The sequence below is a fragment of the Pristiophorus japonicus genome, chromosome 3, assembly GCF_044704955.1.
Source record: "Pristiophorus japonicus isolate sPriJap1 chromosome 3, sPriJap1.hap1, whole genome shotgun sequence".
NCBI classification, from domain to species: Eukaryota; Metazoa; Chordata; class Chondrichthyes; family Pristiophoridae; genus Pristiophorus; species Pristiophorus japonicus.
Genome location: NC_091979.1, coordinates 240,595,539 through 240,739,717, shown reverse-complemented (window position 1 = coordinate 240,739,717; position 144,179 = coordinate 240,595,539). Strand labels below are relative to the sequence as shown.

Below are 144,179 nucleotides of genomic sequence, written 5' to 3'. Positions count from 1 at the left end.
AGGTTACGGGGATCGGGCGGGGAAGTGAAGTTGAAGTCGAAGATCAGCCATAATCTTATTGAATGGCGGAGTAGGCTTGAGGGGGCCGTATGGCCTACTCCTGCCCTAATTCTTATGCTCTTAAAAGCAAGTAGAGCATTAGGATTATTGCTAGGATGATACAATAAAATTGGATCCAATAAAACATTATATTGTCCTTGTATAAAATCTTGGTTAGGCCTCATCTTGAATAAATTATATTCAGTATTGGTCCCCCCACATGGTGGGTGATATAGAGGTCCTGGAAAAGGTTCAGTGCAGGCAGCGGGGAGGAGGGGGAGGGTGGGGGGGGGGGGGGGGGGGCGGGCACTAGATTGATTCCTAGCTTAAAGGCCCTTGGTTGCCACAATATGCTTAAGAGTGTTGGGTGTTTTCAGACTATAAAACTGTGGAAGATTTGATAGAGCTTATTAAAATAAAGACAGGATTAGACTGCGTCCATTTGAATAGACTATTTGAATCATTTAGGTTAGGAACAACTAGGGGACGTGCTTATGTGAGGTAAGCGTAGAACTTGATTAGGTGTCAGGTGGTCTTTCCTTTCACAGAAGGTCATCGTTCTTTGGAACAATTTGTCAGCTCCTGCACTGACTGTGCATTTGCTACAAGTGTTCAAAAGGAAACATGAAAGGTTTCTAGATGTGGGTGATATCAGTGTACAAAAGGTAAGTGAGCTCATGGGCGATGAGTCTCGTGATCGCTGAAGTCTCTTGGAACTTGTTAGACCTACATCGGCTTCCGGTTGAGCAACGCCTCGATTTGAAAATTCTCACCCTTGTTTACGAATCCCTCCATGGGCTCACCCCTCCCTATTTCTGTAATCTCCTCCAGCCCCACGATCCCTCCCACGATGTCTGCGCTTCTCTAATTCTGCCCTCTTGAGCATCTCTGGTTATAATCCCTCCACCATTGGTGGCCGTGCCTTCTGTTGCCTAGGCCACAAGCTCTGGAACTCCCTGACTAAACCTCTCCGCCTCTTTACCTCCTTAAACCAAGCTTTTGGTCACCTGCGTTAATTTCTACTTGTGCGGCTCGGTGTCAAATTTCTATCGCACAATACTCCTGTGAAGCACCTTGGGATGTTTCACTACGTTAAAGGCACTATATAAATACAAGTTGTTGTTGATCACCCTTGGGGGTTGGAGAAAAATTTCTTAATTATTTCCTCCACCACCTCCCCCCCCCCCACACCTCCTCCCGAATTGGCCAAAGGTTTTTCCCCCCCTAGTTTTCTGCTTCTCCCAGGAGTAGTTGCTGATGGATGGTGGATGGGGATGGCATTGCGGATGAGGATACTCACATGCATCATAAGGGACAAATTTGATGGTTCCAATTCAGTGTCAGGTATGCATTTGCGAAGCTGCAGCAAAAGGCCAACAAAGTTGAAATTGGTTCTTGAGAATCATAAATGATGAGTAAAGATTAAGGAAGTTGGACCTGATTTTATTAAACAAGAGGAACATAAGAAATAGGAGCAAGAGTAGGCCATTTGGCCCCTCGAGCCTGCTCCGCCATTCAATAAGATCATGGATGACCTGATTTTGGCCTCAACTCCACTTTCTTGCCTGTTCCCCATAACCCTTGACTCCCCTGTAGTTTAAGCATCTGTCCATTTCCACCTTGAATGATCCAGATTCAATGATCCAGCCTCACAGCTCTCTTTGGTAGAGAATTCCAAAGATTCACGACTCTGTGAGAGAAGAAATTCCTTCTCATCTCCATCTTTAATGGGTGACCCCTTATTCTGAAACTATGCCCCCTAGTTCTAGATTCCCCCACGAGGGGAGACATCCTCTCTGCATCTACCCTGTCAAGGCCCCTCAGACTCTTACATGTTTCAATAAGATCACCTCTCATTCTTCTAAACTCCAATGAGTATAGGCCCAACCTGCCCTCATATTTCAAGGTCTCCTAATAGAAACTTTCTAAATTATTCTAATTTTACAGCAGGTACACAGCCTATAATTTGTGCTGGTTTCTGGAGTGGGACTTAAACCCACAACCTTCTGACTCAAAGGCAAGAGTGCTCCCAACAGAGCCACAGCTGACCGCTTCATATGTGGACTGCAACAAGCCATGGAGAGCAGCTGATGAAAACAAGTTTGGACACTCCTGAATTAAAGAACTGCTGGGTTTGAATCAGCCTGTGGTACAACTCACTCAAGTCCAGAGCACTGAACTGCCAAGAGACTTTCTTAAAGCTAAGTTGCCACAGGTTTAACAGTGATGCAAGGGCAGTATTTTCAATCCTTTCCTCTTCCCTATGTCCAAGAAGCCAAAATCAAAGCTTTCATAGTTAGGCAATTAAAATACAAAAAATTAACATTGAGAGCTGCTAGTTTATCCCATCATCCATCATAGGCAGTCCCTCTAAATCGAGGAAGACTTGCTTCCACTCTAAAAGTGAGTTCTCAGGTGGCTGAACAGTCCAATATGGGAATTACAGTCTCTGTCACAGGTGGGACAGACAGTTGTTGAAAGAAAGGGTGGGTGGAGAGTCTGGTTTGTCGCACGCTCCTTCCGCTGTCTGCGTTAGGTTTCTGCATGCTCTCAGCGACGAGACTCAAAGTGCTCAGCATCCTCCCAGATGCTCTTCCTCCACTTAGGGTGGTCTTGGGCCAGAGACTCCCAGGTGCCATTAGGATGTGGCGCTTTATCAAGGAGGCTTTGAGGGTGTCCTTGAAACGTTTCCTTTGCCCACCTGGGGCTCGCTTGTCGTTTAGGTGTTCCGAGTAGAGCGCTTGCTTTGTGAGTCTCGTGTTGGGCATGTGGACGATGTAGCCCACCCAACGGAGCTGGTCGAGTGTGGTCAGTGCTTCGATGCTGAGGATGTTGGCCTGAGTGAGAACACTGACGTTGGTGCGTCTATCCTCCCAGGGGATTTGCAGGATCTTGCAGAGGCAGCGTTGGTGGTACTTCTCCAGTGCTTCAAGGTGTCTACTGTATATGGTCCACGTCTCTGAGCCATATAGGAGGGTGGGTATCACTACTGCCCTGTAGACCATAAGCTTGGTGCCAGATTTGAGGTCCTGATCTTCAAACACTCTTCCTCAGGCGACCGAAGGCTGCGCTGGCACACTGGAGGCAGTGTTGGACCTCGTCTTCAATTATATATGTAGTTTATAGTAACTGAATAAATCAAGTTCTGTATTTATTGCATGGGATTTGAAGATTTTCATTGCTGTTTTGGGAACGGTGCATTCTATCTTTAGCTACTGTCCGAGGCTGAAGCAGACTGTTCACAACCTCTGCGTCCCATTTGACCCCGAGCAGAGTTTCCGATCCCATATCACTCCATCACCCAGACCGCCTATTTCCACCTACGTAACATCGCATGTTTCCACCCACGCCTCAGCTCATTTGCTGCTGAAATCCTCGGCCATGCTTTTGTTGCCTCCAGACTCGACTATTCCAACGCTCTCCTGGTCGACCTCCCATCTTCCGCCCTCCATAAACAGCTCATTCAAAACTCTGCACACCAAGTCCCGTTCACCTGTCACCCCTGTGCTCGCTGACCTACATTGGCTCCCGGTCCACCAATGCCTCAGATTTAGAATTCTCATCCTTCTGTTCAAATCCCCCCCATTGCGTGGCCCGTCCCCATCTCTGTAACCTTCTCCAGCCCTATAACCCTCCGGGATCTCTGCTCTCCTCCAATTTTGGTCATTTGTGCATTCCCAACATCCCTCGCCCCATCATTGGTGGCCGTGCCTTCAGCCGCCTAGGCCCTAAAATCTGGAACTCCCTCCGTAAACATTTCTCCCTCTCTCTCCTCCTTTAAGATGCTCTTTAAAACCTACCTATTTCACCTGGTCTAATGTCGCCTTCTTTAGCTCAGTGTCAATTTTATTTGTTTGATTACACTCCTGTGAACGCAAGGATGAGAATTTTTGAATGGAGGCGTTCGGGTTTTGAGTACAGGTGTTAAGGAGCATCTTAAAAGGACAACTAGGGGGCATAGTCTCGGGAAAAGGGGTTGGCCATTTAAGACAGAGATGAGGAGAAATTGCTTCACTCATGGGGTTGTGAAACTTTGGAATTTTCTACCCCAGAGGGCTGTGGATGCTCAGTCATTGAGTATAATCAAGACAAAGATCTATAGATTTTTGGATATTAAGGGAATCGCGGGATATGGGGATCGTGTTGGAAAGTAGAGTAGATGTCGAAGATCAGTCATGATCTTATTGCATGGCGGAGCAGGCTCGATGGGCCATTTGGCCTCCTTCTGCTCCCAATTCTATGTTCTTATGACAAGAGCGTGGTGAAGAAGCGGAGAGGTTTATGGAGGAAATCCAGAGCTTAGAGCCCTTATCAATATCAAGAAACATGAGCAAGAAAAGCTAATTAAGGTATATTAAGCCTGTTTAATTATTAAATCATTTTGGCATACATGAAGTGCCTGTAATTGCAACTGACCATCAAATTTAAAGGTAAAGTAGGGTTGAAGTGAAGTAATGCTTCCATACCTCATGTAAGAGCTTGTTACCTACACTAGTCTCTTATCACCAATCTCGTCAATTAATGTAATGTATACAGGATAAGATTTCCAGATAAAATGCAGGAACCCTGACTTTCCACTAAGGCTATTTATAATTTCCCAAATTCTGCAGACATTCAGTGAAACCGCAGTGTTGTCAACCCTCATTTGAAGTAGCATGTTTTAATCATGCTGGTACCCTGAAACTTAGATAGGCGATGTTTTTGTGTTCCTATTGCTTAAACATCTGAGAATGGCTCTCACTTTCCTAAGCTTCTGCCCTTTCCTTCCTTTCTCCACCAAATCCCGCTCACCCATCACCCCCTGTGCTGGCTCCGGTTAAGCAAAGCCTCAATTTCAAAATTCTCATGCTTATTTTCAAATCCCTTTGTAATCTCCTCCAGCCCCACAAACCCCCCCGCCCCTGCCACCACCCCCACCCCCCGAGATGTCTGCGCTTCTCTAATTCTACCCTTTTGAGCATCCCTGATTATAATCAGTTAACCATTGGTGGCCGTGCCTGAGAAAAATAGAAACATAGAAAATAGGTGCAGGAGTAGACCATTCGGCCCTTCGAGCCTGCACCACCATTTAATATGATCATGGCTGATCATGTAACTTTAGTACCCCATTCCTGCTTTCTCTCCATACCCCTGGATCCCTTTTGCCATAAGGGCCACATCTAACTCCCTTTTGAATATATCTAATGAACTGGCCTCAACAACTTTCTGTGGTAGAGAATTCCACATGCTCACAACTCTCTGAGTGAAGACGTTTCTCCTCATCTCGGTCCTAAATGGCTTACCCCTTATCCTTAGACTGTGACCCCTGGTTCTGGACTTCCCCAACATCGGGAACATTCTTCCTGCATCTAACCTATCCAGTCCCGTAGAATTTTATGTGTTTCTTTGAGATCCCGCACTCATTCTTCAAAATTCCATTGAATATAAGCCTACTCGATCCAGTCTTTCTTCACATGTCAGTCCTGTCATCCCGGGAATCAGTCTGGTGAACCTTCGCTGCACTCCCTCAATAGCAAGAATGTTCTTCCTCAAATTAAGAGACCAAAACTATACACAATATTCAAGGTGTGGCCTCACCAAGGCCCTGTACAACTGTAGTAAGACCTCCCTGCTCCTATACTCAAATCCTCTTGCTATGAAGGCCAACATGCCATTTGCCTTCTTCACCACCTGCTGTACCTGTATGTCAACTTTCAATGACTGATGTACCATGACAGCCAGGTTTCGTTGCACCTCCCCTTTTACTAATCTGTCACCATTCAGATAATAATCTGCCTTTCTGTTTTACCACCAAAGTGGATAACCTCACATTATCTACATTATACTGCATCTGCCATGTATTTGCTCACTCACCTAACCTGTCCAAGTCACCCTGCAGCCTCTTAGCATCCTCCTCACATCTCACACTGCCACCCAGCTTAGTGTCATCTGCAAACTTGGAGATATTCCATTCAATTCCTTCGTCTAAATCATTAATGTATATTGTAAATAGCTGGGGTCCCAGTTCTGTTGCCTGGGCCCCAAGCTCCGAAACTCCCTACCTAAACCTTTCCCCTCCTCTCTTTCCTCCTTCAAGACGCTCCTTAAAATATACCTCTTTGACCAAACTTTTGGTCACCTGTGCTAATTTCTACTTATGCGGCTCGGTATCAAGTTTTTTTTATCCCATAATACTCCTGTGAAGTTGGGACGTTTCACTATGTTAAAGGCGCTATATAAATACAAGTTGTTGTTGTTCCTATTATATTAGTGTGATGCAATGAATGAATCTGTGTCAAATGTAATGGCTCCTGAGCTGCTGGGACCATAGAAATCACAGGCCAAGGAAGGCAACCTGTATAATGTATAATGAGAGAGAGAGAGGCTTAGATTTATATAGCACCTCAGGATGTCCCAAAGCGCTTTACAGCCAATTAAGTACTTTTGAAGTGTAGTCACTGTTGGAGAGTAGCAAACACAGCAGCCAAATTCCACACCGCAAGCTCCCACAAACAGTGATGTGATAATGACCAGATAATCTGTTTTTTTAGTGACACTGGTTGAGGGATAAATATTGGCCAGGGCACCAGGGATATCTCCACTGCTCTTCTTCAAAATTGTGACTATTGCATCTCTTACATCCACCTGAGAGAGCAGACGGGGCCTCGGTTTAACGTCGCATTTGAAAGACGGCACCTCAGACAGCGCAGCACTCCCTCAGCACTGCACTGAGGTGTCAGCCTAGATTTTATGCTCAAGTCTCTGGATTGGGACTTGAACCCACAACCTTGGACTGAAGAGGCGAGAGTGCTGCCCACTGAGCCACCGATGACACCCAAAGAGAAGGGAACAATTGAAAGGGGGGAAAATAATCTTGGGTCAAAATATGAAGAACTTCACTGCACCCTCACAAATTCAAATCCATTTATACCCATTTGACATCCAGTATAGGATGAGCAGAAATTTCTTCCAGTTAAATATTAGAAACACCAAAGCCATCGTCTTCGATCCATGGCAACAAACTCCATTCCCTAGCCACCGACTCCATCTCTCTCCCTGGTAACGATCACAGGCTGAACCTAGTTGACTCTAAGGTGAGCTTCTGACCTCATCTCCTCTCCACCACCAAGACCACCTACTTCCACCTCCTTAACATCGACCCTATCCACCCCTGCCTCAGCTCATCTGTTGCTGAAACCTTCACCCGTGCCTTTGTCACCTCTAGATTCGACTATTCTAACTCTCTCCTGGCCAGTCTCCCACCTTGCATCTCCATAAACTTGAGTTCATCCAAAGCTCTGCTGTCCTATCCTAGCTCATGGCAAGTCCCATTGACCCATCATCCCTGTGCTCTCTGATTGACACTGGCTCCCGCTCCTGGCAACGCCTCGATTTAAAAATTCACCTCCGTGTTTTCAAATCCCTCCATGGCTTCGCACCCTCCCGATCGTTGCAACCTCCTTCAGCCTTACCACCCTCTGAGAACTGTGTGTTCCTTCGATTCTGGCCACTTGCGCATCCTCAATTTTCATCGCTCCATCGGTGGCCGTGCCTTCAGCTGCCGAGACCCTAAGCTCTGGAATTCCCTCCCTATGGCTCTTCGACTCTGCCTCCTCCTTTAAGATGCTCCTTATAACCTCATTTGATAATGCTCCTGCAAAGCGTCTTGGGACGTTTTACTACATTTCAAGAAAGAAAAGCAAGAAAGACTTGCATTATTATAGCGCCTTTCACGACCACCGGACGTCCCAAAGCGCTTTACAGCCAATGAAGTACTTTTGGAGTGTAGTCACTGTTGTAATGTAGGATCGCTCAAAATGGAGGAGAAGCATCCGGGAAGGTGCCGAACACCTTGAGTATCTTCGCCGGGAGCACGCGGAAGCCAATCGCAAATGGCGGAAGGAGCGCATGACGACCCAAGCACCCTCCAACCACCGTCTGCCCCCACCTGTGACAGAGACTGTAGATCCCGCATTGGACTCAGTCACCTGAGAACTCATATTATTGTGGAAGCAAGTCATCCTCGACTCCGAGGGACTGCCAAAGAAAAACGTAGGAAATGCGGCGGCCAATTTGAGCACAGCAAGCTCCGACAAACAGCGATGTGATAATGACCAGATAATCTGTTTTTGTTACGTTGATTGAGGGATGAATATTGGCAGATGGGGTCTCGGTTTAACATCTCATCTGAAAAATGGTACCTTCGACAGTGCAGCGCTCCCTCAGCACTGCACTGGAGTGTCAGCCCAGATTTATTTAAGGTGCTATATAAATCCAAGTATCAAGCCGAGGTGTGCAGATACCAGCCTGAGAGATGCTGGGAGCTGGAGCACAATGTAGTGTTTAAATTCCACCTGTTGCAGGCTTTGCATTCTTATGGCCAGCCCAGAGTCCATGTAGTAACCATACAGTGCAGGAGAGAAACCTCAGAAGACTAAATTGTTTATAGATGGGGCCAGGCAGTGCCAAGGCCGTTGACAATAAGCTCTGTATCAAGTGTCTGGATAAAGCACTAGGGAAGGAATTGGGCAACACTGCAGCAAACCACCCAAAAGGTTCCAGGAAAACTGAAACTCATCTATTCTATATCGGTAATTGTCTTGCCCCCTCACTCCGTCCTCCAGCTTAAGGATTGTTGGGAACCAACGTATTGGAAAATACAGCAAATGGATGCATTTTAACTGTACGTTGCATCAGTGTTTACTTCAGGGTTGTTGAGCTCATGTCACGTGTATAGCACCATACCGTCCCACATCACCAGGGTGGAGATTTAAGCTGTTGTTAAGCAGCTGCTATCCTTGTACCAAAGGAACCCACATTTAATTTAACCATCCAAACATTCAAACAGCTGCAATGTCCGAATCAGAAAGCACCTCCAATTCACCCCCATGCCCCACTCCACCATTCACATCAGAGCTGCTGGAATCAACATCAAAAGTTGTGTCAGCCGTGGCTCAGTGGGTAGCACCACTCACTCTCTGACTCAGAAGAGCACATACATCCAGGCTGACACTCCCAGCGTAGTGCTGAGGGAGTCATCATCATAGGCAGTCCCTCGGAATCGAGGAAGACTTGCTTCCACTCTTAGAATGAGTCCTTAGGTGGCTGAACAGTCCAATACGAGAGCCACAGTCCCTGTCACAGGTGGGACAGATAGTCGTTGAGGGAAGGGGTGGGTGGGACAGATTTGCCGCACGCTCTTTCCGCTGCCTGCGCTTGATTTCTGCATGCTCTCGGCGATGAGACTCGAGGTGCTCGGCGCCCTCCCGGATGCACTTCCATTTAGGGCGATCTTTGGCCAGGGACTCCCAGGTGTCAGTGGGGATGTTGTACTTTTTCAGGGAGGCTTTGAGGGTGTCTCTGTAATGTTTCCTCTGCCCACCTTTGGCTCATTTACCGTGAAGGAGTTCCAAGTAGAGTGCTTGTTTTGGGGAGTCTCGTGTCTGGCATGTGAACGATGTGGCCTGCCCAGCGAAGCTAATCAAGTGTGGTCAGTGCTTCAATGCTGGGGATGTTGGCCTGGTCGAGGACGCTAATGTTGGTGTGTCTGTCCTCCCAGGGGATTTGTAGGATCTTGAAGAGGCATCATTGGTAGTATTTCTCCAGTGACTTGAGGTATCTACTGTACATGGTCCATACAGGAGGGCGGGTATTACTACAGCCCTGTAGACCATGAGCTTGGTGGCATTTTTGAGGGCCTGATCTTCAAACACTCTTTTCCTCAGGCGTCCGAAGGCTGCACTGGTGCACTGGAGGTGGTGTTGAATCTCATCATCAATTTACTTGAGTGCTGCACTGTTGGAGGCACTGTCTTTCAGATGAGACGTTAAACTGAGGTCCCGTCTGCTCTCTCAGGTGGACGTAAAATATCCCACGGCACCATTTTGAAGAAGAGCAAAGGAGTTATCCCCGGTGTCCTGGCTAATACTTATCCCTAAATCAACATAACAAAAACAGATTATCTGGTCATTATCACATTGCTGTTTGTGGGAGTTTGCTGTGCGCAAACTGGCTGTCGTGTTTCCCACATTACAACAGTGACTACACTTCAAAAGTACATAATTGTCTGTAAAGCATTTTGAGACGTCTGGTGGTTGTGAAAGATGCTATTTAAATGCAAGTCTTTCTTTGCTTTTAAGTTAATGAAAACCCACCTCTGTTACAGCAGTGAAGAGAGAAAGATGGCATCAAATGGACAGTATTTCATCTATTCCACAATCTTGAAATTTTAAAAATCAGCCAGAGATTCCTGGGTGAACTTGAAATGTTTTTGAGGCCCACAGTTTTAGATAATTGCAATGAAAAGGAAATTATATTCAAAAAAAATATGAGGGAACAACTAAACTGGTGTTGTACTATATAGGAAAACAATATTGGAAATATGTAACAGGACCAATAGCATCAGTACAGAGAATGACAGGTTACCTGTTCAGGAGTAGGCCCTATGACAGAATGGGTCAGCATTATAACACATATGGTTATAAAATGTTATCCTTTAACCACCAAACTCTGTCACAAGCTTACTCATCTCTCGCCATGTTTGCAATATGAGTATTGCCATTGCACGGCTGAACTTTGCTCTCTTGCTGTTCACAAACCCCAAACACTTGCTCCACCTTCAACCCTCATTGTGTTGCATTCGAGATTTGGTGTTTTGTCATGTTCTGTAACTGGGGGAATCGAGACTGAGGGGACGTAATCTTAAAATAAGAGTGAAATCAGGAAGCATTTTTTCCACAGAAAGGGTAGCAGAAATCTCAAAGTCTCTGCTCCAAAAAGTTGTGGATGCTGGGGGTCTGTAATGTATTTGCTTCATGGATTCTTTGCTTACGAATTCATAGCAACACATTGCTATTAAGAACTAGTTGGTTTATTAGCAAAAGGTTTAATAATCACACGACACATTACCAGTTCATCCACCAGGCTCACAATCACCTGCCTCATCGTGGATCCCCCGAACCCAACTGGCTGGGGTTTTATTGAGTCTTGTGAACATCACGTGACTGGCTAAGCCATTCCCAACTCAACAGCTCTACAACTATTTTAAGTTGAACCTGTAAATCAAGTGCCCCCTGATTAAAGGGGGGCACTAAAACCAACAAACTTAAACAAATGAAACTTTAGATATTAGTGGAACAAATTAAAATTTGGTTGCCGGGGGTGATGATGCACTTCAGTCCCTCCGGCGCCCACCTCTCGCGGAAGGCCGCGAGCATACCGGTGGACACCGTGTGCTCCATCTCCAGGGACACCCTAGCTCGGATGCAGCCGCGGAAGAGAGGCAGGCAGTCATGCTAAACGACCCCCTCGATCGCCCGCTGCCTGGACCGGCTGATGGCCCCCTTGGCCATGACAGGAGCAGTCCGAGGAGGCCTTCCAAGCTGCCCGCTCCCCTCCGCACAGGGTGCCCAAAGATCAGGAGTGTGGGACTGAAGTGCAACCAGAATTTGAGGAGCAGCCCCTTCAAATATTGGAAGAGGGGCTGCAACCTCACACAGTCAACGTAAATGTGGAACACGGACTCCTCTAGACCGCAGAAATTACAGGCGGCCTGGGAGCCCTTGAACCGACTTAAAAACTTATTGCACGGGACTGCTCCGTGCAACACCCTCCAGGCCAAGTCCCCAATAAGTAAAGGGAGGACACCAGCTCTACACCACTCACAGATGCATACATTACAAGGTTGAATTGGAGCTTTCAAGACTGAGATGGGTAGATTTTTGTTAGGTAAGCGTATCCAGGGATTTGGTGCTAAGGCAGTTAAATGGCTTTGCGGTACAGATCAGCCATGCTCTAATTGAATGGTGGAGTAGGCCTGAGCAGCTGAATGGTCAACTCCTGTTCCTAACTTTTTCTAGGGATCCCAAAATGGTGGAATTCATTCCATTCCTTAGTCTTCCCTGCCTCCTCCATCAATGTTAAATCAATGGCATCTCTGACAATGCAACACTCCCTCAGTACGTAAAAAACAAGTGCTACCACTGAGCTAAGCATCTTTAGCATTTATTATAGTTAGGGTGAGTGACTTACAGCCTCCAACTACAGCTCTGAAAGTGCCAAGCCATCTCAAACCCCTTCCTGCGCAACCTATACAACACCACCAGCCGCACCTGCCCCAGAACTTACCTCCAACGAATTGGTGCCGCCCAGCCCAAATGTACCCTCAGACAAGATAGAATAGCTTCTGTGCATCGCTGCCTGGCAACCCTTCTGTATATCCTGACCCTGAAGTGTACTAAGTGTGCCAATAATGACAACAGGCTCATTGGGATAGATTGTCATCCCGGGGCATAAAACTAGCATTGAGAATCGGCCGCCCATTACAGACAGAGCCTGAATTTCACATCCATTGATTATCCCGGGCAACAGGCTGAAGATCTTTCCCAATGCAACAAGACATAGCGTCATTTATTGCATCTAATAAGAACATAAGAAATAGGAATAGGAGTAGGCCATACGGCCCCTCGAACCTGCTCCGCCATTCAATAAGATCATGGTTGATCTGATCATGGACTCAGCTCCGCTTCCCCGCCTGCTCCCCATAACCCCTTATCCCCTTATCGCTCAAGAATGTCTAATTCTGTCTTAAATTTATTCAATGTCCCAGCTTCCACAGCTCTTCGAGGCAGCAAATTCCACAGATTTACAACCCTCTGAGAGAAGAAATTCCTCCTCATCTCAGTTTTAAATGGGCGGCCCCTTATTCTAAGATCATGCCCTCTAGTTCTAGTATCCCCCATCAGTGGAAACATCCTCTCTGCATCCACCTTGTCAAGCCCTCTCATAATCTTATACGTTTCGATAAGATCACCTCTCATTCTTCTGAATTCCAATGAGTAGAGGCCCAACCTACTCAACCTTTCCTCATAAGTCAACCCCCTCATCCCCAGAATCAACCTAGTGAACCTTCTCTGAACTGCCTCCAAAGCAAGTATATCCTTTCGTAAATATGGAAACCAAAACTGAGCGCAGTATTCTAGGTATGGCCTCACCAATAGCTTGTATAGCTGTAGCAAGACTTCCCTGCGTTTATACTCCATCCCCTTTGCAATAAAGGCCAAGATACCATTGGCCTTCCTGATCACTTGCTGTACCTGCATACTATCCTTTTGTGTTTTATGCACAAGTACCCCCAGGTCTCGCTGTACTGCGGCACTTTGCAATCTTTCTCCATTCAAATAATAACTTGTTCTTTGATTTTTTTTCTGCCAAAGTGCATGACCTCACACTTTCCAACATTGTACTCCATCTGCCAAATTCTTGCCCACTCACTTAGCCTGTCTATGTCCTTTTGCAGATTTTTTGTGTCCTCCTCACACATTGCTTTTTCTCCCATCTTTGTATAGTCAGCAAACTTGGCTACGTTACACTCAGTCCCTTCTTCCAAGTCGTTAATATAGATTGTAAATAGTTGGGGTCCCAGCACTGATCCCTGCGGCACCCCACTAGTTACTGGTTGCGAACCAGAGAATGAACCATTTATCCCGACTCTATGTTTTCTGTTAGTTAGTCAATCCTCTATCCATGCTAATATATTACCCCCAACCCCGTGAACTTTTATCTTGTGCAGTAACCTTTTATGTGGCACCTTGTCAAATGTCTTCTGGAAGTCCAAATACACCACATCCACTGGTTCCCCTTTATCCACCCTGTTCGTTACATCCTCAAAGAACTCCATCAAATTTGTCAAATATGACTTCCCCTTCATAAATCCATGCTATCTCTGCCTGACCGAATTTTGCTTATCCAAATGTCCTGCTACTGCTTCTTTAATAATGGACTCCAACGTTTTCCCAACCGCAGATGTTAGTCTAACTCGTCTATAGTTTCCTGCATTTTGTCTGCCTCCTTTTTAAATAGGGTCATTACATTTGCAGTTTTCCAATCTGCTGGGACCTCCCCAGAATCCAGGGAATTTTGGTAAATTACAACCAATGCATCCACAATCCCTGCCACTACTTCTCTTAAGACCCTAGGATGCAAGCCATCAGGTCCAGGTCACAAAAGCTCCCAAAGTACTTCATAAACAGTAAATTAAACTGAACTGCAGTGACTTGTGTTATGTAGGCACACGCAGAAGCTATTTTGTAGCCACAGTGTAAGAAATTGTGAATTGGAAGAAATAGCTCGAGACCAAAAAGTCTCTTCAGACTAGTGTTAGAATTGAAAGATTCATCCCACGGTATAATAGCTAAAGCTACTTGAACAACGTGAACAGAAGTAACTGATAACAAGCAGCTCTGCACATCTGAAGGCCAAGAATGCCATATCTGACTCCAACCTTGCGAGGATGGATTTTCAAAAAGTAGAAACAGTAAAGACTTGTGAAGGAGAGGGTTTCACCTCAGAGTGGAGATCACGTTCCCCCCAGGCCCATCCCTAAAAAGACAATAAAAGGGATGTCTAAAGTGCTTTTCAGTGCAGTTGGTGAAGATAAGAACTGTTCGTGCCACCAGCTGTCTGCCCGATCAGGACTAGTACCATCCACTTGTCATGGTCGTATGTCTGCTATGTCTATTCCGATTGTGTGTTGTGTTTGACTATATTGAACTACCGCTCCCTTAATAAAATAATATAACTCCTGAGATCCTTTGGGTATCTGTGTATGATCTGTGATCCTAATCTTACAACAGCAAGGTCCCACAAACCAGCAATGTGATAAATGTTTGGCTGGACTGGTTTTTGGTAGTGTGAGCTGAGAATTGAATCTGGACCAGGACACCAGGAGAACTCCCTGCCCTTGATGGGATCTATGACATCGACCTGAAAAGGCAGATATGTCACATCCAAAGGGCAGCAGATTCAACAGTGCAGAACTCCACTGTACCATGAGGGTGTCAGCCTACAGCAAGTGCTCAAGTGGGACATGAACTCACACTCTTCTGAACTGAAAGCGTAAGTGGTAACGACGAAACCAAGCGACCGCCGACAACATGATCTAGACATTAGAGCGCGCCCAAAAAACAGCTGTGCAGGGAATGATCCAAGCGCCTGAATGGATCATACAGTCCCTCGAGTCGAGGATGACTTGCTTCCACATCAAAAAATTCACAGGTGTTTCAATAAAGGACCTAATATGCCACGTCACGAACTAAATCTTGAAGAGTGGAAGATGCCTGTGTGTGGATTTTTTTAACGTGTGGTGGCCATTGCACACCACACGGGCTTGACAGAGCTAGGTCTTGGTCCAGTGGCAAGAATTATCCAAGACAACTGAAGACCAGCTCTGTTGCACGGACCTAGTGCGCACACATATCACAGTGTGGGCTGGCCCATGCTGCCCCTGGACCCATGCCTCTTCTGGGCCCCGAACTCACGCCTTTCCTGGCCCCGATCACGTCCCTCTACAATCTCTCACCGCTCCTTCACCCCGACCTTGCCACTCCTGCCATACCTGCCCACGCTCCAATCAGTGACCTGGATCTTGGTGACGTCCAATCCAGTCGTCCTCTTTGCTGCCGTTGCTCTCCTGCTCCAGCACATGCTGCTCCCTGGAGTGGTATGCCACCATGCTGCTCCTTCCGCTCCCCGGCCTGCTCCGATGGCGCTCACAGGCTGGGGGCCTGAACAGATAGGCCCAAGGCGGCATGGTATTGGGTCTCGGACCTCATTATCGTCGGGCAGGCAAGCTGCACACATTGACTGGGCGTCCCCAGGAAGCTCGGCCAAGAAGATGACTCGATGATTGGGGCGATGCTGCACTAGCAGCGGCCCTTGGGTAGGGCCTGAAAGGGGGGGTGGGCGTTGTAATGTATTTGCTTCATGGGTTCTTTGCTTAAGAATTCATAGCAACACATTGCTATTGAGAACTAGTTGGTTTATTAGCAAAGGGTTTAATAATCGCACTACACATTACCAGTTCATCCACTAGGCTCACAACTGCATCCCTCATCGTGGATGACCTAGACCCAACCGGCTTGGGTTTTATTTGAATCTTGTGACCATCACATGACTGGCTAAGCCACTCACAACTCTACAACTATTTTAGTTGAACCTGTAAATCAAATGCCCCCTTATTAAAAGGGCACCAAAACCGACAAATGAACAAATTAAACTTTAGACATTAAACAGATCAAATTAAAGTTTGGTTGCCGGGGATGATGATGCACTCCAGTCCCTCCAGCGCCCACCTCTCGCGGAAGGCCGCGAGCGTACCGGTAGACACCGCATGCTCCATCTCCAGGGACACCCTAGCTCGAATGTACCCATGGAAGAGAGGCAGGCAGTCGGACAGAACGACCCCTCGACCGCCCGCTGCCTGGACCAGTTGATGGTCCCCTTGGCCAGGCCCAGGAGCAGTCTTACGAGGAGGCCTTCCAACCTACCCGCTCCCCTCAGCACAGGGTGCCTCACAACTCTACAACTATTTTAGTTGTAAACTAATAATCAAGTGCCCCCTAATTAAAGGGGGGGAGGGTACACTCCAAAAACTTTTCAAGTGTTACAGCTCTACAAACCTGTGAGCATACTCACAGCTGCATACGTTACAGGCATCTGGGAGCAAGGGTAGCGGCTGCAACGGCGGTGCTCAGAGAAACCCAATATTGCAGAGCGGGCCTTAAACAGGCGTCAGGTTCCTTACGTAAATATGAAAAGGAGCTAATGGCTGTTTCAGGCATGGGCCCTCAGACGTTTTTGTTTTTGCCTAATCCAATAAGATGGGTGCAGGGCGGGGGGTGGGGTGGGCGCACTTCCTGTTCGTAATGAGCACATGCTTCCTGCCCGCTGAATTGGAGGCTCAGACGCGTCTAGTGCCTGAAAAACCAGCATGGCCCCAGCCAATGTTCAGACCGATAGGTTACTGCGATTGGCCCAACACATAACTACAACAACTTGTATTTATATAACGCCTTTGTCGTCCCAAGGCATTTCACAGGAGTATTATTATGCGCTAAAAAATATAAACCAGTATAAAATTCAGAAAATAATTTTCGAAGAAAGAGGTGCTTGCTGCATTTCGTGGCATTAAATATATGGAGTGAGTTCACTTAGAGCGGAGAACGGCTCAAGCAGAGGTGGTTGTGTGTGGCACTGTAAATCAGGGTTTTAAAAAATATATATATTTCTTCCAACCGCACATTCCACTCGAGCAGGAAGAGCCTGGGCGACTCACACCATGAGCCTTTCCTCAAAGGGGACCACCAACGGTGTGGGACTGGCTGGGCCAGGGCCGAGGTAGTGCGAGTGGGGTGGGCCCATGTCACACTTTCCCCTCCAGGCGGGGAAACCAACCCTCGCCCACCCGACGAGACCAGCCCCGGTTGCACAGGGCAAGACACTGAGGTTTCTTTTCGTTAGCTGAGTGTGTCAAGGAGGAGAGTCGGATTTGAGAGGGCCTGCGGGGAGCGGGGTGGGGGGGGGGGGGGGGAAGAGTGCGGGGGGCGTTGGACGGAGCTCTCGTCCCCGTTTTGAGGTGCTCAGACCCCCACAAAGAGGAACACTGTCTCTCCACAAGCGTGATCAAACGCACAGCAGACATCATTCAACGTCAGGCAAAGGGTGTGGGGGAACACAGGGCCAGGCAGCTGCCGAGCGAGGTGGCTATTGCTGCTGTCTTTCACTGCCGAGTACAGAAAAGTGCCTATTAGACATGTACTCTCCTCAGTGTAAATAAATTGAAAGCATGTCATTTTCACAAGGAAGTAATATTGACTGTCATCTGCCCTAAACATTGCTCGATAGGGGTGGCCAGGCCTGATGTGCTTTCCTTGGCTCAGTGCTTTGTGGATCTAGTCGACCCCACAAAAACTCTTCCAGAGAAACACAAATAATCGACTTCAAGATGTAGTCTTGTGCTAAGCCCCTGCTGGACTCCAAGCCTAACATATACTTTTTTGTATAGTGGGACTGCGGAACACAAAGCCATCTCTTTTTTCCCCCCTGAGTTTGTTTAAACAGGTGCAGAAGCCTCCCCCTGACTGAAATGCAAAGTTTTATTCCTAAAAAATACCCACTAAAAAACAGGTCTCGATCTTTTTGTTTCTTTTGTTAAGCGTAAGGAGGCAATTACTTCAAGACTGTACAAGGACAAAGAGGCACATTCGTTACTTTTTTTGAGTTTCCTTCGCAAATGTTATTGAGTTGCTCCATTTTGGGCACAGAAGGAAAGAAAAAAAAACCCTTTCCAACGAGCCCAACATGTGTTGTGTATCTAGGGAGCTACTGGAATCAGGCGAGAGCCTGTCCAAACAAGGACCTTGAAAAGAATAGTCTGTTAATGAGATTACAGACAGATCTGCCACTTCATTACGCTCCTGCCAACAGCCTGTGTATATGGCAGATACAAAGGCAGCAATTGTCTGCATAAGATGTCTGTGGTCACAGTGTGTTAAGCACGATCCGGATAAAAGAAGCCCTTTCGCTGCTAAGTTTGATGAGGTGAAGGTAGAGTATCAAAAATAGCGACAAGCAGGTGCTCCTGAACATCAGCCAGCTCGTGGAGCAGTTCTTACATAATAAATAGGAGCAGGAGTAGGCCACTTGGCCCCTCAAGCCTACACCGCCATTCACTAAGATCATGGCTGATCTGATCTTGGCCTCAGCTCCACTTCCCTGCCCGCTCCCCATAACCCTTCACTCCCTTATCGTTTAAAAATCTGTCTATCTCCACCTTAAATATACTCAATGACCCAGCCTCCACAGCTCTCTGGATAGAGAATTCCAGAGATTTATGACCCTCTGAGAGAAAAAATTCCTCCTCATCTCAGTTCTAAATGGATGATCCCTTATTTTGAAACTATGCCCCCTAGTTCTAGATTCCCCCATGAGGGGAAACATCCTCCCTGCATCTCCTTGTTGAGCCCCCTCAGTATCTTACATGTTTCAATAAGATGACCTCTCATTCTTCTAAACTCCAATGAGCATAGGCCCAACCTGCTCATCCTTTCTTCATAAGTCAACCCCTTCATCTCCGGAATCAACCTCGTGAACCTTCTCTGACACCCTGTCTATATTGCGGAAGCACCTTCAGTGTGATCCAGTTCTCCTTGCACAGTTTACACTCACAGGGTGGGTTCAGAGCCTTGCAACATCAACTTGCATTTATATAGCGCCTTTAGCGTAGTAAAACGTCCCAAGGCTCTTCACAGGAGCGTAATCAGACACAATTTATCACCGAGCCACACAAGAAGATTTTAGGACAGGGGTGGCCAATGAGGTAGGTTTTAAAGTTAGAAAGATTTGCATTTATATAGCGCCTTTCATGATCTCGGGACGTCACTTCGCAGCCATCTTTCGAATGATCAAGGCCTGGTCTGCCTGTTCTGAATGGACATTAAAGATCCCACGGTACTATTCAGTAGCAGGGAGTTCCCCTGATATCCTGGCCACCATTCCTCCCTTACACAACCACCAAAAAATAGATTTAACTGATTGTAGGAACTTGCTGTGCCCGCAGATTAGTTGCCATGTCTTCCTACATAACAACAGTACTTGGACTTGTTTGAGATTTTGCTAATAGATGTGATAAGGTGCTACACAAATACAAGTCTTTGCTTCACTTTTGATTTTCAGGATTGGCATCCGCAACCAGGAAGTATACTGATCCATGCCCCTCGGCTAAGAGTGGGATAGAAATTGCCCTCTGCCCAAAACGGGGCGCACCAACCGTTTTTTTATGCCTATGGGGAGGAGATACGGGAGAAATTCAGCACTTCGGGTTTTTTTCGCCGTGGTGCGGTGTTCCGGTCGAGAGCGGAGCAGAAGTGCCCTGGCAGCGGGTCCGCCGCCCCGATCAGTCATCAGCGGTGCGCTGACGCGTCACAACGTCTCTCCCCTTCAGCTGCGAACTCAGCAGCCACTTCAGTGGTGCCCACTGGGCCACCAGGGAGGGTTTTGGTTGGGCCAGTGACCTGACATCCAAGAGGGAGGGGGTGCCAGGCTGCGCATTGTGGGTCAGAAATGTCGGCCCGACCTGGCAGTCGGCCATTTCACAGAGAGAGCACCGACAGCAAAAGCTGCCGGGGACACCGGTCAGCGGCAGGGCTGCTCCCACAGAACAATTTTGGGTAAGGAGCAATTTCGTGAGGGCCCCCCCCCCCCCGCCAGTCGGTAAGGGGTCGGCGCCTGTGCGCCGCGGCGGGAAAACGGGCAAAGCGGTCCCAGACACCGCTCCGCTCCTGAGGAAGGGGCAATTCTAACATGGCGGCCCCTCCACGAAGTGTCAGCGGCCATTCCGCACCGCCCTGTGGCTGCCACTTTCCGGCGGTCAGAGGCCTTATCGAAAGGGGCAATTTCGGCCCCCTTTCTGGGCATTAGTCAAGTCTTTCTGTTCTGTGCATTTCGGAAGCTCTTGGTAACTGGCAAGAAGGTTGTGATTGCTCCTATCGGGTAGTAGAGTACATTCTTCACCTTTGTTACGTGAGGGTTGGGGGATTTATGTTGAAAATACATCCCCTCCCTCCCTCCCCATAGCAGAGATTGTGTGTGTATATTTTTTTTAGTTCCCAACGCAAAATATCAGTTCTGGTGAAACGTTAAATCTGTTTCTCTCCACAGACCTGCTGAGTTTTTCCAGCATTTCTTTTATTTATTATGGCTCCTTTTGGGTTCAGCTCATTTTTTTACAAATTTGAAGAATCAGCACTGCTCCAAGTAAGGAATGGAAACACCATGACGTTTGTTTCAAGCTGTGACCCCATCAGATGGTTTTAGGAGGAGGGGGGGGGGTGGGGGAAACTCCTCGAATCCCAGACAGGAACACACACACACACAGTGATTTCAGAGAAAAAAAAAACCAGAAAATGCTGGAAACACTCAGTAGGTCAGGCAGCAACTGTGGAGGGAGAAACAGAGTTAACTTTTCAGGTCGATGACCTTTCATCAGAATTAGAAGTTAGAGATTTAACAGTTTTTAAGCAAGTACAGGGAAAAAAGGGGGAGAGAAGGTGCGGGGAGAACAATAGGGGAAGGTCTTCACATCCAAAGGGCAGCAGTTTCAATAGGGTGGAGAGTAGGTGTGCTTAAAATGACACGAGATGATGGTGCAAATCAAGAGGGGGCACTAATGGGGCAATAAAGAAACAAATACAAAAGCAAAATACTGCGGATGCTGGAATTTGAAATAAAAACAGAACATGCTGGAAATCTCAGCGGGTCAGGCAGCATCTGTGGAGAGAGAAACAGAGTTAACGTTTCAAGTCGATCAGATTATTAATAATATTATTATTAATAAAGAAACAAAGATGGGTTCAGATGAGGTGTAAATGGTTACAGCAAAAAGCATTACGAGCACCAGGGGAATGACTGAAACGTTACCTGTTTTTCTCTCTCTACAGATATTCCCAGCATTTTCTGTTTTTATTTCATTATAAGCGCCTGCTGTCTTGAGAAAATGGTGGTTATGTGATTTCGGTGACCAGTTATCCCAGCCTTTATGCTCTTTTTCTACACACAAACATTTTTTTTTCCCCCCATACAAAATGCATTTTAACCTCAGATCTGGAAGGACAAAAGCAAATGAACACGTCAACCCCCGCGCCCCCACAACCCTTTGGGCAAGGTCGCCTGTACATGAACCCTGGTGAAGTATTCACGGGCTGCCTAGGTTCAGTGCCTGGCCATTTGAATGCGTTAATGCTAAGTGTCAGATAAGGGAAAACAAAAGTACGAATGGCATGTGGGACGTGCTGGTATCTTGTAAATGTTTCATTCAAGGCTTATGCTTTGCACACACGTATATCTCAGCGCACCTTCTCCTGTTGGTTGGTCTGACCTCTACCTAGCAAAGCACAGGCTATTCCACTTACACAACGTTCAGGTTGCACCTCGGGCATCTTGTTTTGCTCTCATCCACATGTAGTAACTTGTAAGTGGTTGACTCATAACATAAAAGTAGTATCATCATCATAGGCAGTCCCTCGAGATCGAGGAAGACTTGCTTCCACTCTAAAAGTGAGTCTGAGGTGACAGAACAGTCCAATACGGGAATTACAGTCTCTGTCACAGGTGGGACAGACAGTGGTTGAAGGAAAAGGTGGGTGGGAAGACTGGTTTGCCGCATGCTCCTTCCGCTGCCTGCGCTTGTTTTCTGCATGCTCTCGGCGACGAGACGCGAGGTGCTCAGCGCCCTCCCGAATGCTCTTCCTCCACTTAGGGAGGTCTTTGGCCGGGGACTCCCAGTGACGGTGGGGATGTTACATTTTATCAAGGAAGCTTTGAGGGTGTCCTTGAAACGTTTTTTCTGCCCACCTGGGACTCGCTTTCCATGTAGGAGTTCCGAGTAGATAGTCCTTGCATTGATAGGGTACCCCGTCACATTGTCAAAACGGCTCAAATTATAGGAAGGATGTGATTGCATGAAAGAGGGTTCTGAGGAAATTTACCAGGATGTTGCCTGGACTAGAGAGTTTTAGCTATGAGGAAAGACTGGAGAGGCTGGGGTTGTTTTCCTTGGAACAGAACAGGCTGAGGGCAGATTTAATTGAGGCATATAAAATTAGGAGGGGCCGAGACAGAGTGGATGGGAGGAACCCATTTCCCTTAGCAGAGAGGTCAACAACCATGGGCATAGGTTTAATGTAATTTGTAGAAGGATTCGAGGGGAGTTGAGAAATTCTTTCACCCAGAGGGTGGTGGGGGTCTGGAACTCACTGCCTGAAAGGATGGTAGAGGCAGAAACCCTCATCGCATTTAAAAAGTACTTGAAGTGCCGTAACCTGCAAGGCTATGGACTAAAAGCTGGAAAGTGGGATTAGGCTGGGTAGCTCTTTTTCAGCCGGCAGAGACACGATGGGCCAAATGGTCGCCTCCTGTGACATAAATTTCTATGATTCCACAAATTACTTTCTGGATTGCCAATGATGGTTCTTATGTAAGCAAAGGCGGCAGCCAGTGGCAGTATAGGCTCGAGGGGCTGAATGTTCCTATGTTCCGTCACGTGCCAGTAATGTCCCACAAACAGAAATGAAAAGAATGGCCAGTTAATCTTTTTTTTGTAGTATCGGGTAAGGGAGGAATGCTGGCGAGAATACAGGCAGAACTCCACAGAAACTTATAGCACAGAAAGAGACCAGACATCCCATCGTGTCTGTGCTGGGCTCTTTACTCGAGCAATCCTAAAGCTATTCCCACTGTGCTGCTCAATCTTCATCGCCTCGTGTCTTCCTTTGCTTCAAGTGTTTATCCAATTTTCGCTTAAAAGGTGCAATGGTTTCTGGTTCAACCATTAACTGTGGCATAATATTACATATTCCAATAACACTGCATAAAGAAATTTCTTCTGGCCTTTTTCTCACTTTTCTCAGAGGTTATTTCTATTTGATAACCCTTCATATCACTGACTCTCCGACCAGAAGAAATAATATAATTTCCAACTACACTGAGGGAGAGCTGCACTATCAGAGGTTCTGTCTTTCGGATGAGACGTTAAACCGAGGCCCCGTTTGGTCTCTCAGGTGGACATAAAAGATCCTATGGCACTATTTCAATGAAGAGCAGGAGAGTATCTTGGCCCAATAGTTATCCCTCAACTAATATCACTTTAAACAGATTATTTGATCATTATCACATTGCTGTTTGTGGGAGCTTGCTGTGCGCAAATTGGCTGCTGCATTTCATAAGAACATAAGAAATAGGAGCAGGAGTTGGCCATTTGGCCCCTCGAGCCTGCTCTGCCATTCAATAAGATCATGGCTGATCTGATCATTGACTCAGCTCCACTTCCCTGCCCATAACCCTTTACTCCCTTATCGCTCAAAAATCTGTCTATTTCCGCCTTAAATATATTCAATGACCCAGCCTCCACAGCTCTTTGGGAGAGAGAATTCCATAAATTTACAACCCTCAGAAGAAATTTCTCCTCATCTCAGTTTTAAATGGGCGGCCCCTTATTCTAAGACTATGTTCCCTAGTTTTAGTTTCCCCTATGAGTGGAAATATCCTCTCTGCATCCACCTTGTCGAGCCCCCTCATTATCTTATATGTTTCGATAAGATCACACCTCATTCTTCTGAACTCCAATGTGTATCGGCCCAACCTACTCAATCTATCCTCGTGTCAAGCCCCTCATCTCCGGAATCAACCTAGTGAACCTTCTCTGAACAGCCTCCAATGCTAGTATATCCTTCCTTAAATATGGAGACCAAAACTGTACGCAGTACTCCAGGTGTGGCCTCACCAATACCCTGTACAGTTGTAGCAGGACTTCTCTGCTTTCTATGTTTTCTATGTAACAAAGCTGTTTACACTTTTAAAAAAAAGTACTTAAATGTCTGCGAAGCGCTGAAGTCATGAAAGGCATTGTATAAATGCAAGTATTTTTTTCTTTTACTGCTAACATTTATATAGCACTTTTAACACAGCAAAACATCCCAAGGTACTTCAGCGGCATAAAGAAAAATCTTTCATAATTTTAATAAACCTCTATTAAATTTCCTCAGCCTTCTCTGGCCAAGTGGGAGTGGCCCCAACTTCTGAAGTCTCCTCTCATAAGTAGATTCCCATCGTTGGCATTTCCCTGGTGAATCCACAGTCGGCTCTCTATAGTGTTAATGTCCTTCCTGTTACTGGGCGCCGAAAAATGCATACGGTGTTCTGTGTCCTAACCAATATTATGCACAAACTTATTATTTCTTTACCTAGAAGGACAAGGGCAGCAGGCTCATAGAAACACCATCACCTCAAGAGGCCAACCACCATCCAGCTCCCCTTTCACCTCTGGCCCTTCTCAGATTTGTGGCTCCAACTGTTCCTTGCCCTCTCAGAAGGGACTTTATATAAAGTCACACCACTCCTTTGAATAGCATTATTCAACTAGAAAATCAACCACCAAATGGACATTCATTCTAATTTTTTGTAAAGGTTTGATTTAAGAAACAGAGGAAGTTGTACACAAATCCAGTCTTGTCCTCACCTGTCGACCGCACATATTTCCTTTCCAGCAGGGGTCACTGGCTGGCGAGCAGGAACCTGGATTTGTTTCTCTCTCTCCAGCTGTGTTGAGGCCAACTGCAACACCGCTACTGCCACCTGGAGTTTAGAAAGCGAACACAGTAAAGGCCGGGGACCGAGCCTGCAATCTTGCTCTCTCTCATCTGTATGTTTTGGTAGCATAATGGATGGTGCATTTAGGAATATAGCGGGTGTGGTGTAACTGGACTGTCAGAAAGCCTTTAACAAAGTACCACGCAGGAGGCGACTGGAGATGATTAAGGGGTGAGTAATTAGTGGAGGGGCAGCAAATTGGATTGGAAAATTGGTTGGAAGGGGGAAAACAGTGGATTGAAGAGCCGTTTCTCACAGTGCACGGAAGTGGATAGCGATGTCCTACAGGGTTCTGTTCTGGAACGCTTCTGTTTACTGTGTACATCAATAATTGGGATATAGGGCTAGAGGGAGTGGTGTCCAAATTTGCAGATAATAGTAAAATAGGAGGCATGGTAAATAATGCTGGGGACCAAAGGAAGCTGCTTGGGGATATTGATAGAATGGTGGAATGGGCCAAAAAGTGGCAGATGGAATTCAATGTCAGGAAACGGGAGGTAATACATTTTGATAAAAGAAAAATAATTATACTTTGAATGGGAGAAAGCTGGGTGATGTGAAAGAGCAGTTTGATTTGGGGTACAAGCTCACAAGACATTAAATTCTATGATTAAAAGCAGCACCTCAAATGCATAAGGCCATAAATAAGTGAATGTAACATTGGATTGTACAGCACGAGGTATAGAATATAAAAGTGGAGAATCTATCAAAAAAACATCAATAAGTCCACAGTAAAGACTGTGCAGTTTTGGGTTCCACGCTGTAGGAAGGATGTAGAAGCAATAGAGTGCAGAAGATTCTCTAGGATGCTTCCTAACTGGGATGCTGCCTGGTATAAGAAAATATAAAAATAGTGTTGTAAAACTAGGGCTGTTCTCATTCAAACAGAGGAAATTATTCCCACTCTGACCTCTCCGTCCTTGGCCTCCGACACTGTTCCAATGAAGCACAACGCAAGCTCGAGGAACAGCACCTCATATTTTGTTTAGGCACTTTACAGCCTTCTGGACTCAACATCGAGTTCAACAATTTCAGACCATAACCTCTGCCCATATTTTTTCTCCCTATCCTCTTTTTTTTTTTTACAACCCCCCCCTTTGTTTTTCTTTCCGATGGCAGCTGGTAATGATTCCACCATTCACACCCCATCTAAACTCATCTTTGGCCGCCTGAGGAAAAGAGTGTTTGAAGACCAGGCCCTCAAAACTGCCACCAAGCTCATGGTCTACAGGGCTGTAGTAATACCCGCCCTCCTGTATAGCTCAGAAATATGGACCATGTACAGTAGTCACCTCAAGTCGCTGGAGAAATACCACCAACGATGTCTCCGCAAGATCCTATAAATCCCCTGGGCGGACAGACGCACCAACATTAGCGTCGTCGACCAGGCCAACATCCCCAGCATTGAAGCACTGACCACACTTGATCAGCTCCGCTGGGCAGGCCACATAATTCGCATGCCCGACACGAGACTCCCTAAGCAAGCACTTACTCAGAACTCCTTCACGGCAAATGAGCCAAAAGTGGGCAGCGGAAACATTACAAGGACACGCTCAAAGCCTCTCTAATAAAGTGCAACATCCCCACTGACACCTGGGAGACCCTGGCCAAAGACCGCCCTAAGTGGAGGAAGTGCATCCGGGAGGGCACTGAACACCTCGAGTCTCATTGCCAAGAGCATGCAGAAATCAAGCGCAGGCAGCGGAAAGAGCGTGTGGCAAACCAGTCCCACCCACCTCTTTCCTCAACGACTAGCTGCCCCATCTGTGCCAGAGACTGTGGTTCCCGTATTGGACTGTACAGCCTCCTGAGAACTCATGTTAATAGTGGAAGCAAATCTTCCTCGATTCCGAGGGACTGCTATGATGATGATGAGACTCATCTTTTGTTTCTTAACTTGTGCCATTACCATCTCATATTTGCCCATTATCCCTTTTGTGTCTTATATCTCTCCTGCCTTCCGCCCTATCACAGACTTTCCCTTTTGTTCTTTCCTCCCCCAACCCCTCCCCCCCTTCACAACCCCTGCACGTCCTAAAGAATCTGTTACATCTCAAACTTTTCCAGTTCTGAGGAAAGGGTCACAGACCCAAAACGTTAACTCAGTTTCTCTCTCTCCACAGATGCTGTCTGACCTGCTGAGTATTTCCAACATTTTCTGTTTTTATTTCAGATTCCAGCATCCGCAGTATTTTGCTTTTGTAGAGGAGATTAAGGTGTGATTTGGTAGAAGTGTTTAGAATTATGAAGACTTGGGGTGGATAGAAACAGATGGTTTCCAGTGGTTGATGGGTCTAGAACAAGTTAGAAAGAAGATTAAATGCAAGAGAATTAGGTTGAATCAAAGGGGAGTAAAGAGATTATAAAAGACGTGCATTTATATAGCGCCTTTTACAACCACCGGATGCCTCAAAGTGCTTTACAGCCAATGAAGAAGTACATTTGGAGTGTAGTCACTGTTGTAATGTAGGAAACGCAGCAGCCAATTTGCGCACAAGTAAGCTCCCACAAACAGCAATGTGGTAATGACCCAGATAATCTGTTTTAGTGATATTGATTGAGGGATAAGTATTGGCCAAGACACCGGCGATAACTCCGCTGCTGTTCTTCAAAATAGTGCCATGGGATCTTTTACGTCCACCTGAGAGCAGTCGGGCCTCGGTTTAATGTCTCATCTGCAAGACAGTGCAGCACTCCCTCAGCAAGGAACTGGAGTATCAACCTAGATTTTTTATGTGCACGTCCCTGGAGAGGTTGAACCCACAACCTTTTGACTCAGAGGGGAAAGTGCTGCCCACTGAGCCACAGCTGACACTCAAAATGGGAAGAGAGAGGCCAAATGGGATTAGGACTACTGCTCATATGCTGGGCAATTGTAGGTTTACAACATTGGAAATTAACATCGGGTGGTTTCTACAAGGGGTGCCTGATCTGCAATTTGTACCCAGGAGGGCAATTTGAAAATCTACCCCACAATTTCTACGTAAAAGGATGCTGCACTTGGCCGGGTAACAAGTCACTGCATTTACACGTGATTCATTACATGCAAAGGGCTCTGCAATGTTCCTGAGAAACATGATACAAATGCAGCTCTTCCTTTCTTACCGACTGCGATTCAAGTTGCAAGAGATAAGCAAAGCAGAAAATCAAACAGCGCAGGCATGGTATAGTGAAAATGTTTTCCAGTGTTGAGAGTCTGCTGCACGTCCGACTCTGTACTGGAGGAGGGCTGTCAGTGGTTAGTAATGAGCAATTCATTCCCTATTTTTTTGGACTGTGAGGCCAGAGGTCACGCATGCACCTGTATCAGAGACCAAACAGCACGTCGCTTTCAATACGGATCAGTCAAACAAGTTGAAAGTCAAGCACTCAACAACAAGGCCAAATACCTATAAACATGCTTTAAAATACGTCGCTTGCAGCACCGAACACAAATAATTCCTTTTGAAATCGTTCCTCGCCAATCCAGCCAGCTGGCCCGGAGCTTCGCTTTTCCCAACACCCAGCAAATAGCTGACGAGGTTTGTTTTCCGACAGTCTTGCGGCTGCTCTCGTTACCACCATCCATGACACGGCTGCGATCAGTAAGCGCCATCTTCAGTCTGGTGGCTACTTGCGCTTTTCAGCAAAACGGATTAGGCTGGCTATCTGGTGGGGTATGGCAAAGAATGGTTGGACCACTGGTATCTCTATTTCCTTTTTCTTAGAATTTTTTCCCCCTCCTATATCTAACGCGTGGCCTCATTTGAAAGATTTTAAAAGGAGCGAACACTGATTGAAGTGATCTTCCCTGAGGACACGGTGACTCAGTGGGTAGCATGCTCGCCTCCGAGTCAGAATGTTGTGGTTTCAAGTCCCACGGTAGAAACTTGAGCACAAAATCTGGGCGGATAATCCAGTGCAGTACTGAGGAAGCGCGGTACTGTCAGAGGTGCCTTCTCTCAGAAGTTAAACCCGTCAGGGAACTGTTAAAGATTCCACGGCACTATTTTGAAGAGCAGGGGAGTACCACACTCTTTCCCCCCCCACCCCTCCAATATTTATCCCTCAACCAACAGGTTGAGGAGGTTGGGCCTATACACATTGGAGTTCAGAAGAATGAGGTGTGATCTTATTGAAACTTATAAGATAATGAGGGGGCACGACAAGGTGGATGCAAAGAGGATATTTCCACTTACAGAGGAAACTAAAACTAGGGGTAAGGGGCCACCCATTTAAAACTGAGATGAGATAACATTTCTTCTCTGGGAGGGTTGTAAATCTATGGAATTCTCTGCCCCAGGGAGCTGTGGAGGCTGGGTCATTGAATATATTTAAGGCGTAGTCAGATTTTTGAGCGATAAGAGAGTAAAGGGTGATGAGGAGCGGGCAGGGAAGTGGAGCTGAGTCCATGATCAGATCAGCCATGGCGGAGCAGGCTCAAGGGGCCAAATGACCTACTCCTGCTCCTATTTATGTTGTGATTTTCATTTCGATTTTATATTTTTATTTCTCATCCCTAATTTTATTCCCACTAGTAATTGTTCAGCTTAGTAGAGAACTCAAGATTAAATTTTCAATAGCTACATAAATCCGTTGGTAGTGCAATCTAACCAACTTAACATCTCTCATTCCCAATTAAAGTAACTGCACTATTGAGACTACCTCATTAGCAACACGGAAGGAATTGGAATGCCTTTGAAAACATACTTGGGCAAAGGGAAAGTTTTTTTGTCCCTACAGTAAAAAAGATCCATTATAAACCAAAGTGTCAAAGTGGATACAGAAATAGTCCTAACTCGAATAAGGGACCGCAAAACAGTCCACAGGCTGCCCACCTTTGATGACATTCACCCAAGGATGCTCAAAGAAATGGATTAAAATGATTCATTCTTGCAGTGAGCGCGTTGCTGACAAGGCCAGTATTTATTGCCCATCCCTAGTTGCCATTAAGGTGGTGGTGGGGGGCCGCCTTCTTGAACCGCTGCAGTCTGTGTGGTGAAGGTGCTGCCAGTCTTTGTAGTGGTCTGACCTACTCTGCTTGGAACTCCTTCATGGCAAACAAGCTAAAGGTGGGCAGAGCAAATGTTACAGGGGCACCCTCAAAGCCTCCCTGAAAAAGTGCACATCCCCACCGACATCGAGGAATCCCTGGCCAAAGACCGCCTTAAGTGGAGGAAGTGCATCCGGGAGGGCGCTGAGCATCTCGAGTCTCATCGCCGAGAGCATGCAGAAATCAAGTGCAAGTAGCGAAAAGAGCGTGCGGCAAACCTGACCCACCCACCCTTTCCCTCAATGACTATCTGTTCCACCTGTGACAGGGACTGCAGTTCTCGTATTGGTCTGTTCAGCTACCTGAGGACTCATTTGAAGAGTGGAAGGAAGTCTTCCTCGAATCCGAGGGAGTGCCTATGATGACGATGAAGGTACTGCCAGTTTTTGTAGCGGTCTGATACAATTGAGTGGGCTTGCTGGGCCACTTCAGAAAAATCAACCATGTCGGTGTGGGACTGGAGCCATAAGTCAGACTGGGCAAGGATAGCAAGTTTCCTTCCCTAAAGGGCATTAGGGAACCAATTGGGTTTTATACAACAATCAAATCCAATCAAAAAAAAATTCAAATTCTCAAACTGCCATGGTGGGATATGAATTCACTTTTGCTGGATTATTAGTCCAAGCCTCAGGATTCCTACTCCAGTAACAGCAGGGGCTGTGCTCTGTGACATCCTTGCTGGTATATTTAGCAGTTCACCAGGGTTCTAGGATCACACTAATGGACAAGAGAGACCACGTGCTTCCATTTTTTTAAAGAAAGGGCAATAAGTCAGAACCAAGAAATTGGCCTATTAGCTTGACCGGTTGATAGGCAAGTTGCTAGAAGGGATCATTGCAGGGAGCAGTGTGCGACGGCCCGGTTCGGAAATCGCGCAGTCCCGGCCTGCAAGACCATCAGCGGGCCAGGGCCATTAGAGGGAGCAGCGTACAGCGGCATGCCACTGTAGGCAGCAGCGCGACGGCTGTGAAGCCAGGTTGCTAATTGCAGTGCAGGCAGGCACAATACAAGGGGCGAAAGAGTGGCAAGAGTTCATAGAGGGAAGTGACCGGGGGCCCAGGAGAGGCATGAGTTTGGGGCTCAGAAAAGGCGAGGGCCCTGGGGCAGTGTGAGCCAGCCCACTGCAATGTGTGCGCACTAGGTCCATGCAACAGAGCTGGTCTCCAGTCGTCTTGGTTAACCCTGGCCACTGGACCAAGACCTAGCTCTGTCAAGCCCATGTGGTGGCTAGTGTGCAATGGCCACCACACGTAAAAAAAAATCCACACATAGGCATCTTTCCACCCTTCAACATGTAGTTCAGGATCTGGAACATCAGGTCATTCATTGAAACACCTGTGAACTCATCCCTTTTTGGTGTAGAACCAAGTCATCCTCGTTTCAAGGGGCTGCCTATGATGGGAAAGGATCATTGGAGATATGCTGTATGACCACCTTGACAGAGATGGAGTTATTAAGAGTCTCAACATGACTTCTAGAAAAGGTGCTCATATCTCACTAATTTTCAAGGAAGTCAATACGTTGGTGGATGTAGGTGTAGGTATTCCAGTTGATATTATATACCTGGATTTTAAAAAGGGCTTTGATAGGGTACCACACAATTAGTCCCTGTGGAATTCGCAGGAAGATTTTGGGACGGATAAGGAATTGGTTGTATTCTTAAAGACAGAAGATTATTATAACAGTGCTGCTGCATGGCAACTAATTACTAGCGCAGTCCCACAGGCATCGGTGTCCTTCATCTTTATTAATGATCCGGGCGAAGCCGTCAGTTGAACTGCTCACAAGTTTGTTAGTTATACATGATATGCAATGTTAGATGATAAAAATTGATTACAGGAAGAACGAGATGCAATGAATTTGGACTCACATGGAAGATGCAATTTTGGTCCTTTGCTGTGACAAATGTAAGAAAACATTCATAAAAAGATTAAGAGTCAAGGGTAATATTGCAGCTTTAGAAAAACATATCTGGGCACAAAATCCCCCAGTGATCAAATCAAATATACCTTCACTTGAGGCATGCAGGAAATACCTTGGGCCAACTGCATTCAAATTATTTTCAAACACAATCCCTCTCCTTCATTGTCAAATGCTTCCAACAACGGACAAATTTCATTAATACATCCTTCAGGAAACATCGATTGAAAAGGTCTAACCATCTAGAATTTCAGTCCTGGGGTCCATATAAAATTTTCCATTTGGTTTTACCAGGCCTAATAAAATTATGTATTCACATTATGCAATTTAGGCTCCTTTGGGTTCCTTCCTTATGTTCTGTCCATCTCCACCTTAAATATATTCAATGACCCAGCCTCCACAGTTCTCTAGGGTAGAGAATTCCACAGATTCATGACCCCTCAGAAGAAATTCCCCCTCATCTCAGTTTTAAATGGGCGATCCCTTATTCTGGGTTTTTTGTGGTATCTTTCGATGTCCCTGGTTTATCTCTCTCACCATCACTTCTTCCTCCCCCCGTCGCCCCCCCCCCCCCCCCACCTTACCGGAGGCCAAAAATTATGATTGAAACTTCTAAGCAAATGCCCCCAATCTGAATTCAACACTGTGCATCAATTGGTCCAAAATTACTTAACATTCTCTGCTTCTTGAAACCTAAAAATATGTCCTCCACCCCCCCTATCCAGTGCACTCTCGACTTCTCGTGAAAGCTTCCGATGATAGTTACAAGCAGAATCACAAATATGTACAGAATAGGTTGACCTTCTTAGGCAGAGTACTTCACCTAAAAAGTGACTTCACAAAGGCAAGTATTTTTTTTAGCAATACTGCCAACTCAACAAGGATGTTGCAAGTGCCTTGGCTGGTTGCCAGACCTTTTTGCACCGTCTCCCATCTACTCGCTCTACAAGCATTTAAAATCCAAACTTGGCCTCACCTGATCACTACTTGGTTTTGCTTTCAGTCCTACACATTTCAATCTCTAGCATCCTATATTGTGCACTGTGGCTTTTCTCACGGTTAAAGCAAACGTCTTAGTTCACTGTTTCACAGCATCTTTTGAATAAAATTAAAACCTGCAATTTGGTTACCTTTAGGATTTGTGATGGAGTCCTGAAAGGGTTAAATACCAATCTTGGCACTGGCCCTGCATCATTAAGTCACACTGCATGTTAATAAATCCAAGTCCACAGTTGAGCAATTTAATCTGTTATGTCAGATCAAGGCAAGGAAATCTAATGTTAAAAGTGGTATTGCACTGCTGCCAATCAGCAATGTATTCCCTAAACCTTTACTACATATCATGGCTGAACATGTATAATGCACCTTGCAAAAATCAAAGAAATATGGCAACTCCATGATACACCACAGTATCAAGTTCACAGAAAAAAAAAACATAAAAACGAGAGAGAAATAAGACCACCACAACATTTCTTGTCTTTTTGTTTAATCATCTTCCTTGTGGAAAACCCTTTTCTCTACATCAGCAAAGAATTTGCTGGGCAAAATAACTCCAGAATAATATTCCAGTGAATATAAAGGGCTACATTTCAGTTCTTATTTAGGTACATTGCTGATGCAAATGTAGGCATGAAAAAGCTTGATGCAGTACAAAGAGTGCAGTAAAATACAGTTTAAAAAACAAACAGTATTTGCCTTCTGTGCTAAGCAGTTTGATGCCTACCTTGGCAGTGATTGAAGTACTCTGAACTACTTTGATGAAACAGTACACATACATACATAGGTGCAACAGTTGACACTTTGCTTGACATGTAAACTTGTATGTGCTTTTTAAAAAAAAAAATCTTTTAAACCAGCCCAGCAAACTGGAGGAGAGAATCGAGAGGGAAAATAAGTATCCAAAAGGAAAAATGTTAAAACAATGGCTAGGCCTTCAAATGTGCCCAACACATCCACATTTGTGCCAGCAGCAAATACCTGTGCGTTTTATTTGTCGACAACGGCCAAGTCTACCTGTCTTGTTAGATGTTACAGCAAATACACAAACTTTGGTTTGACATTATATAGTCAGGAGACATGGTGATCATTTTAGTCTATTGAAGAGTGCAGCTTGGATCAGATCTACTGCCAGAGTCTCTTATTAAAAAGGGTGCAACAATGGAAAGATAGCAGTATTGCAGTCCAAATAGGATTCTATGGCATCAGTACTGGCTTATTGAATTTCAGTAAGTTGACCTTCTTTCACGGTGATGTTTGCTAATGAAGTACTTGAAGAACTCATACACAGACCAGGCAATAGCTGTAGATGGCATCTGATAGATAACTCTGGCCTGAACCCCCTTAAAATACGCTGGGACACCACCCAGCCGGTAAACCGTCCTGAAGGCATTTGCCATGCCAGAAAGATGTCCGCTGATGTTGAGGGAGTTTAGAGCCAGGGACTCCTGTGTGTTTAGTAGTGTTTTGCAAACGTCCAGTGGTGTTGTTACCGCTGCGGAGACAGCCCCTGCCATAGCGCCAGAGAGAACATGCGAGGAGGGGTTGTATTGTCTGTGCGGATTCAACTTCTCCTGCAAGAACTCATAAGTCATGAAATGAACAGCTTGGAAAGGGATGTTCATAGTCAGTTGGGTGGTGTAACTCCGATAGAATGCACCAGCCCCTTCATTTTTCCACACTGTCCTCATACAGTCTAAGACTCGTTTGTAGGGCGAGTTGTACATCTGCATCCTTTGCTTCACCACTGCGCAATCAGACGACGGGTTAATACAAAAGGTTCCAGTTCGAAGAAAAGGGGAGTGGAGACACGGTTTCCATGGCGTTCCAGGTCACGAGTGCAGGCCATGTCAAAGAGAGATGGGTTAGAGCAACAAAAGCAAAACATTAAAACAAAGGGAGAGAATGGAAAACAAGTTAGTGAAACACTTAGTCAGCAACTCGTTTCCCTACCCACCAGCCAGCACAAAAAAAATCTTTTATTTCCAAGTGCAAAGAGGTTAAAGTTTCTTTTATATTTTAAAGATACAGAACATATTACTTCTCCCAGAAATTATATACTTATATATTCCAAATGTGCAAAGGAGATTGTGTATAATTGCTACATTAAAAAAATCTTTAAAATTAGGAACATAGGAACAGGAGTAGGCCATTTAGCCATTCAATGAGATCATGGCTGATCTGTGACCTAACTCCATATACCCACCTTTGGCCCATATCCCTCAATACCTTTGGGTAACAAAAATCTATCAATCTCAGATTTAAAATTAACTGACCGAGCATCAATTGCCGTTTGAATTCCGTTGCCAAACTGCATTAAAAAAAACACACAGTACTCGACAGCCATAGGTCACAAGTTTGTCAGCTGGGCAGCAACGGAAAGGTTGATCACAATCAGGAGTTAAAACTTGCACTACCCTGAAACTATGACAGACATTGCACCCTAATACACTTTCCCTTCGCTGCACTGAAAACAGAAATTCCTATTTAACTCAACTTTCCCCATCTCCTATAATCAACAGGTTCTGACACCCCAAGCTTGTCATCTACCCACTACTGTATTTATCTACATTTTTGCCATTGCCATACCTCATGCACTGCACTTTGAACCTTCACCTAGGCTTCAGAAAAAAAATTCTAGTGCAAGAAATTTTAGAATTTATAAAATGCTGACAGGTAAAACTTCCAGTATGAGCCTCATCAAAATGAAAACACTACCGTCCTAAACGAAGGGGAAAATTGGCCAATCCTGCTGCTGGTGGCCTACAAACAAGACCATTTTCCTTGGCAGTTTTAAAATGGTGAGAAACAAGGTCAAATTGAACCAAAAAATAAGCTTTTAGCTACATAAAGAATCCAACCACTGGCAAGAGATTGATCATGTACACTCACTACTGAATGTGTCGGACATCAGGTTAATAAAATGGACGGAATCATGGGACTCAGGCAACAAAGAACCAACATCTCATCATTGAGCCAATAGCAGAGGTTCCTGGCTTCGACCTCCCTCGAGGACAGTGGATAGCCGCGACCTAATCCACATCGGGCACGAACGATGCTGCCACCTGCTCCACAAGTGGAAGATGAGAGATGACCTAGTGAGACTGTGGCCATGAAACACATCACATCAACCTGCCCACTAAGATCTGCTGCTGGTGGCACCTCATTTCTCCACTCAGCATCTCAGGAGGCCATCGAATGGATAGGCAAACTCAACATCCCATTATAAGCTATTCCCGTCATACAAAACAACAATTTTAGAAAGCTAGTAAAGAACCAGCTAATAAGTACACAGTGCAGGAAAGATGCAAATGCCCTGGCCCATATTACACATGAGGCCTAAGAGAGTAGCCATATGGATTTTAAAAAGATGAGCACAAACCAGGAAATCAAAAAGATGTTCTTAAACATTTCTGTAATTAATCCATCAAAACAACAGACTATGTGGCAGAGTAGTACAGATATGATGTGTCAGTAATTGGCCAAAAAATAAAGATCTCTGCCACAGCTGACATCTCGCCACCCCTCCCCCCCCCCCCCCAAACCCCTTCTCTACATACCAAGCAATTGATTGCATCTAGATAATAGCTCTAAGAATTATAGCCCTAAATAGAACGTTGGCAGTAATGCAGCAGAAAACATCGAGTTGTCCCAACTATTAAACGTGAAGGTGAGGGCAGGGGCTGGAGAAATGAAATGCTCAACGCAAATCTCAAATCTCTGCAAAAAATTTAATTAAACTTAAACCCTTACTACAAGAAATTTTGGGGGGTTTACAGAGGGCATTTTAGCCCCAACCCATATAGGAGGAAAACAGTTACAGAATTTAAAAGGCAGCAGCTAGTCACTTGTAACTACATTACTCTAAATTAGTCCAGTTAACAACTTATTCAGCAGCCAATACAGAAGTCTATTAATCAAATAATGATTTGATTAAAAAATATATATATATATATATATAAAAAATTGTATAGAAAACCTAGCAATTTAAAACAAATAAAATTTGATGAGCATACAATGTGTAGCAGAGATTATAACAATGCTTAGTGTCATAATGGAATGCTGGTCATGTTGTACGGTTCCACAGGTGTTAGTAGCCTTCAGGTACTTCTTCCAAGTGACTATCCATGTGTGAACCTAGACATTTTCAGCAGGCTATTTCACCTTAGGGCGTCCCAGGCAAGCCCAATCCTTGGTCTTGCCCAGCATTTGCAAACATACATCTTCCAGCAGGAGTCACTGGATAGCAAGCAGTTCAATTTTTCTGTTCCTGCAATCCCACTTCACCAAACTGGCCCGCTGAGGCCACTTGTAGTGCCCTTATGTGAAATCGAGCTAACTCCACACAGACTAGCATCAAAGCTGGCAAGTTTCTTGATTGGTAATGAGCCAAAGAGACCAAGCTAACATATTTCTCCACCGAGCCATTAGGAGATTTCAGTATTTAATACAAAGTTCTAGCTGGGAACAGTTATTTTAAAAGTTGTAGCACTCCCAAGACAGCCAAGTTATAAACATTTCAAAATACTTAAAAAGATGCATTTTTATGTTAAATTATTTGGGTAGTGTTCGAATGGCTTCTGCAAACAGAAGTATGCCCGTCCATCACCCTTCTGGCTGTGTCACAACACATTGCTGATTGGCAGCCACCCTTCTGTCTACAAAACATTATTCAGCACATGCTCCAAAGCCGACTGCAATTATTTTCATGTTAAAACATCTTTTTCTTTTTAAACTGTGGAATGAAAACAGAAGTTCTTTTGTAGAAAGAACACATTTAGTAAGTACTTCTCAAATGTTTGGGTTATTTAAAAAAAATTTAATTTAGGAATCTATGGGGAAGCTGAGTATGAAAAGATATTCAAGTTGGAGCCAAGTTTCCTTAAAAAGCTTTTAAAAAATAACTCCAGTTCCAAACCTTGAAATATGTAATGTTTGAGGTGTTAATGATTTACCTCAAATCCCTCACTGAGTAAACCACTAACCTTTACCCTGCTCAACACATATGAGCTCTTTATGGTTAGCATAATAAATGCAGTGACCACCACTTTATGCTTTTAAAGGACTTGCTGTTTTATGCCTAAACATTTTGGATGAGATTTCAAAAAAGCATGCCACCAGTGTGAATTGCAAATAAAAAAATTTTAAGCAAAGAAATGAAAGCAATCTAAAAGTTGTACCTACACACTTGATTCTCAAATGGGAGCAAGTTATTGAAACAGAGATAGATGAACATACACATATTACAAATGTTTTGGCATTCCCATTCAACCAATAATCATTCAGCTTAGGCTCATCAGATTAAGAGAAAGCAAGCTATTATTCCAAGTGGATTGCACATATTTGAGAAGGAACATTTTGCTTGCAAGCTAGACATATTATGCAAAAATCCCAACTTCTGCCTTTACAAGGAAAACCTTAAACCATAATATCCAAGGGGGGGTCACTCGTCCTCTGACAACAGCAATGCTGCTCAATGCCAAGATCTGGCATTCGGTTTCAGCAACTGCACATTTTTGTTTAAAATAATGGAATAGCCAAGACAATTGGTCTGGGTTCGAGGGAGTTTGATGAAGCCAAGATTGCCATTCCAGATCATTATTGTGTAACATTGCTGGAAAGTGTGTATCTGTTTCATTGGGTGAGAACTGGATTATGCCTGGTCTGGAGACCCTGTAGATAACCTGGCCACATTCATTGTCCAAGCTTGTACATCATTAAGTGCCACGAGTAGGGTTGCCAACTCTGGTTGGACGTATTCCTGGAGATTTTATCACATGATCTCCCACCTCCAACCGTCATGCCCAAACAGCATTTTTTCCCATTTCCAATATTTGCTCACAGCAGAGTGCTGAAGATTAATCTTCAATTCCTGGAGACTCCAGGCCAATCCGGAGGTTTGGCAACCCTAGCCATGAGTGAAGTATCAGAAACCTATAGTGCTTGCAAAACATATCCCAACATGAGACACAACTTTCAAGAAAAGGGGAAAAAAGGGTTCAAATGTCAAGGCAGAAAGCATTCTGAATCTAGTCGGTGTAGCACATCAGTCTTATAATAAATACAGAATGCTTCATGCAACAGGAATTTCAACCATAATTTGAGAATCAAATACAATGTAATCCAGTACGTAATACATTAATAGATGGGAGGGTCAAAAAAATTTCTAGCAAAATTAGAAATGCAGACACTGTTCTGGGGTATACCTATACTCAATGAAGTCAAGAATCCGAGGGAACTTGATACAACCCAATGGAATAAATTTTCATATTTGTTTACGCTGCCTCAGAATATGTTCATAATATAGCAAGTTGTGGGAGGGGGTGGTAAAAGTAAAGAGGAAGAAAGGGTAGGAGGAATAATTAGACACGTTCCTGTTCCAAATCATTGTTTATTTACCTCTGCTGGTAAGCACACAGGTGGACACTGGGATAGGACACAACTGTGTTGCCCTCCACAGTCGAATAGCCCATCAGCACCCATTATCTAGGCTCATACATAATGAATGGCCACTTGGACAAGATACTGGAAGGCCACAATTCCCCAACATGTAGTCAGCACCTTCGGGAAAGTCAAAAATTGTTGGGTGGGGGGGAAATAGAGAGAAAAAAAAAGGATTAAACAACAGCAGAGAGAAACCAAAAGCAACGCATGTAGCCGAGAAGTCATTAATGGCATTCACCATTTGAAACATAGCAGCTGCAAATCGGTTTGTTTACATACTGAGCAGAATGCTGCTGGCTAATCTTTGGAGAAAAAGCTATTATTTTCAGGAAACAAGTGATGAATGTAAACATCGACTGACAAAAAAATAACCCGTGTAGACCTCGGGTGACCCGTCAGTACCCAGTGCACCTGCAAGCTCCCAGGAACCTGCCTTCCCCACCTACAAACTCGAGGTCCTGGTCCCTTCACACCCATGACCTTGTCTTCCACAGCTGCACATTCCCTTCACAAGGTGACACTAATTAAGCTATTAAAAACTCAAGCTGTTTTCCCTTTTTAAGCAAGCTTTCTGTAACCTTCTGCTACTCGTCATTCGACACCAACCCCACTGTCATTTGGGCAGCACCTGGCCATTTCCTTGAACTTTTACCTTTCTCTCAATTTTTTCATTCCAGGCAACAATATATATTCATTGAACTTTACAGAGAGCCCTTGCAATTTAAAAAAACATTCAAGACTACAATCCAGCAATGACAAAGCTGCTCGTGCTAAAATCATTGCAATCAAGTCGAAAGTGCTGCCTGTTGGAACGCACCTGCCCACATTGGGCAAATTGATCAGTTCTTGCCTAGGCCTCTGGATGGAGCACTGAACTGCAGAAAGCAGTGCATCAACAGAGGCCACTGCAGTCATAGAAAAATCCATTCCCTAGACGGATGAGGTCAGAAACTTGAACCATGCGTCAATTTGGTGGAGTCCGATTAACATTTAAAACAAATTGCAAAAGCACAACTTGGCATGCAGGCAAACTGCAGGTAAATGCACTTGCATCCCTGCCTCACCCGCAGAAAATTACCAATTTAATTCCGATGCACTTGGCATCACTTTCTGGTTCAGAGGATGACCGTCAACTTGTTCTGAAGCCTTTACATTCACTCCCTAAATTGGCAGAGGCACCCACATTAACTGCATTTCTGAATGAGCGCAAATGTGATTACATTGTGCTGCACAAAGCTGGCTTTAATTTTCTGGGAACATAGAATGTACAAGCAGGACACAAACAGAAATGTTACCCAGTAAAGCTCATTCCTTGGCAGAAAAATCAGAGCTGCCATTATGCAAGCTTTTAAACAAAAAACTCAATACTATGTGGCGCAGATGTTAGAGAATCTGAAAGGTACCTTCCTGCTGCACCAAATATTGTCCAGATTACATTTTAAAATTTATTTCTGAATGTCTATTAATTCATGCAGGGGGGGGGGGGGGGGGAAATAACACAATCTCTTCCAGAAAGGGGAAGAGATCTTCTCCACAAAAGCACAGGCTTCCCATGTCCAGACCTGCATAGTGCAGATAGCCCCAAGAAACACTACCCAAAATAGCCAATTAGCATCATCAAGCACACATTCAATTCTACAATACTTGTACTTATACTATGTTTAAAGACATAAAAGCTAAAATACAAACAACTGAATCTCAGATAGCTGAAAAGAAAAACTTTAGTTACATGTGATGCACACCTACTTATACAATTTTAATATTGCCCGCAGAACACCAGGGGGCATTATAAATAATTCAGTGAAACTCCAAACACATTCACCTTTTTCTATTCTACACCAAAAGTGGTGTAACAATTCAAAAAGCCAAGTAATTTTTGTTCTGGAGTATCCAGAATCCTTCATACATTTAAAACGGTACTCAAAAACTGAGTTTCTATAGTTTGAAATGCAAAAACTAGACTGTCTATATCATCTGATCAAGGAGGTTTAAAACTTCCTAACGCCACAAAGAATTCACAACAGAGGAGTACTGGAATAAAGAATGATGCCAGAGAATGATAAAAGGCAGGGTTAATCTGTTGAGATGCTGACCAAAGTTTGCGATGCTTGAAAGTGTAGACAATGTGCCCCCACCTGAGGGAGTGTTGGGGGGGGGGGGGGGGGGGAGAGAAAGAGAAAGAGAAAGAGAGAGAGAGAAAAAAGACAAAAAATAAATAAAATGCACTCCTAGGACACTGCAATACAGTTCATGCAAGCCAGGTCTGAACAGTATTGGTGGAAGCCTGGAAACAAGTTACCCACAATCATTTATGTACAGATGGGAAGGGGGGTGAAGGAGGAGGAGGAGAAGGCGATTGGAGGGATGGGCAGAACTGAGGGCATAGATTAAACAGAACCTTAACTAATATCACTATTAAAAGTGTTGAATTCCCATGTTAATTTTACATTATACCGTGTGTAACTGCACAGGCTTGGTTTTAACAATTTGGCCGGCGGGGCGAGGTGGGAGTAGGAGGAGAATAAAAATCACAGGATCTTCAATATTCAGAAATCCCAAGTTCCCCTGAAAAGCCTCCAAGCAGAGTTTTCAAAGTGTAAAATGGGGGGGGGGGGGGGGGGGGGGGGAGAGGGGGGAGAAAGAGAAGAGAGGGAGAGGGGAGAGAAGAGAGGGGCAGATACTATAATAATTTATGCTTATGTTGCAAGTCAGAAAAACGGAATTCCCTTGTCTTGCTCCGAAGACCCGAGGAAGACCAATGTTTCAGACACCCGCTAATTTTTTTTTTGAAAACCCGAACAATTAAACAGGGGACATCACAATCTAGGATCTTAAAATCAGTTACAAACCCTGGATAGAATGCATTTCTTCTTATGTGGCTCAGTGTCAAACGTATTTGTTTTGTCTTATAAAACTGTTGTGAAGCGCATTGGGATGTTTTGTAACTTTAAAGGCGCTATATAAATAAAGGTTGTTGTTTCGTTTTCCTGCACTTTGTCATTGTACTTGCTGTTTAAAGCGGACGCACTTTAGAGGTACAGATTTGAATGGGGCTACTGGTCCAGAATATGAAACAGCTGAATTAAATAGATTAATATGGGCTATCTTTAAGTTTAAACTGCATCAATTAAGTCGGCTCTTACATTGTAGAAAGAGGCCATTATTAACCGGTGCCTTTTGGGTCATAGTATAAGAACATATAAGAACATTAGAATTAGGAACAGGAGTAGGCCATCTAGCCCCTCGAGCCTGCTCTGTCATTCAACAAGATCAGGCTGATCTGGCTGTGGACTCAGCTCCACTTACCTGCCCGCTCCCCGTAACCCTTAGTTCCCTTATTGGTTAAAAATATATCTATGTGTGATTTGAATACATTCAATGAGCTAGCCTCAACTGCTTCCTTGGGCAGAGAATTCCACAGATTCACAACCCTCTGGGAGAAGAAATTCCTTCTCAACTCGGTTTTAAATTGGCTCCCCCGTATTTTGAGGCTGTGCCCCCTAGTTCTAGTCTCCCCGATCAGTGGAAACAACCTCTCTGCTTCTATCTTGTCTATCCCTTTCATCATTTTAAATGTTTCTATAAGATCACCCCTCATCCTTCTGAACTCCAATGAGTAAAGACCCAGTCTACTAAATCTATCATAAGGCAACCCCCTCATCTCCGGAATCAGCCTAGTGAATCGTCTCTGTACCCCCTCCAAAGCTAGAATATCCTTCCTTAAGTAAGGTGACCAAAACTGCACGCAGTACTCCAGGTGCGGCCTCACCAATACCCTGGACAGTTGCAGCAGGACCTCCCTGCTTTTGTACTCCATCCCTCTCGCAAAGGCCAACATTCCATTCGCCTTCCTGATTACCTGCTGCACCTACAAACTTCCATAAAATATATTCCATTGAGGACGTCACACAATGTCTTCAGTGTATTAATGATAAAAGCTTAAAGTAGCCTCATTTTGTTCAAAATTATAATTCAATTTATTTTAAGAAGAAATTAGATAAGTGATTGAAGAAAAGCCTTGCATTTACATAGCGCCTTTCACGACCTCAGGACATCCCAAAGCTCTTTACAGCCAATGAAGTACTTTTTGAAGTGCAGTCACTGTTTATAATGTCGAAAACCTGACAGCTAATTTTGCGCACAGTAAGTTCCCACAAACAGCAATGTGTTAATGACCACAATGTGTTTTAATTATGTTAGTTGAGGGATAAACATTGGCCAGGACACCGGGGAGAACACCCCTGCTCTTCTTCGAACAGTGCCATGGAATCTTTTACATTCACCCGAGGGGGTAAACGTCTTAGCCAAAAGATGGCCCCTCTGGCAGTGCAGCATTCCCTTAGCACTATATTGGATTCTGTGCTCAAGTTTTGTGAATTGGGCTTGAACCCACAACCTTCTGACTCAGCTACGGCTGACAACTGAGGAAAATGCAGGAAAACGGGACAAAAGTAGATAGCTCCAATATAGAAATAGCACAGGCATGGTGAAACAAATAGTCTCTGTAATAACATTTCTATGATTCAATAAAGGTCTCGTCTGAGCCGGTACAAGTTTATTTGACATCTCTTGACCCACACTGTGCTCTCCAAAAGAATACTGGTCAGGAATAATACACTGCAATATCCCAGCCAATTCATTCCAGATCTGTATTTATAAATTTGGAATCAATATATAGTAGTACAAAATGGTTTTACAATCACCAATGTACCTGCAACACATTTTCAAGCCAAGAACAATTGTAAGAAAATGGTCAAGTCTCCGTTAGATTTTTAACCTTGTTAACATTACCTTCAGCAGGGTTCATGGCCGCATCATGGAACAAAGTCGCCACACATCCTGCTGCACCTGCAAAAAGAAACTCCACACATGAGTACGGATGAAGGTTACCCAGAGCTACCAATGCTACTGGGGGAAAAACTGCATCCTCATAGTCACCGAGTTCAAAATAACATTACAGCACCAACATCCACTGGGTGCAAGGATCCCCAGGGCAGAGCAATCACAGGCATGGTGGAACAAATAGCCCAAAGAAATGTTTCTATTTTGATCATAGATTGAGTGTATTGTTAAATCCAACCATTTCCTTTTTGGTAATCATCCGCACAAAAGGGCCGTTTACAAATAAGACTTGTGAGCAGTTGTCTCACCCATACATCCATCTTGGTAAGGGAAAATAGAGATCAAGAGGGGGGAAAAAAAAACACATTTGGTTAAAATGTATTTCATAGTGATCACTATATCTACAAAACAGCCCAGGAAGCTCATTCAGCATCTTTAGTATTCAACTCACATTTAACTTTTTTCTTGCCTTCAACACCTTGCTGGGGAGTGAACTTCCACACTCGCTATTGTCAATGGCACTCTGATCAACCAACAAGAGGAGCAATTCAGGCAAGATGATGCCAATTTCTTTCTCCTCCTGAGTTACTGCACCTAATTTCTGTGGAGTACCCTGCTGAGAGAAGAGGGGAAAAGACATTCATCCTGCCAAGCAGAGTAACAGGAACTGTGGCTCCCCACGGACCAGTTGGATTTGTTGAATGCAAGTACTAGGTGGCCTAAACCCAAGTGAGGATACAAACTAGGAAGGTGCCAGGTTTGATCATCAGGGGCTATGTGGTTGGCTGGTTCCAGCCAAGTGGTGGCAGGGGTTGCAAATGACCTATGCACCACTAGGGTGTGTGTGTGTGTGTGTGTGTGTGTGTGTGTGTGTGTGTGTGCAGGGTGGGTGGCAGGAAAATGGGTGGCGAGAAAGAGAGGCGGGAATAGAAGAGAGTTCTGACTCTTGATCACTGAGCAGCGTGCGCCTCAAGTGAGACAGGAGCAGGAGCAGGCTTGCAAATGGAGTGGCCACGTGAAATTACTGCTCCCATGGAACTGTATCACAGCAACGAGTCAGAAATTGAGGGGATAGGAAAACACTCATACACCCACTACGCATAAATATTTGGGATCTTTTTGGATTTGCAACACAGCATTCAAAATAAATGTTGCAATAACTCTGGATATATGCCAAAGCTGGATGACTATGTATTGTAGTGCATCACTGCACTGTTCAACATTAGAATCTTTGTTCTTCCAAGTCAGATTCTCACTAAGAGGATTCACTCTCCCAACAGTTGTTAATGTTTTGCAAGTGTAGCAAATTCTGGCAACCATCAACTGTTCCTAGCTAACAAGTGCATCGTAAAAGAACTCTAAAATTTGCCAGTACTTCAGCAGCCACAGAAGCCGTAGGATGTGCTGAACTGAAAGATCTTGCTGGCCCAGTTTTTTTTCTTAAATGTTAAAAAGTCAATGCACCAAATTAGTAGTTTCTTCCAGTAGATCAGCAAGAAAATAAGATCAAACAGCCGGACATGATCAGATGTCCAAAGCTGAACGGATGCACGTTCTGCCTTTCCAAATTAGCACTTCCTGGGGAAGACTTCATTTAAATCTATTCGTCAGTCAACAATTTTTAAAAAATCCGACTAGAAAGGGAAAAAATACCAATGGTTTACTTACCAAATATTACATAGCCTGCAAAATAAAATAGGCACAAGGGGAAGGAGCAGAAAGAGCAGGAAGACAAGAAATGCCAAGACCATACTTACCAGTTCTTCAGGAAAACATTAACCAGGTACTTATGCAAAACAAGACCACACTAAACTGCAAACAATGCAAGATTTATTTGCTCCTCCTACTTTAAAAGTTGCTAGTTATTGCTGAGACCTCGGCATTGGTTTTAGCACACAATTCAACCTGTGAAAGACATTTAGGCAATAGACAGCCAGTGCTGGGCTGAAGGGAACCGTCATGACATTGTACTTGGAAAGTTTGGAAAATAAAGTCAACCAGATTGCACAGAGGAAAGCAATGAGAGAAATGTCATCCTTTGAATGATGTCGTCAATATGTTTAACCAAGTTACCATTTACATACAGACCCTCGCCCCACCCCATCCCAAAAAAACAAGTTTAAAATTGAAGCCGCTATACCGTACTTTGGGGGGGGGGGGGGGGGCACGGGAAAGAGAAGAAATACATGTACAAGTTACTTGGGGCAAGATCACACTCGACTCACCAGGGAAAACAAACATCAGGGGAACACAGCCCAGCTAAATGAACAGAAACTCAACAGCAACATGCTCAGTAGCAGCCACAGTACTAAAGCTTCAATTTCCAAAAGACATTTAAAATAAAACAGGACAATCATCATTGGGAAGGATGAACCATTGGAGCAGATGATGTGGAAAAAAGAGACATGCAGAACTGGTTCCATCCCACAGAAAGCATGTCTGGACAGCCAGGAAATACGAAGGGCAGTAAACAAAGTACAACAGAAGGCAAAGTGAGAGGGGGAGAAGTTTAAGGGGTCAAGTATACATAGATTGGAATCCAGCACTGCAGAATATGCAAAGATTAAATTGAAGGTCTGGAAGTAATATTTGTATTCAATGTAAAAAAAAGGTTAAGTAAACAAGAAAATAATTACAGCATTTAAATAAGTCAGCATAAACAGATAGTGAAAGCTCAAATCACAGCTAACCATATTTTCGTGAAATGGCAGTTGTGAAGTTAAGGCACAAGATGGGACAGAGGGATGTAAAATAGCAGTACAAGGGATCACATCCTCAAACTAACCAGCTTAACTTATCCTTAATGACACAAGTCAAATCTGTAACGTCTATAGATCAGAATGGAAGGAGCATTCACCTTTTGAGCTTCTACTCTAAAGATGGATTTTTGGTATCATTTGCTATTAAATTTTTCTGTTTAAAGTACAGTACACTTAAAGCCACAAAGGTTACAAACTTAAAAACAAACTCAGGAAGCTGCAACACAAAATCTGTTTATAAATTCGAAGTTTGCTTATGTTGCTACGCTAACATTTTCAATCATGAAAAAAAGCTGAATTTTACCAAAAGAACATTACATTTCTGGAAGTGTCTAAAGCTGTACTATATTGTGACTGGCTGTGACACTTCCACAAATGCTTAATATGAACTGAGATTTTTAATTACAATATTAATCTCACTGAAACCAACTTAGAATTTTCAGCACAGAAACAGGCCACTTGGCTTAACAAGTCCATGCTGGTGTTTATGCTCCACACGAGCCTACTTCCTCTCACTCCATCAATACATCTTTCTATTCCTTTTTCTCTCATGTGCTTATCTAGCTTCCCCTTCAAATACATCTATGCTATTCCATGGTAGTGAGTTCCACATCTTCACGCACTCTTGGTTTTTACTTTTAAAAACAGAAGAGATTTTACACCTTGGGCCACATCGTTTAGTCAGTGAAAAAATCCGTACTGATGACATTTCCTTCAAGCTGTTGTCAGGCATCATGTTACCAGTATGTCACGGCCACAAGCATACCTGTGTTTTCTCATAGTTATTCACATTTAATAGTTTTAAGTATCTGTTGTTTATACCAATGGCGAACAGAAAGCATGATACACTATGAGTTAAACTAATATCCCACCAAATAGCACACAAACAAGTGTGCTTTATTGGGTTGGGTTCACCAAATCTGATAGGTCCCATCATATATTCTCTATTGAGAACCACAAAGTACAAACCCAAGTTACATCATAGCAATGAGCTTAAAAAAAAAATCAAGGCAAGAAAAAGACCAACATGCTTACAGGAAGGCAGATTAGTAGATTTTAAAACCAGGACAGCACAAGTATTTTTCAGCATTAGGTTAACATTCTGGTCAAGGCACCTGTACAGAGCATTAAGAGATTACATGAAAGAAACAAACAGGAAGATGGGGCACAAGGATGCATAACTGAATAAGAATCACTGAAGAAGTAATTAATACCATTAGCTATGTGACTATTGCCACCCGGATGGATGGTATCACTCAGTGTCTTTTTAATTTTTTCATAGCACGCAAAGTAGAGGGCATGTGCCGGTCCGGCACCAGTGGCAGTCACATTTAATCCCCTCATTGGCCTCCAAAAACCTTCGGTGCGAACAATCCTCTTCAGGGCATCCATTACATTCCTGTACCGAGCAGCAGGGTCTGGCTGCAGGCTCTGCATTCGCGTCTGAAATCAAAGAACAAGAAAGCTGTTTAAAGTGAGTGCAAAAACAAACATTTATTTGTGGATTACACCACACTCCTATTAAAAATGGAACTAGAGCAGAAACATGACTGAGCATTAGGTCCAATTACTAATCCCGCTGAATACATGGGAGACCACAATGTAACTAGTGTCTGAACACAATTCAGACTTGGAAGAACGTATTGTACCTAAATCCCAGAATAATCTTTGAGGCAAGTGACTTGGTCATTCTTAAAAGTCTATCAGTCTTCTGGGTTCATTTAGTCATCACTTGGAACCTACTCTCGCATTATTTTCTTTTATTTTGAATTTCGCACAGATTTTCCTTTTCCTACATCTTAGGCATAAACATAAAAAGTAAAGCAGTATATTTACTAATTATCTATTTAAGTCACACGGTTCAGACTCCATCAACAGTAACTTAGACTCACTATGTTTTCACACCCCTTTAAAGAGAAGTTTTGAAAGTAATTTTGTTTGTTGGTTTCCTGCTCACTGGAAAATAAAGCAACTCCATTAATTCAACAGCAAAGTTACTGAATTATATTTTTTTTTAAATTATGCAGTTTTGTGGTCTTAACAAGGTCAACATTTCATAAACGCCTACATGGAAATGTAATTTCTAATCAAGCTTTTCTAACCAAGTTTATTTCAAATGATGAGGTTACTGCCCCATGCCCTTTACAAAAATGTATCTTTCTGGAGATTATCCAGTTTACAATGCAGAACATATACCCGCACATCGGTGTAAAATCCAGTTGTATTTCAATCTATGCAGTTCACTATGCAAATCGTAGCACTGCAAGACTGATGGTTATGCAAAGGTTAACCATCACTGGAACATTTATAATACTAGATGAATATTCATCAAATTGAAAATGCAGTATTTTCCAACTGGAGCAAGTAAATAAATGTATTAAACCTGCCAAGCAATAATGACTTAAGGTCTTAAACAGTCACCTACAAGAGCAAAGAAAAAATGCTACACTGGATTCAAAGGCATCAGTTTTCTTAATCCCCGACTACAATCTTAATCTTTTCCCCTCCTTTCTCAGGGCATTGGCATGTAACGTCTGTTTCCAGACTCTAGTTCTCTTACCTGAAGTAAATGGCCACATTTCATGTGTGAAGCTAGACACCCAAGTGTTGGCAAGCTATTCAAGTAAGGAGAGCATTAGAACAATACAGCCCAGAGAGGGGGCGTGGTAAAGAGAGAAAGGAGAGGCAATCCCATCCTCAGCCAATGCTCAAACTCTTGCCCTTCACTGGATAGCAATCAGATGTGACAACCTTGGTTAATTTATCCTCTTCCTCACCGAGGGACACAGACTACAATTGTAGTTCCTTGACTGTTACTCTCGCCGAGATGACTAACTAGTGTCAAACCTGAAATCAAATCCCAGGCCTGCTTTGTGCTATACCAGGCAGTGCCTTAGCCTACTAGGCCATCTTGACTGAAACCTCTTCCCCTTCTCGTGCTACACTAATTTGCACAAGCTACCCGTAGAAAATCAAACTGAAATGATGGGTTTAATTACATCTTTAGTATAATAGCCTGTACCCACTCTCACCACAAAATACATGACAAATCAGGCTATAAAATACAGTTCCAACTTGTCATTTATGGGACTGCGATTCAGAAATACTACTGCATTAAAATAGAAATGAAAATCTTTCATTCAAATCAGCATCCCCCCACCCCCACCCCAACCTATGCACACCCTGTTCTCAAAAAAAATTATTGCTCTTCTACTCTGCCGTGAATCAAACCTTCAAAAGCTTTTATATAAAAAGAAAATGGGCGTAAGCAATCGCAGGGTAATAAATTATTGTTTGAGCACACCAGGCTTCATCTAATGCCAACCCCATCTTTTCACTATTCAATTGATTTCTACAGTACAAGTGGAAGCAATATTCTAATTTCACAGGACAGATCACACGCTATTCCAGAACATGTATTTGTGCTGAAACAGAATCGTTGCTATTTATGAATCAGGCAACTATTTAGAAGTAGAAGCACTGTGAGCATGTACAATTTCTATGCGTTAAGTTACCGCTCAAAAGTGTACGATTTTCAATTATTCTAAAAAATTAAATTCACAAAATGATGTTTGCTTCTATGTTGTATTCATATACACAGCAAAAAAGGCACCTTAGTTCCCTAGACCAAAACCCAATAGAGTGTGTTTATTTTTTTTGGGGAGGGGGGGAGGAAGGGGGAGAAGAAAGCTGGGTTACAAAAGAAGTAGGCCAATGAGGATCTATAAAACTTACAAACAGTAGAACGCTGTGGTGATTTTTTTTTTTAAATAGACATTTTGCAATATGGAATTACTGTATTAAATTCAGAGTTTTACTTTGATGGTTAGAGGTGGCAACCTTCTTGTGTAGAGCGACAATGTTAAACCAATTGTGAATACAAATTTGCCAGCAGATAAGTACTTTAAAATCTTTCCCCATCCTACCAAAACTGCACATTTCTAAGCAAGTGGCTTAAACATTCAATTTTTTGTTAATGTTTCTGGATTCCAATCTTCCACATCACTGGGAGCAGGAGCCTTCCTCTACTCGTGCTGGTCAGAGTTTCTGCTTCAGCCTTCACTTTTTGGGCACACACTTTTGAAACCAAAAAAAAAGGCAGGATCAACTAACGTTTGCCAATTTCTGGACTGCCCTGGAGTGGCTATCGGATAAGATTTACAGTACAAACCCAATTAATGGACCCTGGTGCAAGGGTCAAGGATGTCTCGGAGCGGGTGCAGGACATTCTAAAAAGGGAGGGAGAACAGCCAGTTGTCGTGGTGCACATTGGTACCAACGACATAGGTAAAAAAAAGGGATGAGGTCCTACGAGACGAATTTAAGGAGCTAGGAGCTAAATTAAAAAGTAGGACCTCAAAAGTAGTAATCTCGGGATTGCTACCAGTGCCACGTGCTAGTCAGAGTAGGAATCGCAGGATAGCGCAGATGAATACGTGGCTTGAGCAGTGGTGCAGCAGGGAGGGATTCAAATTCCTGGGGCATTGGAACAGGTTCTGGGGGAGGTGGGACCAGTACAAACCGGACGGTCTGAACCTGGGCAGGACCGGAACCAATGTCCTAGGGGAAGTGTTTGCTAGTGCTGTTGGGAAGGAGTTAAACTAATATGGCAGGGGGATGGGAACCAATGCAGGGAGACAGAGGGAAACAAAAAGGAGACAAAAGCAAAAGACAGAAAGGAGATGAGTAAAAGTGGAGGGCAGAGAAACCCAAGGCAAAAAACAAAAAGGGCCACTGAATATAAAGGGGCTGCAGGAGGGGTCAAAACTAAAAATCATGGTTTAAAAACTAGTATTAAAACACTCTACCTAAACGCACGCAGCATTCGAAATAAAGTAAATGAGTTGACGGCACAAATCATTACAAATGGGTATGATTTGGTGGCCATTACAGAAACATGGTTGCAGGGTGGCCAAGACTGGGAATTAAACATACAGGGGTATCTGATGATTCGGAAAGATAGACAAGAAGGGAAAGGAGGTGGGGTAGCTCTGTTAATAAAGGATGATATCAGGGCAGTCGAGAGACACGATATTGGCTCTAATGAACAAAATGTTGAATCATTGTGGGTGGAGATTAGAGATAGTAAGGGGAAAAAGTCACTGGTGGGCGTAGTTTATAGGCCCCCAAATAATAACTTCACGGTGGGGCGGGCAATAATCAAGGGAATAATGGAGGCATTTGAAAAAGGAACGACAGTAGTCATGGGGGATTTTAACCTAGATATCGATTGGTCAACTCAAATCGCACGGGCTAGCCTGGAGGAGGAATTCATAGAATGCATATGGGATTGTTTCTTAGAACAGTATGTTACAGAACCTACAAGGGAGCAAGCTATCTTAGATCTGGTCCTGTGTAATGAAACAGGAAAAATAAACGATCTCCTAGTAAAAGATCCATTCGGAATGAGTGATCACAGTATGGTTGAATTTGTAATACAGATTGAGGGTGAGAAAGTTGTGTCAGAAACAAGCGTAGTATGCTGAAACAAAGGGGACTACAGTGGGATGAGGGCAGAGTTGGCTAAAGTAGACTGGAAACACAGACTAAACGGTGGCACAATTGAGGAACAGTGGAGGACTTTTAAGGAGCTCTTTCATAGTGCGCAACAAAAATATATTCCAGTGAAAAAGAAGGGCGGTAAGAGAAGGGATAACCAGCCGTGGATAACCAAGGAAATAAAGGAGAGTATCAAATCAAAGACCAATGCGTATATGGTGGCCAAGGTTAGTGGGAAACTAGAAGATTGGGAAAATTTTAAACAACAGCAAAGAATGACTAAAAAAGCAATAAAGAAAGGAAAGATAGATTACGAAGGTAAACTTGCACAAAACATAAAAACAGGTAGTAAAAGCTTTTACAGATATATAAAACGGAAAAGAGTGACTAAAGTAAATGTTGGTCCCTTATAAGATGAGAAGGGGGATTTAATAATGGGAAATGTGGAAATGGCTGAGACTTTAAACAATTATTTTGCTTCTGTCTTCACAGTGGAAGACACAAAAACCATGCCAAAAATTGCTGGTCATAGGAATGTGGGAAGGGAGGACCTTGAGACAATCACTATCACTAGGGGGGGGTAGTGCTGGACAGGCTAATGGGACTCAAGGTAGACAAGTCCCCCTGGTCCTGATGAAATGCATCCCAGGGTATTAAAAGAGATGGCGGAAGTTATAGCAGATGCATTAATTATAATCTACCAAAATTCTCTGGACTCTGGGGAGATACCAGCGGATTGGAAAGCAGCTAATGTAACGCCTCTGTTTAAAAAAGGGGGCAGACAAAAGGCAGGTAACTATAGGCCGATTAGTTTAACATCTGTAGTGGGGAAAATGCTTGAAACTATTAAGAAGAAATAACGGGACATCGAGATAGGAATAGTGCAATCAAGCAGACGCAGCATGGATTCATGAAGGGGAAATCATGTTTAACTAATTTACTGGAATTCTTTGAGGATATAACGGTGGATAGAGGTGTACCGATGGATGTGGTGCATTTAGATTTCCAAAAGGCATTCGATAAGATGCCACACATAAGGTTACTGCAGAAGATAGAGGTACGCGGAGTCAGAGGAAATGTATTAGCATGGATAGAGAATTGGTTGGCGAACAGATAGCAGAGAGTCGGGATAAATGGGTCCTTTTCGGGTTGGAAATCAGTAGTTAGTGGTGTGCCACAGGGATCGGTGCTGGGACCACAACTGTTTACAATATACATAGATGATCTGGAAGAGGGGACAGAGTGTAGTGTAACAAAATTTGCAGATGACACAAAGATTAGTGGGAAAGCGGGTTGTGTAGAAGACACAGAGAGGCTGCAAAGAGATTTAGATAGGTTAAGCGAATGGGCTAAGGTTTGGCAGATGGAATACAATGTCGGAAAGTGTGAGGTCATCCACCTTGGGGGGAAAAAAAAAACAGTAAAAGGTAATATTATTTGAATGGGGAGAAATTACAACATGCTGAGGTGCAGAGGGACCTGGGGGGTCCTTGTGCATGAAACTCTTTGAGTCTACCTGCAAAAACATAAAACATTAAATCGTGCCACCCGACCTGGGTGACACACCAGACATTTACAAGGCCCTTTTTTTCCTTTTTTTTTTGAGTTTTTCTTTTTTTTTGTTTTTTTTTTTGGGCACTAAAATCACAATTTTGCAGTGCCCCCTATAAAAGGGAAGGGGACACTAAAAGCACTGGCATTTAAAACAAATTAAACTTTAAAACGTAAAATCAAATAAAAATTTGGTTGCCGGGCGTGATGATGCACTCCAGTCCCTCCGGTGCCCACCTCTCGCGGAAGGCCGCGAGCGTACCGGTGGACACCGCGTGCTCCATCTCCAAGGACACCCTGGACCGGATGCAAGAGCGGAAGAGAGGCAGGCAGTCAGGTTGAACGACTCCCAAAAAGTTAGTTTGCAGGTGCAGCAGGTAATCAGGAAGGCGAATGGAATGTTGGCCTTCATTGCGAGAGGGTTGGAGTACAAAAGCAGGGAGGTCCTGCTGCAACTGTATAGGGTATTGGTAAGGCCGCACCTGGAGTACTGCGTGCAGTTTTGGTCACCTTACTTAAGGATATACTGGCTTTGGAGACGATTCACTAGGCTGATTCCGGAGATGAGGGGGTTACCTTATGATGATAGATTGAGTAGACTGGGTCTTTACTCGTTGGGGTGATCTTATAGAAACATTTAAAATAATGAAAGGGATAGACAAGATAGAGGCGGAGAGGTTGTTTCCACTGGTAGGGGAGACTAGAACTAGGGGGCACAGCCTCAAAATACGGGGGAGCCAATTTAAAACCGAGTTGAGAAGGAATTTCTTCTCCCAGAGGGTTGTGAATCTGTGGAATTCTCTGCCCAAGGAAGCAGTTGAGGCTAGCTCATTGAATGTATTCAAGTCACAGATCGATAGATTTTTAACCAATAAGGTAATTAAGGGTTACGGGGAGCGGGCGGGTAAGTGGAGCTGAGTCCACGGCCAGATCAGCCATGATCTTATTGAATGGCGGAGCAGGCTCAAGGGGCTAGATGGCCTACTCCTGTTCCTAATTCTTATGTTCTTATATTCAGCTTCTAGTTACTATGATAAGGGGCATTGGAAGACATTTTCACACCAAAAGACAAGGGACAGCTTGATCAGCCCAAAATTGATTCAAGAGCACTGAGTTTTACCTGGCTTAGCTACATCTATTAATACTTTCTGATGTGGTTGTGCATTTCGAGTTCCAAGTGTCAGCTTGGCTCAGTGCTAGCAGCTGTCAGGTGGTCATTCAAGACCAACTTCAGCACAGTACTGTTGGAGGTCGTAACTTTCAGGTAAGACATTAAACCAAGTCTTCCATTTCAGGTGAACGTAAAAATACCTGACATGGTTTCATGAGGAACGAGGGCATTCTCCCAGTGTCCCAGTCAACATTTATCCCTCAACCACCACCAAAACTAATTCATTGGTCATTTATCTTGCTGCGGTGGGATTTTCAGGTGTACAAATTGGCTGCTTCATTTAGCTGCGTAACAATTACTGCACTTCAAAAGTAATTCATTGGCTGTAAAGTACTTTGACCTATTTCAATTAGACCAGACAGGCGTGAGCACCACAAGTGCCCCATTACAGGCACCACTGGTGGAGTCAGGGCTGAATGCAATTTACGGATCCCCTGCCTCTTTTCCAGCGAGTAGAAAAATGAGCCTAGGTTCAAGGCCCCACGGCCTGACAAACGCACCTCGGGACAAGACGAGTCGCAGGTCCTTCAGTGCAGCCTTCTCTTTGTACACCAGCCGCAGGCCAGATCTTTGATCGGACTAAAATAGGACTCCAGACCAAGATCTCCTGCTCCAACCGCCTGATCTCTGAATCCCACCTCTTGGTCTACCTCTTTGCACACTCGCGACAGAGAGGTGGAAGTGAGCCCTGTCCACATCCCATCATAAATTCAAAGAGAAGCCCTCCTTCTTCCTTCTCCAGTGGATCCAGAAATGACAGAACGACCCAGAGCTGCTCATCCTCCAACAGCATGTTCTCATATACTCAGACCTCACCCGCACACAGAGTAGATCACAATGCATCCACATCCGGTGGTGATCTCAATACGACACTGCCCGTATGGCAGACAACATAATGCAGGAGAAATATGCACGGGAAATATAAAGGCAGTCAATTTTGCTCCAAGCCTCAAACGTGAAAGCGCTGGAGTCGGGATGGAGATGTCACAAGATATCAAAGTCAAAGGATATTAAGTCATTCAGAGGATGTGCAATATTAGTGTTGTTCCTCGATTATATTTACAGTCCTGTTCTACTACAGGGTGTCACTTTCAGATGAAGGTAAAAACACACACACACACACACCACCCCCCAAGGCCATATGTAGTGTAAAACCTAGGACTTTGTCTCTGTAAAACTTATGTAGAACAAGTGATCCATTTACCCACCAAGGAAACCAGAATTTTAATACTTGCACAAAATGCCTCCTGTGGTTAAACAGCCTGCCAACACACTCTGCCTAGGCCAGAGTACTTACTAGTGCTCAATATAGTCCATTCACCAAGTGTGGTAGTTCCAAGGCCTTCTTGTGGCTCTCAGCAGATTCCACCCACAGTTCCATAATGTAATAGGGAATTTCCACTTGCACTATGGATTCTGGCCAAGCTCACAGCTCCAATGCATTAATTTTCTTTTGCTTTTTAGAAGAACCCAAACGAATACTACAAGGTAAATCTTGGACCTGTAGCCCAGATGGGCTGAAGACAAAATTCAACCAAAAATAAGGAAAACCTTAAAGAATTTGAGAAAGAGAGGAAAAGGACAATGAGAGAAAAGGTCCAATATATCACATTTAAACTACATGAAGTATTCATTTTATTTTAGAACAATTAGAGCAGAAGCCATGTTTTAACTGCCAAATGGCACTGTGAAGTTGGGAAAGAATGCAGTGCACACATACTAAAAACAGACCTACAAAGCCTCTCACCAGCGGTGCCATTCTTCAATAATGGAAACTAGCTGAAAAATAGTCAGTTATTTTAAATCATTAAAATCTGAATGATGAGGCAGCAGATTTGCCTCAACGTTCAAAGCTTGCCCAGCAGCCTGCTTTTATATTATGGTCTATACTCATTCTTCCCAATACAAAGCAATCTGTTCCAGGTGATTACAAGATGTACTTGTCTGCTTATAACTGACATGAGCCATAAAAAAAGCCCAAACCATTTTGGATTTATTAATAGGGGCATAGAGCAATGTTCCCTCTCATTTCTTTTGAGTGCGCAGCCCATTTAAATTTCCGCGCATGCGCAGATTGCTGGCAGAGAACAGTGGCATAGGGTACAAGTGTATAGTAGCAATGATAAATTTGTACCAAACAATGTTTAGGCCACAGTTAGAAATACTACGTACAGCTTTGGGAACATACTATATAGATTCCGCAGGATTATGCCAAAGATGAGAAACTATAGAGACTTGCGATACTGGGAGTACTTCCACTGTAACAGAAGGGTTTTAGATTTTAAAAATTATGAATGGTTTGATGGTGTATAGGGAAAGACCAGTTACTCCAGTTGGGGAGTCAGTGTTGAGAGGTCTTCAATTAAAAAAATGTGACTAGAAGAATGAATAGTGGGGCTAGGATAAATTTTATACTCCAAGGGCGGATTAGCAAAGAGCCAGCAGTGACACAATGGGCCGAATGGCTTCCTTCAGTATTATAAACCCCTTTGGTTGATTTAATCAAAGAAGAAAATCTAACTCAAATCATTTGAGAGACTGCAAGATCATTGAAATGTCACCATTTTTGAAAAAAGGGGTGTGTGTGCAATGATAAGCAGTATTGGGTGATGCCCGCTTCACTAAAATCCTGGCAACAACCAACAGCCCCCAGTGTAGGTCACAGTCTGCGATAATAATTCTCAAAGTTTACAGTATCCCTGGCCTACTCATGCACATGAAGAATGACACTTAAGGTAGCATAAGGCAACCAGTACCTGGAGAATGGAACCCCAAAATGGTCCTTGCTTTAAGAAAAATACATTGCAGGGAACATCCAAACAGCCTTTGTCCAGCACTATCTATGGTACAGTAATTTCAAACTGCATTAATGCAGCTCTACAGTCACATTATATTCAACTTAAATTGACAACCAATTCAAAATGGCAATAGAATAGATAACATTAATTCAACTAATCCGTTTTTTTAAAACTAAATAAACCAAGCCCCATAAACAAAGGCTATTTTGGCCCGCCAAGCTAAATTTAAGTTGTGACCAGAGAATGTAGGCAGGAAATAGATCACTGTCTATTTTGTTTCCTTATAAAAGGATTTCACATGTCTATGATCATCATATCACAATAGCTTAATTGTAGTTTGCTAACAATTTAAACTTAAATGTCATATTATGTAGGTCATCGAAGTAGCAACAGAATAAAGGAATTGGACTGCATAAGACACAAAAATATCAGTACAAAATGGGAATAGTAAGCCAGAAATCTAGGTAATAACCCAACAACTGAGAGATTTAGGAAATTTAAGATAGCGAGTTGTATCATCCATCCTCAGTCCTCTCTTTCACTCGCTCCACCTCTCCCGTGATTCAATAAGTTTGTCCTGCAAATAGATAAGCCATACAGACCAAGATGGTTCAGGTTCAATCTTCAGTGTGTGCTGAAGTACCCAATCTCCCCAATCTGCATTGAGTTAGCTAAACTCAAGTAAGGCAGCAATAAACATAGAAACATAGAAAATAGGTGCAGGAGTAGGCTATTCGGCCCTTCTAGCCTGCACCGCCATTCAATGAGTTCATGGCTGAACATTCAACTTCAGTACCCCATTCCTGCTTTCTCGCCATACCCCTTGATCCCCCTAGTAGTAAGGACCTCATCTAACTCCTTTTTGAATATATTTAGTGAATTGGCCTCAACAACTTTCTGTGGTAGAGAATTCCACAGTTTCACCACTCTCTGGGTGAAGAAGTTCCTCCGCATCTCGGTCCTAAATGGCTTACCCCTTATCCTTAGACTGTGACCTCTGGTTCTGGACTTTCCCAACATTGGGAACATTCTTCCTGCATCTAACCTGTCTAACCCCGTCAGAATTTTAAATGTTTCTATGAGGTCCCCTCTCATTCTTCTGAACTCCAGTGAATACAAGCCCAGTTGATCCAGTCTTTCTTGATAGGTCAGTCCCGCCATCCCGGGAATCAGTCTGGTGAACCTTCGCTGCACTCCCTCAATAGCAAGAATGTCCTTCCTCAGGTTAGGAGACCAAAACTGTACACAATACACCAGGTGTGGCCTCATCAATGCCCTGTACAACTGTAGCAACACCTCCCTGCCCCTGTACTCAAATCCCCTTGCTATGAAGGCCAACATGCCATTTGCTTTCTTAACCGCCTGCTGCACCTGCATGCCAACCTTCAATGACTGATGTACCATGACACCCAGGTCTCTTTGCACCTCCCCTTTTCCTAATCTGTCACCATTCAGATAATAGTCTGTCTCTCTGTTTTTACCACCAAAGTGGATAACCTCACATTTATCCACATTATACTTCATCTGCCATGCATTTGCCCACTCACCTAACCTATCCAAGTCGCTCTGCAGCCTCACAGCATCCTCCTCGCAGCTCACACTGCCACCCAACTTAGTGTCATCCGCAAATTTGGAGATACTACATTGAGATCCCCTCTCATCCTTCTAAACTCCAGTGAATACAGGCGCTACAACTGACCAACAATGCTGGAGCAAGAGAAAATTATCCACAGTTGGTACTTTTGATGACAACCTGAAAACTCTTGTGCGTGAACATCTAGCAAAAGCAGGATCACTAACTCCCACCCACTGTTAAATTGGCATATCAAGACATGAACGCCCACTTAGGCATGGTATCAGAGGGCAACGGTCACTCATGAAACACATCAGCAAGAACACCTTCAGGAGAAATCAGCAAAAGAATTGCCCTTGTAACAGCTACTCAAACCTAACAAACCAAAAGTTATCTTTGCAAAACTGGGCTCAAATTGAGCAGCTTATACTGTGTCAAAACATTCATCTCAGTCTCCTATTCTAATTAATCCCATTCCCACCCAAAAACTCTGAACTGTGGCATCCCTTAACATCTCTCAAAAGCTACAATCTTTTTAAAATAAAGTTTACCCTCAAACCCTCTTTTCTCAATCTACCACCTCTTCTCCAAACTGCCCTTTGTCTGCAAGGACTTTAAATCTCAAAAATATCAACTTTACATTCAGCCCTCTCGAATCTTTCTGGCCCTGTGCTCCATGGCATCCTCTAAACCTTGTAAAAGCACTGACATCCCCCTTTGTAAGGGGTACCATGAAAAAAGACTACACACGGTTCGACATCTAAACTTATTTCAACCTTGGAAGTGACAGCCTTGGACCCTTAATTTCTCAATTAAAAGAAATGGCATGAAATTCATGTTTGTACTTCTGCTTGAAATTCATATTCTAGAAAATTGCAGCTGTCACAGCAACAAACCAAGATTTTTTTTGCTGAGCAAAGTAAATCTTGCCCCGCATTATCAGGTCAGATTATCGTTGTATCACACAACTGCCAGGATGGTAGAAGACAAACTCGATAGACCTTGGTCTTTTTTCATCGAGCATAGAAAATAGGTGCAGGAGTAGGCCATTCAGCCCTTCGAGCCTGCACCACCATTCAATATGATCATGGCTGATCATGCAACTTCAATACCCCATTCCTGCTTTCTCTCCATACCCCTTGATCCCTTTAGCTGCAAGAACCACATCTAACTCCCTTTTGAATATATCCAACGAACTGGCCTCAACAACTTTCTGTGGTAGAGAATTCCGCAGGTTCACAATTCTCTGAGTGAAGAAGTTGCTCCTCATCTCGGTCCTAAATGGCTTACCCCTTATCCTTAGACTGTGACCCCTGGTTCTGGACTTTCCGTCAGAATTTTCTGTTTTTATGAGATCCCCTCTCATCCTTCTAAACTCCAGTGAATACACGTCCAGTCGATCCAGTCTCTCCTCATATGTCAGTCCTGCCATCCCAGGAATCAGTCTGATGAACCTTCGCTGCACTCCCTCAATAACAAGAATGTCCTTCCTCAGATTAGGAGACCAAAACTGTGCACATTATTCAAGGTGTGGCCTCACCAAGGCCCTGTACAACTGCAGTAAGACCTCCCTGCTCCTATTCTCAAATTCTCTCACTATGAAGGTCAACATGCCATTTGCTTTCTTCACCACCTGCTGTACCTGCATGCCAACTTTTAATGACACCCAAGTCTCGTTGCACCTCCCCTTTTCCTAATATGTCACCATTCAGATAATATTCTGCCTTCCTGTTTTTGCCACCAAAGTGGATAACCTCACATTTATCCACATTATTCTGCATCTGCCATGCATTTGCCCACTCACCCAAGCTGTCCAAGTCACCCTGCAGCCTCTTGGCATCCTCCTCACAGCTCACACTGTCACCCAGCTTAGTGTCATCTGCAAACTTGGAGATATTACATTCAATTCCTTCGTCTAAATCATTAATGTATATTGTAAAGAGCTGAAGTCCCAGCACTGAACCTTGCGGTACCCCACGAGTCACTGCCTGCCATTCTGAAAAGGACCCGTTTATTCCTACTCTTTGCTTCCTCTCTGCCAACCAGTTCTCTATCCACATCAATACATTACCCCCCAATACCATGTGTTTTAACTTTGCACACTAATCTCTTGGGTGGGACCTTGTCAAAAGCCTTTTGAAAGTCCAAATTTACCACATCCACTGGTTTTCCCTATTCTCTACCACAGGGTTCCTAAAAACTGCATTTCCATGTACTTTAAATTACAAGTACAGGTTGAACTTCCCTTATCCAGAACTCCCTTATCCGGAACCACCCCTCATCCAGAACTATTCCCGGCCGCTGTAACATGAACAAATTGAAGTCCTTCCTCGCTGCCGACTCCCACAATCGCTGGCCTGACCCCACGATCCACAACACCTACCCCCCCCACACAATGATATCTCTGCCGCACTCCCAGCCCCAAGCCAGCCAGCCCCGATATCCCCTTGCTCAGTAAGCTGTACCATCCAATTTAACGTGACCACCCCTCGTCTGAAAAAATTCCTTATCCAGAACAGGCCAGGTCCTGAGGGCTCTGGATAAGGGAGGTTCAACCTGTACTACTTTCATGCAACTCTGGCCTCCCATTCAATTTCTTTAAAAAAAACAATTGAAGTATTCCCTATAGCATTGCTTGCATACAGAACCATCAATATTTCCTGTTATAAATTGTGAACAAAAGTGGTCCCAGTACTGATCCTTGTGGAACACCGCTAGCCACCTTCTGCCACTGTGAATAGCTACCCTTCATCCCTACTCCCAGAGTAGGAGTAACGGACACAGAGATGGGGTAACAGGTAGCTATTCACAGAGGCAGAAGGTGGGTAGTGGTATTCTACAAGGATCAGTGCTGGGACCACTGTTGTTCACAATTTACATTAACGATTTAGACTTTGGAATCAAAAACACAATTTCTAAATTTGTGGATGACACCAATTTTTTTTTTGGGGGGGGGGGGGTTAATCAATACAGAGGAGGACTGCAACAAATTATAGGAAGACATTAATAAACTTGCAGAATGGGCATATAATTGGCAAATGAAGTTCAACACAGATAAATATTACATTTTGGTAGGAAGAATAGGGAGTTCACTTGGAGGGTGCGAGTCTAGGTGGGGTAGAGGAACAAGGGGATCTCGGAGTACAAATACACAAATCACAGGTTAGCAATGCCATAAAAAAGCAAACCAAGCACTAGGGTTTATTTCTAGGGGTATAGAATTGAAAAGTAGGGAAGTTATGCTAAACCTGTATCGACTCTTGGTTAGACCACACTTGGGAGTACTGCACACTTGGAGTTTTGGTCGTCATATTATAAAAAGGATAGAGAGGCACTAGAGAGGCTGCAGAGAAGATTTACAAGGATGATACCAAAAATGCGAGGATATATATATCAGGAAAGGATGAACAGGCTGAGTCTCTCTTCTCTTGAGGGGTGACCTAATAGAGGCCTTTAAAATTATGAAAGAGTGGATACAAAGAGAATGTTTCCACTTGTGGGGAAGAACATAACCAGAGGCCATCAATATAAGATAGTCACCAAGAAATCCAATTGGGAATTCAGAAGAAACTTATTTACCCAAAGAGTGGTGAGAATGTGGAATTCGCGACCACGGGAAGTGGTTGAAGTGAATAGTATAGATCCATTTAAGGGGAGACTAGACAAGCATATGAGGGAGAAGGGAAGAGAGGGTTATGCTGATCGATTTAGATGAGGAAAGATGGGAGAGGCTCGAGTGGAACATAAATGCCAGCAGGGACTGGTTGGGCCGAATGGCCTGTTTCTGTGCCATATATCCTATTTATACCCAGGACCCACCAGATGCTGCTGTGTAACTAACCAAAAATCATTGTTCAAGGCCAGCCTGGATCCAGAGTTTATATAAATGCCTGCAACTCCCATGCAAATTTCTGAACGATGCCAGGTAGAAGTACTGAGGAAAAGTGAGTTGCTCCCCTGCAGTAAAAAACGTGACAGCATCACCTTCTTGTGAAGTCCAAAAGGTAATTGTGACCAGGGCAGCTGCTCGTGAGAAAGCCATCGCCATACTAAAAGGGTGTATAGGGTCAGCTAAAAGGATGGCACTCAAAGAGGGGAGTTAAGTAACTTAATTGTAAGGTCTATTTCAGTATTTTACTTAAGTCATTTTAAATTCATCCCTCTCGTTTGCCATGTGCAATTGAGCTTAAATGAGTTAATAAGTTGATGCACACCAGGCAGATAGGATGCACATCCCAGACTTTTGCAGGAAAGGAATATTTAACCCATGTGCCATAGCAACGATTAAATCACAGTCCAGCAATCATAACAGTGAACTGTAGGATATCATATTCAGTTCAGGTAAGGAATGAAGGATGTTTTAGGGAGTGGGGGAAGGGGGGGAAAAAAGAGAAAGAGTTATGGCATTAAAAAAAAAGATTGGTCTACTTTGTTCAGCAAGGTAAAGGTGGCAACAGTTCATGGTGAGCCATTGTCAAGCATGAGTCAATAGAGCTGGGGAAAAGTACATTTTCCCCTTTGCACTTGTCACAAAACTTTCATGGGTCAGGTGTGCACGAATTATACGACTCTCCCCAGACATCTGGGAAGTCACATTAGTTTTCATACTCACAATATTTCTAAATAGGATTCATTGAGACTATCCACCTTTATCTAGCCCACAATAGCTCTCCACACCTTCCCTTGACTGAATCTTCTTGGAGCAAAAAGACCTTCACCAGATTGCCCATGGGCCAAGTGAAGACAAGTCTACTGTTCAATCCAGATCACTGCAGTGAAAGTATTGTATAGGCAGCTTTTTAAAAGTTGCATTGTCTGCCAGTCTTTAATCTGCATGTATCCAAATAACCAGGAACAAAAAAAGTCCAAATATATAAATAGATTAGTCCTTTATGCAGCCAATATGCTCCGCAGTGTATTTCAGAACTGTAAAGATGAATGTGGAGTTGTGGAGAAGAATTATTTTCTTTTGATTTTTAATTAAATCTTGTGATTGCTTTTTCAAAGAGTAAAAGTATTAGCTTGACTCAGCTGGCAGCAGTCACCCGAGTCAGAAGTCGTGGAATTCAAACAACATTTTGGGACACATGATCCAGGCTGACACTTTAGTGCAGTACTGAGAGTGTGCTTCATTGTCAGAGGCGCCGTCTTTCTGGCAAAACTAAGCTGTTTGTTGGTTCAAGTAAATCTGAAAGAAACTATGGTACTATTTGAAGAGGAGCAGTGAGTTCTACCAGAATCCTTACCAGCATTGTTTCCTCAACCATCATGAATATATTCTGAAATAATGGAAACTCTCAGCAGTCTGTGTCGAGAAAAAAAGTTAACATTTCAGAATGGTTCTGATGAAACGCCATCGACCTGAAACATTAACCCTTTTTCTCGCTACACAAATGCTGTCTGATCCACTGAATGTTCCCAGCATTTTCCGTTTTTATTTCAGATTACCAACATCTGCAGTATTTTGCTTTTGTATTAATGGAAAATAAATGAACTAATCTTCATCTCATGCTATTTGTGACGTCTTGCTGTGCACAAATTGGCCATGCATTTGTCTACGTAAGAGAGACTACACTTCAAAAATAATTAATTGTTGGAGAATCCAAAGGACATGATTTAAATGCAACCTGCTTCTTCCCTAGAAAAAAGATTCGAAGCACCAACTTGCACTTTACAAGCATCTTTCGCAAAGTAATACCCCAAGGAACTTTACAAGGGACTCGAGCGACATTATGCAAAAAGTGGGAGAAAAGTTGAGATGTCTAAATGAGCAGTCAGGAGAACAAGCTTTTGATACTGGAGGGAGCAGCAAGGCAGAAAGGTTTAGGGAAAAATGCAGTGTTAAGGGTTATAGTGTCTAAATGGCACCCATTCCCAAAACATATGGAAGGAACAATGATTGAGGTACAACTTGTAAATCAGGTTTACACTAACAGTAGTAGAGATCAGGACATCAGATTTCACAAAGAAGTAGACTGTGGTATCCCATTGGAGCAGGTACAGGTTGAACCTCCCTTATCCAGAACCACCCCTCGTCCAGAACCATTCCCTGCCACTGGGTGGCGCATGCGCAGAACTCCGACATGAACAAATTGAAGTCTTTCCTCACTGTCGATTCCCGCAATCGCTGGCCTGACCCTGTAATCCACCCCCCACTCACAGCCCAAGCCAGTCCCGATATCCCCTTGCTCAGTACCTGTACCATCCAATTTAACGTGACCACCCCTCGTCCAGAAAAATCCCTTATTCGGAACAGGCCTGGTCCCAAGGGTTCCAGATAAGGGAGATTCAACCTGTACAACTACAGTAATATTGGAATCCTTACCCATTCTCACTTAACAAGTTGCACATATTTCGGATCATGACCTTTCCATAGCACTACATTTGGCGCCGGGTTACCAGACTTGCACAGGCAAAACCCAATCATCTCTAAATAGTCAGTTTATACAGGCTGCAGTCCAAAGTCCTTACAAAAACATGAATAAACTTTTAATATTTTTGTTTACATTGACTGTGGAAATCCATCATAAACAAGAGACTGAAAGGCCATATCCTCCCACTGGAAGGGAAATTACACAAAGTCTGATAAGCCTTTGGAATTAGTCCACCCTAAATTTAGTGGTTTCTACATTTAGTGGATGTAGTTGTCTCAAAAAAAATCAGTTTAGAATTAGAGCTTTAAACAAAGCTTTGCCGATTCTACTTTTGATACGCAAATGCAAAACGATTCTGTAATTATCAAAATGATTGCATCAACCCAGTTCATTCTCCAATTCATTGCAAGTTAGTTTTTCCATTTTTGAATGCTTCTTGATTTAAAGAGTAACTTTTAAAAATTGTTCCTGGTTTTGCCTGTTAAAAATTCAAATATAGCTTCCCAGAGTCAACAAGCTAATGAGTCACTGTTTTGACTAAAGGAAAATGGAAAATGAAAACTTACTGGTCACGCCACGCACATGTTGCAGGACAACTGCAGAAATCAGAATTTTACCAAATGACTTCACCAGTGTATAAATCCAACTTGAATATTTAACTAGTTTAAATCATTGTCGAATGGCACAAATGCATGACCAGAGTAGTCACAAAATAGTAATTCACAAAACACATCAGCCTGTCTAAATGCCAACCTACCCCAAAATAAGTACTGCACATTTTTATAAACCTACAAGCACATTTTATAACTGGAATTGAAAACTAGTTTTAAAATAGGTCTGATAATCAGCAGAAATCACAACAGGTCAGGCATGGTCAAAAAAGTTACCCATTACTCAGATGAGTACGGATTCTTTTTTTTTAAAATGTGTGTAAGATGCAACAGCGATACAGTTAATAGTTAGTGAAAATTTCCACCTTCCTTCCTTCCTCCAGCCCCCCTCCCCACCACCACACCAGGGAAAGACTGGAAAATTGCCATCGGGAAGTTGAAATTTGGAAAATTTAAATACAAAAACAAGAAAAAATATGTAACAATGAATGTTTTTGACCCATCAGACCACTTATGGACTCCATTCTTTCTCTGGCATCCTAATCATACCAACATTTTCACGCACATGTGCATTTGTTTTGTGACTGATAAGAGATACAATTTTGATCAATGTAAACAAGATAAGAGCTTGGTAGCTTGAAAAATGAACTCCCAGTGAGTCAGGCATATATAACGCTCACCCTTCAGGACTGCAAGTTATGAGTCCACCATAAGCATTTTATAATGCTGTCCCCATTATCTCAATCTAATCAGATTAATAATGATTACCATTTCTACAAAAAGTCGCATCATACTTACAGCAATCTAGTTCTGCTGAACAGCTCTACCCTTTATCACATTTAACAATTCCCTGCAGGAAGGTCAGCAACAACCAATTTAACTACTCAATTATAGCCTTCAGTAACATGCAATTGCCAAATGAAGTTCATAGCATGTCCGTCCAAATGCGAAAAAAAACCCAACAGTACCAATTAAAGATTCTATCCTTCTAAAATTGGGTTGTAACTGGAGAGAGTATTTTCAGCTCTGTAACCCAAGGTAAAGTGCTTCTGACATAATGGGAGCAATTTGCTGAGGTGAATTGGCACAACAACAAAGTACATAAGTTTAAAAGTAGTCAATACACTAAGTGCCATTAGGTTATATGGCTAAAACATCGACAGCACTTCAAAAACAAATGGCTAGTTGGTCTTGTTCATCCAGCAGTAGAGACCCACTTTTTTGTGGGGCTTGTGAACTTCTGGGGGATTTTCCCATTCCATTTCTTTCCAGAGTACAGAACCAGATTGAAAAGCAAGAAGGGGAACATGACATCAGGTCAGCACAGCCACAATCAAAACCAGATTAGCAATTTAAGCTGGTGACACTATTCTCAGTGAACTGTAAGTCTGAAACCTCAAAGTTACTTTGTCAGTCACAATTTTGTCCACCTGTTGAAAAGACCATTTGTATAATTATGTGGTTTTACCAGAATGAGAAGGAAAAAAATATACAGGTCGTACCTCTCCAGTCTGGGACACAATAATCCGGAAACATCTGTGGTTCAGCATTAGTTGGGCCTGAGGGAGAGGAGGGTTTATTAAAAAAAGTTTTGATTGGCTGGAGTGGCTGTCGGTGAGGGTGTTCGGCGATCAGTTAAGAGTGGCTGTCAGTCAGTGAGTGTGTTCGGCGATTGGCTGAGTGAGCCGCCCACAGGCTGCCAGTGCACGCGCACACGACCTCCCGTGGTTCAGATAATTCTCTGTTCTGGCAACAGTTAGGTTCCACGGGTGCTGGACCAGAGGTCCAACCTGTAGTCTGTTGCAGCACCCAAAAAGCAGAGCCATCAACCCAACTGCCTCAAACCACTGCAATGCCGACAGAAGTTGCCAGCTTTGGTAAGTCCAAAACTAGACATTAGCAAGAAGATTAGCTCGAGTTCCAATTGCTGCTAATGTTGGAAATTAATCAATAGCCATAATAACGAACTAGAATTAGCAACCAAAATTAATGAGGCAGCTTTTTTTTTGGGGGGGGGGGGGTTGTGTGGGGAGAAAAGAGAAGTGTGCACAGGAAAAATGGGGTGAAGAGAAAAATGGACTTGTGTAGTTTACATTATATAAAATTCTAAATAGCCGATTCAAAACACCAGACTGCCTTGCCTAAATCAAGACGTAGCATCCATAATTGGGATTCTTGGAAGCATCTGTCTCTTCAGTATCCAAGTTAACAAAAAGGGTTTAGTATTTTTACATGGCCCAGTTAATCATCATTAATACTGAGAGTCAGGATGCCATTTCTCCCTATTTTGGGAAAGAGCAAGAGAACCCACGACTTCAATTTTAGTGATGTCCCTTTGTAGTGAGAGAAAAGTAAATAATTTGTTTGCTGGTGCCAGCTTTGGAAAAGCAACCAGAACGTGGGTTTTGTTTGGAACAATGGTTTATGGGAACAAATAAGAGATTACTATAAAACAACCATCAGATATGAGAAAAGTTTTACTCTCAACTTGGATATCAGATGTGGTCATCACGTTTCGAAAGAAGTCGTACCTCCAGGTTATCCTATACAAGGGATAGGTCTTCCCAATGTATAAAAAAGTGATATTCCAGCCACAGAGCACAATGTCCCTCTAGCAATGGAATAACAGGTTTATATCCACAACATCCCTCTAGCAATGGAATAACAGAGGTTGTCTCGAACTAATAACCAGAGACCTGACATTTTGCAAGTAGATAAAGAAAATTTAAAGGAAGAGTCACTTTAAACAACTAATATGTAAAATCAGCAATTCAGCATCACAGGTGGGAGAAAATATGGGAATAAAAATATTTCTACACTCAGAAATTTAACAAGCAGCCCCTTCAAAAACAATTGTTTAACTACTGAATGAAAATGTTTATGAGTGAAGGAGAAAAGAAAGCAGAACCTCTTCAATTTCCTGGAAGCAATTTAGTTTCAGTTTTGTACGAGTATTATTTGGATAAATCTTCCTGGAATTCAACAGTTAGTGCCAGACTAGCATGTTTTACATAAAGTCAACACCACTGGATAGTCATTTTCAAAAACACTACCTTGCGCAAACCCAAGAAAAGATTAGAAAAAATTTCTCTCGAAGGCAATCGATAGGACTTTCTAAAGATGGACAAGTCTGATGTCCAACCTCGCTGTTTACTGGTGTGCTGACTGAGTCACATGCACCAGCCATCAGCTGTATGCTTTTCTCTCAGCTACAATCGACTCCCACAAGATTTAAGACAGACCTTTTGCCACCAATGCTGCTGCAAGCTGGGGAGGGAGGGTAACTCTACATTGTTCTACCTACACTACTTTATTGGGCAGACCCTCCAAAGTTAGTGCCTTCAGGAGACAACAAAATTGAATGAAGTAGCAGTACTCATGCCTCAGTATTTTGCAGAGATGGAGTGCAGGAACAAGGCACAACAATTTGAAGAAAAATGCTCCATCACGCTCTCCGTTAACTTCACTTTTTTCAGAAAAGTGAATATATCTAGGGAAAGGGGAGAAAAAAACCAAAAGGGAAGGTCTGTGAGGAAGGAAGGCTATTCTATCGCAGACCTTCCCTTTTGTTCTTTCCTCCCCTCCCCCCTTCCCCTACACTTGCTTAAAAACCTGTTACTTCTCTAACTTTTTCCAGTTCTGACAAAGGGTCATTGACCTGAAATGTTAACACTGTTTCTCTCTCCACAATGCTGCCTGACCTGCTGAGTATTTCCAGCGTTTTATAAAGGTTCATCATAATTTCCTTGCTTTTGTACTCTATGCCTCTATTTATGAAGCCCAGGTTCCCGTATGCTTTTGTAACTGCTTTATCAACTTGCCCTGCCACCTTCAATGATTGGTGCACATATTATCCCAGGTCTCTCTGCTCATGCACCCCCTTTAGAATTGTACCCTTTATTTTATACTGCCTCTCCTCATTCTTCCTACCAAAATGTATTACTTTGCACTTTTCTGCGTTAAATTTCATCTGCTGTGTGTCCGCCCATTCCACCAGCCTGTCTGTGGCCTCTTTAAGTCCATCATTATCCTCCTCACTGTTCACTATACTTCCAAGATTTGTGTCATCTGCAAATGTTGAAATTGTGCCCTCTATACCCAAGTCATTAAAATATATCAAGAAAAGCAGTGGTCCAAGTACTGACCCCTGGGGAACACCTTCCTCCAGTCTGAAAAACAACCGTTCACCACTACCCTGTTTCCTGTCACTTAGCCAATTTCATATCCATGCTGCCACTATCCCTTTTATTCCATGGGCTTCAACCTTGCTGGCAACCCATTATGTGGCACTTTATCATCAAACGCCTTTTGGAAGTCCATCTACACCACATCAACAGCACTGACCTCATCAACTCTCTGTTACCTCAAAAAACTCGAAGTTAAACACAATTTGCCTAACTTGATTCCCTTTTATGTTAGCTACCAATCTATTTTCATACTCTTCCCCCTTGTTCCTCTTATTTCCTTTTTCACTTCCCCTCTGAACTTTCTATATTCAGCCTGGTTCTCACTTGTATTCTCAACCTTACATTTGTCATATGCCCCCTTTTTCTGCTTCATCTTACTCTCTCTCTCTTTCGTCATCCAGGGAGCTCTGGCTTCGGTTGAGCTACCTTTCCCCCTCGTGGGTATATACCTCGACTGTACCCGAACCATCTCCTCTTTAAAAGGCAGCCCATTGTTCGTTATTTTTTTGCCTGCCAATCTTTGATTCCAATTGATCCGGGCCAGATCCATTCTCAACCAACTGAAATTGGCCCTCCTCCCATTAAGTATTTTTACTCGAGATTGCTCCTTGTCCTTTTCCATAGCTAATCTAAACCTTATACTATCACTGTTCCCTAAATGTTCCCCGACTGACACTTGCTCCACATGACTCACCTCATTCCCCCAAACCAGATCCAGCAATGCCTCCTTCCTTGTTGGGCTGAAAACTTGCTGATCAAGAAAGTTCTCCGAAACACACCAGAAATTCTTCTACCTCTCTGCCCTTTACACCAGAAACATAGAAACATAAAAAAATAGGTGCAGGAGTAGGCCATTCGGCCCTTCAAGCCTGCACCGCCATTCAATGAGTTCATGGCTGAACATGCAACTTCAGTACCCCCTTCCTGCTTTCTCACCATACCCCTTGATCACCTTAGTAGTAAGGACTACATCTAACTCTTTTTTGAATATATTTAGTGAATTGGCCTCAACAACTTTCTGTGGTAGAGAATTCCACAGGTTCACCACTCTCTGGGTGAAGAAGTTCCTCCTCATCTCGGTCCGAAATGGCTTACCCCTTATCCTTAGACTGTGACCCTTGGTTCTGGACTTCCCCAAGATTGGGAACATTCTTCCTGCATCTAACCTGTCTAAACCCATCAGAATTTTAAACGTTTCTATGAGGTCCCCTCTCATTCTTCTGAACTCCAGTGAATACAAGCCCAGTTGATCCAGTCTTTCTTGATAGGTCAGTCCCGCCATCCCGGGAATCAGTCTGGTGAACCTTCGCTGCACTCCCTCAATAGCAAGAATATCCTTCCTCAGGTTAGGAGACCAAAACTGTACACAATACTCCAGATGTGGCTTCACCAATGCCCTGTACAACTGCAGCAACACCTCCCTGCCCCTGTACTCAAATCCCCTCGCTATGAAGGCCAACATGCCATTTGCTTTCCTAACCGCCTGCTGTACCTGCATGCCAACCTTCAATGACTGATGTACCATGACACCCAGGTCTCATTGCACCTCCCCTTTTCCTAATCTGTCACCATTCAGATAATAGTCGGTCTCTGTTTTTACCACCAAAGTGGATAACCTCACATTTATCCACATTATAATTCATCTGCCATGCATTTGCCCACTCACCGAACCTATCCAAGTCGCTCTGCAGCCTCATAGCATCCTCCTCGCAGCTCACACTGCCACCTAACTTAGTGTCATCCGCAAATTTGGAGATACTACATTTAATACCCTCGTCTAAATCATTAATGTACAGTGTAAACATCTGGGGCCCCAGCACAGAACCTTGCGGTACCCCACTAGTCACCGCCTGCCATTCTGAAAAGTACGCATTTACTCCTACTCTTTGCTTCCTGTCTGACAACCAGTTCTCAATCCATGTCAGCACACTACCCCCAATACCATGTGCTTTAACTTTGCACATTAATCTTGTGTGGGACCTTGTCGAAAGCCTTCTGAAAGTCCAAATATACCACATCAACTGGTTCTCCCTTGTCCACTCTACTGGAAACATCCTCAAAAAATTCCAGAAGATTTGTCAAGCATGATTTCCCTTTCACAAATCCATGCTGACTGGGACCTATCATGTCACCTCTTTCCAAATGCACTGCTATGACATCCTTAATAATTGATTCCATCATCTTACCCACTACCGATGTCAGGCTGACCGGTCTATAATTCCTTTTTCTCTCTCCCTCCTTTTTTAAAAAGTGGGGTTACATTGGCTACCCTCCACTCCATAGGAACTGATCCAGAGTCTATGGAATGTTGGAAAATGACTGTCAATGCATCCGCTATTTCCAAGGCCACCTCCTTAAGTACTCTGGGATGCAGTACATCAGGCCCTGGGGATTTATCGGCCTTCAATCCCATTAATTTCCCCAACACAATTTCCCGACTAATAAGGATTTCCCTCAGTTCCTCCTCCTTACTAGACCCTCTTATATCCGGAAGGTTGTTAGTGTCCTCCTTCGTGAATACCGAACCAAAGTACTTGTTCAATTGGTCCGCCATTTCTTTGTTCCCCGTTATGACTTCCCCTGATTCTGACTGCAGGGGACCTACGTTTGTCTTTACTAACCTTTTTCTCTTTACATATCTATAGAAACTTTTGCAATCTGTCTTAATGTTCCCTGCAAGCTTCTTCTCGTACTCCATTTTCCCTGCCCTAATCAAACCCTTTGTCCTCCTCTGCTGAGTTCTAAATTTCTCCCAGTCTCCGGGTTCACTGCTATTTCTGGCCAATTTGTATGCCACTTCCTTGGCTTTAATACTATCCCTGATTTCCCTTGATAGCCACGGTTGATCCACCTTCCCTTTTTTATTTTTACAACAGACAGGAATGTACAATTGTTGTAGTTCATCCATGCGGTCTCTAAATGTCTGCCATTGCCCATCCACAGTCAACCCCTTAAGTATCATTCGCCAATCAATCCTAGCTAATTCACGCCTCATACCTTCAAAGTTACCATTCTTTAAGTTCTGGACCATGGTCTCTGAATTAACTGTTTCATTCTCCATCCTAATGCAGAATTCCACTATATTATGGTCACTCTTCCCCAAGGGGCCTCCGCACAACGGTATTGCTAATTAATCCTCTCATTACACAACACCCAGTCTAAGATGGCCTCCCCTCTAGTTGGTTCCTCGACATATTGGTCTAGAAAACCATCCCTTATGCACTCCAGGAAATCCTCCTCCACCGTATTGCTTCCAGTTTGGTTAGCCCAATCTATGTGCATATTAAAGTCACCCATTATAACTGCTGCACCCTTATTGCATGCACCCCTAATTTCCTGTTTGATGCCTTCCCCAACACTACTACTACTGTTTGGAGGTCTGTACACAACTCCCACTAACGTTTTTTGCCCTTTGGTGTTCTGCAGTTCTACCCATATAGATTCCACATCATCCAAACTAATGTCCATTCTAACTATTGCATTAATCTCTTCTTTAACCAGCAACGCTACCCCACCTCCTTTTCCTTTTATTCTATCCTTCTTGAATATTGAATACCCTTGGATGTTGAGTTCCCAGCCCTAATCATCCTGGAGCCACGTCTCCATAATCCCAATCACATAATATTTGTTAACATCTATTTGCACAGTTAATTCATCCACCTTATTACGGATACTCCTTGCATTAAGACACAAAGCCTTCAGGCTTGTTTTTTTAAACACCCTTTTTCCTTTTAGAATTTTGCTGTACAGTGGCCCTTTGTTTTTTGTCTTGGGTTTCTCTGCCCTCCACTTTTCCTCATCTCCTTTCTGTCTTTTGCTTTTGTCTCCTTTTTGTTTCCCTCTGTCTCCCTGCATTGATTCCCATCCCCCTGCCATATTAGTTTAACTCCTCCCCAACAGCACTAGCAAACACTCCCCCTAGGACATTGGTTCCGGTCCTGCCCAGGTGCAGACCGTCTGCTTTGTACTGGTCCCACCTCCCCCAGAACCGGTTCCAATGCCCCAGGAATTTGAATACCTCCCTGCTGTACCACTGCTCAAGCCATGTATTCATCTGCGCTATCCTGCGATTCCTACTCTGACTAGCACGTGGCACTGGTAGCAATCCTGAGATTACTACTTTTGAGGTCCTACTTTTTAATTTAGCTCCTCGCTCCTTAAATTCGTTTCGTAGGACCTCATCCCTTTTTTTTAAAACCTATGTCGTTGGTACCAATGTGCACCACGACAACTGGCTGTTCTCCCTCCTTTTTTAGAATGTCCTGCAACCGCTCAGAGACATCCTTGACCCTTGAACCAGAGAGGCAACATACCATCCTCTAGTCTCGGTTGCGGCCGCAGAAACGCCTATCTATTCCCCTTACAATTGAATCCCCTATCACTATCGCTCTCCTACTCTTTTTCCTCCCCTCCTGTTCAACAGAGCCAGCCACGGTGCCATGAACTTGGCTGCTGCTGCCCTCCCCTGATGAGTCATCCCCCTCAACAGTACTCAAAGCAGTGTATCTGTTCCAGTTCTGGGCGAGCGTTCTGAGTCAGTTATGACTGGAGGCTGAGTAACTGATCTGATGGGAATGGTAATGACCCTATCAGAGACCGAAAGTCCAGATTCAGTAATGATAGCAGAGTCTTCTGATGAATGAACATTGGTTGGTTGGTCACTGACTCTATCTTCCTCAACCGGTTCCGGTTCATCCGTGTGCCACAGTTTTATCTGATCAACATGTTCCCTGCATGTTTGCCCATTCTTGAGCATGACAATAAACACTCTGTTACCCTCCTTGGCTGTAACAGTACCGGCGATCCACTTTGGACCTTGACCATAATTCAGCACATGAACTGGATCGTTGACAAAGATGTCATATGACACAACAGCACGATCATGATACCATTGCTGATTTTGACGTCTGTTTTCAACATGATCATTCAAATCAGGATGGACAAGAGAAAGCTTGGTCTTGAGACTTCTCTTCATCAGTAGTTCAGCAGGGGAGGCCCCAGTAAGCGTGTGAGGTCTTGTCCTGTAACTAAGCAAAATACATGACAAACAAGTCTGCAGTGAAGCTTGAGTCACACATTTCATGCTTTGCTTGATCATTTGAACCACACGCTCTGCTTGACCATTAGACGCAGGTTTCACTGGAGCAGACCTTATATGTCTGATACCATTGAGTTTCAGAAACTCCTGAAACTCAAGACTTGTGAAGCAAGATCCGTTATCGCTCACAACAATGTCAGGCAAACCATGAGTAGCAAACATGATACAAAGGCTCTCAATAGTAGGTGTGGACATACTGGATGACATAATACACACTATCCACTTTAAATATGCCTCCACCACAACAAAAAACATCTTTCCCAGGAAAGGGCCCGCAAAATCGAATTGTATCCGCGACCATGGTTTAGATAGCCATGACCAAAGACTCAGCGGATGCAAGTATTGCACTGATGCACACATGATTCCAGATCAGAGTCAATTCCAGGCCACCAAACATGAGCCCTGCAATGGCTTTCATCATGACGATACCATGAGTGCTATGTAGTTCACGTACAAATTTTTCGCTGCCTTTCTTAGGCATAACAACACGATTGCCCCACAGTAGACAATTTGACTGAATGGATAGTTCATCTTTGCGACGATTGTAAGGTTTGGTCTCATCACACACTTCCATAGGTATTGCAGACCAATCACCACTGAGGACACATTTCACAACCGATAAAATAGGATCATAGCTGATCCAGATCCTCATTTGTTGAACAGTGACAGGAGTTCCTTCACTCTAAATTTAAAAAAAAACATCCATTACTAACAGTAGATCTGCAGGTTGAGGCGTTTCCACTTCAGCTGTGGGCAACGGCAGACGACTCAGTGCATTGGCACAATTCTCAGTGCCAGGTCTATGACGAATAACATAATCATAGGCAATGTCAACACCCACCTCTGGATATGGGATGATGCATTGGTATTAATACCTTTGTTTTCATAAAACAATGAAATGTTCAAAACAAAGACCAAACAGGTACTGATGCACCTTTTTGACCCCATACACACAGGCCAAAGCCTCTTTCAACCATGCTGTAAGTTCTTTCCGACCTTGACAAACTTTGAGGCATATGCAACAGGTTGTAGCTTACCCGACTCATTTGCTTGGTGGAGTACACAGCCAACCTCAGATGATGAAGCATCACAAGCCAATACAAGACGCGTACACGGATCATAGTGAACAAGCAGCTTGTTCGAACAGAGCAGGTTCTTGGCTTTCTCAAAAGCTCTATCTTGAGATAGACCCCAGACCCAGTTGTCGCCTTTTCTGAGCAGCATGTGCAGTGGCTGTAAAAAAAGTACTCAATCTGTCACGAAGGAAGACAGAAATAACCTTCCGGAGGTACTAGGGGACCGAGGGTCTAGTTAGAAGGAGGAACCGAAGGATATCCTTATTAGGCGGGAAATTGTGTTGGGGAAATTAATGGGATTGAAGGCTGATAAATCCCCAGGGCCTGATTGTCTGCACCCTAGAGTACTTAGGGAAGTAGCCCTAGAAATAGTGGATGCATTGGTGATCATTTTCCAACAGTCCATCGACTCTGGAGCAGTTCCTATGGACTGGAGGGTAGCTAATATAACACCACTTTTTAAAAAAGGAGGGAGAGAGAAAACAGGTAATTATAGACTGGTTAGTCTGACATCAGTAGTGGGGAAAATGTTGGAATCAATTATTAAGGATGAAATAGCAGCGCATTTGTAGAGCAGGGACAGGATCGGTCCAAGTCAGCATGGATTTATGAAAGGGAAATAATGCTTGACAAATCTTCTGGAATTTTTTGAGGATGTAACTAGTAGAGTGGGCAAGGGAGAACTAGTGGATGTGGTGTATTTGGACTTTCAAAAGGCCTTTGATAAGGTCCCACATAAGAGATTGGTGTGCAAAATCAAAGCACATGGTATTGGGGGTAATGTACTAACGTGGATAGAGAATTGGTTGTCAGACAGGAAGCAGAGAGTCGAGATAAACGGGTCCTTTTCGGAATGGGAGGCAGTGACTAGCGGAGCACCGCAGGGCTCAGTGCTGGGACCCCAGCTCTTTACAATATATATTAATGATTTGGATGAAGGAATTGAGTGAAATATCTCCAAGTTTGCAGATGACACTAAACTGGGTGGCGGTGTGAGCTGCGAGGAGGATGCTAAGAGGCTGCAGGGTGATTTGGACAGGTTAGGTGAATGGGCAAATGCATGGCAGATGCAGTATAATGTGGATAAATGTGAGGTTATCCATCTTGGTGGCAAAAACACGAAGGCAGAATATTATCTGAATGGCGGAAGATTAGGAAAAGGGGAAGTGCAACGAGACCTGGGTGTCATGGTTCATCAGTCATTGAAAGTTGGCATGCAGCTGCAGCTGGCGGTGAAGGCGGCAAATGGCATGTTGGCCTTCATAGCTAGGGGATTCGAGTATAGGAGCAGGGAGGTCTTACTGCAATTGTCCAGGGCCTTGGTGAGGCCTCACCTGGAATATTGTGTTCAGTTTTGGTCTCCTAATCTGAGGAAGGACGTTCTTGCTATAGAGGGAGTGCAGCGAAGGTTCACCAGACTGATTCCAGGGATGGCTGGACTGACATATGAGGAGAGACTGGATTAACTAGACCTTTATACACTGGAGTTTAGAAGAATGAGAGGGGATCTCATAGAAACGTATAAGATTCTGACGGGACGGGACAGGTTAGCGGGAAGAATGTTCCCGATGTTGGGGAAGTCCAGAACCAGGAGACACAGTCTTAGGATAAGGGGTAGGATATTTAGGACTGAGATGAGGAGAAACTTCTTCACGCAGAGAGTTGTTAACCTGTGGAATTCCCTGCCGCAGAGAGTTGTTGATGTTAGTTCATTGGATATGTTCAAGAGGGAGTTAGATATGGCCATTACGGCTCAAGGGATCAAGAGGTATGGAGAGAAAACAGGAAAGGGATACTGAGGTGAATGATCAGCCATGATCTTATTGAATGGCGGTGCAGGCTCAAAGGGCCGAATGGCCTACTCCTGCACTTATTTTCTATGTTTCTATGTTTTGCAGGGGAATGACCACAGGGGACCCCTGCACTACCTTCCTTGCACGGTTCTTCCTGCTGGTCTTCCATTCCCTATCTGGCTGTGGCCCCTTCACCTGCGGTAAGACCAACTCGCTACACGTGCTACTCACGTCATTCTCAGCATCGTGGATGCTCCAGAGTGAATCCACCCTCAGCTCCAACTCCGCAACCCGGTCCATCAGGAGCTGGAGGCGGATACACTTCCCGCACACGTAGTAGTCAGGAACACTGGAGTCATCCCTGAGTTCCCACATGGTACAGGAGGAGCATAACACGCGACCGAGCTGTCCTGTCATGACTTAACCCTTAGATAGGCAACAACAATGCTATTACTATCCCAGTCTATATTAGAATAACTGAAGCCCCCATTTCACACTCTAGTGCATCAGTACATCATACATAGTTTATGCCTGAAAAACATCAAATCTATTGCAAAACCACAAAAAGTTCAATTCTATTACAGATTGTCCTAGTAACTTGACAGGAAATGCTTAAACAGTTTAATTATTCTATTCACAGCATCTCAAAACAAACACCACAAAACACACAACTGGTTGTGAGCTACAAAGAGATGAGTGAACCACTCGACCAAATTACGTAAAGCTACAGGGAGATATAGTTTATAGGGAACTTCAAAACAAATTAATGATGTCCACAACACTCCCAAATTTGTTTCCGCTTTACTTTGGTACCAGCTTTCAGCAATTTCACTATTTACAGAAACAGAATTCCTTTTGATGCCACATGTTAACTGTTGAATTGGGACCAGGGCCAGCTTTTTGAAATCATATTGACAGTTAGTATTCAGACACATGACAGGAAGTGCTTTTTCTGGAAACTGCAGTAAATGTTGTATTAAAACAATCCAAGCTCAAATCTAAGTAGCTGACACAAAATCAGTATGCAATTGCAGTTGTACAGATTTTAAATTCATTAAATGTTACACTTTGAGGACGTGCTGGGTTTGAGTGCAGAGAAAGAAGTGGAAGAACGGAGGGGGTGGGGGGGGGGAATGCTTTGAATGAAAATCTTACACTCGTCAGGCACACCAAAAAGGTACTGAGTTCTTAAAATATTTCCAGAAGAAGAACATAAGAAATAGGAGCAGGAGTAGGCCATTTGGCCCCTCGAGCCTGCTCCACCATTCAATAAGATCCTGGCTGATCTGATCCTGGCCTCAACTCCACTTCCCTGCCACTCCCCATAACCCTGGACTGCCTCAACATTCAAAATCATGGAAAAAGAAACCACTGGGGGAGCACCTCATAGGGTTGGGTTAAAGTTGACGCCATAATGTACAAGAGTAAAATGCAGCTCATTGATCATTACTCCTGTTCTTCAGTTGCATGCACATCCCTGGTTCTTACAAAATTTTGAACATTGAGCTCAGCCGAGTTCTAATGGGAATCTGCAAAAATGGCAACTATATCCCTTTCTGAATAATGATATTTGAAGAAATTGAAAGAGTTATTTTAAAATACCATGGGAGTGCAAGAAATACTTTTAATGTAAATAGTGCCTAGGGTAAACTTTCACCCCTCCTCACTCACAGGTGGGGGACTTGAATTGCTCGACAGCTTCCAGCAGCCATCCAATACCTTGCCCAGCTGGCTATTCATCCTTGACAGCAGCACATCTATCTGTTGAGTGACATTACAGATAGAATGCATTTCCCCACTGTAGATTTAATTACCACAAAACAGATTCTCCAGATGTAAAATTCAGGCGATACAAAACATTAAGCAGCTCCTGTGGGAGAATGCCCTGAAACGCCTAGCTTAAACATGCAGTGAAATACACACATTGTAAGCTTGTTAAAGATACACCCCATTTACAGCAGTAAGGCAGTTGCATCACTGGTTGCGTACCCAATTGATAGTTGAAGTGATCACTGGATTTGAGAGCCCAGGCCTGTAAAAGTCTTGTGTAACTGCACCCAAAAATGCTTCTGGATGGTTTTTGTGGGAGAGATGGTGGGCCGTTTGGAAAAGAAAATGATTAAAACCTTGAAGCTGTATTCAATTATTTGAAAACTTTTACTTTGCAAATTGTTAGTAGGGATTAACTAATGTTAATTAGTGGTTACAAAAGTGGAAACTTACACCAGCACATTTCGGTTATAAACATCAAGAGCTTTGGGAAGTCAAGGAGCTCACAATTCTGAATTTGGGGTTCAGTTCAATGCTTAACTGACTAATTCAGACTACATTCATCCCATGTTCAATTCCCAGTCTGAATTGTCTGATCACAGCACAGCATCATGACAAGCATGCTGACCACTAGGCCATATCAACAGTGAGCATCATGTATAAGGGGCAGGGGGCAAGTGACAGCACAAGGGAACTGCACATTCATAGATTTATCTCAAGAATTGCCAGCCACCAAAGCTTGAATCAGTTCACAAGGCAAGTGAGAGACAGCAGCTCACATATGAAACTCTCTCAAGACCCAGATCTCGAGTGCCTTAAACCTCCAGCCATGAACAGGTCCTCTCATTACTGGACATTAATAGACATTCAAGGGTCAGTGTGTAAACGTGCAGATTCATATAGAAAGCCTGAAATATGGTATCATGACAATACAGCAACTGCAATTGAAGCATCAGACTACTGCAGAGAACATAATGCCTCACTTAATATATCCCACTTTTGAATATTTTTTTTAAAAATGTAAGCATTAACCAGCTGTCCAAACTACACAAGTTCATCTTTGGGAGTTAAAAAGGAAAGGTTACAATGCAGATTATGCAATGAGTATTATTGCAGCTAGAATGAATGGAATGGAAGGGGAGGTGAATCTGGTCATCAGTTACCTATCATTTTTTTTTCAGTTTCACTTCAATTTTCATACAATGTAAATTGCATCACAAGTCATGATACTAAATGTTAATTGGGTTATAGCAAAGAGTTGACTGCTCTACCCTAGCTCAGCAACACTGCAATTCACAGTTCTTTCAAAATGTCCTACAGTCTACACTTATCCCAAAGTAGCCTTCTGCACTAAAATTCAGACTATCCTAATTTAAATTAAACTTCAAATTAACAGGAGCAGACTGTGCAACTTTAGCCAATCTGGAACTGTTGCACCACAATCTGCATGCATGGTGAACCTGGAATATGCAGTGGGAGTACTGCACCAGAGATAATGTTATCAATAGTAAAGGAATAATACAGTCCTTTTGTTGAAAAACAAAATAAATTTGCAAGGAGAATGCTCCGTATGTGTTAATTAAGCAAAACATTTAATGCCATGTTTTAAACATTTACACACTAGAACAGATGGCTTGCTGTGTTGCAGGGCTGCAACAGTCCCAAACACAACACATTTTTTAGTTTGAACTTTGATCAAATATGTCTTACATTGCAATTTTTCATTAGTCAGAGTTTTGAGTCATGTAAAAGGACAAGCACATGGTTTACAAAATTACATTTGCTAGATTCTAATTTATATATAAAAAATACAGTTAACAGGTCATGCTGTTTCATTGAAATTATTTGGAATTAACATGTGAACGAAAGAAAGGGTGAAACAGAAGGGAAAATTTACAGTAGGAGCCATGACAAAACACAAAGAACTTTTTTTTAATAAAACACAAAAATGGGGGCTGAAAGCAATCCAACACAATAGCATTGGAGGACGCCTCCTCCCAATTTAGGCCTAAATAGAAAACACAACAGATCGAGGAACAATGGTAATTCACGGCTGAAGACACCATGAATATATTTTCAGAAACAGGAAACAAGTTCAATTAAAACTATGGCCACTGGATCTCCTGGGCAGGGCCTCTGACAGGCCTGTCTAATTTCATGGGAGCAAAATTATAAACTGCTACAGCAACACATTTTGTTTTAAGCCTGCATTCACTTTTTTTTTGGACAACCCCACCAAAAGCTTTCAACCTCATATCAGCCAAGGGCACCAGCAAATCTACAAAAAAAAATTCTCTCCTTCTCCCACTACTTATCGCTCTTCTCCTCCACCTCTTATCAGGCCAGAAAGCACTGAATGAGTGAAAGATCAACAGGAAATTTGTCGTTTCAAATCTGTCAACCTCGACTCAGTGATAGCCATTTGCCTTGTGTCAGAAGATCATGGGTTCAAGCTTCACTACAGGAACGCGAGCACAATCTAGGCCAACACTTTAGTGCAGGACTGAGCAAATGCTGCAGTCAGAGGTGGTCTTTCAGATGAGGTGCTAAACAAGATGCCCTGCTGCCCCCTCAGGTGGATGTAAAAGATCCCACAACACTGTTCAAAGAAGAGGAGAGGTCTCCACGTGCCTGGTCAATGTTTATCCCTGCACCCACATGACTAAAACAAGTTATTTGGTAACCAGATTTAAGGTAATTGGCAAAAGAACCAGAGGGGAGGAGAATTTGTTTTACTCAACAAGTTATGATGATCTGGAATACACTGCCTGAAAGGCTGGTGGAAGCAGATTCAATAGTGACTTTCAAAAGGGAATTGGATATATACTCAAACAAAAAAATTTGCATGGCTATGGGACTAATTGGATAGCTCTTTCAAAGAGCCGGCAGAGGCAAGATTTGGGTCCAGAATTGAATATTCCATCTGAGGTCTAACCAGTGCTATATAAAGGTTTAGCATAACTTCCTTGCTTTCGTAATCTGTGCTTGCAGTTAGCATATTTTTTATTAAAAACAGCTGTAGCAACTTGTCCTGCCACCTTCAAACACTGGCCTCCCACATTCTACCCTACGTAAACTAGAGGTGATCCAAAACTTGCCCGTGTCTCCTAACTCGCACCAAGTCCCGCTCACCCAGCCGCACAACAGCACGCCCCCCCACCCCCTGCAGATGTCTGCGCTCCTCTAATTCTGCCCTCCTGAGCATCCATGATTATAAATCGCTCAACCATTGGTGGCCGTGCCTTCTCTTGCCTATGCCCCAAGCTCGGGAACTCCCTGCCTAACCCTCTCCGCCTCTCGATCCTCCTTCAAGTCGCTCCTTAAAATATAATTCTTTGACCAAGTTTTTGGTCACCTGCACTAATTTCTATTTATGCGGCTCAGTGTCAAATTTTTTAAATCTCATAATACTCCTGTGAAGTGCCTTGGGATATTTCACTACGTTAAAGATAATGTGTGTGTGTACGCATGTGTATATATATTACACACACATATATATATTGTTTTTGTGTATGTGACCCTCCAAGTCGCTGTTCTTGCACCCCCTTTTAAAACTGCACCATTTAGTATATATTGTATCTTGTCATTCTTCCTTGCAAAATGCATCACTTTACACACACTGCATTATATTTAATTTGTCACGTGTCTACCCATTTCGCCAGTCTGTCTATGCCCCCCTGAAGTCTGCTACTATCCTCCTCACTTTACTGCATTACCAAGTCATCTGCAAACTTTGAAATTTTGCCTCCTATACGCAAGTCCAGGCCAATATACCTCAAAAAGAGCTGTGGCCCTAATACTAACCCCTGGGGTGGGGGGGGGGGGAAACGTTGCTGTATGCCTCCCTCCAGTCTGATAACCACGTGTTTACCACTGCTCTCGGCTTTGTTACTTAGCCAACTTTGTATCCACGCCACCATTACCCCAGTAATCCCATGGGCTTCGACTTTGCTATGTCTATTATGCGGCACTTTATCAAACACATTTTAAAAGTCCGTATACACATCAACTGCACTAGCTTCAAGAAATTTTACACTAGAAAGATACCTTTGTTAGCAGTGCAGCTTGATGGTCATTTTGAAGTAGCAGAAGCATGCCATATTTGAGCTTCTGGTTACAGAACTATCAATCTCACTCCCCTTTCCCAAAGCCTGTCTCCAGCCGTTCACCCACTTCTAGGATGAAGCAGTGTTGCAAACTTGTGTGCCCAGTGAATAATATCCCATTATCGACATTTTAAGAAACCAGAGCAGTTATGACAGCAAGTTAAAATGACTAAATATGAAAGATCACAGCTCAGTGACTCATACAATTAATATCACAGGGGGAACAGAAAGCTCTCTCATTTGCTGAGTAAATAAACAAGAGAACTTTCCCTTACCCATAGCTGGCCCTGGTCTTACATAGCTCAAACATATGAAAAGAACTCACTATTTACATAGTTATAGCTATAAGCCATAGATGAAGAAATCCTGATTCAGATCATTGTATTCCATTTAGACAGACAACACAATACTGTTGTATCCATGAAATTCTTGCAATATCCAGCAGGCTAGGTAGACCATTAGTCGGTTACACCTTTCCAATACAGCAAACAATTACCAGATTGACAAATGCTCTGTTTCAGTTTTACAAATAACTATCAACATATGTACTTCAACCAGATGAAACCTCCCTCAATTAAAATGAGATGGTGAATATACCTGGAGTTAAAGTTCCAATCACTCTGGCAAAAATGCCACACCTGCAAGCCAAGCTTAAAAAAGTCTACTTACCATCAAGCTAATTAATGAATTCTACTTGCAGAAACACGTGCTAGCGGGGCAACTACCTTAAATGTAAATTTAAAGATTGACGAGTGTGCAATTTTCACTGGTTCTGGCATTAACTTGTTCCAACTATTTCCAAACAAGACCCAGCTCCCATGCAGGAGTTAGCTGATCACAGTACTTTCATGAAAGAGACCACAAGGTGCTCTCAAGCTAAATAGGGTGCCACAAACTGAGAACAAGACAACATTTCTTGATTAACTATATCAATACAGTTGATATAGTTAATCAACAGTTTCAACTTGTAATTTTTGCTAAAATTACAGCAAGAGACAAGACAAGTTGAAACTGTACAGGATCAGACACGCACCCGGGCGGTAACCAAGTCATTCTCACCCTACATCCAAATCAACAGATCTAATCCGAAGAATCCAGATGGGACAACCGGTGCTTATAACGGGAAGGTCCAAGAAGTTTCCCAAAGTAGTCACATGATGATGACCTGATCTAAAAAAAAAAGCAAAAAGCATATTGGGCTGTTTTCCTGAAGGACAGCAGAACTACTCAAATTTCAACGAGTGTTCTCTCCCCAGTATTTCCATAATTTTTGTTTTTTTATTTCAGATTTTTGGCATCTGCTTTTAGCTCAAATTCCAACCTGCATGGATACCAGAAGGAGCATGGTTGGTTCATACTTTCAGGCATAGAATGCATCCACAAGAGGTAGGTAGAAACACTAAATTAAAAGCAAAGTACCAGTCTGCAAACATCCCCAATGATGGCAGTGTCACTATCTTGATATGGACCTTCACTATAAAAGGTGATGAAAATTTTTAGGTCTGAGGCTCTTCACCCACTGAGTGTACGACAGTGGTAATGCAATATAACCTGGGACCTTCTTGGTCTGTGGCTGAGCTAGCTGATCTGAACCCAAATACAGTAGTTGAGGCAATATATAATAAAAGATAGAAATAACGGAAATTAAAATAATCAGCCATGGTTTTGATCCAATGTTTAACCCATGCTAAAAAGTACACAACTATGGATGACGAGTTTTTTTGAACTAAATAACCATTCCAAGAAAGTCACACTATTAAACTGAGGAAACTAGCGTTCCAAGGTTACTCCCATTTCTAAACCAGGCAAAACAAGGTCTGGAATACCCAGAAACTGCCAAATGCAAAAGCAGAGACCCTCTTTCAGCCTACATCGTTGCTATCCCACTTGCTTTGGATTCGGATCCTGACAAAATCTCCACAGGGCTTCAAGATGATACTTCCTCCGGAAAAAAAAAGCACGGATTATGCTCAGTTTCACTAAAGCTAGATCTTCAGGCCCATCTCTAGGATAGCATTAAATCTTACTAATTGCAGCTTTGCACAGTAAAGATATATGATCCCAAAAACATTTAATCGACCAGAACCTCACCCCACCCCCCCCATCCCAATCCCAACCGTAGACTTGCACCCACGCATAACTGCGAAGCAGACTACATTTAGCTCCAGTTGACCACCATGTCAAAAGTACAAATGGCAGTGTTAAAGTAGGTTAACTGACCAACATTGATATTGCTCATGTCATCCTGAACCTTGAAGCTTGAGTATTTGAAACATCACATTTCCCAAGACAATTGACCAAGTATACACCACTCACATTTCCCTTCAAATGGGAAATAATTCAAGGTCTACAAATTGCAAAACAATCCCCATTGATGCCATGAAACTAACTTCAACTTGCTTTTATCTAAATCCAAATCTGTACCTTCCCAATGCTTTAAATTATTTCTTCTGAAAGTACACACGGTGTTAATTCCTGTTACGCACTTATTGCAGATACTGTGAAAATTAGGCCTGTAAAAGCAGTCTCAGCTATTTAAAGTGACTCAGCTAAGATCACATTACGAGCCCTGCTCATAATCCCTGAACACCTCAGCCCAAAATATAAAAACACATTTAAAAAGACCCATTTCTTTCAAATGTGATCCAATGCCACACTGTTGATACAGGCCACCCTCCCCTTCACCTGGACCCTCAGCAGATCCGCTGCTCCTTATGCCTGTGCATTTCACTATCCAGTAGCTCTGGAATGCAAGGTGTGCCAGGATGAGAGAGTGTAAGAAATGGGGAGGGAGGTAGGGAAGAAACTACAAATAAAATTAAGCACATGGAGTTGCTTTCCAACTGTGACAAGTGTCCACCAAGCAAAGCTTTACTAAAGCCTTCAAAGTTGTAAGTGAGTTACTGATGGTTTAGGCCACAGGGTTTTCTCCCACTGTGAATGTAACAAGTCCTTGTTAAATGCAAGGACGCGACTGCTGCTAACAAACCGGAAGTCGTTGCGCATGCACAGTTCGTGGTTTTTTTTTGTTTGTTGTCGCTGGACTTCCCAAAATGAGGAATAAAGAAGTGGATTTAGAGAATTCTGTTAGAACCGTTAACTGTAAATAAAATTCGAACTGAGAGTTTTTTTTTAAGTTGCCGTTTGTCCTTCGAAACAGGGGTGCTTACACTGGAAAAATCACCAGTAACATTAACCCAACCTAGTAACATTAATCCAATCTAGAAACATTAATGAAACTTTATTAATGATGATCCTCCATCTGTTGTGGTGAATATTATTTTTTTTTAAATTTGGGACCAGACAGTTATGCGCAGAAGCACAAGTCTCGCCATAAATGAAATTGAGTTACCTGGCACGCCTCTGCAGAATTTTTTTTTAATCATGTAAATAGAATGGAAGCAGTCACCCCCACAAGTTACTATCCTAAAACTTCCCAGAGTGGTTTTGGCAGAGGACTGGGAGCAGGCTGCCAGAGTGGCATTCAAATTTATTCCATAGACCAAATGTTAAAGGAAACTCAGTGCAGTCGTTCGATCTTCACATTCCAACATTTGTGCAAGCACACAGGGACTCTGGAAATAGTTTTAAACGACTCCACTTCAGGAAGCTGTTTCTTGCTGGTACAGGTACAGACATACTGACAATAGAAGCCACATGTTAACAGCATTTCAGCAAGATTTTCTCTAGATTAACCGTGCACATAGCAATGCAAAGCAAAAACAAAACTGGATTAGAATTTATACTGATGCATTGGACAAATCAAAATTATACCAAAGTCTACTTTTTTTCTGCCCAAAACTCCCAACTGTAATCCTTTCACCTCCACAAAATAAAGCACAGAAAACTGTTAAATTGCCAGAAGCAAACAAATTCAAGTCTCAAATTCATTTTTGGCAAACAAAAGTTATGGTTCAAGAAATTCTATGCTTAAGCCCCCAAGTTCCCACACAAAACAAAGAAAACAAGCCCTCTATAAAATGTTTAGAAACCATGCAAAGGAAAAGCATTAGAAGATGCCTTATGGACAAGAGTGTTGCATGCAGTTACCAGCTGAGCAGATCAGCAAGATTTAAAACAGTCTACAAAAAAATGAATGCAAAGGGAGAAAAATTGAGAAAATCTTTTCTAGTCAGAAAATTGGCAAAATAATAAACACCAATACTACACATGGTGGAAGCAACATACAGCATTAAAATACAAGTCAAGTCTTGTATATATCTGAGCCGTCCATTTAAAGGAAATTCCAGAGACCAGTCGATTTGAATGATTTCATCTCCATAACAGGGGTCAACCAGGCACTTCTTCCCAGATAGCTAACCCTTTAGTTATCAGAAATTGAATTCTATATTTTATTTTCCACTTCCAGAATATATGACGATTGTACCCACCTTTGTTGCTCGTTACCAGGGAAATCAGTGGTGAAATGAACTCTCCAAACCAATACAATGAAAAATCAATATATTGGTTCTAGCAACAAAGAGTAATCCGTTCAATAAAAAAAACACAATATTCTGCCTTAATACGCAGTTACATCACAATAGTGGAATCTTTGTATCAAAGCATAGAAGAAGTTTGCTTTGAAAATAATGTGCAGAATATACCCTCCATATATAAACTCAAATGTGTATCACTGCTGCACATCAATGCCAAATACTTGGAAAAATTAAGAAATTTTGCTATAAACAGCAGCTTTCTAAAGATGACTTTTCAGCCCATCGTGTCCACGAAGTCACACATTGGGGCTGAAATTGTGGTCGGAGGCTTCCCGCGGGCAATTGCCTCCGATCTGAAAAATTTCTACGAATCTACCTGATGGTCCGGGAGGAGCGTGGGATTCCGGTGGGAAGGCCTTCCCTTCCCACGCTGCAAAGCGCGCTCCCATCCTCCAGGTTCCCACGCACAGCACCTGCTCAGCCAATCAGGTACAGTATTCCACAGCTCTCTCATTAATAGCAATGAGAACTCTATATCTACGAGTTCTCACTGCTATGAGAAAAAAAAACATACTAAACATAATAAAAAATAAAAAACACCTCAATTAAAATTAAAAGTTAATAAATATGAGGGAAAAAATTTTGAGTTTTTAAAATTATGGTTAAAAATAAATGTAACGTAGTGGGCAGTGTTTTTTTTTAATTTCATTTAATTATGCGTGCGTTTTTAAACTCTTACGCCTGTAAAAGTAGGCTATACGCCTGATTATCAGGCACAAGAGTTTTGAGGACATTTGCTGGGTAAGATATGAGTAAATACTGCAAAGCTCCAGCTTGACAGATCAGAAAAGCCGGTTTTCAGCACATGCGCATTGTGCACTGAAAACCGGCTTTTGCGATGAAAACCGGCTTTTGCGATGCCTTCCCGGGTCCGTAGACATTCAGTACGGACCTGGGGGAGGCCAGGATTTCCAGCCCAAAAATAACATTTTAAGCCAAAAAAGACAAGCTGATAAGCAATTGATGGGAGAAAATGTAAACAAACACCACAACTTACTCTAGATTCCGTGGTAAGTGTTCCAATCTTTAAACAGTGGTAAACTTCAACCAATCTAAGCATTAACAGACAAGCTGCCATCCAATCTGAAACATCAACTGTCAGACCTCCAGCTAAAAGGCACTTGCAGCTTTTTTCACCTGCTCTGAATGCAGGAGTGAAAGTGGACCCTTTATATAGAGCACATGATAAATGTCAGTAAAATTAAAGACCAGATTTTACTGCGCTCCTCTCACCTGCCAGTAGGTGGCACAACCTAGGGTGATTATTGATGGTTATTCTCTAAATCAGCAAAATGCATGTACTCTCCCGGTATCATTGAAGCAGGGTCACTTAGCCAGAATTATTGTTTACATAGTCCAGGTGATATCAAATATGTTTCTTATGCAACAAAATCCTAAAGTTTCACCATAAACATCTAGCATAAACTTTAAATACTAATCTGGAGTTACAGTAATATTTTAACCGACAATGTCAATTGTTAGTTTAAAAAATGAACTCAATTAAGTGACCAGTTGGGAGTTGCAGTCAGAAGAGTACACAAACAAAAAGACGGCAACAAGACCCACTAAGCTATCCAGACATAATGTAACAGGGTGCACCATCAACCCACCCACTCTCCTAATCCTGCAATCTTCAAGATTGAAGCTCGGAATAGAAAAATGAAATACCCCATTCAGAAAACTCTTAATCTCAACCAGGTGATATGGTAGAGGTGGGAAGTGGAATGAGTCATTCCTTGCTCCATGTGCATTCCTCAGCGATTGTACGAGAGGAAACCCCAACTAATGCTGAATTGAAGCATGGAAGTGTGGGAGGAAGATAAAGCATTTTAAAATTATGAACTAGGTATACTACAGAGCAAGAATAAACTTGCATTCAGATAGCGCCTTATGTCACATCTCAAAGTGTCCCCGAAGGGGTTCAGTCACTGTTGCTTTGTAGGTCATCACAGCAGCCATTTTCTGCACAGCAAGGACTCTCAAAATTAGTGAGCTGAATTACAATCCTAGTTAAACTTATTTTAATTCATGGTACCGGTTGAGAAAACATTGGCCAGTACAGTATGTACCATGGGATCTTTAACATTTATGTAAACATACAGGTTGAACCTCCATCTTTAATGTTTCACCCCAAGGTGCTACACTGTCCTGGATCAGGAATTTGATTCACAACGCTGAGGAAGAAAAAGAAACTTGATCTTAATCACTATTCAGTGACTTTTGCTGGGGGCAGGGGGGGTGTCATGTGGACAAAACCAGATCCAGCTCAAAGGCATGTCCCTCCTCCATCTCAAATAGCAAGCCAACACTCATTGTCTAAGAGGAATGACCATTCAGGCAAGGTATCAAGCGACTGCCAGCACCCATAGAATCAGGCTCTGGCAATAGTTAAGTGGGGAGGAGAAATGGATGAATGCAGAGAAAGAAAGTGAAACTTGTGCACTGTCTTCTCACCAAAAGTGAGGCAATTGTTCTGGTAGACAACAGGATGGTGACGTTTCAGTTGCTACAGATTGGCATCCACTCAAAATGTGAATGATATTTTCTGTTAATCAGCTACAGATCACACACACACACACGCGTATAGGTTACGAAATTTAAAGTGACAAGCATGCACACTCCCAAAGCAGACTGTAAATGTGTTTAAACTGTTAATTTATTATTCCACATTACACTGCTACACATCTTAACAGACCGCAGAATTCACAAACTGCTAATATCAAGACTAGCTGAGGACTCCACAAACAGGTCCTACAACACCATGTGTCTCATATTATGTCCTGTTTGTTGGATTTCTCATGCTATCACTGCTACTACTTAACTATCTCCTGATCTCCATTTAAGCACTTCAGGAGGTGGTGCATGTATGTTGCTTCTCTTTCAAATGCTGTTCATCTGCAACATCTTCCAGTGTGAAGGGTCTACACCCGAAACATTAGCTGAATGTTTCCAGCATTTTCTGTTTGCTACGAACCCCGCCCAAGAATAAATTACAATGCTGCTTCCAGAGGCTGCAAATACCACCGTGACAAATGATTTTGCTCCCTAACTCCAGAAGCAAAGTGCTCATTGATATTTGCACTCACCCATGGATCTGCTATTTTATTTGGACTCTGTGGGCTAAGCCCTCAGCCGATCCCTATAATCCAACAATGCTATTTTACTATTGCCAGCCTGTATGGACTGTAAGATATTGAGGTAGGTCTGTATCCAAAATGGTAATGCTAAACACATTTGTGCTCTAAAGTCACATTTAACTGTCCCTGAATCCACACAGTGAGTGAATTCAGCATAATGGGAATTGATCAATGGGAGCAGTTCCACAATATAAAAGGGATGCAAGCCTCGGCTTCCTCTTCCTATGCATTACTGCAATCTGGTGTTTTTGTTCTCAAGTCAGCACGTTTTTTACAATTACTCCATCCTCACTCAGATATACTCACGGTTTTACCAGGATTAACTAGCCCATACTAGCTATCTATCTTACATTACAGAACAACATATTCTAAAAGACAGCCAACACCCTAGAATATTTGAAAACTGCAAGTCACGATGAATCTAATGGCACAAGTCACGACCTCATGACGCTCAGTGGATAACTCTCCTTCCATGCTGGAGAAACTTCAGAATGACAGATTAATAAGCTGAAACTTCCAAATGCAAATTATGAGCGATGTTAGCTAATGAAAAGTATAAAACTGTTTTGGCTTGCAAGATTACCTACTAAAAAAAGTCTTTACAAGGCCAAGAGCGACAGCAATTTAAACCTCTTTCCACCCACAACATTTTGTCCTTTTTGTTCCCCTGTTCAAAGTTCATCATCGGCAGTCCCTCGAAATCAAGGAAGACTTGCTTCCACTCTAAAAGTGAGTTCTCAGGTGACTGTACAGTCCAATACGGGAACCACAGTCCCTGTCAGAGGTGGGGCAGACAGACGTTGAAGAAAAGGATGGGTGGGGAGCCTGGTTTGCCGCACGCTCCTTCTGCTGCCTGCACTTGTTTTCTGCGTGCTCTCGGCGACGAAACTCGAGATGCTCAGCGCCCAAGGTTCAGCATCACTGGTGCCAGCAGCCCTCCAGTACCTGAGTCAAAAGGCATTCTTACGGACATTAATTTTAAAAGTCTCGCATTTATTAGCTCCTTTCACAATGTCAGGATGTCCCAAAGCACTTTACAGCCAATTTAGTACTTTGGGCTCAAATTTGACCCACCTGTTTCTTCGGCGCACTCATGAGACGCGCCGACTTCCTAGGCTCAAAACGGCACCAAAAAGATGTCCCCCGGATTCTGGCCGTTCTGTTGACTCTCCCGGGGCTTGGCGTGGTGATTCCATTGGGGGGGGAGGGGGGGGGCGCGGAGTTAGGGCCCTGCACGTGAAAGAGTGCCGGCAGCACTGCGCATGCGCAGTGGAGCGTTCGCGCATGCGCAGTAGTGAACAACGTTGGCATTCGGCCACGCACCAGCCGGCTTGTTGACTTCCCGGGCCAGAGTTAGGAAGGTAGGACTTAAAAGTTTTATTTTTTTATTTCTTCTTGATCGTTTTTATGCTTCTTGAATGTTGTTGTGCTTTGTAAGGTCCTCTCCGCTTCCCTTCCCGCCCCTATCTCTGGCTACCTGCGCTGATTTTTAACTCTCAAGGGTTTTCTGTGCGGCCACATACACTGGCCTAAGTTAGGTTGGAGTAACTATTAGCTGTCCAAAGTGGCTTAAATGGCTAAAACTGGTACAGGTAGCTGGTAATATCCCCTTTTGAAAAAAAAACTAAACTAAAAAAATCCTAACTAACTCACTTACACTGGCGCAAATTGAATGTGCAAAATAGGGATTAAGATATTCCAGAAAAATCAAGTTGCTCCAAAAAAAGAGCAACTCCTGGGCAATTTTGGGCCCTTTAAGTGTAGTCACTGCTGGAATGTTGGAAACATGGCAATCAATTTGCATACAGCAAGGTCCCACAAACAGCAATGAGATAATGACCAGATAATAAGGTTGTGATGTTGGTTGAGTGATAAATATTGACCAGAAAACCAGGGAGAATTCCCCTGCTCTTCTTTAAATAGCACCATGGGATATTTTACATCCAGCCAAGGCAGGCAGGCATGCCTTAGCTCCATATACGACAGTGCGGCACTCCCTCAGTGCAGCACTGCAACATCAGTTTGTATTATGCACTCAAGTCTCTGGAGTGGGGCTCGGAGGAGGAGAGGTTACAGCAGTGCTTGGCACGTGTACAGTCCATACACAAACCATGCACAGATTTAAACCACTATAATGTGAATCAACATTCAATACCGATAAATAAATTAAATTCAGCCTTTGCATTAATTTGCCCTGTCATAGGTTTTCAAACTGGAGTCTTCCAGACCCTCGGTTGTCAGCAACGAGATCCACAAGGTCATTACAATTCTGGCTGTCTAGTTCCCAGGCATACATATCAGAGTTGCGATCCCAATGCTTAGGGAAGGACTTGTTGATTTACATTATTTCTGTTGACGTAGACTAACAAGCTTTTTCTGCACAATAGCACCGTTTTTCTTTGGTTAGCGAACTGCCTTTTGAAAGTTGTAGAGGAATGACACAATGTATACATGTGCGTGTGCACACATGCAAATAATAGCCCAGAGATTAGTGACAACATCTGTTTTCCAGTACTGTACTGTACCCCTTGAATAATGCCGATCATCCGGCACATTAAAAGCTCCAACACCACTCTGTCCATAACCCACACCACTATCTATTTGTGCACAAGATCACCAATTTGAAATATGAAGAGACCATTGAGGAAACAGCTTCTTCCAGCGTGGCATTATGTTTCCATGGTTGCTTATTTTACATGCCACACAAAGCAGGGTATTCACTTCCCAACATAGGTGAACGTGATACCAGGATGCACACAGACAATTATTTACAATCAAGCTCAATTCTGCTACTGTATTTTTTTTTGCAAATTCTTGCTTGGTTCATGCAGGCCTGCCGATGTGTTTCTGGGTCAGGTATTCCCACATTTTTTTCTTATCTCAGTATATTTATGATCAGCCTTGGCATGTTTGCACAACCACTTGAAACAACCGTCCAGCACAGAAGAGCATTGCAGAAGATCTGCAAACTGAAAAGCAGGCAAGTCGGCCTATGCCTTCACTGCACTTCCAATTGGAGGGGAAGGGAGTAAATTCTCCCCCTCAGAGATTATTATACCCTTCAAATCCTAGCAAGGACTTTAATGTTTCCAGGTCCACCCCGCAAAAAAGCCAGCCAAGTGGCTACTTTGATCTCTACGTAGTTGAGTTTTGAAGCGCAGGACAGAATGAAGAGGCCTACCTCAGCACAGCAGCCTTGTGCAAGTGTCCTACAATTATTGTATATTTAAACTGTAGTTACCAGAATCAGAATGCATACTCAGTAGGGCTCCAAATAAGCCTGAAAATATCCATCTTTATAATGCAACTGCATATGTGCCTAGAATGTCTCTGAAGTACAAAAGACACTGTCTGGACAGAATGTCCTCATCAGTCAATAGATACATTTATGTCCACCCAAACCCACAGTATTTGTATGCCATCAACATTCCTTGTGTGAACTCAAAAGATGAGAGTCTCAATTTTAGTTGTTTGTGTTACGCATCAGCAAATGATCTGCTTTTGGAAGATTGTCCTCAGTAACAAAATAGCTGCCAATGTCTCTTTTTTACGTGAAGACTTCCTGAAAATGTTTAGGATTGGTGCATTACAGGACTAAATTTTAGACATTCTATTTTAGCAATCACTGAAAAAAGCAGCACTAGAAATTAAGCAGGATAAATACAAATGTCAAATCCATTTTAGCTGATTAGAGATAGGAAATAGGAAAAGTAAGTTCTACCCACAATTTATACTTAACTACGTTGCAAACAGATAGCAAGAACAGTCTATCCTAAAGACTGTTGTAAAGACGTGCTTGTCCCCCAAAATGAAGATAAAATAAGAGTCATTTAAACAAACTAGACTTCCATACAGTATGCTACTCAGCCCCTTCCCAAGCTCTCCTTCAAATGCAACTTTTGTTGGGGGAGGAGGTAGAATCAAGATTCCAACAGATCCCATTTAAAATAACTGAAATCTCAGGTACTTGATGCACTCATCAATGAGAACGAGACCAATCCCAACCATCTCCGACTCAAACACATGGTTTGAAAGGAGGAGAAAGGTTTTAACCTACTTGTGCAAGGTCACACTTTGAAGAAATCTCCCCCCCCAAAAAAAAAACTAGAATCCAAGAGTTTCAGTACCTCAACTCTCAAGATATGTGGAGAGAAAAAGATATGCGAAGAGAAAAAGATTAGTGAAGACAAATGTAGGTCCCTTGCAGTCAGAATCAGGTGAATTTATAATGGGGAACAAAGAAATGGCAGGTCAATTGAACAAATACTTTGGTTCTGTCTTCACTGAGGAAGACACAAATAACCTTCCAGAAATACTAGGGGACCGAGGGTCTAGCGAGAAGGAGGAACTGAAGGAAATCCTTATTAGTCAGGAAATTGTGTTAGGGAAATTGATGGGATTGAAGGCCGATAAATCTCCAGGGCCTGATAGTCTGCTTCCCAGAGTACTTAAGGAAGTGGCCCTAGAAATAGTGGATACATTGGTGGTCATTTTCCAACATTCTGGATCAGTTCCTATGTATTGGAGGGAAGCTAATGTAACCCTACTTTTTAAAAAAAGGAGGGAGAGAGAAAACAGGAAATTATAGACCGGTTAGCCTGACATCAGTAGTGGGGAAAATGTTGGAATCACTTATTAAATAGCAGCATATTTAGAAAGCAGTGACAGGATCGGTCCAAGTCAGCATGGATTTATGAAAGGGAAATCATGCTTGACAAATCTTCTAGAGTTTGAGGATGTAACTAGTAGAGTGGACAAGGGAGGACCAGTCGATGTGGTGTATTTGGACTTTCAAAAGGCTTTTTAACAAGGTCCTACACAAGAGATTGGTGTGCAAAATTAAAACACATGGTATTGGAGGTAATGTATTGATGTGGATAGAGAACTGGTTGGCAGACAGGAAGCAAAGAGTAGGAATAAACGGGTCCTTTTCAGAATGGCAGGCAGTGACTAGTGGGATATCACAAGGTTCAGTGCTGGGACCCCAGCTAGTTACAATATACATTAATGATTTAGACAAAGGAATTTAATGTAATATCTCCAAGTTTGCAGATGACAGTAAGCTGGGTGGCAGTGAGCTGTGAGGAGGATGCCAAGAGGCTGCAGGGTGACTTGGACAGGTTAGGTGAGTGGGCAAATGCATGGCAGATGCAGTATAATGTAGGTAAATGTGAGGTTATCCACTTTGGGGGCAAAAACACGAAGGCAGATTATCTGAATAGTGACAAGATTAGGAAAAAGCGAGGTAGGTGCAACAAGACCTGGGTGTCATGGTACATCAGTCATTTAAAATTAGCATGCAGGTACAGCAGGCGGTGAAGAAGACAAATGGCATGTTGGCCTTCATAGCGAGAGGATTGGAGTATAGGAGCAGGGAGGTCTTACTGCAGTTGCACAGGGCCTTGGTGAGGCCACACCTTGAATATTGTGTACAGTTTTGGTCTCCTAATCTGAGGAAAGACATTCTTGTCATTGAGTTGAGTGCAGCGAAGGTTCACCAGACTGATTCCAGGGATGGCTGGACTGACATATGAAGAAAGACTGGATCGCCTAGGCTTATATTCACTGGAATTTAGAAGAATGAGAGGGGATCTCATAGAAACATATAAAATTCTGATGGGATTGGACAGGTTAGATGCAGGAAGAATGTTCCCAATTTTGTGGAAGTCCAGAACCAGGGGTCACAGTCCAAGGATAAGGGTTGAGCCAAAAAGCACTGAGATGAGGAGAAACTTCTTCACTCAGAGAATTGTGACCCTGTGGAATTCTCTACCACAGAAAGTTGTTGAGGCCAGTTCGTCAGATATATTCAAAAGGGAGTTAGATGTGGCCCTTACGGCTAAAGGGATCAAGGGGTATGGAGAGAAAGCAGGAATGGGGTACTGAAGTTGCATGATCAGCCATGATCATATTGAATAGTGGTGCAGGCTCGAAGGGGCAAATGGCCTACTCCTGCACCTATTTTCTATGCTTCTATGTTTCTAAGATGCAGATTTATGGGCACCAGTCCTTTTTAGCCCGAGACTTGCAAAGAAACTTTCGAGATGGTTTTAAACTGTGGATTAATTTCAATAAAATGTAGTTCGTAGAATCATTGAAATTTACAGCACCAGAGGCCGTCATTCGGCCCATAGTTTATGTATGGGTTCAGTTACAGCGCTCTCTCCCCTAAAAGTGTTACAATTTGCTGGGGAATTTCTTCCATATCTTTCAACACTTGTCTTTCTAAACATTACTTTTAAAAAGTAGGTTTGAGTAGTAGATTCCCCACCCAGCAGCTCCTCCCCCCACCCGGCACCACAAACAATTTCTGGTTTGCTCAGACAAACCTCAACTTTCCAAAGATATTTTTAAAACAATGTCAGTTTGCATGCATTTTCTCTTTCCCTCTCCTGCTCCACTCTAACCCTTCAAGAGATTTATTGGGGAAATGCTCCCAATTTACTTTCTAAGCTCTGTTCTTTCCAAAGATGATTTACCAACAACAAACTGTAGACTGATGTGTAGCTGCTCCTTTTCCTTCAGGCTACAGAAGAAGTCCTCTGCAGAAGATAATTCACAAATGCACAGCAAAATACAGATCGGTGTGTAGTTACAGCCATTCTCTTCCCCCCCACCCCACCACCACTTTGATTTGTAGTTTCACAGCAAAACGACTCTGGCCTTTCCAAGAATAATTCAAATAAAATGCAATGCGGAACAATGGGCATCTATTGCCCTCACTCTGTTGCAATTTAACAAGGAAACTCTACCAAAGATATTTTTAACTCTGGTTTCTCTAAAGATAAAATGAAATCGGGATCAATGCACAGCTGTATCTATTCTCCTTTCTAACCTGAGAAACTTTTTATTTTAAGTTACTTTTTAAATGAAAGAAAATCAAATGCAGTTCGAGGTCTAGCTGCAGTTATTGCCCTTCAACCCCCATAGTTCTGTAGCTTAATGGGGAAAAATATATTAAAAATATCCAAAAATATATTAAATCCTGATCGCCTCAAAAGAAATACAATTGAAATTCAGACTGGAGGTGAAGCTATTTATTCCTCCCTCTAGATTTACATTTTAAATGAAGCATCTCTCCCCAAAAAATTATTTATAACACTAATCTTGCCTGCGAAATAAAATTCAAATCCAAGCTTCTCTTTGGCTTTGCAGTTTTATGGGAAAAGCTTCCAAAATGATAAAATTATTCCCGCACCTTTCCCTTTTTAGGTTTGCAATTGAAAATGGTGAAACTCACCAAAATTTATATACAAATCTCAAAAATTTACTGCACAGGAGGCAGCCATTTGGCCCATCGTGTCTGTGTGGGCCCAAAAAAAGCTATCCAGCCTAATCACACTTTCCAGCTCTTAGTCCATAACCCTGTAAGGTTATGGCACTTCAAGCACATATCCTTTTAAATGTGATGAGAGTTTCTGCCTCCACTACCCTTTCAGGCAGTGAGTTCCAGACCTCAACCACTCTGGGTGAAAAATATTTCTCAACTATCTTCCAATCCTACTAATTACTTTAAATCATTGCTCTGAGTTATTGACCTCTCGAAGGGAAACAGGTCCATCCTATCCACTATATCTAGGCCCCTCTTAATTTTGTACACCTCAATCAAGTCTCCCCTCAGCTTCCTCTGTTCCAAAGAAAACAACTCCAACCTATGCAATCTTGAACTCTTTTATCTTTTTCCACTAGAGACAATATGGAGATTTACGAGGATGTTGCCAGGACTGGGGAATTTAAGCTACGAGGAAAGATTGGGTAGGCTGGGGTTGTTGTCTTTGGAAGAGAGATTTAATTGAGATGTATAAAATTATGAGGGGCCTAGATAGAGTAAATAGGAAGGACCCATTTCCCTTAACAGACATCAGTAACCAGGGGGCATTGAGTTAAAGCAGAAGGATTAGAGGGGAGTTGAGGAGAGCTTTTTTCACCCAAAGGGTGATGGGGATTTGGAACACTCTGCCTAAAAGGGTGGTAGAGGCAGAAACCCTCATCGCATTTAAAAAGTACTTGGACATGCACTTGAAGTGCCGTAACCTACAGGACTACGGACAAGAGCTGGAATATCTGCGCTCCTCTAATTCTGCCCTCTTGAGCAACCCTGATTATAATCACTCAACCATTGGTGGCTGTGCCTTCCGCTGCCTGTAAGCTCTGAAATTCTTTCCCTAAACCTCTTCTCCTTACATCTGCCCTAGTTTCTCCTTATGTAGCAGTGTCAAACTTTGTTTTATAACACCCCTGTGAAGTGCCTTGGGACATTTTACTACGTTAAAGGCACTACATAAATACAAACTGTTGTTGAAAATGGAATTAGCAAAGACTTACATTTATACAGCACTTTTCACAACCATCAGACGTCCCAAAGCACTTTACCGACAATTAAGTAATTTTGAAGTTCAGTCACTGTACTGCGGCAGGAAACACAACAGCCAATTTGCGCTCAGCAAGCTCCCACAAACAGCAACATTTCAAGTTTTAATTATGTTAGTTGAGGGATAAACATTGATCAGGAAACCAGGGAGAACTCCCCTGCTCTTCTTCGAAATAGTGCCATGGGATATTTTCCGCCCACCGAAGGGAGAGCAGAAGGGGGGCCTCAGTTTACCGTCTCATCCTGGTCAATATTTATACCTCAATCAACAACAAAAAAAAACAGATTATCTGGTCATCATCACACTGCTGTTTGTGGCAGCTTGCTTGTGTGCAAATTGGCTGCCGCCATTTCCTACATCACAGTGACTACACGTCAAAAGTACTTCATTGGTTGTAAAGCGCTTGGAGACGTGCGGTGGTCGTGAAAGTCTTTCTTTCATCCGAAAGACGGCACCTCCGACAGCACAGAGGGAAGCGTCAGTCTGAATTTTGTTTTTCTATGTGCTCAAGTCGCTGTGGAATGGGACTAAAAAAACACACAACTTTCTGACAGAGGCCAGAGAGAGTGAGTTTTCTCTCCACAGATGTTGCCTGACCCACTGAGATTTCCAGCATTTTCTGTTTTTATTCCAGATATATATATATATTAGAGAGATCCATTGTAAGTTCTTTTTTTAAACACTGGCCAGGGGGAGCCACAGACACGATGGGCCGAAGGGTGCCTTCCTCCTAAATCGCCCTTAAATAAATCTCTTATGTGTGATTTAATACCAAATGTTGGACAACTCATGATGTTTCCTCCCCTTTTTCAGGCTTCGGGCGGGGGGGGGGGGCAGAAGATACCTTGACGCAGTCGATCGGGTACATCACGCAGTGCTCCAGCACGCCGGCCACGGCTCCGGCGATCATATGGGTGGAGGTGGAAGCGGTCTCGGGAAGGCTCTCGTACTCTGGCTCGATGCTGCTGCTATTACTGCTGGTGCTCTTCTCCTCCGAGAAATTGTCCATAATATTGAGCAAACGGCGGGGCGGAGACGGCGGGTTCACCGAGATGTGGAAGAAAGGGGACGGTTGCGGCAACGAAGAAGACGACGACGACGGCGTGGAGACGGACGGCGAGGAGGAAGAAGAGGCGGCCGCGATGTTGCTGCTGCTGCCGCCGCCGCTCAGGAGACTGGAGGCCTTGCTGTTACCGTTGGCGATCGCTTCGGCCCGCTCCGGTACTTTGATCCTCACGCCATCGTTTCCAAATTCCATCGGGGAAGGAAAAGAAAACTTGGCGGTTTTTTCCCCCTCACCCACCTTATTTTTTTCCCCTCTCACACACACACGTTATTATTTTTTCTTCATTCGACGGACCGGCCTTTTTTTTTATAAACAGCCGGCCGCATCCCCTCCCCTCACGGTCACTATCATCATCATCCTCCTCCTCCTCCTGCTGCTGCTGCTTGCTGCTCCGGGCCTCGCTCGCAGCGGGATCGAGAAGGGGGTCAAAATGGGGGCCGAACGGCTCTGACGTACCTCAATTTTTTGTTTCCCAACCCCTCTCACTTGTCCGCTCAACCCAGGCGGGGAGGGAGAGGGGGGTGGGCGTGAATGGAACACGACCCGCCCACATTTTACTCTTCCAGCCTTCCCATTGGTCGGAACTTCTGATTGACACCGCCGCTTTTACCGCTCCCCCTCTCCCCATTGGCTGCCCGCGCCTGTCCATCAACGGCCGCCGCCCTCATCACTCAGGTTGCACGCGCTGTCGAGAGAGAAGAGGGAGGGGGAGGGGGTTGGGTTTCTCTCTTTCTCTCCCCCCCAGTCCCCGCCCTTCAATATCCACATCTAGCATTGCGATTGGCTCCGCCGCCACCCGTTGTCCTTTCTGATTGGCGGCTCGCCCTGTCACTCGGGGGTGCAGCGGGTTGGGTTGCGCGCCAGGCATAGGCAACCGCCACGAGGGAAGTATTCCAATCAGTGGCGGGAAACTCTGTCACATGATTAATTACTTAGTGTTGCAATAGCGTTTAAGCTGTTCCCAGCACAGGAGAGAAAGGTCACTTCATTCACAGTGGATCCCGAAGCGGTGGTTATTATTAATGCAAAAAGTACAGAAGTGTGCAATACTTTGCAATGACCTAATTGTTACTAAAGTCCTCTAAAATCGGATTTCCTTTCCAGCTTTCAAAACAGAACAAACCCTTATCCAGTCATCATAAAACCAAACATGCAATAATCATTTGGGAGTGTGGAAATCAGGGAAATGTTGGGAATGTCACAATAACAAACTATTTAAACACTTTAATACCTAAACCTCTCTGCCTCTCAACCTTTCTTTCCTTCTTTAAGACGCTCCTTAAAACCTACTCCATTGACCAAGCTTTTGGTCACCTGCCCTAATTTCTTCTTATGTGGCTCAGTGTCAATTTTTTGTCTTATAACATTTCCGTGCAGCACCTTGGGATGTTTCACTGTTAAAGGCACGCTATAAATACGTTGTTAACACAGTAAAACGTCCCAAAGTGCTTCACAGGAGCGTTATCAAACAAAACAATGCAGAAAAGATATGCAAATAATGGACTTTAGACTGTAATAGTGGCAATATCTTCTTATATGTGTAAAAACGTATCCCATTCTAATCAGGAAATTTTCAGCCAAATGATAAACATGAGAGGGCTGGGATAGGGAAACACTCAAGAGATGGCACTCTGGCTTGAGTTCAGATATTTTATTTGCTAATAATGAAAATTTAAATTAATGCTCCCACATCATAAGACACAACGATAATTAAAAAATAACTACATGCACTTACAATGTGGGAGTCCAGCCAGAGTGCGTTGGAATAGTCAAGTCTAGAGGTAACAAAGACATGGTTGACGGTTTCAGCAGCGAACGAGCTGAGGCAAGGGCGGAGAATGGGTGATGTTATGAAATAGGCGGTCTTAGTTATGCTGTGGCTATGTGGTCGAATGCTCATTTCAGGGTCAAATATGACACCAAGGTCGCGAACTGTGTGGTTCAGCCTCAGTCAGAAGTTGGGGAGAGGGATGGACTCGGTGGCAAGGGAACGGAGTTTGTGGCTGGGACCGAAAACAATGGCTTCGGTCTTCCCAATATTTAATTGGAGAAAATTTCTGCTCATCCAGAACTGGATGTTAGACAAGCAGTCTGACAATGTAGGGAATGGGGAGGGGTTGAGAGAAGTAATATTGAAGTCGAGCTGGGTGTCATCACCATACATGTGGCAAGGGGTAACATGTAGATAAGAAATAGGGGGCGGGGGGGCAAGGATAATCCTTGGGGAACACCAGATGTAACGATACGGGAGTGGGAGCATGAAGAATAACCCTTACAGGAGATTTTCTGACTACGATTAGATAGATAAGAATGGAACCAGGCAAGTGCAGTCCCACCCAGCTGGATGACGGTGGAGAAGCGTTGGAGAAGAATGGAGTGGTCAACCGTGTCAAAGGTTGCAGACAAGTCAAGAAGGACGAGAAGGGATAGTTTGCTTTTGTCACAGTCACAAAGGATGTCATTTGTGACTTTGATGAGAGCCGTTTCAGTACTGTTTCAGCAGCGGGAGCTTGATTGGAGGGATTCAACCATGGAGTTGCAGGAAAGATGAGCACGGATTTAGGAGGCGACAACACATTCAAAAACTTTGGAGAAGAAAGGGAGGTTGGAGATGGGGCAGTAGCTTCAAGGTCGGAGGGGTCAAAGGTTTTTTTTGAGGAAAGGGGTGATGACGGCAGATTTGAGGGAGAGAGAGACAGTATCTGAGGAGAGAGAACCATTAACAGTGTCAGCTAACATGGGAGCCAGAAAAGAAAGTTGGGTGGTCAGCAGTTGGGTGGGAATAGGGTCAAGGGAACAGGAAGTCCGTCTCATGGACAAGATGAGCTTGAATAGGTCATGAGGGGAGATTGGAGAGAAACTGAAGAAAGATGTGAGGTCAGAGCTAGGACAGGGGGGAATGCTTGGAGTACATTTGGCTCGGTGATCTAGAGGAAGGAAGGGAAGTGCCAGAGGCAGCTGAGCGGATGGTCTCAATCTTAGAGACAAAGAAGTCCATGGGCTCCTCACACTTATTTTTGGAGCTGAGGGTGGAGCCAGAAGAGGAGGGTTTAAGAAGATGGTTAGCAGTGGAGAATAGAAGCCAGGCTTTATCTATGCATTCCAGAATGATTCGAGAGCAGGACTAAATAATGCTTAATGTGTTCCAGCCAGATTTGGCTGTGAATGGCTAAACCAGTGTCTGCCATATCCATTCAAGTCTGCGTCCCTTGGACTTAAGGGAGCGAAAATGAGGACTGTACCAGGGGGAATGGCCAGGGTGAGAGAGAGTAATTGTTTTAACAGGGACTAGGGCATCAAAGATGGTGGTGAGGGTGTGATTGAGCAGATTGTTTGCTGCAGTAATGTCATAATGAATGGAGGACCAAAGGCTGGAAAGTTGGGAGTTCATAAGTGCAGTTGTAAGAGAGTAAGAAGAGAGTCTTTTCCAGGGCGGACACAGAAAGAGGTAGGTTTGGGAGGTGTGGAAGGGGGATGTGGGTGGAGAGCGATACTATGAAGTAGTCAGAGATGGCTTTATCTGCGATTGAAAAGATGGGAGTAGCGAGGCCACGAGAGATGGCATTGTCAAGGAGGTGGCCGTGAATGTGGGTTGGGGAGTTTACATGGAGGGAGAGATTAAGGGAGGATAGGAGGCTAGTGAACTCAGAGGAGAGTGAACATGATGAATTGAGATGGAGGTTGAAATCACCGAGGATAAGAAGTCACTCAGTGCAGAGGTTGAGGGAGGAAAGCAGTGAAGAATTATCAGTAATAACATTTTTATGGTACTTGGGTGGGCGGTAGAGAATGAGAATTTTAAAGGAAAGGTGAGAGGGGTGGTATAAGGTGAGATGCTCAAAGGAGGAGAAAGTGCTGGAGGAGTAGGGGGGCAGACCAAGGTGTGATTTGGTGATGAGAGCTATACTGCTACCACGACGGTCTGGGTGGAGCAAGTGGTGGAAGGTATAGCCAGGCAGGGAGGCTTCATTTAAGGGAAAAGTATCATCACCCCTCAACCAGGTTTCCGTCAGGGCCATGATGTCGATGCCATCATCCACAATAAGCTCATGGATGGCAAGGGCCTTGCTCGCAAGCGAATGGACGTTCTGGAGGGAGATGCGGAGAGGGTCCACTGGGTCAGTTAAAGGTGCTGTATAAAGGCAAGTTATTGTTGGTATTAAAAGTGAAATTAGAGAAGTGCATGTGGAACCAGAGAATTGTTCACCAAATTAACATTAAACATTTTTTTTAAATCTAAGCGAAAGCTTCTGGTGTTAAATCTCTGCAAATTTTAATGCTGACTCCATGTAAATACTTCACTAAAACAGATTATCTGGTCATCACATTGCTGTTTGTGGGAGCTTGCTGTGCGCAACTTGGCTGCCGCATTTCCTACATTACAACAGTGACTACACCAAAAAAGTACTTAGTTGGCTGTAAGGCCCATTGGCGGCCGTGCCCTCAACTGCCTCGGCCCTAAGCTCTGGAATTTGCTCCCTAAACCTCGCCGCCTTTCTCTCCTCCTTTAAGATGCTCCTTAAAACCTACCTCTTTGTTCAAGTTTTTGGTTACCTGTTCTAATATCTCTTAGTCAAGTCCCACTCCAGCGACTTGAGCACATAAATCTAGGCTGATACGCCTAGGGAGTGCTGCACTGTCAGCGGTGCCATCTTTTGGATGAGACGTTAAACTGAGGCCCCGTCTGCCCTCTCGGGTGGGCACAAAAGTTCCCATGGCACAATTTCGAAAAAGAGCAGAAGAGTTATCCCCGGTGTCCTGGCCAATATTTATCCCTCAATCAACATAACACAAACAGATTCTCACATTGCTGTTTGTGGGCGCTTGCTGTGCGCAAATTGGCTGCTGCGTTTCCCACATTACAACAGTGACCACACTCCAAAAGCACTTCATTTGCTTTGAGACGTCTGGTGGTCATTAAAGGTGCTATATAAATGCAAGTTCTTCCCATGTGGCTCGGTGTCAAATTCTGTTTTATAATGCTCCTGTGAAGCGCCTTGAGACGTTTTACTACGTTAAAGGTGCTATAGAAAGGCGCTATTGTTTGTTGAAGAGCATTTGTCAACCGCTTGTGTTTTTACCACAATACAACGGTTTGCAATGTAATTTTTATTCTAGAGCAAGTCAGCAGTTTACCAGATTTATTTGATTGAAGTTTACAACATGCCATGGCAGGATTTTAATTTGCAGCCTCTACACTGGTGTACCCTGCTGATATTTACATGAGCACCAGGTGTACTCCAGGCTCTAGGCCTATATTCTCTGGAGTTTAGAAGAATGAGAGGTGATCTCATTGTTATATATAAACACGTAACATACTTAATAAGCATGACATGGCAGATGCTGGGAGAATCTTTCACCTGTCCAAAGAGTGCAGATCTAAGGGTCATAGGGGCCGAAATTGATGGCCTTACTGGCCACTGCCGCTGACATTCCTCTGCTCAAACTGCCAAGTGCCACTTTTGTCGTGGCCTGGAGAGGGCGGGAGAGGAGAGCCGTCGGGAAGTGCCCGTCAATGTCAGTGGACGGCCGATGCGTGTAAGTACACTCCCGCCCGCCGAGATGCCAGATTGGTGCGGGCAGGAGTCGGCGACAGGGCGGCGGTGGATCGCTGAGTGCAGGCAGCTCTGTCCTTATCGGTAAGTGTGAAGATCCTGCAAAAAAAGGTAAGTGAAGTTTATTTAAATTATTTCTTTACAGGTACTTACCTGGATGGGGTCCCCTAAAGGTTGCCAGATGTTTTTTTTTGGTGTTTTTTATTTTTTTTAATTTTTATTTTAGTTCTTCGACCCTCCGTGGGCCCGACTCCATCCTCGACGGCACTTGGGCGACAAGCACCACTGTCGCCGAGAATCAAAGCTCCCGCCGGCTGCTGCCCAGATTGCCAGTTTAAGGCACAGATTTTCCGTCTGCCGACCTTCGAGGGACCTGGGTGATGAAAACCCCACCCAAAGGGTATAGGGTATACACATTAAGCGGTAGGCCACTTAATAGTGTAGATGAACAAAGGGACCTTGGAGTGCTTGTCCACAGATCCCTGAAAGTAGCAGGCCAGGTGGAAAAGGTGGTTAAGAAGGCATACGGAATGCTTGCCTTTATTGGCCGAGGCATAGAATGTAAGAGCAGGGAGGTTATGCTTAAATTGTATAATATTTTGGTTAGGACACAGCTGGAGTACTGCTTGCAATTCTGGTCGCCGTATTATAGGAAGGATGTGATTGCACTAGAAAGGGTGCAGAGGAGACTTACTAGGATGCTGCCTGGAATAGAGAGTCCTAGTTATGAGGACAGATTGGATAGGCTGAGCTTGTTCTCATTGGAACAGAGGAGGTTGAGAGAAGTTGTACAAAATATTGAGAGGCCTGGACATAGTGGATAGTAAGGGCCTATTTCCATTGGTGGAGGGGTCTATTATGAAGTTTTAAGGTGGTTGGTGGAAGGTTTAGAGGGGATTTGAGGGGGGGGGCTTCTTTACGCAGAGAGTTGTGGGGATCTGGAACTCACTGCCTGGAAGTGTGGTGGATGAAGAAACCTTCACCACTTTTAAGAGATGGTTGGATGGGCACTTGAAGTGCTGTAACCTGCAGGGTTACAGACCTAGAGCTGGTAATTGGGATTAGACTGGATGACCTTTTGTTGGACGGAGCAGATATGATGGTTAGTACTGCAGGGAATCGAATATGGCCAGGGTGATCTCCTGGACTAGTTTTGATCGCTTGGATGGGTCGGAGAGGAATTTTCCCAGATTTTATTCCCTAAATTGGCCTGGGTTTTTATCTTGTTCTTGCCTCTCCCAGGAGATCACATGGCTCCGGTTGGGGTGGAGTGTAGAATGTTTCAGTGTAAGGGGTGTCACAGTTGTGTGGGGTAGACTGGTTGGGCTGGGTGCTCTTTACCTTTCCGGCATTGTTCATAGGTTTATATGTAACATTCAGGGCTGCTGACCAAGGGCTGTGGGGCTCTTTGTTGGCTGGCACAGACATGATGGGTTGAAATGGCCTCCTTCTGTGCTGTAAATTTCTATGTTTCTAAAGAACCATCAGGGACTTCGGCCGCCATCAGCGGTCCTCTGGACAGAACGTGGGCGGGCAGAGGCCTTCATCAAATTCGGGCCCCTAGTCTCAGGATAAGGACTGAGATGAGGAGAAATATATTCACTGGAAGAGTTGTGAATCTTTGGAATTCTCTACCCCAGAGGGCTGTGGAGGCTCAGTTATTGAGTATATTTGAGATAGAGATTGATAGATTTTTGGACTCTAGGGGATTCAATGGACATGGGAATCGGGTGGGAAGGTGCTGTTGAGATAAAAGATCAGCCATGATCTTATTAAATGGTAGAGCAGGCTCGAGGGGCCGAATGGCCTACTCCTGCTCCTATTTCATATGTTCTTATGAAAACACATATAAAGTCATTGGGAATATACGAGCAGTAATCCTCATGGGAGGAGAGGGGATATAAAAAATTGTCTGCATTTGTCTTCTTAATTCTCCCTGCACCTGCCTCCTTCTCCCACCAGCGCCTATCCTCCAGTGCAGCCTAAGATTTATGTCTCTGTAGGCCACTGAGATGCACACAATGGGGCATTGCATGGCAGATATAAAATTTAAATCCATGTCCCCATTCATTTGCTTATATCTCAAGCCGCTAATACTCACACTCAGTACTTTCGCTGATTGGCCATATGAGCTTTGATAGTGAATGTTATTTGACTGTGGGTCAGCCAAACCCAAAAGACACTCTCCAGTTGGGGAGGTCTCTTCTCTTTTAGGCAGTCCCTCGGAGCTGAGGAGGACTTGCTTCCACACTAACATGAGTTCTCAGGTGTCTGATGAGTCCAATCCGGGATCTACATGATACGTCCTTACTACACAGTATAAATGCACACGAGGCCCATGCTTGAGAGAAGGTCAAGTCTGTGACCTGTCCTTTATTCCTTAGCACTCAAGTGATGAAGGTGGGTGGAGCTTCCTCTTTTATACCTGAAGGTCCAGGTTAGGAGTGTCTCCCACCTAGTGGTCAGTGTTCTCACAGTGTACAACTTAGGTCAGTTTATACATGGGTTACAATGCTGGTTGAATACATGACATCACCTCCTCCCCCAAAGTCTTATTGGGATCACAGGTTGAGTCTCTCTGGTGGTTTACGCTCTCTTGTAGAGCGCCTGAGTTCGGGCTCCGGTTGTTGGGCGCTGGCCTGAGTGTCTGCTGTTTGCAGTGCCTCAGGCCTGTCCGGACTGCCCACAGTGACTGGGCTCTCCTCCCTTTGGTTCCGGTGTTCGGTTACCTGTGGTGGAGTGAACTCTACATCGTGTTCCTGCTCTGCTTCTTCTATGGGGTTGCTGAACCTCCTTTTTGTTTGATCCACATGTTTGCGGCAGATTTGTCCATTGGTAAGTTTAACTACCAGAATCCTATTTCCCTCTTTGGCAACCACAGTGCCTGCGAGCCATTTGGGCCCTGCAGCGTAGTTGAGGACAAAAACAGGATCATTTACATCAATACTTCGCGCCCTCGCATTCCTGTCATGGTAGTGATATTGTGACTGGCGCCTGCTCTCGACAATTTCTTTCATGGTGGGGTGTATAAGGGATAATCGGGTTTTGAGCGTCCTTTTCATTAGTAGCTCTGCGGATGGAACCCCTGTGAGCGAGTGTGGTCGGGTTCTATAGGCCAACAGGAGGCGTGATAAGCGGGTTTGTAGGGAACCCCCTTGGAATCTGAGCATCCCCTGTTTGATTATCTGCACTGCTCGTTCTGCCTGGCCGTTTGAGGCCGGCTTGAACGGTGCCGTTCTAACATGGTTAATTCCATTGCCTGCCATGAAGTCCTGGAATTCAGTGCTTGTGAAGCACGGGCCATTGTCGCTGACCAAGATGTCCGGTAGACGGCGAACATTGCCCGTAGACTTTCTACCGTGGCAGAGGATGTGCTTGAATTTAAAATGTCACACTCGATCCATTTGGATTAGGCGTCTACTACAACCAAAAACATTTTCCCCATGAAAGGACCTGCTTAGTCCACATGGATGCGTGACCAAGGCTTGGCGGGCCATGGCCAGGGGCTAAGGGGGGCTTCCCTGGGCGCATGGCCCAGCTGGGCACACGTGTTGCACCTGCGAACACAAAGTTCCAGATCTGCGTCTATCCCTGGCCACCAAACGTGTGACCTGGCAATTGCCTTCATCGTGACAATGCCCGGGTGCCCATTGTGTAGTTCTCTGATGAACACCTCTCTGCCCATCTGGGACATGACTACGCGGTTTCCCCACAGTAGGCAATCGGCCTGAATCGAGAGTTCATCCTTGCGCCTGTGAAATGGTTTAAATTTCTCAGGGCATGCCCTGTACATGGCTGCCCAGTGCCCATTCAGGACACATTTCTTGACTAGAGACAATAGCGGGTCTCTATTTGTCCAGACTTTAATCTGACGGGCTGTCACGGGTGAGCCTTCGCTTCCGAAAGCTTCAACAGCCATGACCGTCTCAGCACCATGCTCGGTAGCCCCCTCAGTGGTGGCTAGTGGGAGCCTGCTGAGTGCATCGGCGCAGTTTTCGGTGCCCGAATTGTGTAGTCATAGGCAGCTATCGTGAGTGCCCACCTCTGTATGCGGGCCGATGCGTTTGCATTTATGGTCTTGTTGTCGGCCAAAAGGGACGTTAGGGGTTTGTGATCTGTCTCCAGCTCAAATTTCCTGCCAAACAGGTACTGGAGCATTTTCTTTACCGCATATACACATGCGAGCGCCTCCTTTTCTACCATCCCGTCGCAAAGAGGTCCTCCGCTCTCGGTAGCGGGTACTGGTCTTGGAGTGACACCCGATTGATGGTGGCCTTGTAATCGCCACATATCCTGACCGACCCATCCGCTTTGAGCACCGACACAATCGGGCTCGCCCAGTCACTGAATTCGACTGACGAGATGATGCCTTCCCTCAGCAGGCGGTCCAATTCGCCTTCTATCTTTTCCCGCATCACGTACGGCACCGCTCTGGCCTTGTGGTGTACTGGTCTGGCGTCTGGGTTTATGTGAATCACTACCTTGGCCCCCATGAAAGTGCCAATGCCGGGTTGAAATAATGAGTCAAATTTGTCCAGGACCTGTGAGCATGATACTCGCTCCACAGAGGAAATTGCATTGACATCGCCCCATTTCCAGTTCATGACAGCAAGCCAACTCCTCCCCAGTAGTGCTGGACCGTCCCCTGGGACAATCCAGAGTGACAACCTGTTCTCCGAATCTTTGTGGGTCACGACTACCGTGGCGCTGCCTAGCACCGGAATGATCTGCTTTGTGTAAGTCCGTAGCTGTGCGTCAATCGGCGATAATTTTGGCCTCCTGGGTTACAATGCTGGTTGAATACATGACACTACAGTCTCTGTCACAGGTGGGGGAGGTGATGGTTGAAGGGACGGGTGGGTGGGGTGCTTGGCTTGTCATGCGCTCCTTCCGCTATTTGCACTTGGCTTCCGCGTGCTCCCGGCGAAGAGACTCCACTTTGCTTCTCCTCCACTTTGAGCGGTATTGGGCCAGGGATTCCCAGGTGTTCATGGGGATGTTGCACTTTTTCAAGGAGGCTTTTAGGGTGGCCTTGAATTGTTTCCTCTGCCTACCTGGTACTCGCTTGCCGTGTCGGAGCTCAGAGTAGAGCGTTTGTTTTGGGAGTCTCGTGTCAGACATGCGGACGATGTCTGCATGCACTGCTTTCGGGAGCTTCCCTAGACCAGGGACTTTGAGCTAAATGCCTTCCTGCCACTCAAGCCGATAAAGCTGTGAAGGTAGCAGGACAAATTGATAAAGCTGTTAAAACAGCAGACGGGATCCATAGCTTTATAAATAGAGGTGTCGTGTAAAAGAGCGAGGCAGCTATTCTAAACCTTTATAAATCACTGGAGCTGCCTCAACTGGAGAACTGTGTCCCATTCTAGGCACCACATTTTAGAAAGGTCGTCAAAGCCTTGGAGAGGGTGTAGAGGAGATTTACTAGAATGCTACCAGCGATGATAGACTTTAGTTATGTGGAGAGGATAGAGAAACTGGGATTGTGCTCCTTGGTAGCAAAGAAGGTTAAGCAGTGATTCCCAAAGCAAGCGCTCTACTTGGAGCTCCAACACGGCAAGCGAGCCCCAGGTAGACAGAGGAAACGCTTCAAGGACACCCTCAAAGCCTCCTTGATAAAGTGCAACATTCCCACCGACACCTGGGAATCCCTGGCCCAAGACCACCCAAAGGGGCGGGGGGGTTGTGAGGCTGGAGGAAATGACAAAGATAGGGAGGGGGAGGCAATGGAGGGATTTGTAAACAAAGGAGAAGAAGAAAAAGATGTGGGAGAAAGATGGCCTCCTTCTGTGCTGTCGATTCTAGGATTCAATGCTATGATTTGAACCCAGAAGCCTCTGAGCTGCAGCTAACTGTTTTTGTAACTTTTCAATGTATTTTGTACTGGGTGTTGTGCTGATTATTAACGCATTTTTGTTTGGCCTTCATAACAAGTTCGTTCCAGGCCCAGTGGCCCTTCCCAAGCCAGAAGTGATTCACTGTGAATCACCCTCTTAAAAACCCAACCAAATGAACAAGAGCAAAACAAAAATGAAGTTGAGTGAGAATAATTTCTGCAACTGTTTTTTTGGAAAGGCGTTCAGATGGTGAGATTCTGTCTTGAACTACTGTGTGTAAGTCCTTTTAATCAGGAGTTGGCTACAGTCTTGTTTATTTGTCTGGGCGTGCCGTATTTCTCTGGACACTACAATTACTGCACTCATCTCAACTCTGGCCCCATCTGGTGCAGAGGCAACGGTGTCAATCTCCAGTATTGTGTTGCTTGATTGGCTGAAATGTAAAACCCAGCAACTGGAGCTTGCTTTTTTAAGCCAATCAAAGTGCAGTATTTTTCACCCCCGGCCTCTCACACGGAACAGGGGGAAGAAGGAAGTGAAACGAAAAAGGCTTTTACACTTTGTGTTTTTTTAAAAATTGATGTTTTGTAAAATAGGCTACATTTGTTAGAAAAGAGTTAATGGAAGTTAAAATTAAAACAACAACAACTTGTGTTAATATAGCGCCTTTATCATAGTGGAACGTCCCAAGGCACTTCACAACATTATGCAGTAAAAATTTGACACCAAGCCGCATAAGTAGAAATTAGGGCAGGCTTGGTTAGAGAGGTAGGTTTTAAGGAGCGTCTTGAAGGAGGAAAGAGAGGTAGAGAAGCAGAGAGGTTTAGGCAGGGAGTTCCAGAACTTGGGGCCCAGCCAACAGAAGGCACGGCCACCAATGGTTATAATCAGGGATGCTCAAGTGGGCAGAATTAGAGGAGCGCAAACACCTCGGGGGGGGATAGGGGGGTTGTGAGGCTGGAGGAGATTACAGAGATAGGGAGGGGGAAGCCATGGAGGGATTTGTAAACAAAGGAGAAGAAAAAGATGTCGGAGAACTGAAACAAAACCAGAAATTGCTGGAGGCGCTCAGTCGGGATCTTGTGGAGAAAGCAAATGAGTTAACATTTCAGGGTTGCCAACTCTGTTTAGATGTATTCCTGGAGGTTTCATCAGATGGCTTTCCGCCTCGCCCAGTCAGCCTTTATTTCTCCAATCTCCAACTACTTACAAACGTGTTCAAAAGAAACGAGAAAACACATTTTCAATGCTCCAAAAAGAAAAGAAAGAAAGACTTGTATTTATATAGCGCCTTTCAAGACCACCGGACTTCTCAAAGCGCTTTACAGCCAATTAAGTTGTGGGGGAAATCATCGGCACCAGCAGTGCCGATTTAAGCAATATAGTTACAAAGGCTGTCTGAGAGTGGGGCATCTCCAGCGCAAGTGTCTGCAGATGAGCAAGCGAGCTGCGACACACCACGTGGAGGATGAGAATCAGACTAGCGTGGATCCGGATACGCAATCCGAGATGCCAGAGGAGGAAGTGTATGGACTGTACTTCATAACCAAGAGTAAACCGATTTTGATTAATGTGAAGTTTAACGGGATACCGGTATCGATGGAACTGGACACAGGGGCGAGTCAATCGATCATGAACGAGAGGGCTTTTTATAAGCTGTGGGATACTAAGACTGTGAGGCCCAGGCTGAGCCCTGTTAATGCCAAGCTGCGCACGTACACCAAAGAACTGATAAAGGTGATTGGCAGTGCACAAATGAATGTGTCATATAACGGTGCAGTTCATGAGTTCCCACTGTGGATTGTTCCAGGCAATGGCCCAACACTGCTCTGCAGGAGTTGTTTGGAGAAAATCAGATCTGACTGGAACGACATAAAGGCATTGTCATCGGAGGAAAATACATGTACCCAAGTATTGAGCAAGTTCCCCTCGCTGTTCAAACCGGTATCGGCAACTTCACGGGAGCCAAGGTGCAGATCCATGTGGACTCAGATGCAAGACCCGTCCATCATAAAGCTTGAATAGTGCCGTATATGATGAGGGAGAAGGTCGAAATTGAACTGGACAGACTCCAGCGTGAAGGGATCATATCACAGGTCGAATTTAATGAATGGGCCAGCCCCATTGTTCCTGTGCTGAAAAATGATGGCACAATGAGAATCTGTGGAGACTTCAAGGCTATGATCAACAGGGTTTTGAAACAAGATCAGTACCGGTTACCGAAGGCTGATGACTTGTTTGCGACGCTAGCCGGAGGGAAGTCGTTCACAAAACTGGACTTGATGTCGGCCTATATGACACAGGAGTTGGTCAAGACATCGAAGAGACTTATGTGCAGTTTATTTACCACAGGTGCCCTAAATTCACTTGGCTGCAGCAATATTGCAGAATGTTGTGTCCTTAGATGCTCTAGTAATGACTCCACGAGGCAATGTGTTGTACTTGAACTGTAGTGACCTTAGTCCTTTATTAGTTAACTCCAGAGTGAGGATCACACTTGGTGGCCTGCCTTTTATACTAGGCCAGGCACACCTGTACAAGTAACCTACAAGTCTCCCACTGCTGTGCCCTCTGGTAGCACACCTTATGATAGTACCAGCAGTAGCCATGTAAGATACATGAAATAGAGGAATATGGAAAATCTACTGAAGTCCATTCCCAGAATCGTCATGTTCCAAGATGACATCCTGATCACCAGTCGGGACTCCAAGGAACATCTGAACAACCTGGAAGAGGTTCTACTGCGTTTGGATAGAGTGGGACTCAGATTGAAACGCTCAAAGTGTATCTTCATGGCACGGGAGGTTGAATACCTCTGGAGGAAAATTGCCGCTGATTGCATCAAACCTACTGACGTGAAAACCAAGGCCATCAAGAATGCACCCAAGCCGCAGAATGTGACGGAGCTGCATTCGTTCCTGGGTCTACTCAACTACTTTGGTAACTTCCTACCTAAATTGAGCAACGTACTAGAACAACTGCACATGCTATTGAGAAAAGACAACAACTGGGTGTGGGGCGCATCGCAAGACAGAGCTTTCGAGAAAGCCACCAATCTGCTTTGCTCGAACAAGCTGCTGGTTCATTATGACCCACATAAACATTTAGTTTTGGCCTGTGACGCATCGTTATATGGAATTGGTTGCGTACTCCAACAAATTAATGAGTCGGGGAAACTTCAACCTGCCGCGTATGCATCCAAAAATTTGTCTAAAGCGGAAAGAGCCTGCAGCATGGTAGAAAAAGAAGCTTTAGCGTGTGTGTATGGTGTTAAAAAGATGCATCAATACCTGTTCGGTCTGAGGTTCGAATTAGAGACTGATCACAAGCTGCAAATTTCATTGTTTTCCAAGAGCAAAGGTATCAATACCAGCGCTTCATCCCGCATCCAAAATTGGGTGCTGACATTATCTGCTTATCATTCGCCACAGACCTGGCACAGAGGATTGTGCCGATGCTTTGAGCCAGTTGCCATTGCCCACACCGGAGGTGGAAACACCACAACCGGCGGATTTAATGTTAATCATGGATGCTTTTGAGAGTGAAGGAATCCCTATCACGGCTCAACAAGTTAAGAACTGGACTAGCCAGGACCCGATTTTATCGGTGGTAAAGGGTTGCATCCTCAAAGGGGATTGGCCTACCATACCTAAGCAAATATGCGAGGAGGCCAAACCGTACATTTGTCGCAAGGACGAACTGTTTATTCAAGCAGATTGCATATTGTGGGGCAATCGCATTGTAATGCCCAAGAAAGGGAGAGAGAAGTTCATGCGTGAGTTACACAGCACACATCCGGGTACAGTGATGATGAAGGCCATTGCCAGGTCCCATGTATGGTGGCCAGGAATTGATTCTGAGCTGGAAGCATGCGTGCATCTGTGCAAAACTTGCATGCAGCTCAGCAAAGCACTAGCGGAATCGCCACCGAGTCTGTGGTCATGGCCATCCAAACCTTGGTCCAGGATCCATGTAGATTTTGCAGGTCCCTTCCTGGGCAAGATGTTTTTAGTGGTGGTGGACGCTTATTCAAAGTGGATAGAATGCATAATCGTGTCATCCAGTACGTCCACGGCAACCGTAGAGAATCTCAATGCCATGTTCGTGACACATGGTCTGCCTGACAAAGTGGTGAGCGACAATGGGTCATGCTTCACCAGTCAGGAGATTCAGGAGTTTGTGAAACTTAATGGCATAAAACATGTAAGGTCAGCACCGTTCAACCCTGCGTCCAACGGGCAAGCTGAACGTGCAGAACAAATTATCAAGCAAAGCATGAGGAGAGTAACCCAAGGGTCACTGTAGACCCGCTTGTCCTGCATACTGCTGAGTTACAGGACAAGACCCCACACACTCATAGGGTTCTCGCCTGCTGAACGCATTATGAAAAGAGGTCTTAAGACCAAGCTATCTCTGGTACACCCAGATTTAAATAATCATGTTGAATACATAAGACAAAGTCAACAAGGGTACCACGATCACACAACTGTGTCATGCGAGATTTCTGTGAATGATCCTGTATATGTGTTGAACTATGGTCAGGGTCCCAAATGGATCGCTGGTACGGTCATGGCCAAGGAGAGCAACAGAATATTTGTTATTAAGCTCAAGAATGGGCAAACTTGCAGGAAACACATAGATCAGACAAAGCTGAGGCACACAGACGAGCCAGAACAGTCGGATGAAGAAACCATCGACCAACCTACCAGCAGTCTTCAGAGGACTCAAGGGTCATCAGTGAACCCAGAATTTCCATCGCGGACCTGTTCAATAAAAATGGACTTGCAATTCCTGACATGGCCACTGCCACCCCCAACAAGTCAGTCATCCAGCCACCAGCCACAACAGACACACATTCACCCAAGGCTGGAATCAAACTGAGACGGTCAACCTGGGAGCGCAAAGCACCAGACCATCTCAACCTGTGAAAGACTGTGATAAGATCTCAGAGGGGGGGTATTGTCATGTATGTACATTCTGTTTGTAGCCACCAGATGGCATCATTGTTGGAGGCCACTGGGCAGCACGCACATGGTGCTGCTCAGGTATAAAAGGCCAGCCATTTTGAGAGTCTAGTCACTTTGAGCCTAAATAAAGCAGAGCCAAGGTTGTACCTTGCTTAGTTAAACAGAACTCAGTTTGAACCTTTATTGCACACATAACACTTCCCCCCCCCCCCTAACTTTAAGTGGTCTGAGCTGTCCTTTTTAGACACTTTTGCATTAGGGGCCTCTGTTGTCTGGAGCATGGTGGCTGAAGTGTGCCACATTCCTGATGTTATAAGTAAGAGTGAAGCTGGTTGTCACCGATGCTAGTGCTTCACATGTGGGCAATGTGTTACAGATACACACACACACATGGATTCACGGGGTATACAATCCAGGAGCTGGTCTCCGCGTAATCCTTAAACAGCAACAACAACAACTTGTATCTATATACAAGCACCTTTAACGTTGTAAAACATCCCAAGGCAATTCACAGGAGTATTATGAGATTAAAAATTTGACACCAAGCCACATAAGGAGAAATTAGGGCAGCTCAGTCCCGTGGAGTGCACATCCTGTGCCATGTGGGAAGTCCTGGATGCTTCTCGTGGCCTGGGTAACCATGTTTGTGGGAAGTGTCGCCAGCTACGGCAGCTTGAGATCTGTGTTTCGTAGCTTGTGCAGCAGCTGGAGTCACTGCGGTGCATTCGCGAGGCTGAGAATTTCATGGATTGCACGTTTCTGGAGGTGGTCACCCTGCAACTTAAGAGTGTGCAGGCAGAGAGGGAATGGGTGACCGCCAGTCAGAAGAGGAGGACCAGGCAGGTAGTGCAGGAGTCCCCTGGGTGCATCTCGCTCTCCAACCAGTATACTGTTCTGAGTACTAGTGGGGGCGATGGTTCCTCTGGGGAGTGCAGCCAGAGCCAAGTCCACAGCACCACGGGTGGCTCAGCTGCACAGGGGGTCGATGGGGGGGGGGGGGGGAGGAAGAAGAGTGGAAGAGCAATAGTGGTAGGGGATTCGATAGTTAGGGGAGCAGATAGATGCTTCTGCGGCAGCAGACGTGACTCCAGGTGGTATATTGCCTCCCTGATTCCAGGGTCAAGGATGTCACTGAGCGACTGCAGGACATTCTGAGAGGGGAGGGTGAACAGCCAGAGGCCGTGGTCCATATCGGTACCAATGACATAGGTAGAAAGAGGGATGAGGTCCTTAAGGCAGATTTTAGGGAGCTAGGAGAGAGATTAAAAAGGCAGGACCTCAAAGGTAATAATCTCCGGATTACTCCCAATGCCACGTGCAAGTGAGTACAGAAATAGGAGGATAGAGCAGGTGGATGCGCAGCTGCAGAGATGGTGCAGGAGGGAGGGCTTTAGATTCCTGAGGCATTGGGACTGTTTCTGGGGGAGGTGTGACCTGTACAAGCCAGACGGGTTGTACCTTAACAGAGCCTGGACCAATATCTTACGGGGGGATGGGAACCTGAGAGTAGATTTGAGTTTAAAAAATACAAATATGCCTTAGCCGAATTGAGGAGTCCATCTGAACCCATTGGAGAAATATAGATGAACAAGACAGGCTCCATGAAACTGCCACATAAGGTTATGTCAGGTATCTTAAGTCAAATTCCAATTCCCATTGAAATTTCGCACAGCTATTTTCTCCACAGCAATAGTTAAGCCTGTACCTATTGTAGATCTTTGAGGATCTAACGAGCATGGTGGATAGAGGTGTACCGATGGATGTGGTGTATTTAGATTTCCAAAAGGCATTCGATAAGGTGCCACACAAAAGGTTACTGCAGAAGATAAAGATACGTGGAGTCAGAGGAAATGTATTAGCATGGATAGAGAATTGGCTGGCTAACAGAAAGCAGAGAGTCGGGATAAATGGGTCCTTTTCGGGTTGGAAATCGGTGGTTAGTGGTATGCCACAAGGATCGGTGCTGGGACCACAACTGTTTACAATACACATAGATGACATGGAAGAGGGGACAGAGTGTAGTGTAACAAAATTTGCAGATGAGACAAAGATTAGTGGGAAAGCGGGTTGTGTAGAGGACACAGAGAGGCTACAAAGAGATTTAGATAGGTTAAGCGAATGGGCTAAGGTTTGGCAGATGGAATACAATGTCGGAAAATGTGAGGTCATCCACCTTGGGAAAAAAAACAGTAAAAGGGAATATTATTTGAATGGGGAGAAATTACAACATGCTGCGGTGCAGAGGGACCTGGGGGTCCTTGTGCATGAATCCCAAAAAGTTAGTTTGCAGGTGCAGCAGGTAATCAGGAAGGCGAATGGAATGTTGGCCTTCATTGCGAGAGGGATGGAGTACAAAAGCAGGGAGGTCCTGCTGCAACTGTATAGGGTATTGGTGAGGCCGCACCTGGAGTACTGCGTGCAGTTTTGGTCACCTTACTTAAGGAAAGATATACTAGCTTTGGAGGGGGTACAGAGACGATTCATTAGGCTGATTCCGGAGATGAGGGGGTTGCCTTATGATGATAGATTGAGTAGACTGAGTCTTTACTCATTGGAGTTCAGAAGGATGAGGGGTGATCTTATAGAAACATTTAAAATAATGAAAGGGATAGACAAGATAGAGGCAGAGAGGTTGTTTCCACTGGTTGAGGAGACTAGAACTAGGGGGCACAGCCTCAAAATACGGGGGAGCCAATTTAAAACCGAGTTGAGAAGGAATTTCTTCTCCCAGAGGGTTGTGAATCTGTGGAATTCTCTGCCCAAGGAAGCAGTTGAGGCTAGCTCATTGAATGTATTCAAATCACAGACAGATAGATTTTTAACCAATAAGGGAATTAAGGGTTATGGGGAGCGGGCGGGTAAGTGGAGCTGAGTCCACAGCCAGATCAGCCATGATCTTGTTGAATGGCGGAGCAAGCTCGTGGGGCTAGATGGCCTACTCCTGTTCCTAATTCTTATGTTCTTCTGTGTATCATTGGTGTTGTTCACATCCATTTACTCAAATCTGGCACCAAGCTCATGGTCTACAGAGCTGCAGTGATACCCGCCCTCTTGCATGGCTCAGAGACGTGGACCATATACAGTAGACACCTCAAATCGCTGGAGAAATACTACCAACGATGTCTCTGCAAGATGCTGCAAATCCCCTGAAGGACAGATGCACCAATGATAGCGTCCTCAATCAGGTCAACATCCCCAGCATCGAAACATTGACCACACTCGATCAGCTCCATTGGGCGGGCCACATTGTTCGCATGCCTGACACAAGACTCCCAAAACAAGCACTCTACATGGAACTCCTACATGGCACGCGAGCCCCAGGTGGGCAGAAGAAACATTTCAAGGACACCCTCAAAGTCACCTTGATAAAATGCAACATCCCCACCGACACCTGAAAGTCCCTGGCCAAAGACCACCCTAAGTGGAGGGAGTGCATCCGGGAGGGCGCTGAGCACCTCGAGTCTCATTGCCGAGAGCATGCAGAAATCAAGCGCAGGCAGTGGAAGGAGCGTGCGGCAAACCAGACTCCCCACCCGCCCTTTCCTTCAAAGACTGTCCCACCTGTCCTACCTGTAATTCCCGCATCGGATTGTACAATCACCTGAGAACTCACTTTTGGAGTGGAAGCAAGTCTTCCTCGATTTTGAGGGACTGCCTATGATGACAGTTCAAAAATCTGTTTGGAAGTTTATAACCTAAGTTGGCTTCGCCCCTCCCCTATCCCTGTAACCTCCTCTAGCCCAAAAGCCCTCCAACAACTGTGTCCTCTTCCTTCTCCAACTTTAGCCTCTTGTACATCCCCCATTTCCTTCTCCCCACCATCACCCATCTAGGCTTAGCTCTGGAATTCCCTCCCTAAACCTCTCCAGCTCACCTCCTTTAAGACGCTCCGTCAACCCTACCTCTTTGACCAAGCTTTTGGTCACCTGTCCTAATATCTTCTTCTTTGGCTCGGTGTCAAATTTTGTTTGAAGTGCCTTGAGATGTTTTACTATGTTAAAGGCGCTATTATAAATGTCAATTGTTGTTGTGGTTCCATCTACTTCTGAAGCTGAGGAAGACCATGTGACGGCACGTTGTATAACCAATAAGATAAAATACAGTAACAAGGGCTTTCTGCTCGACCCCTGAGCTCATTACAAGTTATCTAGATATCTGGCAAGTAAAGAGGTGCTCCAGTTCATAGGGAGTGAGGGACGACTTATGGTCTGAGATGCTGAATCCAAGATGCCTGGAGAAAAATCCCCAAGAGGTTTTTGATGTAAAAGCATCTTAAGAGTTAACAGGCTCTTAGAGTGATGGCATTGAGATGAACACAAACAAAAAAAAATTGTGAAATATCACATTACATCTGAAAGATTCCAGAATTTTAGTGTTTTTATTGACATAATTATTTGGCTTCTTTGATTCACATCCATGTGTCATACCCTCAGTCCAGACACCGAAAAAGTAGGTTGTACGCAATGAGCTTGCTTCAAGACGCAAAAGGAAAAAGGGAATTAGATACAACTTAGACCCTGAGTTCTAGATGTGCGTTGTGATTTCTTTCTGGTACATAAGAACATAAGAAATAGGAGCAGGAGTAGGCCATACGGCTGCTCCACCATTTAATACAATCATGGCTGATCCGATCATGGACTCAGGTCCACTACCCTGCCCACTCCCCATAACCCCTTAATCCCTTATCGGTTAAGAAAATGTCTATCTCTGTCTTAAATTTATTCAATGTCCCGGCTTCTACAGCTCTCTGAGGCAGCGAATTCCACAGATTTGCAACCCTCTGAGAGAAGAAATTCCTCCTCATCTCAGTTTTAAATGGGCGGCCCCTTATTCTAAGATTATGATCCTTAGTTCTAGTCTCCCCTATCATTGGAAAAATCCACTCAGCATCCACCTTGTCAAGCCCCCTCATAATCTTATATGTTTCGATAAGATCATCTCTCATTCTTTGAATTCCAATGAGTAGAGGCCCAACCTCCTCAACCTTTCCTCATGTCAACCCCCTCATCTTCGGAATCAACCGAGTGAACCTTCTCTGAACTGCCTCCAAAGCAGGTATATCCTTTTGTAAATATGGAAACCAAAACTGTACGCAGTATTCCAGGTGTGGCTTCACCAATACCCTGTATAACTGTAGCAAGACTTCCCTGCTTACGTGCCAAGTAAGCTAAGGGAATCGAATTTCTGGGGACGGGTTACTGCAATTCAGACTGAACAATGCCAGTTTACACCTCAAATCACTGGAGAAATACCACCAACGATGTCTTGGCAAGATCTTGCAGATGCCCTGAGAGGACAGACGCACCAAGTGTTCTCGATCAGGCCAACATCCCCAGCATCGAAGCACTGACCACACTCGACCAGCTCCGTTGGGCAGGCCATATTGTCCGCATGCCCGACACGAGACTCCTAAAGCAAGCACTCTACTCGGAACTCCTACACGGCAAGCGAGCCTCAGGTGGATAGAGGAAATGTTTCAAGTGTAAAGTCCTGTCCCCTCAGTACAGATTCACACGAGGCATATAGTGAAGTCAAGGTCACTCTGGACCTGCACCTTTATTTCACAGCTCTGGAAAGCTGCACTTGCCTGAGACCTGTCCTTATATACCTGTCTCTTGCAAGTGCACCCCTGCTGGTAAGGTATGCTGGTGGTTACAGGTCATATCTTATTACAGTCATGTATAGCATGTTAGGATACAGTTATATATAATAATGTAAGATACATGACATCACCCTCCCCCAAGGTCTTATTGTCTTTATAGGCTCAGTCTCTCAGGTTTGGTCTACGCTCTCGCGTGGAGCATCTGAGTTGTGGTTCAGTTGTTTGCCTTGGTGTCTGTTTTTCATTGGGTGTGGTTGCTGGTATCTCGCCTGGGCTGTCTGTTTCGATTGGTGTGATTGTTGTTGACTCGCCTGGGCTGTCTGTTGGGATTGCCCTTTCCTCAGGTTGTTCTCTCTGTCTGTCCACCAGGTGTGGTGAGAGTTCCACATTGTAGTCTGCCTCTGGTTCCGCAGTGTTGTTGGTAGATCTGCTTTTGACTTGGTCTACATGCCTCCGGCAGGTTTTGCCGTGATCCATTTGTACTACCAGTAGCCTGTTTCCTTCCTTGCCCGTTACTGTCCCTGCAAGCCATTTGGGACCCCTGCCATAGTTTAGTACAAACACTTTGTCCCCTATCTCATTCCATCTCCCCCTCGAATTTCTGTCATGGTACTCAGTCAGCTTACAGCGCTTTGCCTCAACGATTTCGTGCATGTCTGGGAGGATTAATGAGAGCCTTGTTTTTAAAGTTCTTTTCATCAACAGTTGCGCGGGGGGGATCCCAGTCAATGAGTGCGGACGAGATCTGTATGCCAGCAGCAGTCGCGACAGGCGACCCTGCAGCGTGGGACCTTGGATTTTAAGCATGCCTTGTTTAATGATTTGCACTGCTCTCTCCGCCTGGCCGTTGGAGGCCGGCTTGAACGGTGCGGTCTCGCCGTGATTTACGCCGTGGTCAATTATAAAGTCTTGGAATTCTGCGCTGGTGAAGCACAGACCATTGTCACTGACCAATATGTCAGGGATTCCGTGCGTTGCAAACATGGTTGCGAGGCTCTCCACAGTGGTGGAGGTTGTGCTCGAGTTTAAAATGGTGCATTCGATCCACTTTGAAAATGCATCTACAACTATGATTAACCTTTTTGCCCATGAATGGGCCCGCATAGTCTATGTGCACCCGCGACCACGGTTTGGTAGGCCAGGGGCTCAGTGGAGCCTCCCTGGGAGCATTGCTGAGTTGGGCACAAATGGTGCACTTTCGGACGCAGAGCTCCAAGTCCGCCTCAATACCAGGCCACCAGACGTGGGATCTGGCTATGGCCTTCATGAGAACGATCCCCGGGTGCTCGCGGTGGAGCTCCCGGACAAATGCCTCTCTGCCTCGCAGAGGCATGACTACTCGGCTGCCCCACATCAGGCAGTCTGCTTGTAGTGATAGCTCATGCACGCGCCTGTGAAAGGATTTTAATTCCTCGGGGCAGGCATCGCGAGCCTCTGCCCAGTCACCGGTTAGGGCACATCTTTTTACTAAGGATAACGTGGGGTCGCTGGCCGTCCAGGCTCTGATTTGGTGAGCCGTCATGGGCGAACCTGTGGACTCAAAGGCATTGATTGCCATGACTATCTCACAGTCCTGTTCGTCAGACCCTTCCGTGGTCGCCAGAGGTAGCCTGCTGAGCGCGTCGGCATAGTTGTCTGTGCCTGGTCTGTGCCTTATGGTATAGTCGTAGGACGCCAGCATGAGTTCCCACCATTGAATTCGCGCCGAGGCGTTGGCGTTTATTGCCTTGCTCTCAGATAAGAGGGACGTGAAGGGCTTGTGGTCGGTTTCTAATGCGAACTTGGCCCCAAAAAGGTATTGGTGCATCTTTTTGACACCATACACGCACGCGAGCGTCTCCTTCTCTGCCATTCCGACCCCGCGCTCTGCCCGCGAAAGTGACCTGGAGGCATAAGCTATGGATTGTAATTTGCCCGCACTATTGACATGTAGCAAAACGCACCCGACCCCATATGCTGACGCATTGCATGTGAGAACTAGCTTTTTACCTGGGTCAAAGAAAGTCAAAACACTGTTGGAACACAGAAGGTTGCGTGCCTTATTGAAGGCGCGTTCCTGGGCGTCCCCCCAAAACCAATCGTACCCCTTCCTGAGTAGCACGTGGAGAGGCTCCAGCAGCGTGCTTAAGTTCTGCATAAAATTCCCAAAGTAATTGAGTAGCCCGAGAAAGGCGCACAGTTCTGAGACATTCCGGGGCCTGGGTGCCAGGTGAATTGCTTGTTTTGGATTCTGTTGGGTGGATTCCATCAGCGGCAATCCTTCTGCCCAAAAATTCAACGTCGGGTGCGAGAAACAGGCACTTGGATTTCTTGACTCGTAGGCCTACCCGATCCAACCGCTTTAGTACTTCCTTCAAATTACGGAGATGGGAGTCGGTGTCCCTGCCCGTGATAAGTATGTCGTCTTGAAATACAACCGCCCCCGGGATGGACTTGAGCAGACTCTCCATGTTGCGCTGGAATATGGCAGCTGCCGACCTGATGCCGAATGGGCATCGATTGTACATGAAAAGGCCTCAATGTGTGTTGATGGTGGTGAGTAGTTTGGATTCCTCGGTCAATTCTTGCGTCATATACGCAGATGTGAGGTCTAATTTTGAGAAAAGTTTACCTCCAGCCTCTGGGCAGCGGGTACTGGTCCTGTAGGGAGACTCTGTTTATGGTAGATTTGTAGTCCCCACAGATTCGTACGGATCCATCAGGCTTCATGACTGGGACGATGAGACTTGCCCAGTCGCTAAATTCCACAGGTGATATAATGCCTTCCCGCAGAAGCCTGTCTAATTCGTGTTCAATCTTTTCCCTCATCACATAGGGTACAGCTCTGGCCTTGTGATGGACCGGTCTAGCATCCTGTGTGATGTAGATTTTGACTTTGGCCCCTTTGAAAGTGCCCACACCTGGCTGAAAGAGATATTCAAATCACTTTATAACTGTTGAGCAGGAGGTCCGTTCCTCTAATGACATGGCATGGACATCATCCCATTTCCAGTTTAGTTTTACCAGCCAGCTTCTCTCCAGCAGTGCTGGGGGGTCTCTGGGGACAATCCACAGGGGAAGTCAGTTCACTGTCCCTTTGTGTGTGACAGAGAGCATGGCGCTGCCGAGGACTGGTACGATTTCTTTAGTATAGGTCCTTAGTTTGGTGTCGACCCTTGTGAGTTTTGGTCTGTCTCTTTTATGCGGCCACAGTTGTTCAAATTGTTGAGCGCCCATGAGAGATTGACTCGCTCCCGTATCCAGCTCCATGTTGACAGATATCTCGTTGAGTAGGACCCTCATCATTATAGGAGGCGTCCTGTTGTAGGAGCAGCGGCCATTGATTGTGTTGACCCGCTGTACATCAGTGTCCTGGGTACTGTCCCCACCATCTTCTGGTCCACTTTCCCACCCATCCGAATCATATAGCAGCCCAGCTGCCGTTTTTTTGCACATGCGGGCCAAATGCCCTGTATATTCACAATTTCTGCAAATAGCCTGCTGAAATTGACATCCCCTTGACGAGTGCCCACCCCCACACCTCCAGCACAGACCTGTTCCATTGTTCAAAGTGTTCCCAAAGAATGAACTGCGTCTGGCTGATCTCTCTTGAGCTTCTCTCAGTTTGTAGTTGATTGCTCGCATTGTGGGTTGATGAGGTGTGAACGGCCGTTCCTGTGGCCCTTGATGGCTTCTGCCTGCTGTCGAGAGCCTGTTCTCCCGGTTTTGTCTGTGTGTGGGGGTAGCAGCTTGTTTAGTGCTGTGAAATTCTTGTTCCGATATTTCATTAGTTGTCGTACCTGCATTATAAATCAACCTCGTTTCTTCTTCCCCTACCAAGAATGTCTGTGCAACCAGTGCTGCTGCCTCTAAGGTCAGGTTCTTGGTCTCTATGAGCTTTCGGAATATGCCTGCGTGGCCTATTCCTTCAATGAAAAAGTCTCTCAGCATTTCTCTCCTCAGTTCATCGAAGAACTCACATAAACTAGCCAACCTCCGAAGTTCCGCCACGAAGTCGGGTATGCTCTGGCCGACACAGCGTCTGTAGTTGTAGAACCTGTGTCTGGCCATGTGTAGGCTGCTCGCTGGCTTCAGGTGGTCTCTTACCAGTGTGCTCAATTCTTCAAATGACTTGCTTGCTGGTTTCTCGGGTGCCAACAGATCCTTCATTAAAGCGTATGTTTTCGAGCCACAGCTGGTCAAGAGATGGGCTCTTCTCTTGTCTGCCTTATCGTCGCCTAACCATCTTTGGTTACAAATCTTTGCTGGAACCTTTCTATAAAGTCCTCCCAATTGTCTCCCGCATTGTACTTTTCATCTGATCCATTGTTCGCCATTCTGTGGATTCTGTAATCCCGTAACTCGTCGCCACTGTAAAGTCCTGTCCCCTCAGTACAGATTCACACGAGGCATGTAGTGAAGTCAAGGTCACTCTGGACCTGCACCTTTATTTCACAGCTCTGGAAAGCTGCGCTTGTCTGAGACCTGTCCTTATATACCTGTCTCTTGCAAGTGCACCCCTGGTGGTAAGATATGCTGGTGGTTACAGGTCATATTTTATTACAGTCATGTATAGCATGTTAGGATACAGTTATATATAATAATGTAAGATACATGACATCAAGGATACCCTCAAAGCCTCCGTGATAAAGTGCAACAGCCCCACCGACACCTGGGAGTCCCTGGTCAAAGACCGCCCGAAGTGGAGGAAGAGCATCTGGGAGGGCGCTGAGCACCTCGAGGCTCGTCGCCAGGAGAATGCAAAAAACAAGTGCAGACAGCGGAAGGAGCGTGCAGTAAACCAGTCCCATCCACTCTTTCCTTTAACGACTGTCCCATTTGTGACAGAGACTGTAATTCCCATATTGGACTATTCAGTCACCTAAGAACTCACTTTTAGAGTGGAAGCAAGTCTTCCTCGATTTCGAGTCACTTAGATCCACTTAGGGCCTGACCAACATATCCACCACAGACCCAATCCATGTCCGGACCGGGGTCAAGCAGGGCTGCGTCATCGTGCCAACCTTCTTCTTGATCTTCCTCGCTGCAATGCTCCACCTCACACTCAACAAGCTCCCCGCTGGAGTGCAGCTAAACTATAGAACCAGTGGGAACCTGTTCAACCTTCATCGCCTCCGGGCCAGATCCAAGACCGTGCCATCCTCTATTCTCGAACTACAGTACATGGACGACGCCTGCGTCTGCGCACATTCAGAGGCTGAACTCCAGGACATAGTCAACATCTTCAGCGAGGCATACGAAAGCATGGGCCTTACACTAAACATCCTTAAGACAAAGGTTTTCCACTAACCTGACCCCGCCACAAAGCACTGCCCCCCAGTCATCAAGATCCACAGCACGGCCCTGGACAACGTGCACCACTTTCCATACCTCGGGAGTCTACTGTCAGCAAGGGAAGTAAGTATGGAGAGTTTAAATAGCGGATTTCACAGTGGAGAGGCACAATGCCTGAAAGCTCTTCCATTGATGTTGAGTGAGGGACACAGGGCCCAAAGTGGATCAGAACTGGACGAGTGGAGGGTGCGAGCTGACACTTGGAGCTCAAGGAGGTTGCTGGGGTAAAGTGGGAAGAGGCCATGCAGGGACTTGTAAAGGAGGTTGAAGAGTTGGAAATCTACGTGCTGCGGGATGGGCAGTTAGTGGAGGTTGGTGAGAAAAGAGGTAATAGGCGAATGGGACTGGGTGCAGGATAGGATGGATATGGCAGGGGTCTAGACAACAACAACATTCTACTCTATGTAAACATGAGGTGATCCAAAACTCGGCAGCCCGTGTTCTAATTCGCATCAAGTCCCGCTCACCTATAACCCCTGTGCTCGCCGACCTACATTGGCTCCCGGTTAAGCAACGTCTCCATTTCAAAATTCTCATCCTTGTTTTCAAATCCCTCCATGGGCTCGTCCCTCCCTATCTCTGTAACCTCTGTATTTATATAGTACCATTAATGTAGTAAAATGTCCCAAGGCACTTCACAGCTGTGTTTTAAGACAAAACAAATAAATTTGACACAGCCACATAAGAAGATATTACAGCAAATGACCAAAAGTTTGGTCAAAGAGGTAGGTTTTAAGGAGTGTCTTAAAGGAGGAAAGAGAGGTGGGGAGGTTTAGGGAGGGAGTTCCAGAGCTTGGGGCCTCGGCACCTGAAGGCACGACCATCGATGGTGGAGCGATTATAATCAGGGATGCTCAAGAGGGCAGAATTTGAGGAACGCAGATATTGCGGGAAGTTGTGGTGCTGGAGGAGATTACAGAGATAGGGAGGGGCGAGCCGAGGGAGGGATTTGAAAACAAGGATGAGAATTTTGAAATGGAGGCGTTGCTTAACCGGGAGCCAATGTAGGTCGGCGAGCACAGGGGTTATAGGTGAGCGGGACTTGATGCGAATTAGAACACGGGCTGCCGAGTTTTGGATCACCTCATGTTTACATAGAGTAGAATGTGGGAGGCCAGCCAGGAGTGCGTTTGAATAGTTAAGTGTCGAGGTAACAAAGGTATGGATGTGGGTTTCAGCAGTAGATGTGCTGAGGCAAGGGCGGAGACGGGAGATGTTACGGAGGTGGAAATAGGCGGTTTTAGTACAGACAAGTGGGAGTCCATGTAGTATTGAACTTGAGAGACCAGCAAAAAAGCTTTGGAGGAGTTAAGCCAGGAAATGTCAAGTGCACGAATGAGATCTTCCTCAGCTATGGAATGAGGTGAGGACAGATACAAAATAGCCTTGGTGGGATTTGAAGCCAATCTCAGAGTCAGACAGGAAACCCAGTTTGCGAATACAACAAGAGACCATCTCCTACGACCCAGACTGAGCTCTTGAAAGTCATCGATTTTGCTTTTATTTCCCCCCCCTCCCCCGCCGCTAATATTCTCCCGTCCACATGTACGTTGATGATACCAAGCTCTACATCACTACTGCTTCTGCCGACCCCTCCACGGTCTCCAAATTGTCAGACTGTTTGTCCGACATCCAGTTCTGGATGAGCAGAAATTTTCTCCAATTGAATATTGGGAAGACCGAAGACGGTCCCCGTCACAAACTCCATTCCCTAGCCACTGACTCCATCCCTCTCCCCACTTCTATCTCAGGTTGAACCACACAGTTCACAACCTTGATGTCATATTTGACCCTGAAATGAGCTTCCGACCACATATCCACAGCATAACTAAGACCGCCTATTTCCACCCCCGTAACATCGCCCATCTCCGCCCTTGCCTCAGATTATCCGCTGCTGAAACCCTCATCCATGTCTTTGTTACCTCTAGACTTGACTATTCCATCGCAATCCTGGCTGGCCTCTCACATTTTACCCTATGTAAACTAGAGCTGATCCAAAACTCGGCTGCCCATGTCCTAACTTGCACCAATCATGCTCACCCATCACCCCTGTGCTCGCTGACCTACATTGGCTCCCGGTTAAGCAACACCTCAATTTCAAAATTCTCATCCTTGTTTTCAAATCCCTCCCTGGCCTTGTCCCTCCCTATCTCTGTAATCTCCTCCCGCACCACAACCCTCCGAGATGTCTGCGCTCCGCTAATTCTGCCTTCTTGAGCATCCCTGATTATAATCGCACCACCATTGGTGGCCATGCCTTCAGCTGCCGAGGCCCTAAACTCTGGAATTCCCTGCCTAAACCTCTCCGCCTCTCTTTCGTCCTTCAAGACACTCCTTACAACCTACCTCTTTGACCAAGCTTTTGATCACCTGCCCTAATTTCTCCTAATGTAACTCAGTGTCAACGTTTTTATACTAATAATACTCATGTGAAGAGCCTTGGGACGTTTTACTACGTTGAAGGGCCTATATAAATACAAGTTGTTGTTGTCATCTCCTGAAGATGTTAACATGCACTGGGGTACAGTTACACAGTGGCTGGCTATCCTGTAGTACCCCATACTAGCATGGCAGCTATGTCTGAACTTAGTCAGCGAGTGTCAGTAGGCTCTTCAGCTAGGGGAGTATCACAGCAGAACTTGATGTCTGATCGCATGTACATTCCACAATGGGATCACTGGATTGATAACAATCAGCAATGGGACTCCTGGTTAAGAGTTGCTAAGGCCAATTGTAGATCCTTTACTGCCACGTTGAACTAAACACAGGCTGGAGATGGAGCCTGGCACATTCCTGGCCTGTATGACTCACCTCTGAGCCATTTGAGAGCATTAACGTCTCTTTGATGCCAACCGGCCAGAAGGGACATTTCCTCTTGTGTAACCAAGGCGTAATCCGGTTAGCCGAAACTTTCTTCTCTGATGCAATCATCAGAGGTTTGGCGCGGTGGGACTTCTGCCCACCTGACTGACCCACCACTGACACCAGAGACGTTCCAGAGAATGTTTGCTGAAAAAAGGGAGGGAGGGAGGGAAGGAAGGACGACTTCCTGTTACAGGCAATCTTTTTCCCCATAAATCTCCAGGCAGAAGACTTGCTGATGTAAGTTAGATAGAAATGGCACTGTGACAAAAATGAAGTATTTCTCCTGTGTCTCTTCCACCAGAAACAAAAGAAAAGTTTGCCAAAGGCACATTGGTGTTTAATTAAAAAATTGTTCTGAATTTCATATCCATATTTCGATGACATTTCCTTGTCTGCAGTTTACCTTGTTTATTTAAATTTCATACAAAGTGTTTGTTCACTCAAACTGCACCTGCATAATTTCAAGGTCTGTGATGTTCAAAGCTGCTGAAATAAACAGATCTTATTGGCCTCCTTCGAGCTTCCCATCATTGCCTCTAGGGGGTGATAACAGAGCTCCAATGACTTACTGACCTGGCATGGTGAGAAGATTGATGGCGGGGAGTTTGCGGTGCAGTATGGCATTGCGCCCCGATCTCCTTCGCCCGGAAATCGGGAGATCATCGCCGTGCGTAGCGTCCTGGACCTGAACTTGGGTTCCTCCCCCTGCAGTATCCAGTATCGGCGGGCGAAAACACCGGCAGTTGCAGGAAGCATTCATCGGGCTGCCGTGCGCTTTGGGGGGGTGCGATGCGAACATAAGAACATAAGAAATAGGAGCAGGAGTAGGCCATTTGGTCCCTCGAGCCTGCTCCGAAATTTAATAAGGTCACGGCTGATCTGATCTTGGGCTCAGCTCCACTTTCCTGCCCGCTCCCCATAATCCTTCACTTCCTCATTGCTCTAAAATGCATTTATCTCCACGTTAAATATATTCAATGACCCAGCCTCCACAGCTCTCTGGGACAGAGAATTCCATGGATTTACAACTCTCTGAGAGGAGACATTCCTCCTCATCTCAGTTCTAAATGGGCGACTCCTTATTCTGAAACTATGTCCCCTAGTTCTAGATTCCCCCACGAGGGGAAACATCCTCTCTGCATCTACCCTCTCAAGCCCCCTCAGAATCTTATATGTCTCAATAAGATCACCTCTCATTCTTCTAAACTCCAATGAGTATAAGCCCAATCTGCTCAACCTTTCTTCATAAGGCAACCCCTTCATCTCAGGAATCAACTTAGTGAACCTTCTCTGAACTGCCTCCAATGCAATTCCCTGAGGAAAAGTGTGTTTGAAGACCAGGCCCTCAAACCTGCCACCAAGCTCATGGTCTACAGGGCTTTGTAATACCTGCCCTCCTGTATGGCTCAGAGACATGGACCATGTACAGTAGACACCACAAGTCGCTGGAGAAATACCACCAACGATGTCTCCGCAAGATCCTCAAATCCTCTGGGAGGACAGATGCACCAACATTAGCATCCTCAACCAGGCTAACATCCCCAGCATTGAAGCACTGACCACACTTGATCAGCTCTGCTGGGCAGGCCACATTGTTTGCATGCCAGACACAAGACTCCCAAAGCAAGTGCTCTACTCGGAACTCCTTCACGGCAAACGAGCCAAAGGTGGGCAGTGGAAACGTTATAAGGACACCCTCAAAGCCTCCCTGATAAAGTGCAACATCCCCACCGACACCTGGGAGTCCCTGGCCAAAGATCGCCCTAAGTGGAGGAAGTGCAATCGAGAGGGCGCTGAGCACCTCGAGTCTCATCGCCGATAGCATTCAGAAATCAGCGCAGGCAGCGGAAAGAGCGTGCGGCAAACCAGTCCCACCCACCCCTTCCCTCAACGACTATCTGTCCCACCTGTGACAGGGACTGTGGTTCTCGTATTGGACTGTTCAACCACATAAGGACTCATTTTAAGAGTGGAAGCAAGATTCCGAGGGACTGCCTATGATGATGATGATGATCCCTCCTTAAATAAGGAGACCAAAACTTAAAGGCGAGTTTGCCGATCTATGTGGACATTTTTTTTAATCCTCTGTTTGATTTTATTTTGCTGTTTGTTGCCCGCAATCGATTAATCTGGCCTCTGCCGCAGTGCATCGGGCGGCTGCTGTCGAAGAGGTCAGTTCTTCTTTTGCAGGGCCTGCAGCGATGCGCCTTCCCTTTAAGGGGGGAAGGAGCCTTCCAATGCGGCAGCGCTGCACAAGTACCGTCTCGCCTGCTGCCTCTTGTGCGCCAGGAAGGAAGGGGAGTGCTTGATTTAGCCCTCCACTGCCTTCCTGGAGAGCAAAGGCTGAATTTTTTTTAAGTTTGAAAGCTGCCGCTAATTTTTCCCCCGTTGCCTCTAAAGGGAAGCAATTGAGCAATTCCTTCAGCTGCTCAGCCGTGGGTAGCAGTCTCACCCCAGGCACTTGACCGCAAACATCTAGGCTGACACTCCAGTGCAGTGCTGAGGGAGAGCTGAACTGTCGGAGGTGCCGTCTTTTGGATGAGACGTTAAACCGAGGCCCCATCTGCCCTCTCAGGTGGACGTAAAAGATTCCGTGGTCACTATTTCAAAGAAGAGCAGGGGAGTTATCCCCAGTTTCCTGGACCAATATTTATCCCTCAACTAACATTACTGAAAAACAGATTATCTGGTCATTATCACGTTGCTGCTTGTGGGAGCTTGCTTTGCGCAAATTGGCTGCCGCATTTCCTACATTACAACAGTGACTACAGTTTGAAAAGTACTTCATTGGCTGTAAAGTGCTTTGGGATGTCCTGAGGTGGTGAAAGGCGCTATATAAATGCAAGTTCATCCTTCCTTTACAGCTTATGGCACACAGGCCGCCTTGATGCTGGCATAACTCTGATTCCAATGGCGACGCCGTTAATAATGTGATGCCGCTGACTTCAGTGTGGTGCCATGTCCCCCAGTCTGAAGAGGATGCTTCCTGGGATGGGATGGTGAAGGGTGGGGGTGGGGGAAGCAGTACTACTGCCAGTGATGGCGCCATCTGTTATGAGCCTTCGAGCTGCCTGCCCGCGTGTGGTTGTCTAATTGCAGGTCTCAGAGATGGTCAGGCGGTGGGAAATGAACTGCAGCAGAGCAGGCCATTGCATAAGTGCAGTTGTCTCTCAGTGATGACAGTGTGCAATCCGCCCGGTCTGGATCAGCCGAGGCTTAACGCGGAGCCAGTCCAGACACTCATGTCGACTCTGCCTTCCGTATGCCCAGGCCAGGGAGGGGGAGAAAGAAATTCAACAGGATTCCTTCCTAGTCTTGGTCACTGTCCAGTTACTTGCTTTAGAAAATGAGGAATTTTACTAAATAAGGTGACCATAATGTCCTCGATATATAACTAGACTAGTAATCCAGAGGCCGGGACTAATGATCTGGAGACACGAGTTCAAATCCCACCACAGCAGCAGGGGAATCTCAATTAAATAAATCTGGAATAAAAAGCTAGCATCATTGGGCCCAAGTTACCTCAGGAGTTGTTCTGTTTTACTAGGGGGATCAAGGGGTATGGCGAGAAAGCAGGAATGGGGTACTGAAGTTGCATGTTCAGCCATGAACTCATTGAATGGCGGTGCAGGCTCGAAGGGCCGAATGGCCTACTCCTGCACCTATTTTCTATGTTTCTATGTTTCTAACAGCAGGCCCCTCGAGCCTGTTCTGTCATTCAATTAGATCATTGCTGATCTGTATCTTAACTCCATCTACCCACCTTGGTCCTACATCTCCATATTACCCTAATGCCTGACAAAAATCTATCAAACTCAGCTTTGAAATTTTCAATTGACATCGCCCCCCACCCTCCCCACCCCCCGCCAACAGTTTTTTGGGAGAGAGAGTTCCAGATTTACACTCCCCTTTGTGTGAAGCAACACTTCCTGACATCACCCCTAAAGGGCCTGGCTCTAACTTTAGGGTTGTGTCCCCTCATTCTGGACTTCCCCCCACCAGAGGAAATAGTTTCTCTCTATCAACCCTATCAAATCCTGGAATTGTCCGAAACACCTCAAATAGATCACCCCTTAATCTTTTAAACTTGAGGGAATACAAGCCTAGTATGTGCAACCTGTCCTCATAACTTAACCCTTTTAGCCCCGCTATCGTTCTGGTGAATCTGTGCTGTGCACCCTTCCAAGGCCATTATATCCTTCCTGACGTGTCGTGCCCAGAACTGAACTCAGTAACCTAAATGAAGTCCATCCAGAAGTTTATGCAACGGTAACATAACTGTCACATGGGCATCAGATAGGTTTGGTACGGTTGTGATTCCGCCAAGGTCGAATAGCAAGGCGACACTGAGTGTGGTTCTCCCTCCATTGGCTGCACACTTTATAAGCGTGCCGATGATTGGGGGACCGACAGCGTTGCAAACTGCCGAAGATGTTGGTCTGTGAAATTCCAAACGATATGATGGAGGCGTGTGGCGAAATTCCTCAAAGCATTGACCAGAAGCTGCCAAGTGAGCAGCGTGCCAGACTTGCACAACGTTCCGGGAAGACATAACACAGATACCCCCTGCTACACCCATCAATTAATTGTTCAATAGATGGAATCTCCGACTGGTAAGGCCAGTTTCAAATCCACAAAGAAAGTAAACACACCCTTGCAGAAATTAATCCCCGCATTTTTGCTTTCTTCCTGACATGCAGTCAAAAAATGTCGTGATTTAGAAGATCCGTCAGCATAAAAAAGAATGTGTCTATTGCTGTGCTGCCTCAGAGTGACAGCAATATAATAGTCACTAATAAATCCAATAAAGAATTCAGGAGAAGCTTCTTTATCCAGAGAGCTGTTAAAATGTGGAACTCGCTACCATATGGCATGGTTGAGGTGAATAGCATAGATGCCTTTCATGGGAAAAAAGCGAAGAAAGAAAGACTTGGATTTCGATAGCGCCTTTCACAACCACCGGATGTCTCAAAATGCTTTACAGCCAATGAAGTACATTTGAAGTGCAGTCACTGTTGTAATGTGGGAAATGTGGCAGCCAATTTGCACACAGCAAGCTCCCACAAACAGCAATGTGATAATGACCAGATAACCTGTTTTTGTTATGTTGATTGAGGGATAATTATTGGTCCTGGACACTGAGGATAACTCCCCTGCTCTTCTTCGAAATAGTGCCGTGGGGTCTTTTACATCCACCTGAGAGGGCAGACGAGGCCTCGGTTTAACGTCTCATCCAAAGCTATATAAGTACATGAGGGAGAAAGGAATAGAACATTATGCTGATAGGGTGAGATGAAGTAGGGGTGGGAGGAGGCTCGTGAGGAGCATAAACACCGGCATGGACCAGTTGGGCCGAATGGCCTGTTTCTGTGCTGTACGTTATATGTAAAACGTCAAACGACTAATTTGGCAACTCTAGTTTTGTTCTTTATTTTGTCGTTATATTTCCTCTTTGCAAGTTTTATTACCAATCTTTCATGACATCGTGGGCACGATCAGGCATAAAGTCTACCTCGTGTGCAGAAACTACAAACACGCTCCCATAACAGGCCAAAGAACAGAGGTGAAAGAAGGAAAGACTTATTTATTGTCTAATTACACTTCTCAGAAACGTTCAAAAACACTTCATGTAAATTAAGTTACGTTGAAGTGCAATGATTGTTTTGTAAATAAACCTAGCAGCCATTTTACCCACAGCAGGATTTCACAACTTATTTATCCCTCAACCGTCATCACTATAAAACAGATTATCTGGTCATTATCACATTGCTGTTTGTGGGACCTTGCTGTGCACAAATTGGCTGCCATGTTTGCTACATTACAACGATGACTATGCTTCAAAAATAATTCATTGCTTCATTGGCTGTAAAGCCCTTCGGGATATCTTACAGTCATGACAGTCTCTCTTTCATAAACAGCAAAGAGGTTAATTACCGGTTAATCAGATTTTGTGTGATGTGGGTTGAGTTGCCCTCGACACTAGGAGAATGTCCTGCCCTGTTTTCCTTTGAATAGTGCCATGACATCATTCTCCACAGGAGCCATCAGGACGTCGGACCCTCCCTTTGCCTCAGAGAAGAAGGTCTCTGTTAAAGGAAGACTGGCATTTATATAGCACCTTTGACAACCTCATGATGTCCTAAAGTGCTTTACAGCCAACTTTTGGAGTGTAGTCACTGTTGTAATGTAGGAAACGCGGCAGCCAATCTGCACAGAGCAAGCTCCCACAAACAGCAATGTGATAATGACCAGATAATCTGTTTTTAGTGATTTTGGTTGAGGGATAAATATTGGCCAGGACACCGGGGAGAACTTCCCTGCTCTTCTTTGAAATACTGTCATGGGGTCTATAACGTCCCCCTGACAGGGCAGACAGAGCATCGGTTGCATACCCGACAGTACGGCACTCCCTCAGCACTGCGCTGCAATGTTAGTGGGTATCATGTGCTAAATTCTCTGGAGTGTGGTTTGGACCCCCAACCTTCTGATTCCAAGGGAAGAGAGCTACCCACTGAGCCACGTCTGCTCTCTCAGGTGGATGTAAAAGATCCTGTGGCACACTTTTGAAGAAGAGCAGGGGAGTTATCCCCGGTGTCCTGGCCAATATTTATCCCTCCAGCAGCAAAACTAAAACAGATTATTCGGTTATTATCATGGAGCGTGGGCAGATACAGCAGGAGTGGCGAGATCGGGGCGAAGGAACGGCGAGAGACTGTAGAGGGACGTGATTGGGAACCAGGAGAAGTGTGAGTTTGGGGCCAGGAGCCCAGGGGCAGCACGGGCCAGCCCACACTGCGATACGTGTGCACACTAGATCTGTGCAGCAGAGCAGGTCTCCAGTCGTCTTGGGTAATCCTTGCCACTGGACCAAGACCTAGCTCTGTCAAGCCCGTGTGGTGGTTGGTGTGCAACGGCCACCACACATTAAAAAAATCCATGCACAGGTATCTTCCACCCTTCAGGATGTAGTTCAGATTCTAGAATTTTAGGTCCTTCATTGGAACACCTGTGAACTTATCCTTTTTTGGCATGGAAGCAAGTCATCCTCGTTTCGAGGAACCGCCTATGATGATGGTTTGCAAGAGCTTGCTGTGTGCAAATTGGCTGTCGCCAATTACAACTGTGACGACTGTTCAAAAAATACTTTATTGGCTGTAAAGCATTTTGGTACGTCCTGAAAGGTGCTATATAGGTGGGGTAGCTTAATGATAGATCAACCCCACTGTTGTGTCCTTAGATGCTCTAGTAATGACTCCACGAGGCAATGTGTTGTACTTGAACTGTAGTGACCTTAGTCCAAGTTGTCCAAGGCCGCACCATGGATTTTGATGATTTGGGCACAGCAAACTCCTTCAAACAGCTGCTTGTTTCTGATTATGTTGTTTTGCCTGATCCAAGCAACTACAAAGGAGATTCACCACAAGCTGTAAGTTAGATGGACAATAAGGAGATTGTTTCAGGGAAAATGTTTCCTCAGGAGATTAAAGGGTGTATGTTGCTCATTAAGCACCCAAATCTTTTTTACACAGCGAGTTGTTATGATCTGAAATGCGCTGCCTGAAAGGGTTGTGGAAGCCGGTTCAATAAGAACTTTCAAAAGGGAATTGGATGAATACTTTATGGGGAGAAAATTGCAAGGCTGTGGGGAAAGAGCAGGAGGAGTGGGACTAACTGGATAGCTCTTCCAAAGAGCCGGTGCAGCTACGATGAGCCGAGTGGTCTCCTAAGCTGTCAGCTGTGGCTCAGTGGGTAGCACACTCGCCTCTCAGTCAGAAGGCTGTGGGTAACAGGCTACCTCCAGGAACTTGAGCACACAAAAAATCTAGGCTGACACTCCAGTGCAGTGCTGAGGGAGCGCTGTCTTGCGGATGAGATGTTAAACTGAGGTTCCGTCTGCCCTCTCAGGTGGACGTAAAAGATCCTCGGCACTATTTCGAAGAGCAGAGGAGTTATCGTGGTGTCGTGGCCAATATGTGTCCCTCAATCAACATCACTAAAAAATAGATCATCTGGACATTATCACATTGCTGTTTGAAGGAGTTTGCTGTGGGCAAATCATCAAAATCCATGGCGCGGCCTTGGACAACGTGGACCACTTTCCATACCTCGGGAGCCTACTATCAACAAGGGCAGACATCGACGACGGGATCCAACACCGCCTCCAGTTTGCCAGCGCAGTCTTTGGTTGCCTGAGGAAGAGAGTGTTCGAAGATCAGGCCCTCAAATCTGGCACCAAGCTTATGGTCTACAGGGATGTAGTGATACCCGCCCTCCTGTATGGCTCAGAGACGTGGACCATATACAGTAGACACATCAAATCGCTGGAGAAAAACCAACAACGATGGCTCCGCAAGATCCTGCAAATCCCCTGGGAGGATAGATGCACCAACGTAAGTGTTCTCAATCAGGCCAACATCCCCAGCATGGACCAGCTCCGTTGGGTGGGCCACATTTTCCGCATGCCCGACACAAGACTCCCAAAGCAAGTGCTCTACTCGGCACTCCTACATGGTGGGCAGAGGAAATGTTTCAAGGATATCCTCAAAGCCTCCTTGATAAAGTGCAACATCCCCACTGATACCTGGGAGTCCCTGGCCAAAGACCACCCTAAGTGGAGGAAGAGCATCCAGGAGGGCGCTGAGAACCTTGAGTCTCGTCGCCGAGAGCATGCAGAAATCAAGCGCAGGCAGCGGAAGGAGTGTGCGGCAAACCAGACTCCCCACCCACCCTTTCCTTCAACCACTGTCTGTCCCACCTGTGATACAGACTGTAATTCCCGTATTGGACGTTACAGTCACCTAAGAACTCATCTTTAGTATGGAAGCAAGTCTTCTTCAATTTCGAGGGACTGCCTATTGTTAACTATAGAAGAACTCCACAAGACTGAGTAATGTGAGCTAAAACTGATGTGACCTTAGTCTCTTTAATACAACTCCAGAGAGCCTAAGCAGCATGGCAGACAACCTTTTATACTCCCTTGCACGAGGTGTGCAGGTGACCCTTGGGCCTCCAACAGTTGTGCCCTCTGGTGGCAAGTCTTATGTAGTTACAATGTTTACATACATAACACCTATAATGATGGATGAGCTGCTGCATTTCTCACATTACAACGGTGACTGCACTTCAAAAGTACTTCATTGGTTGTAAAGCGCTTTGAGACGTCCGGTTGTCGTGAAAGGCGCTGTATAAATGCAAGTCTTTCTTGCTTTAAGATGCTATGACAGGCACAGATCACATGAGGTGTGCTGCAGCTGATAGTGAGAAGTTGCCTGTGTTTTGTTTTCTGCCGCTGGCATTTTGCATGGCCCTCATGAACTGCAGGCAATGCTCCTGTGCCTCAACATCTGGCTGGAATTGAATCTCTTGTCCGCTGAGATAGGGGTCTCATCATCATCATCATAGGCAATCCCTTGGAATCGAGGAAGACTTGCTTCCATTCTTAAAGTAAGTCCTTAGGTGGCTGAAGGGTCCAATATGAGAGCCACAGTCCCTGTCACAGGTGGGACAGATAGTCGTTGAGGGAAGGGGTGGGTGGGGCAGGTTTGCCGCACGTTCTTTCCGCTGCCTGCGCTTGATTTCTGCATGCTCTCGCCGATAAGACTCGAGGCGCTCAGCGCCCTCCTGGATGCACTTCCTCCAGTTAGGGCGATCTTTGGCCAGGGACTCCCAGGTGTCGGTGGGAATGTTGCACTTTATCAGGGAGGCTTTGAGGGTGTCCTTGTAATTTTTCCTCTGTCCACCTTTGGCTCGTTTGCCGTGAAAGAGTTCCGAGTAGAGCGCTTGCTTTGGGAGTCTCGTGTCTGGCATGTGGACAATGTGGCCTACCCAGCGGAGCTGATCAAGTGTGGTCAGTGCTTCAATGCTGGGGATGTTGGCCTGGTCGAGGACACTAATTTTGGTGCGTCTGGCCTCCCGGGGGATTTGTAGGATCTTGCGGAGACATTGTTGGTGGTATTTCTCCAGCGACTTGAGATGTCTACTGTACATGGTCCATATCTCTGAGCCATACAGGAGGGCGGGTATTACTACAGCCCTGTAGACTATGAGTTTGGTGGCAGATTTGAGGGCCTGGTCTTCGAACACTCTTTTTCTCACCAGCAGCAGCCACAAAGTGCGAACAGAGTGCTGGTTGTTAATCCAGGCCGCCTCTCCATCGCAGCACCGAAGGAGTGCCGCATTGTTGGAGCTGTTGCACTTCAGAGGAGAACATTAAAAATTGAGACCTCTATCTGTTTGCTTCACCATCTGTTTCCGGTGGCTGCTTTATGAATTCTGTGGCATTACTGGAAGAAGCACAGGGAATTTTGTCCAGGGCCCTGACTGACATTTCTCTCTTAGTCCCACCACCTCAGTACTGATTACCATGGTGTTGTGGGGCCTTGCTGTGTGCAAAGTCCACTTCAAAGTAATTCATTGTTTGTCAAAGTGCTTCATGATGTGACGAAACGTTGTATAAATGCAAGTCTTTCTTCTTCAGAAGAGGCTGTGGTTGGGTTGCCAAATCTGATTGGACATATCCCTGCAGGTTTCATTACACGTCCTCTTGCCTTCAACCATCCTGCCCAGTCAAACAGCCTTTTCTGACCACAATATTTTTCTAACTATTAAAACAGAAGTATTCAAAAAAAAAGAAAAAAATAGCCAGACAACAAAAACACCGTGTATTTATATAGCGCCTTAAGCATAGCAAAATATCCCAAGGTGCTTCACAGGATTATTGTGAGTTAAAAATTTGACACCAAGCCGCATAAGGAGAAATTAGTGCAGGTGACCAAAAACTTGGTCAAAGAGGTAGGTTTTAAGGAGTGTCTTGAAGGAGGAAAGAGAAGTAGAGAGACGGAGAGTTTTAGGCAGGGAGTTCCAGAGTTTGGGGCCCAGGCAGCAGAAGGCACAGCCACCAATGGTTGAGTGATTATAATCAGGGATGCTCAAGAGGGCAGAATTAGAGGAGCGCAGACATCTCGCGGGGAGGGGGAGGGGGGGTGGGTGCAGGGTTGTGGGGCTGGAGGAGATTACAGAGATAGGGAGGGGTGAGGTCATAGAGGGGTTTGAAAATAAGGATGAGAATTTTGAAATCGAGGCGTTACTGAACCGGAAGCCAATGTAGGTCAGCGAGCACAGCGGGTGATGGGTGAGCGGGACTTGGTGTGTGTTAGGACACGGGCTGCCGAGTTTTGGATCATTTCTAGTTTACGTAGGGTAGAATGTGGGAGGCCAGCCAGGAGTGCACCGGAAGAGTCAAGTCTAGAGGTAACAAAAGCATGGTTGAGGGCCTTATCTTAATGCCCCAATGGTTTTTCTCCCAGAGTGGCTCACGGCAGTGTCCAAGAGATTATTCTTTTATTCCTGGAGGCTCCAGGCCAATCCTGGAGGGTTGGCAACCCAAAGCTCTGGTGATGAGACAGAGAGAATCGGTCTTGAGAGAGAGAGAGAGGAAGTAATGATGAGATTCTCTTGACGGGAAAGAAGAAATGAAACTTCTTCTTTATGAGAACTGACTGCAGTCTCCAGATGAAGCAATCAAAGTGCCTGTGGCTGTCCAGGAAAATAAATATTGAGGAAACAGTGAAGTAACAGACATGATGCAACTGTGGAAAGCCCAGGAATTTCAGTTTTCATTTTCATTGTGAGTCTGTTGAAGGTGTTTCTTTTTTAATTAAATGTTCGCACGCTGACTGACTGAAGTCTTAATGACAAGGGACCTCTGCTGTTACTGGCCCATAGAAATAATTCTGAGCTCACTCGCTTTTGTGCTTCACCCCCTGGTACATCTGGGCTCTTACATACAACATAGGACCTTTGTGAAGTTTATTGTAATTTATGCGCCGATGAGTATGCTCACAGATTTGTAGAACTGTTGTTGCCTTTCAGTTCTGCGCGGAGGGGTTTCCTGTACGGGCTGCTCCTGCACACTCTCCACCTTGCCATCCTCGTCTGCCGTCCGGACACGCCATGGTGCATCATCTTGTCGTCTGGAGGAGGCGGGGGTTCCCAATGGAGTGCACGCTACACGGGAGTCCTCCCTCTATTTATTAGGGACTTGACCTGGAGGGTGTTGCATGGAGAAGTCCCGTGCAATAAGTTTTTAAGTCGGTTCACGGGCTCCCAGGCTGCCTGCAATTTCTGCGGTCTGGAAGAGTCCGTGTTCCATGTTTTTATTGAATGTGCGAGGTTGCAGCTCCTGTTCTAATATTTGAAGGGGCTGCTCCTCAAATTCTGGTTGCACTTCAGTCCCACACTCCTGATCTTTGGGCACCCTGTGCAGAGGGAAGCGGGTAGGTCCGAGGGCCTCCTCGTAGGACTGCTCCTGGGCACGGCCAAGGGGGCTATCAACCGGTCCAGGCAGCGG

General features: G+C 44.7%; 1 protein-coding gene across 2 annotated transcripts; it reads right to left on the bottom strand.

Annotated features, from left to right (window-relative positions):
* Positions 1-33,420: 33,420 nt before the first annotated feature.
* slc25a28 (solute carrier family 25 member 28) lies at positions 33,421-102,189 on the bottom strand. 2 transcript variants are annotated; one of them, XM_070876466.1, is made up of 4 exons: positions 101,449-102,189; positions 48,207-48,435; positions 44,183-44,239; positions 33,421-34,694 (listed from the first exon to the last, which is right to left on the bottom strand). In XM_070876466.1, the coding sequence occupies exons 1-4, from the start codon at positions 101,860-101,862 to the stop codon at positions 34,174-34,176; spliced, it is 1,221 nt and encodes a 406-aa protein (XP_070732567.1). In that variant the 5' UTR covers positions 101,863-102,189; the 3' UTR covers positions 33,421-34,173. The 2 variants fall into 2 exon arrangements, with proteins under 2 accessions (XP_070732567.1, XP_070732568.1); XM_070876467.1 differs by lacking the exon at positions 101,449-102,189 and adding an exon at positions 48,885-48,948.
* Between the last annotated feature and the right edge of the window lie 41,990 nt (positions 102,190-144,179).

Coding starts and splice junctions, on each gene's coding strand:
- slc25a28 (XM_070876466.1), bottom strand. CDS start 101,862: ATGGAATTTGGAAACGATGGCGTGAGGATCAAAGTACCGGAGCGGGCC. Junction 48,436..101,448: donor ACCCGATCGACTGCGTCAAG/GTATCTTCTGCC, acceptor CTTTGATTTCAG/ACGCGAATGCAGAGCCTGCA. Junction 34,695..44,182: donor GGCCATGAACCCTGCTGAAG/GTAATGTTAACA, acceptor CTGATTGCGCAG/TGGTGAAGCAAAGGATGCAG.